This window comes from Populus alba, chromosome 14, assembly GCF_005239225.2.
Source record: "Populus alba chromosome 14, ASM523922v2, whole genome shotgun sequence".
Classification (NCBI taxonomy): Eukaryota; Viridiplantae; Streptophyta; class Magnoliopsida; order Malpighiales; family Salicaceae; genus Populus; species Populus alba.
In genome coordinates, this window is record NC_133297.1 from 16,222,284 (window position 1) to 16,366,462 (window position 144,179).

The 144,179-nt window shown below is 33.1% G+C and overlaps 10 protein-coding genes and 1 long non-coding RNA gene across 22 annotated transcripts; 4 read left to right on the forward strand and 7 right to left on the reverse strand.

Annotated features, from left to right (window-relative positions):
- Positions 1 to 11,561: 11,561 nt before the first annotated feature.
- LOC118044719 (uncharacterized) lies at positions 11,562 to 14,724 on the reverse strand. The gene is made up of 6 exons (XM_035053198.2): positions 14,162 to 14,724; positions 13,857 to 14,002; positions 13,211 to 13,379; positions 12,372 to 12,467; positions 12,129 to 12,211; positions 11,562 to 12,052 (listed from the first exon to the last, which is right to left on the reverse strand). Exons 1-6 carry the CDS (start codon positions 14,534 to 14,536, stop codon positions 11,920 to 11,922), a joined length of 1,002 nt encoding a protein of 333 aa, XP_034909089.1. The 5' UTR covers positions 14,537 to 14,724; the 3' UTR covers positions 11,562 to 11,919.
- A 626-nt stretch (positions 14,725 to 15,350) lies between these two features.
- LOC118044637 (ribulose-1,5 bisphosphate carboxylase/oxygenase large subunit N-methyltransferase, chloroplastic) lies at positions 15,351 to 19,736 on the forward strand. The gene is made up of 12 exons (XM_035053083.2): positions 15,351 to 15,819; positions 15,911 to 16,074; positions 16,203 to 16,286; positions 16,398 to 16,455; positions 16,630 to 16,683; positions 17,191 to 17,262; positions 17,365 to 17,445; positions 17,864 to 18,036; positions 18,126 to 18,228; positions 18,308 to 18,439; positions 18,614 to 18,736; positions 19,349 to 19,736. The coding sequence occupies exons 1-12, from the start codon at positions 15,439 to 15,441 to the stop codon at positions 19,433 to 19,435; spliced, it is 1,512 nt and encodes a 503-aa protein (XP_034908974.1). The 5' UTR covers positions 15,351 to 15,438; the 3' UTR covers positions 19,436 to 19,736.
- Positions 19,737 to 25,939: 6,203 nt separating this feature from the next.
- On the reverse strand, positions 25,940 to 31,897 carry LOC118043957 (long chain acyl-CoA synthetase 8). Of its 3 annotated transcripts, XM_035052251.2 has the most exons (13): positions 31,597 to 31,897; positions 31,171 to 31,262; positions 30,495 to 31,071; positions 30,312 to 30,392; positions 29,895 to 30,167; positions 29,246 to 29,377; positions 28,994 to 29,167; positions 28,638 to 28,867; positions 27,934 to 28,051; positions 27,486 to 27,617; positions 27,222 to 27,356; positions 26,916 to 27,122; positions 25,940 to 26,317 (listed from the first exon to the last, which is right to left on the reverse strand). In XM_035052251.2, exons 3-13 carry the CDS (start codon positions 31,032 to 31,034, stop codon positions 26,153 to 26,155), a joined length of 2,187 nt encoding a protein of 728 aa, XP_034908142.1. In that variant the 5' UTR covers positions 31,035 to 31,071; positions 31,171 to 31,262; positions 31,597 to 31,897; the 3' UTR covers positions 25,940 to 26,152. The 3 variants fall into 3 exon arrangements, with proteins under 3 accessions (XP_034908142.1, XP_073260330.1, XP_034908004.1); XM_073404229.1 differs by lacking the exon at positions 31,171 to 31,262 and having other exon boundaries at positions 31,672 to 31,897; XM_035052113.2 differs by lacking the exon at positions 31,171 to 31,262 and having other exon boundaries at positions 31,597 to 31,895.
- Positions 31,898 to 32,516: 619 nt separating this feature from the next.
- LOC118044390 (uncharacterized) lies at positions 32,517 to 34,879 on the reverse strand. Its single transcript, XM_035052689.2, has 3 exons — positions 34,455 to 34,879; positions 34,173 to 34,361; positions 32,517 to 32,759 (listed from the first exon to the last, which is right to left on the reverse strand). The coding sequence occupies exons 1-3, from the start codon at positions 34,722 to 34,724 to the stop codon at positions 32,679 to 32,681; spliced, it is 540 nt and encodes a 179-aa protein (XP_034908580.1). The 5' UTR covers positions 34,725 to 34,879; the 3' UTR covers positions 32,517 to 32,678.
- A 6,491-nt stretch (positions 34,880 to 41,370) lies between these two features.
- Positions 41,371 to 48,325, reverse strand: LOC118044196 (long chain acyl-CoA synthetase 8). 4 transcript variants are annotated; one of them, XM_073404231.1, is made up of 15 exons: positions 47,981 to 48,325; positions 47,699 to 47,887; positions 47,551 to 47,628; positions 46,703 to 47,468; positions 45,864 to 46,439; positions 45,681 to 45,761; positions 45,264 to 45,536; positions 44,758 to 44,889; positions 44,506 to 44,679; positions 44,150 to 44,379; positions 43,547 to 43,664; positions 43,102 to 43,233; positions 42,838 to 42,972; positions 42,532 to 42,738; positions 41,371 to 41,936 (listed from the first exon to the last, which is right to left on the reverse strand). In XM_073404231.1, exons 5-15 carry the CDS (start codon positions 46,401 to 46,403, stop codon positions 41,772 to 41,774), a joined length of 2,187 nt encoding a protein of 728 aa, XP_073260332.1. In that variant the 5' UTR covers positions 46,404 to 46,439; positions 46,703 to 47,468; positions 47,551 to 47,628; positions 47,699 to 47,887; positions 47,981 to 48,325; the 3' UTR covers positions 41,371 to 41,771. The 4 variants fall into 4 exon arrangements, with proteins under 4 accessions (XP_073260332.1, XP_073260331.1, XP_034908401.1 ...); XM_073404230.1 differs by having other exon boundaries at positions 47,131 to 47,628; XM_035052510.2 differs by lacking the exons at positions 46,703 to 47,468; positions 47,551 to 47,628.
- Positions 48,326 to 57,338: 9,013 nt separating this feature from the next.
- On the forward strand, positions 57,339 to 66,800 carry LOC118043722 (uncharacterized). Its single transcript, XM_035051811.2, has 11 exons — positions 57,339 to 57,849; positions 58,457 to 58,500; positions 59,151 to 59,256; positions 59,611 to 59,737; positions 59,828 to 60,234; positions 60,314 to 60,493; positions 61,200 to 61,590; positions 62,320 to 62,614; positions 62,887 to 63,048; positions 64,404 to 64,886; positions 65,885 to 66,800. The coding sequence occupies exons 1-11, from the start codon at positions 57,687 to 57,689 to the stop codon at positions 66,182 to 66,184; spliced, it is 2,658 nt and encodes an 885-aa protein (XP_034907702.1). The 5' UTR covers positions 57,339 to 57,686; the 3' UTR covers positions 66,185 to 66,800.
- A 639-nt stretch (positions 66,801 to 67,439) lies between these two features.
- LOC118043810 (uncharacterized) lies at positions 67,440 to 72,325 on the reverse strand. Of its 3 annotated transcripts, none has more exons than XR_012167745.1 (4): positions 72,137 to 72,325; positions 71,829 to 71,984; positions 69,435 to 71,692; positions 67,440 to 69,269 (listed from the first exon to the last, which is right to left on the reverse strand). It is a non-coding gene; the product is annotated as an uncharacterized lncRNA (long non-coding RNA). The 3 variants fall into 3 exon arrangements; XR_012167746.1 differs by having other exon boundaries at positions 71,829 to 71,988; XR_004686718.2 differs by having other exon boundaries at positions 71,829 to 71,929; positions 72,137 to 72,323.
- A 3,011-nt stretch (positions 72,326 to 75,336) lies between these two features.
- Positions 75,337 to 77,852, forward strand: LOC118043643 (U-box domain-containing protein 45). Its single transcript, XM_035051709.2, has 2 exons — positions 75,337 to 75,747; positions 76,776 to 77,852. The coding sequence occupies exons 1-2, from the start codon at positions 75,434 to 75,436 to the stop codon at positions 77,599 to 77,601; spliced, it is 1,140 nt and encodes a 379-aa protein (XP_034907600.1). The 5' UTR covers positions 75,337 to 75,433; the 3' UTR covers positions 77,602 to 77,852.
- A 1,780-nt stretch (positions 77,853 to 79,632) lies between these two features.
- On the forward strand, positions 79,633 to 81,814 carry LOC118043555 (uncharacterized). Its single transcript, XM_035051603.2, has one exon. The coding sequence runs from the start codon at positions 79,848 to 79,850 to the stop codon at positions 81,579 to 81,581; it is 1,734 nt and encodes a 577-aa protein (XP_034907494.1). The 5' UTR covers positions 79,633 to 79,847; the 3' UTR covers positions 81,582 to 81,814.
- Positions 81,815 to 81,963: 149 nt separating this feature from the next.
- LOC118043311 (ribonuclease E/G-like protein, chloroplastic) lies at positions 81,964 to 92,671 on the reverse strand. 5 transcript variants are annotated; one of them, XR_012167920.1, is made up of 16 exons: positions 92,356 to 92,667; positions 92,187 to 92,278; positions 91,859 to 92,049; positions 91,102 to 91,354; positions 89,888 to 91,014; positions 89,415 to 89,732; positions 89,262 to 89,303; positions 88,589 to 88,713; positions 86,485 to 86,632; positions 85,862 to 85,934; positions 84,859 to 84,971; positions 84,447 to 84,566; positions 84,124 to 84,279; positions 83,136 to 83,450; positions 82,749 to 82,961; positions 81,964 to 82,654 (listed from the first exon to the last, which is right to left on the reverse strand). XR_012167920.1 is itself a non-coding variant. In XM_035051295.2 (14 exons), the coding sequence occupies exons 1-14, from the start codon at positions 92,442 to 92,444 to the stop codon at positions 83,271 to 83,273; spliced, it is 3,027 nt and encodes a 1,008-aa protein (XP_034907186.1). In that variant the 5' UTR covers positions 92,445 to 92,667; the 3' UTR covers positions 82,997 to 83,270. The 5 variants fall into 5 exon arrangements, 3 of the variants coding, with proteins under 3 accessions (XP_034907186.1, XP_034907392.1, XP_073260685.1); XR_012167919.1 differs by having other exon boundaries at positions 81,964 to 82,961; XM_035051295.2 differs by lacking the exons at positions 81,964 to 82,654; positions 82,749 to 82,961 and having other exon boundaries at positions 82,997 to 83,450.
- Positions 92,672 to 99,589: 6,918 nt separating this feature from the next.
- On the reverse strand, positions 99,590 to 101,702 carry LOC118043243 (probable E3 ubiquitin-protein ligase XERICO). The gene is made up of 3 exons (XM_035051177.2): positions 101,519 to 101,702; positions 100,712 to 100,792; positions 99,590 to 100,438 (listed from the first exon to the last, which is right to left on the reverse strand). Exon 3 carries the CDS (start codon positions 100,260 to 100,262, stop codon positions 99,801 to 99,803), a length of 462 nt encoding a protein of 153 aa, XP_034907068.1. The 5' UTR covers positions 100,263 to 100,438; positions 100,712 to 100,792; positions 101,519 to 101,702; the 3' UTR covers positions 99,590 to 99,800.
- Between the last annotated feature and the right edge of the window lie 42,477 nt (positions 101,703 to 144,179).

Sequence of the window (144,179 nt, forward strand, 5' to 3'; positions counted from 1 at the left end):
GTGAATATTCGAGCTCGAATAATTCCAATTTAAAATTCGACCACGAATAAATCCAACTCTGGCGTTGGTAAATATTCCACCACAAATAATTCCAATTAAAAATTCGACCACAAATAAATCCAACTCTGGCGTTGGTAAATATTCGTGGCTACAAAAAATAAAATTAGATAAATATTTTTTATTCCTTACTCTAGCATTAGTGAAAAAAAAAATTTATTTTTACGCATGCATACATTTTTTTTATTTTTCTAGCTAAATAAAATAAAAATACAACGAATAAAAATAATATAAATTTAAACTGGTATTTTTATTCCTGACTCTAGCGTCAGTGAATAAACCAATAAATTTACATTATTTTTATTCATACATACACATTTTTTATTATTTTTTTGTTTTTCTGCCTTTTATCTTTCTATTTTTTCTATTTTTTTCTATTTTTGGGCTGGGCCGGGCCCAGCCCACATGGGGACTGGACTGGGCTGGACCCATTCGACCAAGCCTAGTCATTGACAGGCAGTAATCACGCGGATCTTATTCACGCGTGTGCATGCACAAGCAGTGAATTAAACAATGAACAGTAAGTGGTGAATTAAAAATGGCTTCAAACAGTAACTACGTGATTATAATTGCAAGATGGAAATGCAGAACTTACCTGGTCTGAAGACGATGGCCAAGGTGTGCTGGCTAGCCGTATTCTCCTATGTTCTCTTTCTGGTTTTCATTTTTTCTTGCTTTCTGGATTTCTTCTTCGTCTCTTTTGCTGTGGCGTCTTCCTGACAAGCTCTGGTTCTGAGACGAAGATGATGGCGATGAAGACGTGAGGTTGCTGGTCGAATCGGACGCTCAAATCTGCTTCGTCTTGTTTTTCTTCTTCATCCTCTCGTCCTTCTTTCTGTCTTTTTATTTACTTTTATGGGTTCCTTCGTCTGGTTTTTAGCTTCCGTCCCCCTTGGTGTCTCCTCTGTCTTCTTCTTTCTTTCCAGTCTCCGTCTCCTGCGTCTTATGCCTTTACTTCTTTGTCCGTGAGTTCAGTGGTAAGGGGGGAAGGTGGTGCAACCGTGGTCGCGGCTAGCACTGGAAAAAGGCGACGATGAAGGTGCAGTCCAGCCAAAATTTGCTCTCTCCTCTGTATAATCTCCCTCCCTCTGTACTTTTTTCTTAATCTCCTGTTCGTGGCTTTTCCTTGCGTCTTCCCTCTCTGGTTCAGTTTTTTAATTTCGTTTCTTTTTCTCGGTTCATTGTTCCAACCCTCCCTCCGCGTCTGTTCTTTTTCTCTGGCTTTTATAAAGCCAGAGAATGTGGTAATTATTTCGGGGGGTGAGCCACGTTCGTCCATGCGTCCCACGATCTGCAGTTACTCCTGCTGAAACGGTCTTGAGCGACGAAGAAGGTGGAGCGTTTGATTTTAGAAACGGCGTCGTTCACAACTGGAAATGCAACTTTCATTTTGGACTTTGAATTTTGGAAAGCTTTGTAATTAAACCCCTAGTTAAATTGTAATTGGACCCCTATATTTCGACGCTTTTTACAAATTAATCCTTGGACTTTAATCCTTGCAATTTGGACCCCAAACTTTAATATTTCTTCAATTAAGTCCCTGCTTTAATTAATTTAATTAAATCCAAGTCCAATTAAGTCTCAAAACTTATCGATTCTCCAATTAAACCCTTAATTGGATTAATTAAATCAATTCCAAGCTTAATTAAGTCTCAAAACTTATTAATTCTCCAATTAAATCCTTGATTGGATGAATTAAATCAATTCCAAGCTTAATTAAGTCTCCAAATTTATCAATTCTCCAATTAAACCCTTAATTGGATTAAATAAATTAATTCCAAGCTTAATTAAATTAATTTCAAAGTTTAATTAAACCCCAAAACTTCCATTCATATTGCCCTTAACCCAAAATTTAACTCATTCTTCATTTATTTCATTTTACTTGTTTTTTCATCATCATCATTATTTTTTCATCAAAATTTTTTATCCTTTTCAATAAATAAAATAATAATAAAAATAAAAATGGTCAAAAATTGGGTTATGACACTTGATATGGTTCAACCAACTCACGAACTTGAAAGACTTCATCTCGCACACTTGTGTCTTTGTTCTCATCCTGAACAACCTCGACACGACCCCGTGGTTTAGTTTTTAAAACGGACAACCAATCAACTCTTGATCGATCCTTTCTAAATGAAGGGGTGTATATGTAATAAACTTGTTGACATTGCTTTGTGAAAACAAAGACATCGTTTATGTTGCGGAGTCTAGCTTTTGAGTTGATTTTGACCAGACCATGGTGCGGATCAACTATGACTCCTCTGTTCATCGTGTCATACCAATAACATTTGAATAAAAACACTTTATTTTGGTCGCTATGATATTGCAATTCGACGACCTCTTCTAATCTACCATAGTAGTCAACTTCTAACTGACTACTTGTGGATCCCTTAACACAAACACCGCAGTTGTATGTCTTTCTTCCTTACCCGTATTCTTCAGTATGAAAAACATATCCATTGACAAAATACCCGTTGTAGCACTTAACTTTTCTTTCAGGCCCGAGGCTTAGTGAAGACAATGACTTAAGCGCACTCCTTCCCATTTGATAAACCTTGTATATATGTAATTAAATGTACATCAATAAATGGTAAATGAACGAGAATCTCGTAATGACATGCATATGTACAGTAATTTTGCAAGTTATAATGAGTTTGTGATAGTGCTTACATGTGTTCTGAACCATGTGGCAAATTGTTCATCTTGTAATTGAAAGATCTGGGATTCGGTTAGCTGCGAGTTATTGGAAAGCAAATATTGTCGATGTTGCCTGCAAGTGATAATGAGTGTATGATATTACAATATATAATTAACAGTATATTACTGATAAAGTTTAATTACTATTACACATATATAGACTTACTAAATAAATGGTCTCAGCTCATCACAGTTAAATAGAACATAGTTGTGTGCTTGTTTGAATTCTATTTCCGACAAATATCTTCCTCTTACGGTATTTTTAGATATTGGTCATCCAGTATTGGAGAATATTGACAAGTTCCCACTGGAAGGCACTCACCGTCATCATCATGTCATGGAACGCGATTGATTCTTGTTCTCAGATGAGGTTCGAAATAATACGAGATAAATGTTGAGATCTCTTCAACAATATAGGCCTAAGATATCGAAGCCTCAACATGTGCCTTGTTCTTAACCTTTTTCTTGAGATTAAACAAGTACCTGCATTGAATTACAATTCAAGTATTTCCAATTAAGAAAAACATATAAAATACTTTTAGATATGAATTCCATTGCAACTGTAAAATCTCACCATTCGAATGGGTACATCCATCTATACTGGACCGGTCCTCCAGCTTTTGCCTCGAACGGTAGATGTATAGAGAGATGCTCCATTGAGTCAAAAAATGAAGGAGGGAATATCATCTCAAGTTTGCATAGTGTCTCGATGATATTCGTTTGAAGCCTCTCAATGTGCTCAACATTCAACTTGCTGGAGCATATATCTCTGAAGAAATGACTGATCTCCGTCAGTGCATCCCATATTTCCTTTGGCAACAAATCACTAAAAGCTAATGGGATGAGTGTTTGCATAAACACGTGGCAGTCATAACTCTTCATTCCATACAATCTGCAGTCCTCTATGTTAACAAGCCATTTGTAGACTAGCAGTTGTGTGTTTTTCTCTAACAAAAAGCTTGCCATTGGTTTTGCAACCCGTGACTCCTCATAAACCAACTCCATATTTTTACGGTTACAGTATAAAACTATATCCAATCTAGCCTTCATGTTGTCCTTTGTCTTCCCCTTCACATCCATGATGATGTTGAAAATATTCTCAAACACGTTCTTTTCGATGTGCATGATGTCAAGGTCATGGTGGAGAAGGTTGGTCTTCCAATACGAAAGCTCCTAAAAGATACTTCGCTTTACCCAATTATGGGTCATACCAAAACCAGGAAACTTTTGCTTACCTGATTGAAGGCCAGACATAATGTCACCGTACTCTGATACAGCATGATGCAATTCTTCACCAGAAAGACGCGGGGATGCAACATCTTTTTCAACTCTGCCAATAAAGAAATTTTTTTTGTTCTTTCTGAACCTGTGATTAAGTGGCAAGAAGCGACGGTGACAGTAAAAAAAAAAAAAGCTTTACTTCTGTTTGCTAGCGTGAATGCCTTGTTGTTTTCCATGCAGTATGAACATGCGAGTTTACCATGCGTGCTCCAACCAGAATGCATTCCACCCTGCGCCGGCTCATCAAAGCATCCAACCAGAGTTTACCATGCAAGTTTACCTCCAGAAATCACTGATAGTCCACATCAAAGCTGCCCTTATAAGGGAATTTTGTTTCCTCGATATATCATAAGTCAGAGCTCCGGAGGACCACAACTGCGCCAGCTCATCTATCAACGGTCGAAGACAAACATCTATATTCCACCCCGGGCTACTTGGACCGGGTATGACAGTAGATAAAAACATGAACTCCGGCCTCATACACATTCCTGGTGGCAAGTTATAAACTGTGAGTATGACCGGCCAACAAGAATAGGGAGCAGCAAATGACCCAAACGGGTTGAATCCGTCTATACATAACCCAAGACGAACATTCCTTGATTGAACAGAAAAGTCAGGATGCACATTGTTAAAGCGTTTCCACGCTTCGCCGTCAGAAGGATGCACCATCACACCATCAACCGCATCATGTGTTTGGTGCCATGTCATGTGCTCAGTATTTGTTGGTGATATAAATAACCTTTGTAGTCTAGGTGTGATCAGGAAATATCTAAGTTTTTTATATGCCACTAGAGTCTTTCCCTTGCCAGTTCTGGGTTTGTAACAGGAATGCCCGCATGTCATGCACTCGGTCATCTCAGCATTTTCAAGGTAGTATAACATGTAGAAGTTAGGGCACATGTCAATTTTCTAGTATACTAAACCGAGGGGTTTCATTATGGACTTCGCAGCATAAAAGTTCTCTTTCAACCTGTTCCTTTCAGGTAAAATGCTTCTTGCCCAATCAATAATTTTGTCATACCCGGCCTCACTCAACGCGTGATCTGACTTGATGGTGAACACCTATGCCACGACCGACAATTTACTGTGGTTTGTGCAGCCATCCTATAATGGTTCGTCAGAATCTTTCAACAAATCAAAAAACCTAGCTGCCTCTACATTAGGTTCTTCTTCTACGATTGGACATTGATTGACATTACCTTGATTCATTCTCATTGCATCCATAATCATGTTTCTATAAGGATTAGTGTTGTCATTTGTCACTTCATGCACGTTGCTAGCATTAGAAGTTGACCCAACCACCATTTCACTCATTCTCCTATTACTAACAAATACCTCTCCATGTGCATACCAACACTGGTAATCATCCACAAACCCTTTGTGTAGAAGATGCATCATTACAACATCTAGATGCAGATACTTTTTATTTTGACACTTCCTGCATGGACACCTAATACCGCCTCCAGTAAAATTTCTGGGAATAGATGTTGAGAAATTAATAAAACCCTGAACCCCGTTACAATAATCCATCCCCTGCAATCCTTGGGGTGAATCTAGATACATCCATGAATGATCATCCATGACTTCTATCGAACCTCTATAAAATTATAATGACATCATGTATTAATTAACTAAGTTAGTTAAATAAACTTGCAAAAATATTACTTTACCTCGAGATTATCCAACAAACCAATCACAACTTCTCATAAATATTAAATATTCATTATCATTTATCAACGTCCATACAAATTAATATATATATAAATTAACAGAAATTACCACTCTGCAATACCATCGATAAAACTTAAAAAGGACCCATTAAGCAAGCTATTAATTATTTTAAAACAGAACATGTAATTCGGTAATTCCACAAAGTTTTAACAATGTACAAACAAATACAATCTTATGAAATCTAAAACAAACCATAACAGGTATAAAATTATACATTCATATACTACAAGTTTGTTTGAGAAATAACAATAAAACATGTACATCTACTAACAAAAATACATATACTAAAAAAACAATAAAATTGACATTTAAATGTTAAAATTTAAAAAGATAGAATTACTTACAAAAATTGATAAAATCCGTTGGAAAATCAGAACATAGATGCTGTGACTACAAAACTTCAAAAATACAACTTGTTGTGCTGAGATGAGGAAGATTTTTGTTTGGGGGCGAGGGGGGCTGGTTATTTGCAGATGGGGAGAGTTAGGATTAGGAAGAAGAAGGAGAAATGGGGGAGGAGAGGGTCGGCAGAGTGGCCATATATTAACTTTTTCCGACGGCCTCACCGACGAAATAAAACCGTCGGTGATTCTGACGGGAAATCGACACGTCACCGCATGGACCTGCTTTTCAAATCCCTCGGTGATTCCATCGGTATTTTTTACGGTGCACTGGTCACGTCACCCGTATAGATATGACATTTCAAATCCCTTAGTGATTCCGTCGATATTTTTGACGGTGAACCGGTCTCATCACACGTACGAGTCACCCGTTTTGAATCCGTCGGTGATTCTGTCGGAAAAATCACCCGCCAAAACCTCCACGTTAGCTATCCGCCATTTTTTCATTAATTCTGAACTTTCCGTCTGTAATTCGGTTAGTAATTTCGACCGAAAAATACCGACAGAAATATTTCATCGGTGATTCCGTTGGTATTAAACAAATTTCTGGTAGTGCTTTACATTAGCCCAACTATCCCCAAAAAGGCAACCCAATATATTATTGTTTGTTGTTACTCTCCTTAATTGCTTGTAAGATTATGTTAAGTTTCTATTTGATTTTTCAACTTTAATTTTCTTTCTAATTGTTTGTTAAAAAAGAATTGGGGTCTAAAGTATTGATTTTGGTGTTTTTCTTGTTGGGTAAATATAAGCTGCTTAATTATTTCATTTGATTAATTTTTATCCATTTTTTTTGTATTTATATTTTCAAATTTCTCGGATTCTTTAAATTTTAATTAATTGTATTTTTCGTTGGTTCATTTGTACTTACTTTTTGTTTTTTTATTGCATAATATATATTTTTTAAGCAGTTACATGCAATTCATATGCATAATCTATTATTATGGATGAAAAACTTAACAAAATTAATAAAATGACTTGATTTCAAATAAAAAAGGAGATATTCAAAAACCCAAATTGAGAAATTGATTCATATATGACCATCCATGTCATAATTGACACACACAAATATATGGTTTTTGTTAAATAATATTTATGTAGTTTTATTTATTAAAGGTAAAATAATATTTTCAGTTTAACCTATATATATTTTATTTGTATTTAGATTAAGACTATGTATTAATAAAAAAAAAAAAAACCCAACTGTTTTTTGGCTCAAGTGCCAGCATGGTGTTAAATAATTACACTTGTATTTTTTTTTTGTGGTTAAAAACAAAACCCAATTGTTTTAGTCTTTTTTGGCTCATGCTGGCACATGAGCCAAAGAAGAATGAAACTTGGCATATCCTCTTTTTCATAGTAGTTATCTTACAATTTTTTGAGATTGTAGTAATAATGTTTTTAAAAATATTTTTTTATTTAAAAATATATTAAAATAATTTATTTATTTTTATTTTAAAATAGATAAATAAATAAATAAAAATAATATCAAAGTTTTTGACTACTTAACTTGTGATGCGCATCAATTACAAAATAAAATATAAAAAATTGACAACTGATTTGGGAGCCAAAAACATGATTTCTGAACATATGACATAATAATTGTTTTTCAAAAACTATAAGAATTAAAATAAAATACGTTGAAGTTTTATTTGATAGAAAATTTAGAATTAATTGTTGCACTATACATATAATCTCATAAATCCTTGTAATTGATCCTAAACACTAAATACACAAAAAAAGAAGCTCAAACCAACAAGATAAATGCAGCAAGCCCCAAAAAAATTCTAAAACTGTATATATACCCGTGACGAATGAGATAATCATTGTTTCCCTGCCAATCATATCATGGTAAACAACGTAAACCCAAATAATATCTTAGTGGTATCCTAACTAATAATTAATTTGAATTCGCTCATTAGAACTTTTGACTTAAGCGTTTTTCCATCTGCTCTTTCTCAACAGTCTTCCCAAATCCCAATGTTGAATTTGCAATTAGTGTTCTCATTGGAAATTTAAACATACACAATATATATATATATATATATATATATATATATATATATATATCTTAAATATTTTAAAAGATTTTTATTTATAGTTTTATACAAACCGTCATCTACCTTTACAAGTTTTTATTCAATATGACGGTGCGCCGCGTAAACAAACAGCATCGTCTTCAAGGTTCAAAGCATGTAATGGGTTTTCTTCATTGTAAATTCTCTGTGGCCTTGTTTATTGAGCGAACTGGAGTACTGGGTTTTCTTCATTTTTCCATGGTACTACCAGGGATCTTGCATTTTTTAATAATTCCTTTTTTTTTTTATCCTATTGATTCTCTTAACTGGAGTACTCTAAGACTCATGCTTTATTCAGAGCATCCTTTTCCTCTTTGTTTTTCTCATTCGTTTCTTCCAGAACAATGCGCCGGCAGCCAAACGGTCCCCTGCCAACATCTTCAAGGGATTCTAGGATCTCCTGCAAAATATTTTGGGTGAAATATCGTAGGTAATCCATCATTTTTAGCTAATTATCAAATATCATATATCAACTTCATAACATTTATTTATTCATTTATTCTAAGAGAATCTTAGATGCAAAGTAAAACCAGTTTGCTGTGATTTAATTGATTCATTAATGGATATATATTGTGAATCACAACAGTTAATTCATAGAGGATTGATTACCTGTATCTCTCCAAAATTTCCCAAATAAATGTCAATGACGCTTAGCTTTTGCTTATTAAGACCACATAACTTCCCTTCGTATAAAACACGTCCCCATAGCTTCTTCTCGTGCACTAAAGCAGCAATTAGATGGAAGGGCGTGTTTCCATTGTCATCCTTCTTCGTTTCAAGTCTTGCAAGCTCTGGAATCTTCAGACATTTTTCAAATACTTTTATATCTTTACTTGCCACAGCATAGTGAAGGGCATTCCAGCCTCTGTTATCAACTAGCTCACAACAAGCTGGACATCAAGAAACAATCTCTTTCATTGCCTTCACACGTCCTTGAATGGCAGCAATGTGAAGAGTTGTTCTCTTCTTCTCTGTTTCAGCAATGGAGGCTGCGGACGCATCATATTCTAGTAATACTTTCAGTACACCAATAGACCGGAAATAATAGGCAGCGTAGTGAAGTGGTGACCAGTCGTTCTCATCGGTTGTTTTTGTCAATTTCATTTCTTTGTCTAGCAATTTTCTTGCTATCTCTGAAACCAACAAAAAAAGGAATAAAAGTTATCCTACATGAACAACAGTGATTTCACTTATGCCCCGTTTAATAATTTCTTTTAGAAAACTGGTTTCTTGAAAAATAATTTTTTAGAAAATAAATTATTTTTTGATGTTTTGTAGCATCATGAAAAATAAATTGAAAAACACTTTCCAGTATTTGGTTATGTCATGGAAAATAAACTAAAAAAAAATTTGTTAATATTTTTTTTTTCAAGTTTATTAAAATAATGAGGAGTTAATCTTACAAATTAAAAGGTACAATAAGAATAACATTGAAAAAAAAAATCTAATATCATAAATGATCTCAGATAAAATAAATAACAATTAAGATAATGAAGATAAAATCTAATTGATAAAAAAGTTGAAAAATAATAAAATTAAAACAAATTATAATTTCATAAATTATTTTAAATAAAATAAATAACAATAAAAAAAAAGAAAGACTAAATCTTATAGATAAAAAAAATTCAATTAATGATAAGAGAAAAACAAATAACAATGATAAAAATGAGGATCAAAGTTGATATAAAAATCAAATTAAATCAAATTCTAAGGGATTGAATTTGAAAAAAAAAAGATTCAAAATAAAATATATAGCAATCAAAAGTTTAAGGACCAAATTTGATATAATCAGTAAATAACATGATATTTTTAAATTTTTCACAACTTCTGAAAAGTATTTCTGATACAAGCAAAATGTCACAAAGAAAGAGCCCAATGATGAAATTCAGGCCCTATCTAAACTGTAAATTTATTTGTTTTTTTGAAGCAGTATGACGGCCTTTCCAATTCCTCATATTCAACATCTACAAGTATACATGGCATTATAAAACTATATTAACCATCTAGTAGGTATCAAGTAGTAAGAGTTTGGAATCCAAAAATTTATTTTTCCTGTAGTTTCAGGTTTAAGTTATAAAGTTGCTAATATTAATAGTCACAAGTACCTGATCGTTAACTTCAAGACTCGTAAAAATTAGTCAAGGTGCTCGCAAACTGGCCTGAACACTCCATATAAATAATAATAAAAAATTATATTGTCTTTTCGAGCAAAGACTCATTTTAGTTGGTTTTTAAGTGACCAAACATCATAAAATAATGCTTACTAAAGGCTTCAAATATAATAAAATTCACCCACATGCTCAATCTTTATACTATTCATAAATTCCTTTAAAATATGTATGAGAAAAATAAAAATGAATGAATAACCAGAAGAAAGGTCTAAGAAATATGTGTTTGGAAATGTGGTTATAGTTGTTTTTTAAAATATTTTTCACTCATAAAAATATATCAATAATATTTTTTTTTTTTTTAAAAAATCATTTTTGAAATTATCATATCAAAATGATTTGAAAACATAAAAAAAAATATATTAATTCAAAGGAAAAAAATAAATTCAAAATTTTTTAAAACTACTTTTGAAACAGAGTCAAACACGCCTTCACTACTCAAGTTCATCCCATGCCTAGATAATTATATTTTATATGGTTGTTACTGTCTCACCTCAAAGGAGCTACAATTAGACGAAGAACTTTAAAATTATATTTTATACTAGCTTGAATAACTTTTTAATTCATCAATGACACCTCTTAGCCACGGGCGAATCAAAAGTCAAGTAAAGTCAAAGTCCTTGATTGTAAATGAAATATAATATAGATTATAAAAGGAAGCTTGTAATCAAATTATTAGTAGGGGGGTTCGATTAATCAAACTTTCATAATAAAGGGACCACGAGCCTAATTAACCCATCTATTATTATTATTATTATTATTATTATTATTATTATTATTATTATTATTATCAGTGTATATAGAATTTTATTATAGAGTATTTGGTATATAAGATAAAGTAATTCTAATAAACCAGTTTTCTTACAATCATGGATAACATCTCTTTCTTCTTCATTTTTCCTTGGGAACATGTACGTGGCAGTATCATGCAAGCCTGTCTAAACCCAACATACATATCATGGCTGCTGTCCGGTTGTTCATGCAGCTTGCTCTAGTACTCTTGCACAAAACGCAGGCTGTCTATTTTACCCCCAACAAGACGCTTATTATCTTACAGAGGATGGCTCTCTAGAGAAAGAGTATCAGCAGTGGTTCTTCCCTTGCAAAATCTCCTGCATGATGAACATAATTGGCAACATTTTCACCTCTGGTTTGAAAATCTAAATTTTGGATAGATTCATCCGTGTTGCAGGCCTTTTCTTATAGCTGATAATCAATAGATCCATCAAAGCAACGTAATGGTCAACGAGGGAGTTCCTATTGATTACAAAGCAAACACAAGCAAATTACAAAAACATTTCTTCCAGGAAAAAAATTGTAAATTGATCCTTCAAGTATTCATTCAATCTGTTTCTTTCATCTGCTTGCAACAATCCGACTGCTAACTTCCCACCAATTTCTGCAATACAGATTCCCAACTGTGCTTCATACAACTAAATTCTTATTATTGGTGTTGCAAGCTTTGCCTTCCTAGTAGACATGGCTGAAAATGTAAAAACTCCAGTACTACTGCTCTTCAGATGAAGTTGGGCTCTGTGAAACAGGCATTTCTGAGAGTGATGGCCGTAGGACTAGATACAATGCAGGACCCAAGAATGGAACCAGTGATACGAGAAGAAGCCACGAACCTTTGTCATACCTGTAAGACAGCAATAATCGTGCTAAGCTAATCTCACCTTAAGGATTAAGGTATCATTATTTATATAAGCTCTCACCACTTCCTGGCAGTCATATCGTTGTAAACCCAAAAGGGGCCAAAAGCAGATAATAGAGTAAAGTCAAGGCATGTGATGTGGATCTGCGAGTGAGGGGATGAAGGTAAGTTAGCATCAATTTTGACTAATAACAATACAGTACATAAATGCACAAAGAACCAGGATGCTAATTGTCAGCTCTGCATCGGTTTTAGCCTTAACTGATATCAAGAATGCACAAAATCAAACACAAAACACACTTACGAATTTGCTTTCCCTGAAATACTGGTAGAACTCCTTCCATTCACCACCATTTAAAGCTGCATTGACGATTATAGTCAGCCCTGCAGCCAGTAATATCTGAAGTGTAATAGAGTTAAATTGCATTTCCTTGACACAAGAAAGAAAGTTAAATAGATTCCAGTCACTTGCTAGTATAGGAAATTAAAGAAAGATGAACAATTAATGGACAGGAAAAGGGCGAGAATCAAGCTTTTCTTAATTGATGTTAAACGTATTTAATGAAGAATAACTCATGGATACAACTAAATTGGATATGGTGACATCACCTTTTTCCCTAAAGGAAGAAAGCATCAAAGGCAAGGGGAGAAAAATACAAGTGGCAGAACCAGGTGCAACAGAAACTTCTTTTTCAACCTCCCAATTTGATCTTAATCATTTTCACCATAATTTGACAGGGTACAAGCTGAATTAGACTTAGTGAAGACCCTATCCATCACACTAACCGTCTCAATTCTAAGGATGTATGAAGTCCATGTTAATTGATATTGTCTCCAACATTTCCTTAGAAAATAGTTACAGCATAACGGGGTTTTTTACTATATTATACCACAAGATAGAAGAAACATCTCAGCCCAACACACTATATGAATTGCTATGTTGTGATCGAATAACGGGTAGAAATGCAATGTGCATGAGCACATGAAGTACAAGGACTTTTTGAGAGAGATAACACCTTATGATAGGACTATAATTTTAAGCAACATTTGTGAAGCATTTAAAATTCTACCTAGTTGGCACTCAACAGATCCTCTCAAATGCTTTAAACAGAAGATTGAGATGTTCAATCAATGAAAACTTACTCCAGAAGTCAACTTTGATTCCAAAAAATTAAGAGGCCATCTTCCAAGCTCATTTTCTTCAACAGGAGGTGGTGGTGGTCTCCAGAGAATAAAATAGGGTAGAAGAGCATATGCACCACCAAAACATGAAAGGATAAGGAATGGCCAAACAGGAATATTGGTTTTTGAGCTGCATAACAAGAAATGGATCCATTAGATTCAGCAACCTCCCAAAATTTACGAGAAAAAATTTATATGATTTTTTATACAGCAGCATGCCTTTCCCTTCAATCTAACCAGAGTCAGATGCATGCATAAAGACTTAAAAGCTCATGACCCTATACATAGCGTGCAGTTTTTGCGACCAGATGTGTAGTGCATTGTAGCAAAATAATGAGAAATTAGAAGTCACACTCATGCAATTGCTTTCCCTTGATAAACCAACAGCATAATAAAAAGATGCGGTCAAACTGAATAGTGACTGTCTCTCTGAACATCCCAGTAACTTAAAAGATTGTCCTTACTGAATTTTAAGTAATTAGTATCAGACAGAGGAAAGGCAATGAGAAGCTACCCCTAAGCGTCGAGTGGTATCATTAACATCCTGAAACCTTGTTAGAGGTTCAGACCCTGTAACAAAAGCCAAGCACGGTGGGGTGGAATTTACCTTCTGCCTGTTGGAAGTAGAAGCATGCTATAAACTAAAGGCCAAAGACCCATGATGTACCACAATGACACAAGCACAGAATTCATCCTAAAGCCATCATCTCCCTTCAAATTGAGAAGTTTCTCCAAGAAATACATGTCCCTTGACTGCAAAAGTTATAATTCAACTTCCATTAAGTTTTAACTCTTCAACTTATCTAGAAGGACATAGCAAAGTGATTAAAACAAGCCAAAACCAATCAGTCTAATCAACAGAAAAAACAAATAAGAGGTTGTCGTAGATTTAGCAGTATAATATTCAATTACCGGAGTCTGGTCTGGAGTGAGGTTGAAAACATAGTAAATGAGTCCACCCCAGAAGACAAATAGCAAAATTGAGGTTGTCCAGTCCCTTCCTCCCTCTTTACCACCACCCGTAGCATCTTTATCTAAAACTTGGTCATCCGGTGACTTGTTGTCAGAGTTTAAGGTGCTATAACAAGTCTGAAGAACACCCTTCTTATTGTTATAAATGTATTGGGGTTTAACTAAATCTGAAATATTCAAGCTTTTTCTGGTGCCGCTATTTGAAAACAGTAAAGATGTGTAATGAGTTTTGAGTAAAGATTTGGGCTTTGGGTTAACCTTGAGAGGAAGACAAGAGAAGTTGCAGGAGATGATGAGATTTGTGCTAGCAACCATCTTTGCTGGAAGCAAACTAACCAGATTCTTTCGGGCTATGCTCTCTTGTAATTATCTGATTGCAAGTGCACAACATCACTTGGGATGGGAACGGTGCAGTTTTTTGAGCAAAGGCTCCAACAAACCTCACAAATTGACACCGTTTCAACGAGGGAGGAGGACCTCACAAAACCCATTCACAGCCAACCAGAATCTCTGCCTAAAACGTATTAAAGTTATGATTGGCACCTCTATATTTCCTTTCTTCCATTTTAATACCTGAACTATAGAGTGTTTGAATCTGGACCCTCTCCAGCCTTTTCTTTTAGATACTTCACATAAAAAAACTAAATTTAATATTATTTAGCTTGATTTGAGCTTTGTTGTGTGTGTTTCCCACAATAATATGGCAGGAACACCATATTAATTAAAAAGAGAGATAGTTGGTTGCATTTTTAATTTAAATGTATCTGCTATTATAGAAAATAATAGCATTTTTTGAACAAAAAAAAAGAGAAAAAAAGGAAGAAGCGGCAACAGAAAAGTTTGTATTTTTTTTTTTTAGCTTGTTCACTATTGAATTAAGTTAAGATTTTAACATCAATTTCTAGGTACGTTATTCATTAGATTGATATCTAGTTATTTATTTCTAGTTTTTCCAACAAGCTTTATTATTAAAATGATTGCCTCTGCTGTCAAAATGATTTAGCGGTTAAAATGATGAACTTTTAATGGTGGAGGAGGTTGTAAAATAAAAACTAAAAGGGATTGAAATAAAAAACGATCAAAATAATTGAGGGGTCTTAATTTATAAAGTTTAGCCAAGAATCTATCTTCATCACCTTACCTTGTTGCATAGATAAGGTAGGTGCTTTCTCTCTTCAGTCTCTCGATCTGTACAGTGGTGTACACTGTGGACAGACATGGCTGAAGCTTGTAGAATTATTCTCAACACAACATTTCTTCCTTCACTCCATTCTCTCCACAAAACACACAAAAAAGTCTCTTACTCACAACCTTTCTTGCACAAAAGGCACCCAGCAATTCAGTGCTCAATTTCAACAAGCAGTGACACCAAAGCAGCAGCAAAAGTGTCCGAGACCGTGCCATGGGGATGTGACATCGATTCTCTGGAGAACGCTGAGGCCCTTCAGAAATGGCTGTCTGACTCAGGCCTCCCTCCTCAGAAAATGGCAATACAAAAGGTGGAAGTGGGAGAGAGAGGTTTGGTTGCTTTAAAGAATATTAGGAAGGGTGAGATGCTGCTCTTCGTGCCTCCCTCCCTTGTCATCGCTGCCGACTCTGTAAACCCTTCTTCCTTTTCTTCTGTTCATAAAAGAAAAATATGCTATCATTGGCAAGTGGCAACTGTATATAATTTGCCCTACCTTGTAGGAGTGGAGCTGCCCTGAGGCAGGTGAAGTGTTAAAACAATACTCTGTACCGGATTGGCCATTGCTCGCAACCTATCTGATTAGTGAAGCAAGTTTTGAGAAATCATCAAGATGGAGCAATTACATCTCGGCCCTACCTAGGCAGCCCTATTCTCTTTTGTACTGGTAAGTTTTTCATCTTGGATACTTGATAGATCATATACTGGTGTAAAGAGTTGTTCAAGAGGTTTCCTTTTACACCGAAAGGGTCTACTCTCAGTTTCTTCCCCTATAGCCTCTCTATATCATTTCAGGACACGAGCGGAACTAGATACGTATCTGGAAGCTTCACAGATCAGAGAGCGGGCAATTGAAAGGATTACCAATGTTACTGGAACGTATGGATTAATTTGTTTGTGAGCTGTTTTTGTTGTTCATGTTCCGAATTTCTATGCTATCTGCTGTGGAATTTCTGTACTCCCTAACACTTGGTTAGTCCCTCTTGGCAGATATAATGATTTAAGGCTCCGGATATTTTCCAAGTATCCTCATCTATTTCCTGAAGAGGTATGCAAGAGCCGTTTTGTCTAATATGATATTTTCCAAGTACTGTAAACTAACTTATGTGTCTTTTCGAGAGATTTGAGAGCCTCTATAAGCTTTATTAGTTGCTTGAATGTTGTTTATACTGTTGATACAGCTCACCGTTTGTTTGATTTTTCCGTTATATATGACTTACAGGTATTCAATATGGAGACTTTCAAGTGGTCGTTTGGCATTCTCTTCTCTCGCTTGGTAAGTAATCTATTTAACACTGTTTCTGTAAATTTGTTTCCCAATCCATATACAGGAGCTATGAAGGATGTTTTGGAAGCAGGTGGCATTAGATTCCTTTTCTGAGAGATTGAGGAAACCAAGCTTGTCTTGTAAAATCATCTCCAAGTTGATGTGTGAATTGAACAAAATGAAATATGAAATTCTGTCTTTCATTTTGTCTTTCCGTCTTCTCTTTTACTATAAATTGCTACTGCGCTCAGTCTTGATGTGTTTGATATGATCACTCATGAAATCAGCTACTACGACTGCAAATATAAAAATCAATGTAATTGTTTTAATGGAAAAACTCGAGGATACCTCATTTTTTGCTGAATTGGTATTGAATGACTTGCAGGCCTTTTCCATAACACTTATAATTAATATTAGATCCTTGCACAGTAGTGTCTATTGAATTTTAAATCTGAAGGCATAATAGTAGTGTTTAAATAGTGATTTGTGTGGACTTGATTTATCTCTTCTACATAGGTTCGTTTACCATCGATGGATGGAAGAGTTGCCTTGGTTCCCTGGGCAGATATGCTGAATCACAGTTGTGAGGTATGCTGATTAATCATCAGAAATTTCTCCTTGGAAATATGAGCTAGTTACATAGTATAAGAATCAATGTTTAATAAGCATACTTGAAATTGGATGATCTAGGTGGAGACCTTTTTGGATTACGATAAATCATCAAAGGGAGTGGTATTTACAACAGATCGACCATACCAGCCAGGTGAGCAGGTAAATGAGATTTTTGTTGTGAAACTCAAGTCATAAGTTGCTATGAGAATTGCTAGATAAACCATTTACTGAGCTGCATTGATAATGTAAGACTAATTCTTAAATGACAACGTTGTAAGGGAAAAGAAGCAGCAATCAAAATCTATTTTTGTTGTTTTCATGGGAAAAAAAAAAAAAAAAAAAGCTTTGAAAATAGATTCTGAGTTTAAACTATCAAATATATTTATCCACAAAAGTGCTGTCACTAAGATGATGGCATGGATGTAAGAATGAAAGAGGTCGTCATGCCAAACTGTTCTCTCTCTGTAATGGAAGGTTTCCTAAGATGAATTAAAAATTGGTGTTATGAACTTCGCCATCAATTTACTAGCTCCAAGTGTAGCAGATAAAGGAGTAATAAGGATGCCATTTTGTGCAGGTTTTCATATCATATGGAAGGAAATCTAATGGAGAGCTGTTGCTATCTTATGGATTTGTTCCAAGGGAAGGCACCAATCCTAGTGATTCAGTGGAGTTGTCATTGTCTCTGAAAAAATCTGATAAATGTTACAAAGAAAAGTTAGAAGCTCTGAAGAAGCACGGTTTGTCAGCGTAAGTATTGATAGCTGGCAGTGTCATCTTCAATCCCTTTTCATCCTTAAATCGTTGTGTGACATTACATATTTCTGTTCAACTAGCAGATCTCAATGTTTTCCTCTACAAGTCACTGGTTGGCCGTTAGAGTTAATGGCATATGCTTATCTAGCAGTCAGCCCTCCAAGCATGAGCAGGCAGTTCGAAGAGGTTTGTCAGATTTATCTTCATCGTTAGGAAATTTGTCTAGAACATGTGCTTCTGTCTAAACTCTAAACGGTTACTCCAGATGGCTGCTGCAGCATCAAATAAGACAACCACCAAGAAGAATATAACATACCCTGATATTGAAGAACAAGCATTGCAATTCATATTGGATAGTTGTGAGTCAAGCATATCAAAATACACCAAATTCTTGCAGGTGAGAGAATTTTTGTTGTTATTTCTAACCTTGTGGCTTCTGCGTTGTACAAAATAACTGTAATTAACATAGCAAAATTCTGATGTAATGATGGCATTACATAGATGCAAGTGCAAGAAGCAATGTTCTTTCGTTTACTTCTTTTAACATTAGTTTATTATTCTTCTATCGTAGGCAAGTGGATCAATGGATTTGGATGTGACATCTCCAAAGCAACTTAACAGAAGATTGTTCCTGAAACAGCTAGCAGTGGACTTGTGCAGCAGTGAACGCAGAATACTATTTCGTGCTCAATATGTAAAAAAAAAAAAAATTCCCTTTTTCTTTTGCAGCATGATACTTCTTATTTGAGTGGTATGCATTCCATGTTTATTATCATCAATTGTTGGTGAGTTAAAGCCTTTATTTCAACTCTCACATGGCAGGTTCTGAATCCAGTCACTAACTTCTTTTGCCATATACGTTTAGTTAGGCCATGGCTTCTCTGTTATGTGTTCATTTTAGATCTACCTGCTACATATTTGACCCAACACTGCGTTACTAGTAATCATTCACTTTCTTTTGGCTGATGCAAATTATGATTAACCAATTGAAATTTATCTGATCTTCTTGTTATGCAACATGGCATCTCATGCTTGATAATCAATGACTGATCAGGATTAGAATGAGATTGTGCATCTGTAGTTGCCCCATAATCTATAAGCATACAATCAACAAGCCATTGCAAAGTGCAAGCCATGAATTAGATATCTTGTCGAAACCCTTTTCAATGTGCTAATCAGTGAGCATTCTGAAATGTTACATATTCCTGTATGCTTACAGATGACACGAACATGCCCTCTTTATAATTTCACAGATGGCCTATCATGCCAGTTGCTTTTATATTATTCTTAATGTTTTATTCATCAGGTACTGAGGAGAAGATTGAGGGATATAAGGAGCGGTGAATTGAGAGCTCTGAAGATTTTTAATGGTTTCAGAAACCTTTTCAGATAACTTCATGGTGTGTGTTTAGAATCAGAGATGGATATCTCTCGCTGATCGAGCAGCAAGACAGCAAAGAAACAGGAGTCGAGGCCAGGCATTACAAAGGATGTTGATGTGCAGGCTTTGCATGCATGTCCTTGAAGTCAAATTTGAGTAATTGAAGTATTTACTGGGTTTTTTAAACCATTTTTTCATTGTATTGTAATACCATAGAGACATTTATGAACAATCAAATAGCATCTAACTACTATAGCCTTGATAACATGCGCAAATATCTTCATTATCAGAATTTATCGGGCTTGTTACTTGAGGGAGGTGGCTTCTAGTTCCTTGGTGACAGATGTGGTTCGTTTCAGGAAACTGCTTTACATGTCTTGCATGGCTATTAAGTACTGGGCTATCGGATCATATGAAATGATCCGTTCATGGCATGCTGCTACCGATTGCATCTGGCTGTTTATTCATTACCTGTTGGACGATTTAGAAAGCACGAAATGAGAAGCAATTACCATTACGGTGTCCGATTTTGCTGCAAATATTTTTTGTTGAATTCAATAATGCCAGGAGACTACCTAAGAAAAGCGTCCCAAATAAAACCAGGATATTTCTCAAACATAACACATTTAACTGAAGAAAAAACTATTAACATTAACTTTAACAAGCTCAGGATTATACTGTAGACTGATACCTTTTACTATTACTATGGATTCAAACAGTGGCTTCATTTTTTATTTCTTAATTTCTCATTCTGCTTTTCATTTATGGATTCATCTTCTCTCCTACAACATCCCTTCTTTCTCTTTTTTTATCTTTTCACCTCAAACCACGTTGTTCAATCTTTCTCCTACTTTTTGTAAACCAGATCAATAAATGAGAGTGGATAAGCGCAAAGCTGTCGAGAGGATGGTGATGGTGCTACGGGAGAAGCACTTTGGGCTTCTGAACTTGTGGATCTACTCTTAATAAAGATATTCATGAGATTAAATCAACAATCCATACCAGATCTCGACACTAATTCAAATTATGACCAAAAGCATCATGAAAGGAGAGATTCCTACAACATGGAAGCCAAACTTCTGAAACCAGCCGAGGATGGGGTTACTAAAAAGGTGAACCAATGATCTGCAGGTTAACTTCTCAACCTCTTCCTTTTTTTATTTGGCAAGCAACTAGAAAATACATCTAGAGTTGTGTCTAGGTTGATTCCCTGCAAAAGTAAATGTTTCATATGGTAGACTCCTTGCATAATATGCACATGGCCACCATAATTTAACCTATAGTTATACTGTTCTTTTATTCATCGTTTATGTATAACAACAAAAGGTTATATATACAGAGTCTAGAAAACTATTTTAGGAATGTTAGTATGTATCTATAATCTTGCATAATTAAATAACTGATTCAAACTAATTAGAATATACAACTTATAACTTAGACTAATTAGGATTATACAGCTCATTGACATTCCCCTTCAAATTGGTGCACATATCTCGTTCATACCCACCTTACCAAGTGTGTTGTGAAATACCATGTCCGTGACTGCTTTGGTGAAGATATATGCAAGTTAATCTTTAGATTTAAAAAAAGATATCTTAATCATCTTTGCCTTAAGTTTCTCTTTGATGAAATGCCTGTAACTTCAACATGTTTTGTTCTACCATGTTGTACTAGATTATTTGTAATGTTTATTGCAACTTTGTTGCCAGAATTCAAGTGCATGGCATGATTAAGTTTGAACCCCAGTTCCCCCCAACAAATTCCTTATCTAGAGTAGCTCATTAGTACTTAAAAGTGTATTTTTATCAAGGTTTTATATTATTATTTTGCACTTGAAATATCAATAACTCCTTAACTAAAGCATGTTTTATAATAACATACCTAATAATATAAGATACATTTAATTTATGGTAAATGTTCATCTTAAATGCACGCTTATCACATAAATAAAAGGATTGATTGATGAGTTTAAGTATTGAAATTGAAAGGACAAAGAGAGGGCCAAACTTAGAAAAGAGATGTTGGTGCGGTCCAAATTAGAACACTGTTCGGTAATTGGGTCATATCTCGAGTTCTAGATGTCCAAATGACTTCAATTGTTTGGATAGATTCAGTGAGACATAGGCCTACAACTTTCATGTGAAGTCCAAGATTTAAAAAGACCGTTTTCAAGTCCAAATTATAGCAGCAACAGAGAAGTCTGAATCTGTCCTGCAGCCCAAACACTGTTCAGTGTTCAACCCATATCTCGAGTTCTAGAAGTCCAAATGACCTTAATTTTTTTTCCTTGAAATATAAGACAATTTCCTAGAACTTTCATGAGTATAGGTGGTTCCAGTTCTGATGTTAGCAATGACATTTTATTTAGACAAAAAGATAAGGACTTTTACCAAATCAAGAGTTGGCCACCCACTCAACAATTAGTCATCAAATCAATAGTTTCAAATTTTGGCCTATAAAATGAGGCATTTGCCATGGATTTAGGGGCTTGGTTGTTCAGATCAAGAACTTGCTCTTGCTCTCTCTCTTTATATTTTTTGTAATTCTTAAGTTTTGCTTTCATTAATATCTTGTTCATGCTTTTCATTTCCTCTCCTTTACTTAGTTAACTTGTATCTTATTTATGTTCTTATTTTGTTTATTTATGTTTCTCTTCTTTATTATGTTTAGCTAAATTTATTATGTCAAGGTGAAAAGGTTACACTAATGGTGTAAGATTAAGTATAGTGTAAGCTCAATATGGACCTTAATGTTTAATCCTTACATTAATCTTCCATCTCAAAGTACTCATCAACTTCTTCTTCCTCTTCTTCTTTATTATTATTATTAGTAGTAGTAGTAGTATTACTATTATTGTTGTTATTGTTATTGTTATTGTTGTATTATTGTTATTTATAATTTATACAATTAACCTCCCTGTGGTTCGACCTCGGTCTTGCCGGGTTATTTATTACTTCGGCACTCATACACTTGGGAAAAGACATCAATCTTTTGGTCGTATCAGTAGCTCACATACTCCGTGTGCCATATCTCGATATTTTGCTTTAGCATTTGATCTTGACACTAGGTTCTGTTTTTTACTTCACTAAGATACTAGATTGCTTTCCACAAAGGTAAAATATCTAGATGTAAATTGTCTGTCAGTAACAAAGCTTGCCAATCTGCATCAATGTGACCCTTAATATCTAGATGACCATGTCGTGGGAACATCAATCCTCTTCTAGGAGCTGACTTCAAGTATTTTAGAATTCGGTTTACCGCATCCATATGGGCTTCATTTGGTGTATGCATGAACTGACTCACCACACTTATAGCATATGCTATATAAGGTCCATTGTGTCCTAGATAAATCAACTTACCCTCAAGGTGTTGATATCTTTCTTTGTTGGTGGGTACTTAATCAAGATATTCACCAAGTTAATGATTCAACTCCATTGACGTGTATGTTAGTTTGCTAGCTAACATTCTAGTGTTAGTTAAAATGTTAAGGATATAATTATGTTGTGATAGAATTTTTTCTTGTTTAGAACAAGCCACTTCAATGCCTAAGAAATACTTTAGAGTACCAAGATCTTTCATTTCAAACTCATTTGCCAAGTGGTGCTACAATGCTTCCTTTTCCTCTAGGTCATTCCCTGTAACTACCATGTCATCAACATATACAATAAGGACAGTGACTTCAACTTTTTTATGTTAAAACAAAAGGCATCTAAACCCCTTCATTGACTTGCTAAACTTTCCAAACCATACTCTAGGTGATTGCTTCAATCCATAAAGAGACTTTCTTAGTTTACACATTATATTGCCCTTATCAGGTCCCATCTTGCATCTCGAAGGGTAATTCATATAGCCTTTCTCTTCTAGGTCGTCATGCAAGAAGACATTTTTAACATCAAACCAATGTAATGGCCAGTCTAGGTTTACTGCTAGAGAGAGAAGCACTCGAATTATGTTGATCTTGATTACAGGAGCAACGGTCTCTCCATAATCAATCCTATAAGTCTAAGTGTATCTTTTCACCACCAATCTTGTTTTGTATCACTCAATGGATCCATCTATCTTAAACTTTACTGTATATATCCATCTATAACCCATTATTCTCTTCTTTTTTGGAAGGATAATCATCTCCCAAGTATAATTTTTCTAGAGGGACTCCATGTCATCATTCATTGCTTGGGTCCACTTGGGATCTTTCAAAGCTTCCTACACATTACTTGGAATAACTCATCCACAACTTCTTAGTCGTAGTGTTTGAGATATTGTAAACCTGATTTTAATTGACTCCATTGTAGGATCCTACCTCCAACCACAAATTCATATTGATTTTTGGATGGGTCGAATGTTATCCTCGTATTTCTTTTATAACCATGTATTATATGTGTCCTAAAAAAATCAAATAATTCAAAAAAAATAATAACTCAAGAAACTTGTTGAAACCTAACATATAATGAACCTTTGAGCTCCATTATCCATGAGTTGTTACACCTCTTTTCAATTATCATCATTTCACATGTGAGTTTCTATAAAAAGCTCCATCAGTCATGTTTACGTCCAAGAATCGTTGCTTGCAAAAAAAAACCATTATTAGTTAAACATTTTCATATAAAACAACAATTTAGAAATAATAGATGTAATAAAAAAGAATCTCATTATCCATTTTGCGATGGAAATGAAAAGAATGGATTCATTAGTATACGTGGTAATGGAACTGTGAATCTCCCTATTCTAGTTTTTTGCACCAGATGGTGACCACTGCATAAAACACTTGAACGTCATGTGCTAAATATATTTTACCCATATATCCTCCAAGTCATGCGGAGGTCTGAAACTCCTCCAAACCACCATATCTCTCCAGTATGGAAGACCTCTTTCTTTAGCATAATTTTTTGTTTTTTTCTACGCCTCATATCAAAAATCATGCAACTTATATGATCAAAATGAATTATCAATTAATTAATTAAAAAAAAGAAATTTTAACATTTAAATATAAAAAAATATAACATTTTGAATTCAATCTTACCTAGTTGCGATATGATTCTTCCAAGTTCTCTTGGCAACAATATTGGTAGCCCTATCCTAGTAAAACTATTCCTTGCATGTCAAATTTGTAAAAGTGTTGGTCAATAAAATTAATAAACTAAATGAATTAACAGAATAATAATAATAATAACTATTTAAATACATACTAGCCTTGAACTTTATGAACCATGGATCAATCATGGGCTTCCATTCAAATTTTTGAAAACTTGACTTATTGAAACAATGGCACTTCCATCGAATATTTCATCGCCGATGTTATCGTGCGGGCATCCTTAACATTTCTAAACCTAAAATTCTTTCATTAATTGAAATTTATTTTTCAAAAATTATTAACTATTCTTTATTTTTTAATCGTGCAAGAAAGGAAAACAAACTTATATTGAGTAGTCGGAATTTCACTTAACAATGTACTTCTCAGTGTATACATCCTGCTATAAACAATCCTCCTTTGATGAGGTGTTATCACACTCAACGAGCCTGTGTTGAGAAAGGCTGCATGTGCCCCAGCTACTGGAAGAATTAGCAACGATCTTGTTTGTACGATGCATTACTGACTTTTTCCTTGGTATCTACACGAATTAAAGAATTAAAAAAGATAATAACATTTCAATTTAAAAACAAAGTAGTAGTATTTTTCTTATACGGAAGACTACTCACAATTTAACTACTTACAAATACACATCAATAATATGTAGCTACAAACTAGTTAATTTTATTTATGATAAGTCCTAGTTCCTAATATATATATATATAAACCCCCAAAAGATGTGAGGAATCAACAATTCCGTTACTTTAGTTTAAAATTCACTATTTCCAACACAACACCTGTAATCTAAATTTCTCATTGTTCCATTACTTCTTTACAGAACCAAAAACCCTAGCATTTACATATATTGAATATAAACTAAAGTAGAAAATAATAATAATAATAATAATAATAATATTGGAACATCTCATAATTCCATATTTCAACATATAATTTTATTTTAAGAGTGTATTTTTCATGTTTTTCTTCTTTGCTCATATTATGATGTTTCAAATTGGACAAATGTCAAGGAAGGAACAAATCGTAATTCAAAGCTTCAGTTGGCAACATTCACTACCAAAAAGAATAAATTGTTCTTCATGAAGCTTGGAAAATTTCAAGTCATTAGTATTGTAGAAGATAATATCTATATAAAGGGAGAGCATGAGTAGGATATAGGTTTTAAGGTGCAACTTAGATAAATTTAAAATTGTAAATAACTTAATAAAAGTTGAAAATCACACTTTATGGTTACATGCAGACAACATTTAAGCTTTGATAGTTTATAGAGGTATGGAGATTAAAGTCTAAATTCATGGTGTGCATCCTAGGTACTATTCCCTCTCTTTTTATTTTTCTCTTTCTCTTGATTTATGCTCTTCAAAGAGTTTTGTCATGGATCCTGCGCATGTTCCCCACAACAAGCACTCACAGTCCTGAAGCAAGCAGCATTACACATGGAACTTGTAAGTAGAGTAATTAAAAAGGCAACTTTGTCTGACATGATTTAGAGCTAGCAAAGGCAAGTTCCCTCCCTCCCAATGATAAACTAGCCACGGTCTCCAGGACCATAATACACATCCATATAGGAGCGTTTTGTTTTGTTCTACACCAGTTGAGGATTTATTGAAGTTTCAAGACCATGGCACAAGGGAGCTTCTTTCTCACTCGTACAGTTTCTGGAGCTCATCTTTAAATTTGGACTTCAGCTGCTCCCTCTTTATCTTGAGGGCAGCAGTAACCAAGCCAGACTCGGGTGTCCATGGATCTGGCAGCAACTTGATCTTAGCTGGAGTTTCAAACTTGTCCAGCCTCGAAGCTTTTGCTACCTGCAGAGATAGAATGCTCTCAGATCTACAGAAAGGATTCTGTTTCTTCCTCTATAAGTAGAGCAAATGCGCTTGCTTGACACAAAAAACTATAAACATTTCATTCCAAATATGTAGACAAATGCAAACAGATTCAGGTGGACTTTAAAGGTCACATAATGAAACAATGTATAAGAATTTCCATCCAAGAATTTACATCAGGTACATCTTGATAGATGAGGCAAGCACATCTCGCCAGAAGACCGGGAGGCATAAGTGCACGTGCAATTCAAAGCATAGTCACAAAATCAGAAGCTATGGAAATATTCATTCATGTTTCATCTTGGAAATATGAACCGAGTTCAACAACAATAAGAGAGTTCACAAGTTTATGTTCAGCAGTTTTAACTAATCAAAAGCATTTCAAATAGCTTTCCCGTAGACATGCAAGGATAATTCAAATCATCATCACCAAATCAAAAGGTATGGCAATATTCATTCATGTTTCAGCTTGGAAATACGAACAAATTCAACAATACTAAGAGCTCCCGTGTATGAAAGTTTTAACTAATCACAAGATTTCAAATAGCTCTCCAGTAAGCAAGCAAAATAAACCAACCTTGGAAAGTGATTGTTCAACCTCACTGACAGCAGCGGCTTTGTTACACAGTTCAGAAAAGTTTTGGTGCTGGATGCCAGCTTCCTGGGCCCACTTCTCAAGCATGCGACGTGATGGAACAATTAGGGCAACACAATAGTTGTGGAAGGGATTTGCATGTACCATGATATTATCAACATAGTTACTCGATGTTAATGCTGCCTCCACCTGCAATCAGGGCACAAATCAACATTATTGGCACATCAATGCATATGTATGTACCCTAGAAATACTATCACAAATTTTCAGATTAAGATTTATAAACACCTTTCCAAGGGAGATATATTCTCCATGTTGAAGTTTGACGATATCCTTCTTCCTATCAATAATTTCAAGGCACCCATCAGGGTGAAACTGCCCAATGTCGCCAGTATAGAACCAACGTATGCCCCTTTCATCAACCTATAGCAGGTCGAGAGAACCAGTTTTCCATGTCTGAGCACACAGCAGAGTAAAAGCAAAAGGAAAATGCACTTTCTCACCCATACAGAAAACATACCCATGTGCTCATGCAAGCACACTAAAGCATACCTTGTAGACCTCGTTAGTCTTTTCTTGGTAGTTGAAGTAACCGGCAGTCACACTGAATCCCCCAACTACAACCTCTCCCCGGGGCATTGGCTTGTCGGCCACTGTATACCCACCTTCTTCCCAAGAAACAAGCTTCAATACCAAAACAAAGGAGTTCTTAAAACTAATATTCTAAAATCATACAAAGTGAGCATCCCTGTCATTGAAACTATGATTTTTTTCAAAAAATATGACATTCAGTTTGACCATAACCTTGAAAAAGTAATTAATGTCATGAATAACAGCTTTTGGTTGATATAGGTTTATGGAAATTCTTTTTGGAGTATAGGCTAGTGCAAGTTAAGATGCAGCAGCCTAAATAGATTTTTCAGAATTCTCTCTGAAAACCAAGTCTGATTCAGATCGTGAAACTAAATAAATTATTTCCTTTTGTAGAAATATGCCATACCTTAACGTAGCAACATGGAAGAGGAGGTCCAACACGGCCCACAGATGGGTCGTCCCACTCAGTGAAAGCAGCTCCAGCACATGTTTCTGTCAAGCCATATCCTTGACCAATTATAGCCCTGAAGATGATAATTGTGCACTGAATATCAACCTAAATTGATAACACTGAGAGTGGAAATATAGTATGTTATAAATACCAATTTACATAAGCAAACCATTTTAAGCACTGAAGGACTGATCTAGCATGGTAGAGAGCTTATTCTTACACGGTTTGCAGACATATGCATGAATGCATGTCATCCCAAACTAGTATTTCATGGATTTAAAATCCAATAACACCACATGTCAATGTACATGTTTTATGTTCCCAGTTACTGGTAATAAGTATCTAGGTTTTTTATCTCCGCTATCTGACCATACAATAGCAGATCCAAGAGCACAACAAATTACTTCCTGGTGTCCAGGATACAAGATGGTTTCTGCCAGACTCCAAAGGACAGTTCTGTCCTACACATTGCAAAAACAAGAAATACTTTGTGCTCTCATAGATTAGGTTCTGATGAATAGCACAGCCAAATATAATATATTGTTCCAAAAGATGACACTTGAAAAAGTAATGAAAGGAGTACAAAGTAAAAAATTAGAATGAATATAGAAGTTTCTTCCATTAATTATCTTGTTATTTGTAAATGAGAATGTCATTACCCCATGCAGATGTTGGTGAACCGCTGTGAATCCCCAGATAAGGGGGCTCCCCCGCATAAGATGAATCGCATACGAACTCCAAGTATAGCACGTATTTGTTTGAAGGCAATGACATCCCACAGCATTCTCTCCAATCCCGAAGCACCAAACCAGCTTCCTTCTATGGCTGCCATTTGGCGCTTATATCCAATGTTGAAAAGCTTCTTTGCTAACCCTCCCTTCTCCTCAACCTGATGTGAATCAAAAAGGCATTAAGGAAATTATTTACCTAACGGTGAGGGCATTCTCAACTTACACAAATGCATTAATAACCAGTACTGTAGAAGTGCAGATATTAATGTTGATTCAGTTCAAACCTTTTTTAGAACTCCATCCCGGACACGATCTAGTATGGCTGGAACTGCCGTCATGAGAGTAGGATTTAATACAGATGCATCACCCTTGGTTCCTTTCTTAATTTTGTTAGAAGTGTCTGTCAAAGTCAATGCCGAACTGTAGCCAATAGCACAACCTACAGACAACATTACAGACTGGACAACCACAAAATTTAGTATTTATATGTTATATGTTACGAGTAGCACAGGAAAGAACTATATGTAATTGAGTACCTCAGCTGCCAGTTCAAAAACATGGGCTAGGGGCAAATAAGCCAAATATACATCATTGCTACTCAGTTTAGGAATCACCGTCATAACAGCTGCAGCAGTGGCTACAATGTTGCCATGAGTAATCATGACTCCCTAGGTTGTAAACAGGATGCAGGGTCAGATCAAAAGAAAGCATGCAATTGTAGTGAAGAAGTAATAATGAATCACCGTCATAACAGCTGCAGCAGTGGCTACAATGTTGCCATGAGTAATCATGACTCCCTAGGTTGTAAACAGGATGCAGGGTCAGATCAAAAGAAAGCATGCAATTGTAGTGAAGAAGTAATAATGAAGTTGGAATTCAGTACTAGTACGAAAAAAGTAAAGGAAAATAAAAATGCAATGCTCTTAACTACATCCCTACTTGTCTCAATACACAAAATTATGCCTTTGCATTCTTATGAACAAACAGCACTTGGAGTATCATTGTTCTCTGTGTCTTGTAATATGAGATACTGGACTCAAGCCTATTTTCTGTTTGGACATATCCAACCACAGAGAGTGATCTTCTGATTCATCTTCTCTACAGTAAGGTCCATTGGCAAGATTTACCACGCATTGAGTTTCAATCAGTGATGCAAAATGTGAGAAACTACAGCACCGGACAAACCTTTGGCTGGCCTGTGCTGCCACTTGTGTACATAACAACAGCAATTCCATTCTTTGTAGGTAAGCTTGGAGGAACAGGACTGTTCTTCCCCAGTTCCTCAACTTCAGAAAAAGATGAAACCTTCCAATAGCTTGTGCTTGCAGATAAGCCCAAATCATTTGTAGTTTCTCCATCTTCAAAGTAAATGACATTCTTAATACTTGTTATTTTTGAGCTTATTGCAGCTAGCGTTTTCAACTGCTTGGGATCACAGATCAGGGTAGATACTTGAGTCTGTCCACATTTTCAAAATTCAGGTGAGAGCCATAAGAATCTGGACTTTCATAGAGAAAAAAGTAAATGATTTAAATGCCACAAATTAGTTACATTATAGATAATCTAATCAGGTAAAGCAACTGCACGAAGAGAATCACATACCTCATTGAGGGAATGGATCAAAGCATCCACACCTAGAGAAGCATAAATAGTGACAACAGTAATGTTCTGCCGAAAGCATCCCTGTACTCCAACAAAAACAACATTCAGTATTGGCTGTACATCCATCATTTATCAGGGATAAAAAGAAAAGGAAACATATAAGCACTGCAAACACCAGGATACCTGAAAGGCAATCAACCACTCAGCCCGAGTATCAGCAAAAATTGCAGCACGAGTATCCTCATTATGCCCTAACATAATAAGCCCGGATGCGAAGTTACAAACACGATCAAAAACCTGTCCATAGGTCTGCCATTCATAATCACCCAGGTGCAGCTTCTCAAACTTCCTACCATCACTAGCAGTAACAAATTCCTTGCTAATTAGCTTCCTTGTTCCAAGAAATCGTTCTGGCGAATGCTTTCTACAAGACTGCTCAAATAGTGCTGCCATGGTTGTTGCCCCTTTCCAAGGGACTTCAACTAGCTCAGCATGCCGGGCATTGCGAACTGCATAACCTGCCTCACCGCCTACCTCTACCGGGACTCCTCTCTGTTTCACCTTTTTCTTTCCCATGAAGATGGTAGAGAGTAATATAGGTATGAGGATAGCAGCAGCCACAACGCCATATGTTCCATAGCCTTTCCCAACTGACAAGTAATCATTAGAGTCCAATTTATCCAGAACAGGTGATCTCGGAAAACTTCCCTCAGAATCAGCCATTTTCAATGCTTCTTTATACGATGGTTTAAAGAATCACCTGGGATGGATGACAAGAATTAGAAGCACCATCATCGCCCATCTTTCAAAAATGAGAAACAAACAACAGAGCTACAAGGATTTGTACAAAATATAATACCGTTTAAAATAAAGGAGAGACAGCACAGTGGATCTAAGTATGTTCCTTGGTGTATAAAACTTGCATTAAGGTAAAGAACATGCAGCCATACACTGCAACCTCAAAACCAAGTTCCTTAATGATCAGGAACCAAAGTAAACATTTGTTGTTTCACTGTAAATTAACTAACAGTCATAGGTCACATAATTTTGAAAAAGAATCGCAATTTACTCAAATTTAAGAAAGGAACTGCAAAAGAAAAAAGGATTAAAAAATAGAAGCAAGCAAGATGGGATCATGGATCATAGAATTGAATATAAAGAAGGCAGCAAGGATATAAAGCTTGTTAACATCAAAGCACTGCTGAATCCAAAAGTACTACTCAATAAACTCAATAAAAAGAAAGAGAACACCACTACTACTCTGCTGTGTTTCTATAGCTTTTACCTCTGGAATATTATAGGAACCGAAGGAAAAAGAAAGTAAGCAGTCTTGGACTTTTACCCTGTCTCCCACTCTCACCTTTTTCTTTCTCTTTATATTTTATACTCCTCCTCCTTCTCCTCCCCCCAATATATACGCTGTTCTTTTCTCTTTTCTTTGGCACCACCTCTGATCGTTACTTTAAGTAGCTGAACTGGTAGTACATCGAGTGTATTTTCTCTTTGAATTCTTTTGAGTTTCAATTTTAAATTCATTTATAAAAAATTGTTCTCTCAAAATACTCGAATATATATATTCTTAAAAAAAATAATCTTAACTGATCTCGTAACGTAAAATAAAAGAAAGCACTGCTACTAAAAAAATAAAATATTGGGAATTGTATGATAATTTAAAATTCCACTTGGCATTCCAGAAGGTAGAGTGGCGTGCTAACCAAGCACAATCCCTTTGCCATGTAGACACGTGTCTCGTGGGTGACGTAGCTATTATTTGTATTATTTTATTTAATCATTACTGGCGGTAACAGAGAACGAAGAAGAAGGGAGCAGGGGAGGGAGGCACACACCTCAACTGGAGATCCCGGAGACTGTCTCCGATCCAATCAAGTAATGAGAAAAAGACTAGGGGTTTGGAAGGTTCTACTAGTTGATGGGTGATGGCTAAAACAGAAGAGAAAAGAAGATGCTCCGTCATGATAAGCCTAGAGGCAGCCATTTATGACCTCTGGAGCTGAGTTTTCTAGAAGGTTTAAAACCACAGGCTGCTAATGTAATGCTCCATCTAGAAGACTAGCTAGCACTCGGTATTTTGGCAATGTTCACACCGGCCACCTGAGGCAGAATTAAGCAAGCCATTAGCTCAGGATCTCGGACACGCAATGCAGATCGAGCACAGAAGTTGCTCAGTTTTCATCACACAATCCATAAAAACCTGAAACAGGTATTCCTGTTTTTCTACGATTTTATTTGCAGTGCTTTGCCCTCGAGCAAAGGCATGTTGGTACAATCAGATACATTGAGCATCATAATCGTCACATTGAGCATCATACAAGGAGGGTGTTTCATGTAATTGTTGGCTGTGAGACACTATGAATTGCGTTTAACACTTTCTTCCACACGAGTGAGGGCATCTGTGAGCACATCTATTGTCCAGTCCTTCAAATCGTCCTGCAGATAACAAGAGAAATATCATTGAACACAACAATTAGCATCCGCATGGAAGCACCTTAGAAGGGAAACACGTTTTGTTTGTCATTATGAAAAATAGATGAGAAAGCTGTTTGAGGAAAGTGGAAGCATTTCCCAATTATCAGATTAGCAGATTACAACAATTTACTTGACTGATTGTATCATGAATGCGAAAACCATAATTTTCAGCTTGGTATGCAAGAACAAAGAGAGGATCATCCAGGGTAACAACACAGATGAATGGCTGAGACTCTGAAACAGAGAAACTTCAAAACAAACCATGTTATAGAAAGCAGTCAAAACAATCAACTATCACAGCGGGATATTCACTTCTAGGGTAAGAAGCAATGGCTACATAAATGATGTTCCTTACTGTTTAATGTTAATGGCAACTGTGAGCACAATAATTAGCACCAGATTGCTGGCTTGCTGCTGATAAATAACAAGTTGCAGCAACATTAAAATCAAGGCATACGCAACTAATAATTCCTAATGCTTTGTGTTTGAGGCCAGGCAATTCTTTTTCTTTTCTTTTTTTCTTTTAGAGAACCAGACCACGCATTTGTTAAAAACACCTGAAAATAACATTACTAGATGTTAAGCAAGCAGGGAGCTACATTGTGTCTGTTGAGCATCATGTCCATCACCTCATCAGCTTAGATTGAGAGTGACTTGACAAACGAAAAGAACCAAATTTTGAAATAGCATACTGTTATGCAATGTCAACATGAGATTCACTGAGAAAGCATTGTCACGATAATATTCATTATCGATTGACTGTTTCCTAATATCAGGAGAAAAAGGATGCAAAACTAAGCAAAAATGTACAAAGATGTGCAGCTAGATATCCAAACAAACCAAACTGTGGTAGTCTCCATAACTACAGTTGGCATCATCACATTCACAACCTAGCACGTGCAGTATCCCTTACAATCTGGCAAACCCTAAGCAACATATGTCCCTAATATTTCGGATACCACATATGATTGGTGATGGCATACTCTATGGAAATCATAATTTAACAAACTAAAAGGTAAAAACAATTGACAGAATGCAAGTTAATTACAGCAAGATGCATGAAAATAAGCTTTGTAGCATAAGTATGCATCTTCCTACAGTCCCACCACTACATATTGGACATCCTCTTATAAAAGCTGCATTGCTGTTCATAGGATCAAGCACAAAAAAATCAGGCAGATGTAACATCCATTAGCTAAACAATGGGCGACAGCTCACAATTATACCATAACCACGTCTTATAGATTCGCTTATCAAGGGGTAAAAGATGTGAACAAATGCACTCCCTATCTTTACAGTCATCCCTGTGATGGAAATGTGTTTATCAGCCAGACTACATAATGAAGTAGTAACGAAAAGAACAGGATGCCTCACCGTGCGCACCGGTTCTTCAGTTCTTATGCGTGCATTAGGACGAGCAAGCTTGGATTCAAAAGGAGTCCTAGGCCTCACTTCTCTAAACTCCTCCCATTCCTCGCGAGTAAGCATCCTAACTGTGCCTTGACCAACTGGGGCATTCTTAATTTTGCGCTCTATCATTTCTTGCGAGTGTGAATCATCATACTTGAGTTCAATTACCAGACAACAAAATCAATCCATTTAATTCAGTAATCAACAAAATCCAAAACCAATCAAAATCGGAATGTCACGACATACCATCATGAGTAGCTTTGCAAAGAGTGCAGTTCCAACAACAGTGAGAATCATGGGCATAGTTGCAGTGTCAAGAAATGACATGGATTCTGGAACCTGGACAAAAATGTCGTCTTTTCTTTTAGACTTCTTCTTTGACCTCCTTATTTTCTCCAATTCCGTTATTCTTCTCTTCAATGTTTCCGTGGCACCATCACGGGACACTGCTGTATGCAAGTGTCTCCCACATGACATAACTGCTTTCCCAAACCCTAAACCAATACCACCATACATGACTTTTCAAGACCAATCACGCAATTGATTCGGCCCCAATTGAATCGGAGAGAGAGAGAGAGAAGGATCTTGCATCATTTACAGACCTCCATTGCAGTGAGCTGGAGATTTTCTTAGGGTTCAAATGATCAGGGAAAGTGAGATGTAAGAGAAGGAGAAAGGTCTGATTTTTGTAGTATTTGGTGGGCTGTTTACTTATTTCACTGCCTTTCGAGCCCAACCCATTAACTCAATCATGACTCAGCCTGTCGTGCTAAAAAAACAATTTCTAGCGCTGTAAAATTTAAAAAATAAATTTATTTAAAATTAATATTTTTTTATTTTTAAATTATTTTAATACGTTGATGTTAAAAATATAAAAAAAATATGTGTTATATAAATCATTTTATTTTACTTTGATAAGTCTTTTAATTTAAATTTTTTTTTTTAATTTCATTATTCAATATTGAATTAATCTTAATTAAACTTGGATGTACAATTTCACTTAAAATTTTAATCATTTTCTTTTTACTTTGATAAGTTTTTTAATTTAAATTTTTTTTTAATTTTATTATTTAATATTAAATTAGTCTTAATTAAACTTGGATATACAATTTCACGAGTTGTAAATCTGAAATATTAATCAAGGTTTAGAAAAAAAAAATTTCTTAAATTAATCAAGGTTATTATTATCTTTTTACATCTTCTTTGCAAAGTTAAATTACTTCAATACACTTAAAAGCAAAACAATACTTAACTTAGGTTTAGGGGTTTTTTCCTTAAATTTCACTCTTAAAACTTAATTTTAGAGAGTTAGCAGTGATTTTAAGGGCAATATGATCTTTTAATAATATCAATAATAATCATTAAAAACAATTTTATTATTTTCGGCTCCATCTTTCGATGTTGATTGGTTAGAAAATAGACTTCATGAGTGATTTTTTTGTATTTTGTAAATGATTACCATGGTCTTAAGCAAACGTTTATCTTAATATTGATGCTTGAAATTGCGAGCATCTATTATTTTTTCTGCTATCTTTTCCCCTCTTATTATCTTTTTTAATGAATTGTTATTGTGCATCTTAGTTTTTATTTTTTGAAGTTTTTTTTGGTTTATTGTTATCTGTTTTGGGATTCATTATCAATTATAATTGATATTTTATTATTGATTTTGAAGAAATTTGATTCTTTGATTATGTCAAGTCAAAAACTACTAGCTAAAAACATCTTCTTTTTTTAATTTCATTCATTTTGTTGGTTATATCTTTATTGTCACAAGAGGTTTGGTGTTAAAAAGACTTTGTTTCTTTGAGATTATTTTTTTGTGGTTATTAATGCTGCCAATGAGAGCCTCTCTAGCATTTGAATAGAAAATATAAAGAATTGATTATGATTTGTCAATGGTTAAAGAAAGTATTTAAAGGAATATAAAAATAATTATATTAGGGATTCAAATGAGAATGTGCTGAACCAATATCATATCAATCATCATGGTTGTTATAACCCTAATAAGATTAAAAAAAAAAGAAATATATATGTTGTTATATAACTTTCTTGTGGTGTTTTTCGGAACTTCTTTGTTCTTAACCTTAAAGATATTTGCCTTTTTTATTATGTTGTCTCACTAATTACAAGCAAAAGACATATATTTAATTTTGATTTCATAGTTAGTTGTGCATTCAGAGGTTTTTAATCATAAAAGCTTGTTTTTTTAAATTATTTTTTTTATTATTGTTGAGGCTGCCCATAAGAACTCTACCAACATTTAACTAAAAAACATAAAACATTGCTTTTACTCTGTAAAAAAGCTTTTAAGGATTAGGAAGGTGACTATGTTAGGTGTTCAGAATAACATGTAATAACAATATATGAATTTTGAGATACTATTATAACATTTCCCTATGGTGTGTATATGTCGAGGTTTGTTATGTCATCATTCATCCTTTTCAGTTTCTTAGCTTTGTCTTGCTTTTGAGGACTACTACAACCTTCGAAGTTCCATTCAATTGCAAATATAAGAAAATTAAACTAATAAAAAAACATATTGTATATCCCATAGTTTTATAATATGGGATTTTTTGTACTATCATTGATTGTATTGATTTACAAACATGTACTACTTTAGTTTTGTATATTACATGTTATTGTAGCTATCTACAAGTGCATAATTTGTTTCTCTAAAACTGAGTTGATTTATCATATCAACTTTCTTAGATGTCTTTTCAACATACTTTACTCATTTATTTATTTTTTTATATATATGGTTGATCGTTATTTGTCACTTTTTTTTTCCAGCAGGGTCACTTTGTTGAAAAGAGCCTTGTATATTAACCATGGATTTGGACTGCTAGTAATCATGAACTGATTTTGCTCCAGATTGTTAAACAATTCAAATCAAATAAAGAAAAAATACAAACATAAAAAAGGAGAAGGCTAAGGTTTAATAGATTATTTTATTCTGAAATTTATCATTTAACCTAAATACAAAAATATTATATATAGATCAAATTAAAAATATTATTCTACTCTTAATAAATAAAACAAAATAAATATATTTCTTAACATCTCCCTTTTAACTCATGATGTGACAGTTACAAGCACAAAAGTTTGCCAACTAGAAAACAAAAACAGGAAATAAAATGTGACTTGGTAAAGAAATCTGCAATCCGCAAAGAAAAAAAAACAAAAGGCAAAGTAATGGTGTTGTGCTTGAGATGATGATGAGTAAGATGACAATCGATCTCAATATGCTTAGTTTGTTCATGAAAAATTGAGTTATGAGCAATTTGAACTCTAGTTGTTATAATACATTAGAGTATAATGAGAAATAAAGACTCTCATGCTCACAAGTAACCAATGTAATCAAATAATCTCTTTGGTAGTAGATGTCATAACACGATATTCTATTTCAATTGAAGATTGAGAAATAATAGATTATTTCTTCCTCTTCCAAGAAATAAGAGAATCACTTAAAAAGATACAAAATCCAGTAACAGAACTATAATTTGTGGGGTCACTGTCATGATCAACATTAAAGTATGCACGCAGCTTCAAGAAAGAGGTGGATGGAAGTAAAAGACTCTGAAAGACTATACCCTGAAAATATCATAAAATACAAAGAATAATTGCTCAATGAACGATAGTAAGAGAAGCAACAAACTAACTAACAACATAAACATCATATGCAATATCTGAATGAGTAATAGTGAAATATATCAATACCCAGTTAGTAACATTGGTTTCAAGTTTTAATTGTAATAAAGATGACATTAAACTCCTCTTCTTCTTTTTTCATAATGATTGTACTCCTTTTAAGCCATATATGTATCTATACTATCTACCATGCAAGGCACATCTTCACTTCAGTGTTCCATCAAGCACTATATACCTATATTATTGTCTTTTCTTTTTACTAAGCATATGTTATAAGAATCTCCTAAATGTCATTGCATTGTTAATCTAATAAGTTTTAGTCTTCCATTTACACTTAAAAAAATTAGGTTGTTTGTTGTGCAAGGTTATAATAAATTTTTTTACAACCCATCACCATCATTTATATTTATGCCTTGAAAAAAAATTATCTTTTTTCTTTTTGTCTACATGGTGCATGATGTACTTCACTCATATCCGCTAAATGATTTTTCTAGCTTGAGAAGATTATTAGCTTAAAGTCCTAGTTCAAGAAGTTACCTTTTAAACTTTCTCACATTCACACACAAAACTTACATTGTTTTTCTTTATTGCAGGATGAATGGTTTAAATTCAGTAGATGTGTTCATTCAATAGATGAGTAAATGGCATTTATATCCTTATTTTTGCATAGAAAATTTGGAAACCTTATCTCTATTTGCATACATTTTTGTTTAAAACTTTTGTATGGGACTTTATGACTTTGTTTTATTTGGTATAATTAGCACCAAACGATCCAACTTTTGCTATTTTGCTTTGTATTTTCCTTCACCCGTGCAAAATACACTATGAAATCTTACTTCGTCAAGGCATTAAAAGGTGGCCTGTAGAGTAACACATAGAATCTATCTAGTTTTTGCTAGATCTGCTAATTTGTGGGCCATAGCATTGTCATCTCTCTTAAAACTTTTCCCACTAAAATCATTGAAACAAGAAGTCAAGTGAACTATATCAACTACAACAACCACCAAGGATGAGTATGAACCATCTTAAAAGGAGTTGTTTAGTTAGTTCACCAAATACAAGGAGTTTGATTCCAGTATAAAATTAAATCAGCTCATATCCCTTATTAATTGAATATCATAGAGACCAACACATGCTTTTGCTAAAACCAACAAAGAATGAGGATGAATATTCTTATAAGCACTTGATAGAACTTACCCACATGTTAGGTTTTAAATACTTTGCTGCAAGCGGAGTAGCGGAATATTGGAAGTTAGCAAAAATTGCTCTTGTTGTGTTAAAAGAAATACTAGTTAATCATCATGCTTTGAAAAAGTTATGCTAGGTCTTTTAGTTTTAGAAGGTTATGTTATTACAAATGCAATAGTCAATTCCTCTTCTATGTTAAATTAATATTGACAAATTAAAGCATTGGTAGCCAAGACATACATAGAAGAGAATATTTTTTATGTTAGCAATTAAAATTAACAACTAACATTAACATTAATTGACGAACATACTAAAAATCTAGGGTGAACATTTGTTAATCTTAGGCCTTGGACTTTTTAAATTGCAATTTCATCCTCCTAATATGATCATGATTTTATAGGTTGAGGTGTCTTTTGATTTATATTTTCTCTTATATATAAAATGTTTAGGGATACTTTGGTAATGAGTTAAAGACCAATTCTATAAAAATAAAAATTTATTGGTACTTAAAAAGAGAAATTAAAAAAATAAAGACCAAAAGTAACAAACAAAACAAAACGGACCCGTATTGATATTGGTATGAAAAATCTCAATTTGCTCCTTTCATTTTAGTTTATATATTGTTTGGGCTTTAAAATTTTAATATTTTATATTTTGATCTAAAACTTTATTTTTCTTATATTTAAGTACTTGAAAGATGAGAGAGGAAAGAGAAAGTCATCATAAAATATAAAAAGAGAGAATATTATAAGTTATTGATATTCTAGCTAACAAAAAAGGTGATCTCGGGTCAATGTATTTGAATTGTTTATGGAAGTTTGATGGAGGTGGCTTTTCCCTCTCACGATGTCAAAAAGAATAATTAGGACAAATATATTAAAAGAACTATGGTGTTCACATATTTTTTTTCTGTTTTAATCTTCAAACTTTTTTATTTGTAATTTCATCCTTCTAAGATATATTATCATGATTTTATGGGTTGGGATGTCTTTTAATTTTTATTTTCTTAAATACACAAAGTGTTTTAGGATATTTTGATGATGAATTGAAGATCAATTGCAAAATAAAAACTTACGGGTAGTTAAAAAGACAAATTGGAAGAATAAGGACTAAAAACACAAACAAAACAGCCTGCACTTTGATATTGGCTTAGAAAATTTTAATTTTCTCCCTACTTTTTCTAGTTTATCTATTGTTTAGTCCATGAAATTTTAATATTTCACTTTGTGATCCAAATTTATTTTTTTTTTACATTTCAGTCCCTAAAAGTTGAGAGATGAGAGAAATGGTAGTAAAAAATAGTAAGGAAAGATAAAGTATCGATTGTCGACATACCAACCATTAAAAAGGATGATATTGATATTAGGGGGTTGGGATTTTTATGAGAGAAAAAAGGAGGTAGTTTTTCCTTCTTATAATGCTAGAAAAAGATTAGTGTTACCAAAGATTTTTTTTAATTTGATTTTTATTTTATTTTTTAGAGAGATTATATTTTGTTTTGTGATTGCAAATGAGTTTTTGAAAGGCTTTTATGATATTTTTAGATGTTTTCAAGCGAAAAAATAAGATGAAAATGGGCTTTTAGGATCCCAAAATTAATCTAGTGGTGATTGAAAAACATTTTGCTAGTTGTTATAGTGGACGACCTGTCATTCAGTATATATAAAAATAGAAGCAAACAACACTTTGTCAACTCTATAAAAACAAAAATAGCTCAAGCATTTGGGTCTAGGTTTCCCAATTCAGGGGGCTTGTGCTCTTGGACAGATGGTAAGTTGTGCAAGACTAACTTGTCCGACCCAATAGTACATAACCTCTTTTTTTATTTTTATTTTAGATTTTGATTATATTTTTTAAAAAAGTTAATTAATAACCTCTGTATTTTTAATTTTTATTAAATTTTTATTTAAATTTAAATTAATACTCTCTTGCTTCTTTTTTTTAATTGTTCAATTCACCTTTTTAAATATTAGGGTTTTTTATAATTACTTTGTATTTTTATAATGTTTCAATGTAATTTATATTTGATATAAATAAATTGTATTTACATTATGTATTTATAAAAAATAAAAAATAAATATTATATTGTATCTATAAGAAAAAAAGTCATTTGTTTCTTTGTAAGAACGAATATCCTCTAAGATAAAATTAAATTAAATTAAATGTATAAATCTTAAAATAAAAATTGGGTTTAAATCTTTGCATTAGTAGCTCTCTTGATAGCTCAAGTTTAAATGATTAAAGCAAACCAAAAACACTGCGGCCTGGGTCGGCTTCTTTTGTGCTTCAGGTTCTGGAACCGTAACATACATAACAACAAAGGGTATAGCAGTGTGTGAAAAAGCTACTTAATTGGGTTTTGAGGAGCACTCCTCATCGTGCAGAGCAGACAATTTACCAAAACCAATATGTTACTCCCTCTCTTTTTATTTTTCTCTTTCTCTTGATTTATGCTCTTTAAGAGTTTTGTCATGGATCCTGCGCATGTTCCAAATACTCACAATCCTGAAGCAAGCAGCATTACACATTGAACTTGTAAGTAGAGTCATTACAAAGGCTTTCTGACATGATTTAGAGCTAGCAAAGGCAAGTTCACTCCCTCCCAATGATAAACTAACTAGCCACGGTCTCCAGGACTATAATACACATCCATATAGGAGCATTTTGTTCTACACCAGTTGAGGATTTATTGAAGTTTCAAGACCATGGCACAAGGGAGCTTCTATCTCACTCACCCAGTTTCTGGAGCTCATCTTTAAATTTGGACTTCAGCCGCTCCCTCTTTATCTTGAGGGAGGCAGTAACCAAGCCAGATTCGGGTGTCCATGGATCTGGCAGCAACTTGATCTTAGCTGGAGTTTCAAACTTGTCCAACCTCGAAGCTTTTGCTACCTGCAGAGATAGAATGCTATCAGATATACAGCAAGGATTCTGTTTCTTCCACTAAATATATTAACAACTGCAAATGTGCTTGCCTGACATCAAAAAACCATAAACCTTTCATTCCAAATATGTAGACAAAATCAAACAGATTCAAAAGGTCACATAATGAAACAATGTATAAGAATTTCCATCCAAGAATTTACATCAGGTACATCTTGATAGATGAGGCAAGTACATCTCGCCAGAAGACCGGGAGACATAAATGCACGTGAAATTCAAAGCATCGTCACAAAATCAGAAGCTATGGAAATATTCATTCATGTTCATCTTGGAAATATGACCGAGTTCAACAACAATAAGAGAGTTCACACATTTGTGTTCAGCAGTTTTAACTAATCAAAAGCATTTCAAATAGCTTTCCCGTAGACAAGCAAAGATAATTCAAATCATCATCACCAAATCAGAAGGTATGTCAATATTCATTCATGTTTAGCTTGGAAAATGAACGAATTCAGCAATAATAAGAGCTCCCGTGTATGAAAGTTTTAACTAATCATAAGATTTAAAGTAGCTCTCCAGTAAGCAGCAAGCAAAATAAACCAACCTTGCAAAGTGATTGTTCAACCTCACTGACAGCATCGGCTTCGTTACACAGTTCAGAAAAGTTTTGGTGCTGGATGCCAGCTTCCTGGGCCCACTTCTCCAGCATGTGACGCGATGGAACAATTAGGGCAACACAATAGTTGTGGAAGGGATTTGCATGTACCATGATACTATCAACATAGTCACTCGACATTAATGCTGCCTCCACCTGCAATAAGGGCACAAATCAACATTATTGGCACATCAATGCATATGTATGTACCTTAGAAATACTATCACAAATTTTCAGATTAAGATTTATAAACACCTTTCCAAGAGAGATATATTCTCCATGTTGAAGTTTGACGATATCCTTCTTCCTATCAATAATTTCAAGGCATCCATCAGGGTGAAACTGCCCAATGTCGCCAGTATAGAACCAACGCATGCCCCTTTCATCAACCTATAGCAGGTCAAGAGAACCAGTTTTCCATGTCTGAGCACACAGCAGAGTAAAAGCAAAAGGAAAATGCACATTCTCACCCATACAGAAAACATACGTGTGCGCTCATGCAAGTACACTAAAGAATACCTTGTAGACCTCTTTAGTCTTTTCTTGGTAGTTGAAGTAACCAGCAGTCACGCTGAATCCCCCAACTACAACCTCACCCCGGGGCATTGGCTTGTCGGCCACTGTATACCCACCTTCTTCCCAAGAAACAAGCTACAATACCAAAACAAAGCAGTTCTTCAAACTAATATTCAAAAATCTTACAAAGTGAGCATCCCTGCCTCTGCAACTATGTTTTTTTTCACAAAATGTGAGGTTCAGTTTGACCATAACCTTGAAAAAGTAATTAATGTCACGAATAACAGCTTTTGGTTGATTGGTTAATGGAAATTCTTTTTGGAGTATAGGCTAGTGCAAGTTAAGATGCAGCATCCTAAATAGATTTTTCAGAATTCTCTCTGAAAACCAAGTCTTGTTCAGCTCGTGAAACTAAATAATTTTTTCCTTTTGTAGAAAGATGCCATACCTTAACGTAGCAACATGGAAGAGGAGGTCCAACACGGCCCACGGATGGGTCATCCCACTCAGTGTAAGCAGCTCCAGCATATGTTTCTGTCAACCCATATGCTTGACCAATTATAGCCCTGAAGACGATAATTGTGCACTAAATGTCAACCTAAATTGATAACACTGGGAGTGGAAATATAGTATGTTATAACTACCATTTTTCATAAGCAAACCATTTTAAGCACTGAAGGACTGATCTAGCATGGTAGAGAGCTTATTATCCCAAACTCGTATTTCATGGATTTTAAAATCCAATAACACCACATGTTTTATGTTCCCAATTACTGGTAATAAGTATCTAGGTTTTTTATCTCCCCTATCTGACCATACAATAGCAGATCCAAGAGCACAACAAAGTTACTTCCTGGTGTCCAGGATACAAGATGGTTTCTGCCGAACATTAATTAGGTTCTGATGAATAGCACAGCCAACTATAATATATTGTCTCCTAAAGATGACACTGGAAAAGGGAATGAAAGGAGTTGCAAAGGAAAAAATCAGAATGAATATAGAAATTTCTTCCTTTAATTATCTTGGTATTTGTAAATGAGAATGTCATTACCCCATGCAGATGTTGGTGAATCGTTGTGAATCCCCAGATAAAGGGGCTCCACCACATAGGATGAATTGCATTCGAACTCCAAGTATAGCATGTATTTGTTTGAAGGCAATGACATCCCATAGCATTCTCTCCAGTGCCGAAGCACCAAACCAGCTTCCTTCTATGGCTGCCATTCGGCGCTTAAATCCAATGTTGAAAAGCTTCTTTGCTAACCCTCCCTTCTCCTCAACCTGATGTGAATAAAAAAGGCATTAAAGAAATTATTTAACTAACGATGAGGGCATTCTCCACTTCCACAAATGCATTAATAACCAGTACTGTAGAAGTGCAGATATTAATGTTGATTCAGTTCACACCTTTTTTAGAACTCCATCCCGGACACGATCTAGTATGGCTGGAACAGCTATCATGAGAGTAGGATTTAATATAGATGCATCACCCTTGGTTCCTTTCTTAATTTTGCTAGAAGTGTCTGTCAAAGTTAATGCCGAACCATAGCCAATAGCACAACCTACAGACAACATTACAGACTGGACAGCCACAAAATTTAGTATTTATATGTCATGTGTTACAAGTAGCACAGGAAAGAACTATATGTAATCGAGTACCTCAGCTGCCAGTTCAAAAACATGGGCTAGGGGCAAATAAGCCAAATATACATCATTGCTACTCAGTTTGGGAATCACCGTCATAACAGCTGCAGCAGTGGCTACAATGTTGCCATGAGTAATCATGACTCCCTAGGTTGTAACCAGGATGCAGGGTCAGATCAAAAGAAAGCATGCAATTGCAGTGATGAAGTAATAATGAAGTTGGAATTCAGTTCTAGTAGGAAAAAAGTAAAGGAAAATAAAAATGCACTGCTCTTTACAACATTCCTACTTGTCTCAATATACAAAATTAAGCCTTTGCATTCTAACAAACAACTTGCATTTTTATCCGTGTCTTGAAAAATAAAATACTGGACTCAAGCCTATTTTCTGTTTGGACATATGCAACCAGAGAGTAATCTTCTGATTCATCTTCTCTACAGTAAGGTCCATTGGCAAGATTTACCACGCATTGAGTTTCAATCAGTGATGCAAAATGTGAGAAACTACAGCACCGGACAAACCTTTGGCTGGCCTGTGCTGCCACTTGTGTACATAACAACAGCAATTCCATTCTTTGTAGGTAAGCTTGGAGGAACAGGACTGTTCTTCCCCAGTTCCTCAACTTCAGAAAAAGATGAAACCTTCCAATAGCTTGTGCTTGCAGATAAGCCCAAATCATTTGTAGTTTCTCCATCTTCAAAGTAAATGACATTCTTAATACTTGTTATTTTTGAGCTTATTGCAGCTAGCGTTTTCAACTGCTTGGGATCACAGATCAGGGTAGATACTTGAGTCTGTCCACATTTTCAAAATTCAAGTGAGAGCCATTAGAATCTAGACTTCCATAGAGAAAAAAGTAAATGATTTAAATGCCACAAATTAGTTACATTATAGATAATCTAATCAGGTAAAGCAAGTGCACGAAGAGAATCCCATACCTCATTGAGGGAATGGATCAAAGCATCCACACCTAGAGAAGCATAAATAGTGACAACAGTAATGTTCTGCCGAAAGCATCCCTGTACTCCAACAAAAACAACATTCAGTATTGGCTGTACATCCATCATTTATCAAGGATAAAAAGAGAAGGAAACATATAAGCACGGCAAGCACAATGAAACCTGAAAGGCAATCAACCACTCAGCCCGAGTATCAGAAAGAATTGCAGCACGAGTATCCTCATTATGCCCTAATATAATAAGCCCGGATGCAAATTTACAAACACGATCAAAAACCTGTCCATAGGTTTGCCATTCATAATCACCCAGGTGCAGCTTCTCAAACTTCCTACCATCACTAGCAGTAACAAATTCCTTGCTAATTAGCTTCCTTGTTCCAAGAAATCGTTCTGGCGAATGCTTTCTACAAGACTGCTCAAATAGAGCTGCCATGGTTGTTGCCCCTTTCCAAGGGACTTCAACTAGCTCAGCATGCCGGGCATTGCGAACTGCATAACCTGCCTCGCCGCCTACCTCTACCGGGACTCCTCTTTGTTTCACCTTTTTCTTTCCCATGAAGATAGTAGAAAGTAATATAGGTATGAGGATAGCAGCAGCAACAATGCCATATGTTCCATAGCCTTTCCCAACTGACGAGTAATCATTTGAGTCCAATTTATCCAGAAAAGGTGAGCTCGGAAAACTTCCCTCAGAATCAGCCATTTTCAATGCTTCTTATACGATGGTTTAAAGAATCACCTGGGATGGATGACAAGAATTAGAAGCACCATCATCTCCCATCTTTCAAAAATGACAAACAAACACCAGAGCTACAAGGATTTGTACAAAATATAATACCATTTAAAATAAATGCGAGACAGCACAGTGGATCTAAGGATGTTCCTTGGTGTATAAAACTTGCATTAAGGTAAAGAACATGCAGCCATACACTGCAACCTCAAAACCAAGTTCCTTAATGATCAGGAACCAAAGTCAACAAGGATTTGTACAAAATATAATACCATTTAAAATAAAGGCGAGACAGCACAGTGGATCTAAGGATGTTCCTTGGTGTATAAAACTTGCATTAAGGTAAAGAACATGCAGCCATACACTGCAACCTCAAAACCAAGTTCCTTAATGATCAGGAACCAAAGTAAACATTTGTTGTTTCACTGTAAATTAACTAACAGTCATAGGTCACATAATTTTGAAAAAAGAATGCAATTTACTCAAATTTAAGAAAGGAACTGCAAAAGAAAAAAGGATTAATAAAAAAAGAAGCAAGCAAGATGGGATCATGGATCATAGAATAGAATATAAAGAAGGCAGCAAGGATATAAAGCTTGTTAACATCAAAGCACTGCTGAATCCAAAAGTACTACTCGATAAACTCAACAAAAAGAAAGAGAACACTACTACTACTCTGCTGTGTTTCTATAGCTTCTACCTCTGGAAGATTATAGGAACCGAAGGAAAAAGAAAGTAAGCAGTCGCCAACCAAGCACAATCCCCGTGCCATTTAGAAACCTGTAGCGTCGGTGACGTCGCTATTATTATTATTTATTATTACAAAAGCTATAGTGAAATAACTGTAAATTAAAAGATTTTTAGTGTGGATTGAAATAGGAATATTTTTTTTATTTTTTTATTTTATTTGTTATGATAAGTATGTATATCAAATTCAAACACCTTGAATCTGAGATATTGTCGAACTCATCTAAACTTAGTAAGGGAGAAATGTTGCCAAATCCAACTTGTTGACATCCTCTTGTAAAAGCTGCATTGCTGTTCATAGTATCAAGGACAAAAAAATCAGGCAGATGTAACATCCATTAGCTAAACAATGGGCGAAAGCTCACAATTATACCATAACCACGTCTTATAGATTCGCTTATCGAGGGATAAAAGATGTGAACAAATGCACTCCCTATCTTTACAGTCATCCCTGTGATGGAAATGCGTTTATCAGCCAGACTACATAATGAAGTAGTAACGAAAAGAACAGGATGCCTCACCGTGCGCACCGGTTCTTCAGTTCTTATGCGTGCATTAGGACGAGCAAGCTTGGATTCGAAAGGAGTCCTAGGCCTCACTTCTCTAAACTCCTCCCATTCCTCGCGAGTAAGCATCCTAACTGTGCCTTGACCAACTGGGGCATTCTTAATTTTGCGCTCTATCATTTCTTGCGAGTGTGAATCATCATACTTGAGTTCAATTACCAGACAACAAAATCAATCCATTTGATTCAGTAATCAACAAAATCCAAAACCAATCAAAATCGGAATGTCACGACATACCATCATGAGTAGCTTCGCAAAGAGTGCAGTTCCAACAACAGTGAGAATCATGGGCATAGTTGCAGTGTCAAGAAATGACAAGGATTCTGGAACCTGGACAAAAATGTCGTCTTTTCTTTTAGACTTCTTTTTTGATCTCCTTATTTTCTCCAATTCTGTTATTCTTCTCTTCAATGTTTCCGTGGCATCATCACGGGACACTGTTGTATGCAAGTGTCTCCCACGTGACATAAATGCTTTCCCAAACCCTAAATCAATACCACCATACATGATTTTTCAAGACCAACACGCAATTGATTCGGCCCCAAATGAATCGGAGAGAGAGAGAGAAGGATCTTGCATCATTTACAGACCTCCATTGCAGTGAGCTGGAGATCAAAATAGTAAATTTACAATTTTATCCCACAAAAACTTTCACATTTGTCATGATGTTAAGAGCAATTTGATCTTTTAATAATATCGATAATAATTGTTTAAAAATTATTTTATTATTTTATTTCTTTTTTTGATATTAAATTTATTGGGAAATTGACTTCATGGGTGATTTTTTTTCTTGTTTTTATATAATTATCATGGTCTCAAACAAATATTTATTTTAATGTTGGTACTTGAAATTATAAGCATTAATTTTTTATCATATAATTAATTAAATATTATTTTTAAAAAAGTTATTAAACCCAGTTGACTCTATGAATCAAGTTGTGGGGTGACTGAAGTCATTCAATATGCTATCGTCTCAATACTTAATAAAAAAATTTATCTTGATACTGTTTTATAAGTTAAGTCATGTTTTTATCAGTCATCTGGATTGTCTTTGAATCCATGACATAAACCAATTCATATCGGGTCAACTTTAATCCGGTTTAATTGAAAACTTACGCTATGTAAAAAGTTACGTCGAGAGGTTTTAAGATTTACTTGTTTCCCAAGTTTAATGACATTGTCAAAGAATCCCCCACGGTTTTAAAATTCTTTATTACATTTAAAAAATTTTAATCTAGCTCATGATGGAACACAAGTCAATGGACTAGTCTCTACATATAATTTGGGTTCGAGTAAAAAATTTTATTTATTTCTTACCCCTATGAAATCATCAATATTCCAATTCTATCTTTTTATAGTTTCAAATATCTAAATATCACTCTTCTAGTTGTTAAAATGTTTAAATGTTAACTCTTATCATTAAATAGTTTGCCTTTTCAATTGAGTTCTTTTGGGTTTTTAAGTGTTTTTTTTATTAAATATGATAACATAGATGAGAGTTTAATAGGAAAATATAAACATGAAGTATTAATAAAAATACAAAGAAAGAGAGCTTTTCGTTACTTATTTAGTAGTAAAGAGTAAAGTTGAAACTTTATAAAGTTACATTGGAAACTATTAATATCATAAAAAATCCAAGTAGCTTGGAGACAAGACATATGTCTTGGATAATTTGTTAATCTCTTGGTTCTGATAATCTGATTCATTCTGTCTAGCCAAAGTGGCTGGAGGCAGGTGCCTGGTACTTGCAAAAAATCATCTTTGATGAATTTAGAGACTCTTTGATGATTAAGTAACTTTTCGAGAGAAAATACAACAATAATAAATAGAGATACTCTAAAATAAATATCTTGTGGAGAATGAAGATTTCAAAATTTTTGTTCAAATTATTCATGGTCTAGTTAGAGTCCATAAGTCTTTTTATAAAGATGAGTGGCTAAAGTATAGTATTGCCCTAATAGTATTAAAGATGGAAATATCTTTGATATATATTAATGAGGAAAAATATCTCTAATATATGTATTAATTGGGTGGAAATATTGTAAGCTCTTAGAGGACTTTTACACACTATCTCTAACATAACATTAACATTGATAGAAAATATAATGGGTCATTAGAGGACTTTTATACTCTTAATAAGTGTGGAGAGAGTATGGTCCAAAATATATTTATGTCCAAGAGAGGTTGGGTCATTCCCTTAGTTGAGCCCAAGGGAGGTTGAGTTTTATATGGGGTTTTTAGGCCCTTAAATTTAGATTTATTAGAAGCCCCAAGTCTTTATGATATTTATACACAAAAATTTGTAAAAATACCTGGTATGATGAGTTTATCTTTGTTTTAAATTGGATTAAATATGCCTAAAACAAACTTATTCAGACATGTATAAAAAATTAATTTATAATTATCCTATATTTACTCACTCTTCTTTTTCTTGTCCAACCTTTAAATATGTTTGAAGAAAATCATTCAAGATGTCACCTAATAGCTTTCATCTAAGCCATGAAACATCTATAGTTTATGGATTGCATAACCTTGGAATCATAAAATACAAACATGAAATGTGTTATAAACTTAACCTTTTAAAGGTGGGTTTTCTGTGAAGCTCACAACAATGTTTTATGGATTAGTCCATCAACATGTTATTTGTCCTTATAATGATTTGAGCTTTGAATGAAACTCTATGAAATGTCATACTTTAGGATAACCATATTGAGACATGAAACATCACAAAGAAAGAAAATGAGTTTAGTCATCTTTTATTGATAGAGAACAAACCATGCTACCAACCTTTGTTGATGAAAGATACACCTTCTTCAACCAATACCACACTCCTCCACACAAACAAAAATACTCTTTGAATGTTTATTAAAGAGTTTCAAAATCTTGATAAATAAGGACCTGAAATAACAACACATATATAGATAAAACCAAATCTAAAACTAAGATCAAATGAAACCATAAAGCTAGATCCATAAAGACTTAGATTCTATTTATTCAAGATAGACAAATAAAAAAAGATATGTAATTAGAGATCTAAATCTAAGACATGGAAAAGGAATACATAAAAGAGAATAATAGGAAAAAAAATAAAAAAGATCTAAAAAGGAATAAGAGGAAGTAAGGAAGATATAGGGGCTGGTCGTCAGCAAGAAATAGGCTGGTGGTATCCCCTCATGACTATAGGAAAAAGTTTTATTTTTGGTTTAGGGAGAAGTAAGGTTTTTTCTCTTGTTAATAATTTTCAATGAAAAATAAAAAATATGGGTTTTATCTCTATTTTAAATTAAATTGAATGTGCCCTAAACTAATCTATTTAGATATGTACTAGGTTAATGATCCGTGTTATGCTGTGAGTTGGGCCAAAAAATATTTTTAGCGTTAAAAAAAAAAATGTCCATGCCCTGCAGGTATGTTTTAAAGAAGTAAAAAAAATCTATTACTGGAATCATAAAACCAACTAGATCAAATAAGCTAGTATTATTTATTTAGATGATAAAAAAAAAAATGGGCAACGATACTAAATTGACCAAATTAAATAAAAAGAAGTGATCATGATATCCTGCACAAAAAGAAAAAAACGTGATGGAGCTTAATTCCTAGCCAACCCAACATGAAATAATGAAATTAAAAAAAAACAGTAATAAAAATGACTCGAGTCAACTTGAGTTAGCATGCTAAACATGCAAACTGGATTATGAGGCTGTGCAAACCAAATAGAAAAAAAAAATACAAAACCCAATATCAAAGAAAAAAAACCAATGTAAAATGGTGAAATAAAAAAAAATCAATAAAAAAACACCTACAGACCTGGGCAAGGCCACCAAACCCTGCTACTTGTATCATGTGAATGGGATAACATAGTAGAAGAAAAAATGAAAAAAAATTATTAAGCTCAATTCTAAAATCAATTAAATATTGAAGGATTAAATTAAAAAAACTATTAGATTAAAAAAAAATAGCCCTATGAAGACTCGAGTAAATCGGGCTAACCTATTAAATTTGAGCCCACTCACGAAATCAGAATAACCCCATAAAAAGAAAAGTGAAGAAAATCACGAAGTCCAATTTCTAAAAAAAAATCAAATGTTGAAGGATGAAAATGAAATAGAAAATCAATGAGAAAAATATCCCTAAAAAAACACTAATGTCAACTCGGGTTAACTTTTTAAACTTGTGACCCAGGTTAAATTTTAGATTGGGATCACCCTACATGGAAAAACAACAAAGCTTAATTCCCGACCAACCCAATATCAAAAAAATCAATTTTATAAAAGGACCCTATACAAAAAATAGCAATCAAAAGAACGAGAATCAAATTTGAAAAAACAATTGAGAGGACAATTTACAATCTTGGTTCGATGGATGAAACTAAAAGAAAAAAATCAATTTTACAAAAAGACCCAAGACAAAAAATAGTAATAAAAAAATAATGATCAAATTTGAAAAACAGAGGACAATTTAAAATTTTGGATTAAAGAGTGAAATTAAAAAAAATTACAAAATGATTGCAAAAAAAAAAAAAGAGTGAAGATCAAATTTGAAATGACAATAACATTAGAGGACAACTATGAATTATGAATAGATCAACTTAAATTCCAATGAGAAGAGAGAGAAAAGATGGAAATAAGAAAGAAAGTTTAACATACGATATTTTGTCGATCTTCAAATGACATGCATCGCCCTAGATGAAAGAAAATGTCATAATAATACCGCAACTATAAAAGGCAGTGTTTAGCCACTAAAGGAAGCCGCATGTGCCACTAAAGTGTTGTGACTTCCTTTACTCACTATTGCGTGTATTGCACACCTCGACCAATCTTCACATGCCTGTTAAATTTAGTCCCCTGTATTTGTTTTAGTATAAAATTATTAGGTTTCTCGAATATCATACATGCAGTGAAAATTATGAAATAAAGTTATTTAACAGTTCCTAGGATCCCATTAGACAAATCTAGAGTTGTTTAGGGATTTGTTACCTGGAGACCTGATTTTTTTTTTTTGCTTTAAATAATTTTTTAAGGACTGAGTTATCGCAAACCACAAGTCATCCAATTGTCTGGCCTTCAACAGTAATCCACACAAACCACCCGTGAGAAATCTCTCAAATCCTTATTTAGGAGAGAAGGATTGATATGCCTAGAGTGTTAACTCTAATTTTATATTTATATAATTTTTCTGTCTAACAGACAACCACAACTATATAAAATAAGAGACATAACTTACCATCTATAAAGAAATCTGAGAAACCTTATAAATTGACAAAATATCAATTTTCTCCCTGAATAATATCCATATATTAATCAGGAGAAATTAACTTAATCAAGTTCTTCGTTTTTTTTTTATAGGTGTAGAAATATAATCCATGTATTAATTATATTTCAGTCTTAATTTCTAAAATATATTTTAATCAAGTCATACTTCATTAAATCATCACAATTTAATTTCTAACTAATGGTTCTTAATTGTGTGACGCATTAGGTTCCTAATATATTGATCTAAATATAAATTATAATTATAATTAAATAGAATTAAATAAGTTAAAAAATTTAATCTGTTTTCAATTAAACAATTGATAAATTTATATTTGAAGTTCAGGTGCATCGTCTAGCAATGTGTCATGATCCCTTAAATATTAGAAAAGTTATTAGTGGTTTGACTTAACTTTTTAGTCTAGCAATGTGTCATGATCCTTTAAATATTAGAAAAGTTATTAGTGGTTTGACTTAACCTTTTACTGATCAATTTCTCAGTGTAATTAATATCTCATTATTAATAATGTTTCAATTTAACATTAAACCATGAAATATATCTGCCATGTTAAATCATGTTTGTTCTCCACATAATAGTCATTGATCGTTTGAATAAGATTTAAAACTCTTTTAAAATCTTATTCCATATTGTCTAAGGATTTTTTAATCAATAATATTACAGAACATATGAAATATCAATTTGCCACTGAATAATATCTATAAATTAATTCAGGATAATTTTATAAATTAACTCAATCAAGTCCTTACTTGATTTTTTTAGGTTTATAAATATAGTCTCTATATTAATTATGCTTTAGCCTTTAATTTATAAAATATATTTTAATAAAGTCATACTTAATTAAAGCATGAAGTATGTTTGCCATGTTAAATTATATTTGTTCTCTACATAATAGTCATTGATTGTTTGAATAAGATTTGAAACTCTTTTCAAATATCATTCCATAGTGGTTAAGGATTTCTCTATCAATGCTATTTAAGAACAAATATAATATTTTTTTGTTATTCACCTAGGGTGATGAATCCTCTCTTGATTATTCAAGTATCCTTATATAGTTTATGATATACCCAATGTTTGTCCTTTTGTTACCTTGATTAAGATAACATGTAATAAGATCAAAGCATAATATTCTCTATATAAGATGACTTAGTGATCTCAAGTCTAATGATCACAAACATAACCATCACGTGAGCCTTTCCATAGACATAGATGATCTCCATATATAGAATTCTCCTGCGGTTCAATTCAGTGTTCATGTCTTATGACAAACACCTACATAATAGTTTTAAGTATCTCTTATATCTCAGCTTATGAGAATCTCTTTTTCTTTTTATAAATGAAATAACATAATCTACATCGATCTTTACAGCTCTGATGAATGTCCAATATTTAAGAGAACATTGACTATGAACGCTTTAGAAATAATGTTTTGATGCAATAAGAATATCATAATTATAACAACTTTATAATTTCATTTGCAAAATATTTTTGTCCCATGAACTTAATCTCTACTCTGAATTTATTAATCTAAAATTATATGAATATTAAAGATAAATTAAGTCTTTATTACTAATAAATATGTATTTATGTTAATATAATAATGTCATGTCTAACCAACTAATTGACTGTATTATATATTAAACTAACAAAAAATTGGTTTCTCAAGCCCTAATTACTCTAAATCAACAAATTTTAGTTTTATTTTAAAAACCAAACATTGAAACTTTTCATTGATATTGTGAGATCTCTATATCTAGACAATCAAAATAAACCATTACATCAATTTCAAAAAAAAAATCAAATCTGAAAAGATCAAATAAAAAAAAGTTGAGTGATGGGGAAAAAAACCCTGAAATTCCCCTTGCCCGGGCAACCTAGTCCTTAATGAGAGAAAATTAAAGGGAATCAATATTTGCCAAAGCTTAAAATTCAGTTTTCAGAGTTTTAATCGCTTTAAACCAATAAAAATAAATTTTATTCTGCCAAACTAAATAATAAAATATTTTCTTAATATCCTCATTTCTATGTAGACAAAACAACCCACAGAGCCCAAGCCCATATAATCACAATATCAAAGAGTCAAATAAAAAAAATCAATCATCGAAATGCAAATAAAAAAACGAAGAGAAAGGAATCATTGTAATCCACAATGTAAATTCAAGACGAGTAATTAGTTTTTTTTTTTTTTTTAATAAACGAAGATGAATTTATAATTACCTCATATTCATCCTTTTCTCACCCAACTTCCTCTCATCGTCCCTGATAACACCCACTATATTCAAGATATCTCTCAGTAGCTTCCATCCAAGCCATGGAGCATCATCTACAACCTGCGTACTGCATAACCTTGGAATCATAAAATACAAACATGAGATATATAAAAGTATAAATATTTCTTGGATTGTTCATGTAAATCTCTTGGCAAAATTCATGGTATTCTTTTTTATTTATTTATTTTTGTTTGGTAACTCGGGGTATCCAGACCAACTTACGCGCATCACAAGCCTGCGTACTGCATCGAATCATAAAATACAAACATGAGATATATAAAAGTATAAATGTTTCTTGGATTGTTCATGTAAATCTCTTGGCAAAATTCGTGGCATTCTTTGTATGATAGGAACGGATCCCGTGAAATGACTTCCATGTCTCCTCAGATGGGAACAAACAATACCACCACCTCTTCCGAATTGATGTTTCCTTGTTTTTTTAGCTGTAATATCAAATAAATTGCATGGAAAGATGTTATTGTGCTTCTTTTATAACAAAATTATATGCAAACAAATTATTTATGAATGCTTATTCAAACTAATAGGTCATTTTGTGATTGATTAAACATGGGTCACAAGGATTTAAATGGTTGGTATTCATTACAAAAATAAAAATCATATGTTTTTTGTGTGAAGAATGGTTTATTTGGGAGTGTATTTACAATTTATTTTTAAAATGTTTTTCATTTTAAAATGTATTAAAATATATATTTTTTATTTTTAAAAAATTATTTTTAAGATTCGCATATTACAACGATTCAAAATATATAAAAAAATTAATTTTTAATAACAAAAATTTAATTTTTTTGTCAAAACCCACATTTTCAAATGAGGAGTATTTTTTTTTTTTTAAGATATTCCTTGATAAATGATGTGATCCTTGTCATTGTCTCTCGTAGAGTAGCTATCAGGGAGTGCAATGGATAACTCTCAAAGTTCAAAGTTAAAAAAAAAAAAAAACAAAAACATAAAGTCAACCTTCTTTAACAACTTGAACAAAATCAACATCTCTTTCTACTAATGTTGATTTTCAATGATAAGAAATGAAAAAAAATAACAAATGTTGTAAATTATAACAATAAATATTTTGCTAGAAAGGAGCTCGCATTGCAAAAATCGACCCGCAAAAACTGAGAAAAAGATGTACATATCCAATAAAAGGGTATTTAGCATAGTGTTTTAATTGGATTTTTCAAAATTTCTTTTTAAATTACATTTTAAAAAATAATCCCTACTTCTTCAGCAAGGTCCTTCGTAACAAACCCTAGCACTTTAATCCAGATGCAACGCACTGCTGAGTGTGAAAGGCATCAATAAAACCTACATGGACATTTTTTTTTTTTTATGGAAATAGAGACAAATGAAATGTGATTGGGCTAGTAAAAAGGCTCTACAATCTTCTATCCAATCCAATGCTAGCGATGGCTAAATAGTAAATACTTTGTTCAATTTGTAAATGTTCGTTAAGTGTTTCCATCATAACTTTACGGTATATTTGGAAGTGTAGTTATGATTATTTTTTACTTAAAAATATATTAAAATAATATTTTTTTATTTTTAAAAAATTATTTTTAGCATCAGCATATTAAAATAATATTAAAATATTAAAAAAATATTAATTTTATATATTCGTTAAGTGTTTCCATCAACAACTTTACGACATGTTTGGAAGTGTAATTATGATTATTTTTTATTTAAAAATATATTAAAATAATATATATTTTTTTATTTTTTAAAAAATATTTTTAATATCAACATATTAAAATGATATGAAAACATTAGAAATATATTAATTTAAAATAAAAAAAATAAAATAAAATAAATTTTTTTTTAAAATACAAAAAGAAACAAGATGAGGTGTTATATTCCCTTTAATTTTGAAGCCATTAACGAGCATGAACAACGAAGGGATAGAGGGATGAGATTGCCTAATATCCATGTGTTTGGAGCAGAACTGACAAAATAAAAAAAATGCAGTCCTTGATGATAATTTGATCACATGTTTAGGGACTAGATTGGTGTTTCTTCTAAGAAATTTGTAATAAAAGGTAGGAAACCATTAAGCCCTACAACTCCAAGCCACACTACAACATACATTTTGCTCCCTCCCTTTCTCCTCCTCCCTCTTTTCTTCTCCTCCTTCCTCTCCCTTTCACCTCTTTCGATCAGTTAAAAAAAAAAAAAATTTCCTGATCAAAACCCAAAATCACAGTCCAACCAATCCCCCCTCTCAATCTTACAAACCCTAACAAGCTCTCGTAGCATCCTCCCATTTACTCATATAAAAAATAAATACACTCAATATCTATTATTTTAATAAAAATAGCCCATACTTGATTTTTTTTACATATATATATATTTATATTTATAAGAAGGAGAGGGAGTTGGTGTTGGTGAGAGTGAAGATGAGCGGTGGTGGGGTTAGGGTTTCAATCCCGAGCAACGCGAGGAAGACGATCCAGAACATCAAGGAGATCGCAGGCAATCACAGTGACGAGGAGATTTATGCAATGCTCAAGGAGTGCTCTATGGATCCCAATGAAACCGCTCAAAAACTTCTCTTTCAAGGTCTCTGCTCCTCGTCCTTTTCATTTTGCCTTGTGGGGTTTCTTGTTCTCAAGCTCATTGCCTTAGACCGTGTGGATTCTTCTGGTTTTGATGTGATCCGTCGTTAAAGACTTGATTTTTTTTTTAGGTTTTGAATTCGGTCTCTGAGAAATAGGGGGTTTCTTAATTTTCTTTTGTGGGGTGTTTTTACTGTTTTTTGTTTTCAACTTTTCGTGAACTTGTGGAGCTAATAAGTTAGATTTTGCTATAGTTTTTCTCTTTTTTTTGGCGACTTCTTTTTGTTCCTAGAAGGAAAGCTTTGTCCTTGGCTTTCATGTTTGAATTTGTGGAAATGAAATCATTGCTTATATTTTCAAAGTGTTAACGAGAAGAATTAGATGCACCTTTTTTAGTGAACTTTGAAGTCGATAATTGGGGTCCTATGAATGGGGTTTTGGCTCCTACCATACTGTGATTTTTACGTCTTGCAAGTTGTTTTCAATTGCTCACTAACTCCATTTCTTATTGTTCAAGAAGCTGAGGATGAATCGTGAAACTAAAATTGTCTCTCTGTAATTTTTTTATTCCCTTTACAACTGAGACTACAAGCATGTCTATGGTTTTGCAGATCCATTTCACGAAGTCAAAAGGAAGCGTGACAGGAAAAAAGAGGTAATTTCATTTGTTTCTCGAAACTCTTACCTGTCACTGGCTTCCTTTCCTGCTGAATGATTGCAAGCAAATCTGTTGCAATTATTTTCACTTTTATAAGACTGGTATAATAATGTTGTTCGGGATGCAATATTGCTTAACATGGCATATTTTTTAATGGAGTTTTATCCAATTACTGAATTGAGATAATGCCTGTCTGCTTCAGGGACATTAAGAGTTCATAATTTTTTGGTGCCTGTATGTAACTTGGTTTCTGTATTTGAACATCTATAAACATATTCTTTGCTGGTGCAATTGGATGTGAGAAAGCTGTGCAATTTTAAGAAAAATTTTTAAGGCGGGACAATGCTATTCAATTTCCATAGGATCATAGCAGGGGTTTCTGAGAACTAATGGACTAGGGCAAGGGGATTGATGAAGGGGCTACAGGTTAATGATGAACAGATGATATCGAGGCATTAAAGACTCAAGTGGCAGGGGTTTTGGGCTTAGACAAATGTGGAGGAAAAGAAGTGACTTATTTTTGTTTGATTATGTTGGCCTTTTCATCGCGTGGTTACGTGAAAGCGCATTTAGGAAAGATGTAATCATTTTTTTGTGTTTCATATACAAATTCCGAGCTCTAATAGCATTCTACTTCTTTAAAGCAGAATGCGCACAACAGAGAGTCTGGAGATTCTCGATGGCGGTCTGGTTCACAGGGGCGGGTGAGTAGAGGCAGTCGGACGATCTTCTCACCTCGACGCACATCACATGGTAAACAACCGTTTTTAAACACAGCTTGTTGAAGATTAAAGTTGCTGGATTGCTCCCTTCTTTTTAAAATATTTGGTTATGCTTCTGTATTTTCATGTCTTATTTTGTTGGCCTTCATCTTTATAAATACTGCATAGGCATGCAAACAGTATATCCGTATAAATAACTTTATACTAAGAGTTTTATGGATACCATTTCATTGATAGTCTAGGATCCCTTTTCCCTTGACTAATTTGGATGCATGATCTGTAATGCTGGATTAGATACTTGCTATAGTTATGACGGAAATTTTTATTTTACGAGTAAGGTGTATTATACCTGCAAAGCTGATTGTTGGCTGCGATCCTTGGTCAGATACTGGTGGTGGAAGGAACTCTGCTGCTGGAAGGGACAATGGAATCAGCCATGCTGCAGAGAAGGGCACCGGCTCTTCTTTGTCAGCCTCAGAAGAGAAAAGCAAAGAAACTACTGCATCAGCAAGGTGACTTGGATTTTTAAATCTCAGCTTTTCAAGATATGGTTTAACAGAGGTTATTGTATGAGCAATAATTACATTAATTATCAATTGCAGCCTGTCTGCAGTTGTGGCCAATGGTCCAACTGGTGTAGTTTCTGGAAACTCTAGTGCAACCCATGCCTCAAATTTACCTACAGGAAGCAATCAACATGAAGTGGCTTCGTCACCTATTGGTGTTAATAATGTGGGAAAGGCAGTGTCCCACATTGATGTTGATAAAACCCCAACTATTGCATTTGGAACTGGGGATGCATGCAAGGAGTCCGTGCCAAGCTCTAGTAACTCCTCCATGTCTGTGGCTCCAGCATCTTCATCAACAGTCTGCTTCTCATTGTCAGATCCTGTACTGATACCTTCTAATGAATCGCATCCCCCTGGTACCGTGGGTGCAATTAAACGTGAAATGGGGATTCATCAAACTGCAGGTGAATCAAATGCAGTTATTCCTTCGGAGAAATCAGGTCAGGACTTGTGATAATTTGATTATATTTTGTGCACTTTTAGCTTTGTTGTGATGGTTTGTAAATTAACTGGTCACAGCTTCAGAGATTGGCCTTCCATTCATACAAGGGAAGCTGCCAAGCAAAAACCAAGGAGTTGGGAAGAACCAGCTCAGCGAGTCTTCCCAGCCTTCATCTGCATCAATCCAGGGCGGCTCTTCTGGCAGCCGGCCTTCCTCTAACTACAGTAGCAGGTCACAACAAATCGGCCCACAAAAAGGTACACATTTGTACCGGGTTTTGCAATAACTTTTGTTACATTCCTGTTCTGACACTGTTAAGTTCTGTACTAGTGTGACATTAAATCTTCTGTTGATGTTAAGGTTGAAGCATCAGGTTTTTTCTGGACATGTGCTTCGTTTGAGCTTTTTTGAAGGCATAATGTTGAGAATATTTTTTTCTAGTACAAGTTTGTTGATATAAGGTGAACTGTGTAAGGGATACTACTGCAATCCTGTCAAATATACTTCACAAATAGGCTTCCCCATATTTTGTTATTCTACTGCTCCTTCTTGGTTTATTTCCTTTTACTTGATTGATTGCTAGATCAGGCACATGCCCTTTTCTTTCCGTAACACAGAAGTAGTTTCCATTATAGTTCAATCTGAATTCTCAACTGAAAATCAAAATCAATAATGTCAGCATTCAAGGTCATGTCTTTTTAGTTTGGCATGTAGCATTGCCAAACAGTTCTGCATATTGTTCTTTTTGTGGTTACTTTCTATGAAAAATAGGAGCCTTCTTTGGCTTGGTTAGAACATACTGTTGGATACCATAATGTGAGGCAGCTGAACTTCAGAAACAGAGAGGGACACACAAGATTCTCCATGCATCCATTCTTCTGTTTATTCTTTACACATTTATTGGTAATAGCCTACTGACTTACTTGGGTCCTTAATAATTAATAGTCCCTCTGTCTTCAACAGTTGGCTCTAATAAAGAGTGGAAACCAAAGTCCACAAACCCTAATGTAGCACAGGAGTCTGGAACAGCAGGTTTATCTGCCATCTCTAATATTCCACTTGAAGCCAGTGGCCATTCACAGCCCTCACCGGGTGTCTTTGATTCAGAAGAAGCAACTGCTAAACTGCAGAAGAAGCTGGAGGAGTTGCATCTTCCCCAGCGTCAAAATGTTATCATTCCTCACCATATCCATGTTCCTGAATCTGAGAGAACAAAATTGAGTTTTGGAAGTTTTGATGCTAGTTTTGGGGTGCCATCATGCCATGTTAGCCCCCCTGAGAGTGATAAGAGTTCCACACCTGTGTCCGAAACTTCTCAGGTTATTGAAGAAACTGTGGAGGAACAAGCTCAGAGGTTTGTGCCAAATAGTGTTTTTGGTTTTGTTTGAATGTCATCGTGAGTATATCCTAGTTCCCCTAGGTTATGGATTTTGTCTGTGCCTTTCCTTTTTATTTCTGTCATGTCCAAGAGGTAGATTATAAACTGGAATGTTATTTTGGCTGTTGAGGTCCGTTCTCCTCCATTTTGTTGTTTTATATATATATATATATATATATATATTTGAGAAGAAAGGTGGGCAAATAGTGTAGGCATATATGATGAAATAAAACCAGGAAATCTATTTTTAGCTTTTCAATGAAGTAATTGACTGAACAGTTGACAAATCATTCTAGGAAAGAAGTATATCCTTGACTTGTCCAGCTAGAGTGAGTTTGTTACCTGTAAAGTGATTATAATAATAACATCAATGATAAACAGATTAATGCATATTAAGTGGTGCTTTTTATCAAAATATTTATTTACTGTTTTTAGCTATTAAATTGATATGTAGCCATCCAATTTACCACCTAATATTTTTTGGTAGCCAATCCTAAGAGTTCCCGTGCTTTTAAAGAAAAGGTTCTTCCCCCGTATTTAGTGAGTTTTTTTTTTTCTTTCTTACAAAGAACACAAGTTTGATTTTTTACTTGTTTGTATTTTTTCTATGGTTTATTGAGTATGCTGCGTGCAAATTCAGCTGTAACTTTCATAGTAGTTCCTTCTCTCCCTCCCTCCCTCATCTTGTTATATTCTTGGATCCAGCAAACAAAATATACTGTTGACTGCTGAGGAGGGAAATTATCCTGATCATCCACAGTCGCCTTCACATGTCCCTGGAAAATTATCAGCTGAGGGTGATGTTTCATCCAATGCAGTGCCTGATTACGAGTCCAAGCAGGAGGCTGCATTGTTGTCTGGAGGCCATCAATACTCGGTGGTTCATACTTCTCCAAGCTACAGTTTTGGATTTGTTCCTCCAATGTTAGGTAGTCAGGTTGCATCATTTGAGAACTCAGAATCTCAAGCACGTGATGTTTCTCGCCTCCCTAGCTTTGTGGTAAGCCTCCAAAACTTTGTTCATTATGATATGTACACTGAATTGTGAATATTTTGCTTACTTCATGGGTGCAAGTGTTGATGTCTGGTAATGATTAGATGAACATTTTGCTTGACTCGTATAGTTGTAATTAAGTATTTCTGGTTATTCCAAACTTGGAGGTTATGTTATGATGATGGTGATTCCATGTACAAGTTTCTGAATTAGTTTTTGAGATTTTGTCTGGATAATTATTTTGGCTTTAACATGCTGGTGGTTATTTGATTGTCTAGGTCCAGCAACCATTTGACCCTACAAGTTATTACGCCCAATTTTATCGTTCAAGTGCTGATAGTGATGGTCACATTTCTCCCTTTCCTGCACCTGGAGTTGCATCCAAGTACAATGGAAATGTTGCAGTATTGCCTCCTCATACTTCTCAGTCTCCCCAAGAGGTTTCAATAGATAAAATCCTCTCTTTAATTATGCTTCTAAGCAAAACCTTTTGAGTTTTTGTTGATTGTGTTCTTCTTTGAGAAATAGAACTTTGTTGTTTTAATTTTCCTCTTCGCTGGTTAAATGCTTTAAAATTTTCTGGGGCATGGTTTGGGTATATACCCTAAACATATACCTTGTTATCTGCTACCAGTTATTACCGTGTACAATGCAATAGCCTGTTACTGTTTCACTGCACAGTTTGCCCCCAAATTGCACAAATATGGTGTAGTTATTTTGTTGTCAGGTCGTGTTAACTTCATTCGGGCTGTGTTTATTTTGTAGTCCTCATGCTAAAGGTCAACTTGTTTTTTCTTTACCCTTTTGCTTAGTATTTTGAAGCAAGTGGCAAGGATCTGTTACTCTTATTTGGTAGGACTCCTCTTACATGTTACAGTAACTGTTATAAGTTATTCAAAGCTTTTGTATAGGGCATGTTTTTGGCTCTGTAAAATTTTCTGTTATTGCCAATTTATAGTATGCTGGTCTTTGACATCAGATATGTGGTTTTTTTTTTTTAATCACATCATCATGCTGTCTGTTCTGGATGGTCAAATCAGGTAATACGTCCCATTTGGATGATCTTTATTAATGACCTTGTGGCCTGGTATCACATCTAAAGTCAAGTTATTGTCTTAGCAAGCTGCTGCCCTGTATTATTGATCTTGAGATTTGGGGAAGAGTCAGGGATTTCAAGGGGCAATATTGTATAAGGATGGCCATTCTGGCTGCCCAGGGCAATCACTGTGTGATGTACTATTTCATTCTGAATGATGCTTTCATTGGCTCCTACATAACCAACCTCGGTGCATTATTGAAAATTATGGTGGCGCTAATAGTTAGTAGAGTGATGACAATTATGGTGGCACTAATAGTTAGTAGAGTGATGACGGGGAAGAATTTCTAGGTACTTGACACCCATGCATTTCTAGAACTGATCTTTATGAGAAGTGGAATGACATATAGCATGACCAAAACAATGATAGCAATTGCAGGTCATTTCTGTTGAAGGCACCACACCTAGCCACTGGTTGTGATATATAGTAACAGTGCATTGTGTTTCCTAATGTTAGCTAGCAGTTTGTTGAATCATCTTTTGTACATCTACAAGTAAGGCAGGTTCTTTATGAGTGATTACATTCATTCACGGATAAGACATTTTGCAACTAAAAAGTGTAAGGTGATTTTATGAGCTTCTAGTGCTGCGGATCTATTTATATGGAGTGCCTGATTCTGTCTGTTTGATGAGAACACAAGTCTGCTTGTAGATATTTTCATACGTTTCTGAATTCTAATGATGCATCTCTATTTGCAGGGTGGGAATTCATTAGTTCTTTCCACTGCTGGCCCCACTCCTCTGGTGACCCAAGCACCTGGGCTCATGCAAACTCAGCAACCTGTCCCTGTCTTCCGTCCACCAACTGGGTTGCACATATCCCATTACCCCCCAAACTACATCCCATATGCCCCCTACTTCCCCCCTTTTTATGTCCCTCCTCCAAGCATCCACCAATTCTTAAGCAATGGTGCATTCCCACAGCAACCTCAAGCTGGCAGTGTGTATCCCGCACCAGCATCTGCAGCCACAGGGGTCAAATATTCACTGCCGCAATACAAACCTGGAACTAACACAGTAAATGCAACTCACATTGGAATGCCAAGTGGTTATGGACCATATAGCTCCTCTCCTACAGGTTATAATCCCAATTCTGCGGTGACGGGAGGAAACACAACCACAAATGAGGATCTTGGTGCATCTCAGTTCAAGGAAAATAATGTCTACATTACCGGGCAGCAGGTAGGTCAATAATTGCCATGTCTATAGTCTACTATGATTAATTCTTAATGTTCTATATTCTTAACCTCTTGACTGTAGAATTTGTGGTGTTCATGCAAACATGGTGGCAGCGCTGAGGGCTGTGGTGTCAATTTTATTGTTAATTTTGATAATCAGTAGTCTCATTCTTGAATCAATAGTATTATTGAATTATTGAGCAGACTAGTTGTGCAATTACAATATGGATTAGGATTAATTAACATGATGCTTGCATTTTAATCTTGTATATGTCTGTACACTTGTCCTTTAGCTGGTTTGCTTGAATCTGCACATGCTACTGCCATTCTCTCCATATGTTTTCCTCTTTTGTTTTTGGTGTCTTTGTTTCAATTCGAATTCTGTAGTTTGAGGCCATAATAATGCACAGCATAATGATTTGGACTGCATGGGATCAGTGAAATGCTGAGTATGACCTTTTCTTTTTCTTTTGATCTTTTTTTTTTTTTTTATATATATAAACAAATGATGATATTTCATTGATATTAATGTACCAAACCCCACTATATAAAGCAACTTGGCAAAGAAAATCAGCGAACTTCAGATTAACAGCTGAATAAACTAAGCAGAATGACAAATTCTGGTGAATGCAGAGCATCTTGGATTCAGAAAAGCCCCCTGCAGAATGACAAATTCTGTCAATGCACTCTTATATGGCCTGACTGGTTGCTTTGATTCTTTTGGCTCAGCATATAGAAGTTTAGGTGCTTTGTTTAGATCAATCTTGCTTCTCGCTGTCTTGAAAGATGTTGATGCTTCTTGTTCTTACCAGAGTACCTTTTGAAGATGCTTGTGAGGGCATATGGGTAATGTTGGTCATGTGAATACTTGTAGGTCCTAGAATGTGTGTTCAGGGTTTCCAAACCTGTATTCCCTAACCTTTATCACATGAAGTCTTTTATTTGATTGTTTTTGCTATAAATGATATTTTCTTCTCAAGACTGATGTATTTGCTTGTGCAGAGTAGTGAGGGTTCGGCTGTGTGGATTGCTGCTCCTGGCCGGGACATATCTGGCTTGCCAGCAAGTTCCTTCTACAACCTTCCTCCTCAAGGTCAGCATGTGACTTCTGCACCAACTCAGGCTGCCCACGGCACCTATACCAATATCTATCACCCTGGGCAACCAGTGACCGCAGCAGCCGTTCACCCACTCCTGCAACAGTCTCAGGCCATGGGTGGAGCTGTTGACATGGTAGGACCTGCAGCCAATGTTTACCAGCAGCCCCAGCATCAACAGATCAACTGGCCTAGCAGCTACTGAAACATGGATAAAACTATTCTTTTTGTATACGAGGGAATCAAGTCCAATCTTGGGATATTTTTTGGTAACTCCAACAAGTTTGGATGGAGGTCAACAGCAAGATGATACAACGTTGGCTGGATTTGAGAGTGTAAATCTTTAAAAAAAAGGGGGCTGGAAATCTGCCAATAGTATCATCTAATTGCTTGGATTGAGAGCATAAAAGGTGCAGTTCGCATGTAAACTGATATTGACCATTTAAAGTTAGTGGAGGTAGGCATGTGCAGGTCTGTCCTTTTCATGTTGCAGCCATGTGGTTTTACCATTTTTCCTTGTCATAGTTTCAAGTCTCTCTCTCCCCGTTTTATTTTGAAGTCGTTAAACTTTTTTTTTTTAGGGTTTTACTGTTGAGTGGTGAGAATCCTTTTCAATTCTTTCTTATGTCGAGGTTATTTTAGAGCTCTGGAAAGATAAGACAGGCTGGTGGAGAATCGTTCCAAGTCCCTTTTTTTTTTTTTTTTTCTCGTCGACCGTCCGCTGTCTTATATGTAAAGTGATTTTTGGATAACAAGAAGGATGTATTGAACTGTTGTAATTCGTATAAGAAAAAAAAAATAACAACATTCTATTGTTTCAATTGACCTCATGTATCTCGAACTGCCATTTTCATGGAGGAAGTTCCATGGCAAGAATATTATACTTGACCTGGAGAAACTGTTTTCAATGTGAAAGCAGCACCACTGCTCGTATCTAGTAGAGTGGGCTTGTACAATATCTTTTTATGCTTGGTGGAAAGGCGGTGCGTCCATCTTTTGCTGAACTGTGCTCATCCAAAAAAGTTCCCACGGTCAGTCGACGAAAGTGGCTTTTTTTTCCGGCCAATATGTTCTTCCTTTTTTGGTTCATGGAAAGACTCGAACTTCAGTTCTTACCATCTGAGCTATAATAGCCACCATGCTCTTCCCATATGCGTTTGCCATTTGATTGAATAATGACCTGGAAATCAACAGATCTGTTTGTTATGAAAGGTCCAACTTAGAGCCCAGTTTAGACTTGGTCGGGCAACCATTTGCTTGTGGTAAGGATGCCGGCCTCTGGGGAATTCAGAATTTAGCTACTGAACCATGCGTGGATGAGTTAAATATCATCATCTTGATCAACAACGATCCTGATGTTTTTGGTCGCGGCGTTTCTCCGGTACAAGTGAAGCACTAAGTGATGGTTTTCAGAGCGACCGGTGACTGCCGGATAAGAGACAGGTCAACAAAAGCTGAGAGAACAAATAACATGGCGTCCCTCGGACTAACCTTTGTATCCTTGCATTAGTGTTATCTTGCACTCGAATTTCTTATCCTTTGCCTCTTGAACCCATCGGATGTTCCAAGGCAATTATACCATAAAAGGAGAGTGCAGTTTCGTTGTTACCCCTACTTATTACCAGCTGAAGCTTTGTTAAGCCAGCAAATCCTGCAGCATCTCGACAGCCGGAGATTGCTTCCTCTGCCGTGAAGATTATCCATTCTGGTGGGAGAACAGAATGCTATAATATCCTTCTCGTATTTAGCCAAGCCAGAGGTTTTCAGGAGGCCATGGGATTCAGTGGTCCGGCAAGAGAAAATCCTGATTCCAGCCTTCCAGGACAGAAGTTCTTGCCTGTTCCTCGTCATACCGTGAAGAAGCTTCGACGAAAGATCAGACAACCAAGCAAAGAATTATCATCAGCTGACATGGTCCCACGTCAGAACATCGATGTTCCAAGCAGTTCATTCTTCTCACAGAGTGACATTAGTGTTTCAAGGGACACCAAAAGATCCTGCAGAAGTGCTTCAAGGAAGGAGAAACCGGTGTTAAAAAGCATGTAAGATTCACATGCTTTGATGTCAAGCAAAAGGCAGCAGATTATTCCACAAATTCAGAGAAGAAAGGTAATAAGGTGGAGGACAGTTCCTTAAAGAGCTCGAGCAATGTTTCTCAATCTCATGGACGAAAGAGGCGACCTCGGAATTCTGCTGCATGGCAGCCATCACTTACCTTGATCAGCGAAAGCTAAACCGAATGTTGAATAATCAATGATGATGATATTCTGATCTCCACTGAAACATCTCACACTAATCCTCACACCTCCCTCCTCTAATTAATTTCAGAAATACTACAAATTATTTAGTGTAATTGTAAACTCTGAAACAATATTACAAGTCACAAAGATCATCTTCTAAATATGTGTATGCCCGTATTTGTTCATGGTGGAAGTCATTTGTGGTTCAATTTTTTCCGGTCTGCCATCTTACCAAGTTGCTCATCTGCTCACAGCAATTCTAACAATATCTCCTCTTCCATGCATCTCCGCACAAATACCAACAGTTAGATATCTAATAGCAGTCATTAAACACCACTTTTTTTGCTTCAAGTTTTTTTTTTTTTAAGATCATTTTGATAAATAAAATAACTAATATAAAAAATAACTAACACCATTTTTTAGATATCTAATATCAAAAATAAATTTTAAAAATAATAAAATATTATTTTGATATATTTCCTAGTAAAATATATTTTAAAAAATAATTACTATCACAAATACCAAACATTACCTTAGAAACTATTAAATTTAGACTAAACAAGCTTGATGTAAAATCAAGACGCCACAAGGGTGGTTAGGAAATCGAGGGAGATGATCTTTTTATCCTAAAATCTGTTTTCAACTATTTATTATACTCTAAAGACCCAAACAAATATATTTATGGGATCAAATCAATAAAAAAAATAAATTAAATATCAACCCAAATTCAAAAAACTTCCCGAACTCAAATCTATTTACTCAGGTAAGAAAAAAGAAAAAAAAACTCGAGTAGAGCTCTTCTCACTAAATGGAACTAGTTGACATCATAGTTTTGAAACTCAGGTCGGGTCGGTGGGTTGACCCCGAACTCGGCTGATCTAGGCATGAGATCAGTCTAGGTCTAAGCAAAAACCCGCCTGGGAGTTGGCCCGGCAAAACTCTGTCGACTTGGGTAAACCCAGCTGAGACCCGGCTTATTTTTCATGCTTTTTCACTGCAACTTTATAGAAGCACCGACAGATGTAGAGGTCATTCCATGCTCTGCATATGCTATATTAACCATTGAACAACAAAAAAGAAAAAATAAAAAAACCATTAGAGAAATCCTTTGTATAAAACCCATCCCTTCACTCTTCAAAGTTCAAAGCTATATCACTATCAGTTGCGATTCACAAAGAAGAGAAAAGGAGCAAAAGACTTCAAGGCAACCCATACCTATTCAGATCTGCGAGCAAAGTAGATAATCCTTCCTCCAGCTTCTCATGACTCTCCTTCTTTCTCCTGCTCTTTTTATTACATCGTTCATGCCAATTGTGATCTCTTAGACCACAAACAAAGAGTGAAAACGAAGCAATCTCGATCTAGGAAGAAGCCATAAGTCTAATAATGGGACATCACGATATAGAATAAAGTAAATGCAACACCCATTTTTCCAAAAGAAAAAAAAAGGATGTATGAATCTTGTTTTTAGGATGCTAAACTAACCAAGGTTAGTAATCAGTGATTAATAACCATCACCAACAATATAAGTAATGCCTTGGCTTTTATTTTCTAATTTTTGGATTTTATTATAGAAAATTGTTGTGTTGCCTTAAAAATGAATGGCATGCCTTGGCTTTTATTTCTTAATTAATTTTAGTAAGAGAAAAGAAAAACTGACTTTTAAATTCTATCTTTTGGGTTGATCCAGGTCAACCCATCTGACCCGTGACCCAATCACTGTACTAGGTCAACAACCGAGTCAGGTTTAAAACTATGATTGACACTAACATCGATGTTTTTAAGGATGAAATCAGTGCAAACCGATCTTCTTTCTCAAACCAAGAACTAAAAATTGAGAGAAAAAATTTTTGGACTGAAATGAGACTCTAAAAAACAAAGGGGAATGTAATAGAAGAAAAGTAAAAATAAAGAGGGGAGGGGGGGGGGCTCAAAAGGAACTTTATCATGCTAGTTTTAGATTTGCCATGTCAATTTGCCACGGATCTACATCTTTTTTTTTTTTTTTCTAAAACAAATCATAAAATATTAATTAATAATTTGATAATAAAAGAAATTGAAATTGAGAATAAAAAAAAATGTGGAATTTTGTTCCTTTTCCTCAAATCTTTTAGTTTTGTTATAATAACTATCATGCGTACATTGTGGATTGGATGAAAAAATATTTGAATGTAAAAAAAAAATGTCCAAGGTGTAAGAAACTCTTTGATAATGTTATTAAATCCAACTTAATGGATCAATCTTGAAACCTTTTAACTTGACTCTTTACCTAACTTAGGCTTCAAATCAAATTGTCTAGGAGTTGCTCTAAAGTAGTCCAATCAACTTGACGGGTTCAAAAACAATTCAGATAATTGATAAAATTATGGTTTGACTTAAAAAAAAATCAAGATGACATTAAAAAAAAAAAACATTAAGACATCAACATATTAGATCAACAACCTGCAACCCGGATCATGGACTCTAACGAGTTTAATAACTTTGTTTTTTTATAAAACTATTTTTTATTTAATTATATGATAGAAAAAAATAAATACTTAAAAAATCAAGTATTAACCCAATATTGAGGCATTGTTTGAGACCACAATAACCTTATAGAAAACAAATTAAAATAAATTATGACTCAACTCTTAACATGCTTTTTTAAATTGAGAAACAAAAAAAATATATATGCTTTATAAAATAAATTCAAAAATACATGAACTAATAAATAAAAAAGAGTTATTAATACTGATTAAATATTAAAAATAAAAGATAAATACACATACAAGTGTTTTACACCGACTTTCCTTTTTATTTTTAATGTTTTTATTCATTTTATCTTAACAACTAATTATTGTTGCTAATAACAAATAATTTTATTTCTATAAAAAATTTATACAAAAAAAGATCAATTCAAGAAAAATTAAACTAATCTCTTTAAAATACCATGAAATTAAAAATTAAAAATAAAAAAATCAATCAATATTAAAAAAAAAAGGGAAGATAATGCATGCTTGATATTATTTAGAATAGAAGAATGATGACAAAGCACACAGAAGACTCTGCTAAGAGAAACGAGAAAGGTTGTCAAAAAAAGGTCATAGCTTTTTTGAACGTGAAATTGAGAGGCAGCGGACCTGTAAAAGCAGAAGGGCAGCCTGTTTATTTTTGTATTTAAAAAAAAAATTATTTATTTATTTATTTTAAATTAATATATTTTTAAATTATTTTGATATACTAATATCAAAAATAATTTTTAAAAAATAAAATAATATTATTAATATATATTTTAACACAAAAATTTATTAAAAAAATAATTACGATCACATTCCAAAACAAGCAAGCAGATAGGCGATTCACATGGAAACTGCTGGAAACGAAACCAAAATTCTCAGGCTACTCCTCTAGAACCTGCTATGAACAAAAACACAGAGAGAGCCTCCTGACATGGTGAAAGCTGACTCCAATGAAATCCACAGCCTGTACTGCATCTGAAGGCAAGGGGAAAAAATGTAATCATAGCGTAGAAAGAAGAACAGCACTCAAGACTGCATAGGAATGATAAACTGAAAAGACAACAATCAATGGAGTTCCATGGCTACAAAGCAGCAATTCAAATTAACTTACCTCTAGCTGGAGGTCGTTCAATCATGAATGAATGAATGAAAGACAGAGAGGAAGAGCAACTGATGCGACACCGGATCGCCTAGAAAATCTGTCAAATCTGGCTGGAGACAGACCCAAACGAACACGAAATCAAATGCAAAGCAAGAGAAATATCGCCTGCCTTGTAAATAGAAGAGGCAATTAAGAAAACATGCATCGGACAATGTATCGGATGCTTAATTATGGAACGACATCGAATTAGTAACTAAAAACCCCCAACCAAAACCCTAAAATCAGTAAAAACCAAAATGAAAAATTAGAAAAATCACCTGGCTACCGATCTTGTTTGCAGCTCTCCTCAGCTGAATGCAATGTTACGAGCCGGAAGAAGTCGAGGATTGATTGTTGACTAATAGTTTATTTCGTGATAAATACGGTTTGTTTTTTTTAATATTTTTTTATTTATAATAATTTTTAGTATTAACATATCAAATCATCTAATAACATATAAAAATTAATTTAAAATTAAAAAACATAATTGAATCAATGCACCAAACAAGACCTGGTAAAGAAAAATAGGTATCATAGCAACTTTTCATGGCCATAGAAAGGTTGACACTACATAACAAACATTAATGATATAAAATAATAGAATTAACGTTGAATGATGAGTTTTTTTTTCTGAATCGATAAGGTTTTGATTGTGATTAATTATAAAATTATGATTTTAAGATGGTTTAAAAATCATCATATAGTATTATAGTCATTAAAAAATCAATTGACCTGTAAAAATTTAGATAAAAAAAACTAGTTATATATAGGAAAAATGTATCATCCCTAGGACACTCTAGCTATAAGAAGCTGCATCATTAATTGATTGTATTTTTATTTCTAAGTCATCTTTTTATTCATTTGTTTATCTAAGATTCAAAAAATATCCTTCTCAATAACAGAGTTTTTATCTTATGGATTTGAGGTAGATCCTCATGAGTAAGGAAATCTTTTTTTTTTTTTAATGGGTTCAAGATAGACCCACCTCATTAAGGAGGTCTCTCCCTTATCAAACTAAAATATAATCATTTTATGGCCTAAATTTTAATAGTATATTTATTTTTATTTTATATCTTTAATACCTGGGACATATACTTTATAATGTAGCTTTATATCCTTAAATATTAAAGTCTATAATTATCTCCTAATATTTTATTTTTGTCAACTCATTTAATTTAATACCATGAATATGCATTATATTGTAAAATTTACACCCCAAATATTAATTAAACAAATTAATTTTTATGGTGTTTTTGAAATTGTGTTCAAATCCTAATAGATAATCACAAACTTATTATGATACCCACTAATTGATTTTTGTATTTTTCAAAGTATGATATAAATACAATTTTTATTTTTTATATATATAAAATATGTATGAGAATTCTTAGAATTTTTCTATATACACACAAATAAAAAATGTATTTTTGTATTTTTTTTAAATAATCAATTTTGGATTTTGTTTGTATTTTTTTGAAAATTTGGAGAGAAAAAAAACAAGCATATTTAATACCGGATTAATATCTTATAGTGTAAGTTTACAATCCAAATATTAAATAAAATGATTGAAAAACATACAAGAGATCCATAAATAATTTTAAATGATCACTAAATTTTTTCAGAATTTTTTGAAAATCATTTGCAGTTTATTTGCTAACAATTCAGAAATATAAAGGAGAAAAATGCATAGTAAGGGTTAGAGGCGTGTTTGCCAAATATGTCCTAAAAATATGGTTTTCTTCTCTTGCAAAATTGGGATGGGCTAAACAAGCCCTTAAAGTTTTATGGGTCATCCCAACTATGTGGGTTGGGCTTGGTGGGCCCGACTTACAAACAAGAAAACAAGGTCCGAAGCTAATGAAAACGGATCAAATAAGATAAAAACATAATTTCTTATAAATTTTAAATTGAAATGAATTAAAGACATGGGGACATGTACACTTATCATTCAAGCAAAATTTTGAAACTGAATCATTACAACAAACAACCAATCGTCACAATTATTTGATTTTGTTAAAAATATAAATGAGAATCAACACCAATATTTTAGTGTTTTTAAGCCTTTAGAATCCTCGATTAATGATCAATAAGCTTATATACATGCGTAAGAACCAACAATTGATCAAAACGACATGGAAATCATGGATTCGAAGCAATCTTCTTCAGATAAATGCTAAACTTAGAAACATAGAATCTGCTAAAATCTAGAAAATGCATTAAAACCCAAATTAAAGGCCTAAGTCCTATTCATACAAACCACATACACTCATGCACACATGCTTAGGCCTTTAGAAATAACAATAAACACGAAATCCTTAAAATGCATAGGATTCAAAACCTATAACCCATTATCTACATACAAACATGCACATATACTATTTTTATAAATCCAAAAGCTTGTAAAACATAAGAAAAAACATTAAAATGACCTATCTAAATTTTCAAAAATAAACACATTAATATAGTATATTTTTTAGTTCTTAAATTTTAAAAAGTTAAATTCAAGTTTAAAAACATATAAATGCAAAAGGTAGGCTAGACATGCAAGTCTGTATGGCCCAACATGTTTGGTCTATTAAAAATCAAGCCAGGTGTGTGGACCTAATAGCACAAGCCCACATGCTTAAGCCTTTTTTGTTTAAAAATGGATAGCATGTCGTCTGAAATAGCAAAGAACATGTTACCTACTAGTTTTATTCTAGTCGTCTAAGGCGAGCGAAATCTCCCCTCCCTTTTGGTCATAAAAAATCATTTTCAAGCATTTTGTTTTCCTCTAAAAACATCTAGAAAACATCATCATAAAGATCAATAAAACCTTATCTAACTTTTAAACAACATTTAATTAGTTAAAAAATAAAAAATTTCTCCTTATTAAAGAAACTCCTCTCATGAAATAAAACTCTTAGATATAAAAAATAATTATTTTTTCCGTTGGAATATGATCAACTAACAAATATCTCTTGTTCTTATTTTCTATTGATTTTTTCTCATCTTTTCAATACATGGATAAAAACACGAACAACATGAAACTTTATATCAAAATGCAAAACCTTAGAAAACAATGAAGAAAAAAAAAAACACTTTGTAAATTGAAACATACATCATGTGCCGTTAAAAAAAAAAAGACTGAATTTTTGTTTTAGAGTCAATTTTAATCTCTAAAGTTTTAATTATTTTAATTAATAAAAATTAGTTTTTTGTTTTTATCAAATTAAGCATCAATAGTGGAATATTTTTTTGACATTACAAAGAAATTTATATGAGGTTAACTAGAATAAATTATCAAATTTAATTTTAAATAAATTGAAAAAAAAAGTGATATAAAGAATTTAAAGGACTAAAAAAAAAAGCATGATCTGAATCCAATGCTCCCATCGTGCTATAGTGTATTACTGATGTTTTTTTTTTTTTTTTTTAATATCCTGTCTTATTATAAAAACAAATAGGAAGAAAGAAAGGTGTCCTTTACTACAGGTCGTTTCGGACAAGACCAAAACCTTAATTAACGAAAAGGATAAACAAAAACCAAGAAAAAGCAACCTTCTCCTCCATCAGAGTCACAGACACCAACAACAATGGGCGAAGAAGAGGAAGAAGAGGAGACAACAGTAAAAGTATCGAGTAACCAAGAAGAAGAGGCATGGAACCTGAGGAAGCAAACCCAAATAGTAGAATTATCAGAGAGACTCATGAATGGAGATCTCAAAACCCAAATAGAAGCGGCCAGAGACATAAGGAAGCTCGTCCGGAAATCATCTGCAAAGACTCGCACCAAACTTGCAGCTGCTGGGGTTATTCAGCCTCTCATTTTTATGCTTCTCTCTCCCAACTTTGATGCCCGACATGCCTCTCTTCTTGCTCTCCTCAATCTCGCTGTTAGAAATGAACGGTACCTCGTTTCTCTCTTACCCTTTTCCTTTTTTCTTTTGTCATGTTACTTATTTCTGTTTTCCATTAAAGTCAGGGCCTTTCCTTTCCTTACTTTTAATTTTTGTTAATGATTGTTAATTAATTTTAGTGACAACTATTGATAGATGAAGAAATGAAGAATCAAAGGTGAAAGCTATCCTTGATATATCTATTGTTGTAGTCGTGAGTTTTGAAGCTAGTGAAAGAATTGAATGTCTTAGGTGATTAGTTGTGTTGGGGTCTTGTGATGGGAAAACAAAAAATAAAGCAAGTTTTTTGAGGTCCAAAATGGAGAAAATTGGAAGATTTTAGCGATTTAAATACCTTTTCCTTTCGGTTGTGTTCTTTAATATACTAATTACTGTGTGTGGAGATGGAATGCCAGTGGAGAGGGCTTTATTGGTTCTTTTTCTTGGTGGTTTTCGTTGAGGATTGGTAGTGGTTGAAGATCAGTTCTTTTCCGACTTGAATTATTCACTCTTTTGAATCTCAACGCCTCAACTTTTTTTTTTTGTTTAAATCAAATTACCATTTGCTTCTGGACCAAGAGAGCAATATTTGAGTTAGTTCTTTGATCACAAGATGAACTGGGTTCAGTTACACGCTGACATAACGAGTCTGGCCATGATAGTTCTGGTTTGGTATTCAGACCTCAATTTTAATGTTCTTGTCATATCCTTTTAACTACAGCAGTAGCCTTCTGGCATCAGGAAGGAAGTACCCTTTTCTCCTTTCCACCATTGAACTAAGTACCTGTTTTCTGGTCAAAGAAATTTTGGGTCAGTCATGGTAAGCTGTGACAGAATATTACATCTGCAGATTATAATTGGATATTTTCTTGATTTCGTTCTCTATTTTTCTTTCATGTGATAGTTCCTTACTTTGGGAAATTCATGTCCTTCCTTAGTCAATTTGTCTTCGTTAACTGGTGTACTATACTTTAGAAGACATTTAGATATGCAGTCATTGTATCCCATTTCATTCCATTTTATATGTTTTGTATACCAGAAATAAGGTGAAGATAGTGACAGCTGGTGCTGTCCCCCCGCTTGTGGAACTTCTCAAGTTGCAGAATGGTAGTTTAAGGGAATTAGCTGCTGCTTCCATTTTGACACTGTCGGCTGCTGAACCTAACAAACCAATCATTGCAGCTTCTGGAGCTGCACCTCTTCTGGTTCAGATCCTCAGCTCTGGGAGTGTTCAAGGGAAAGTTGATGCTGTCACGGTCCTACACAACCTCTCCTCCTGTGCTGAGAATACACATCCTATTGTGGATGGTAAAGCAGTTTCCCCTCTCATCAACCTCCTCAAAGAATGCAAGAAATATTCCAAGTTTGCCGAGAAAGCAACAGCCCTGCTTGAAATCCTCTCAAACTCTGAAGAAGGACAAATTGCCATCACAGACTCAGATGGCGGGATTTTAACGTTAGTAGAAACTGTTGAAGATGGATCACTTGTTAGTACAGAACATGCTGTTGGAGCTTTGCTCTCTTTGTGCCAGAGCTGCAAAGAAAAGTACCGGGAACTAATTCTTAAAGAGGGTGCAATCCCAGGTCTTCTGCGACTGACAGTGGAGGGGACCTCTAAAGCTCAAGATAGAGCTCGTACTCTTTTAGACTTGCTCAGAGATACACCTCAGGAGAAGAGATTGTCATCGTCAGTGTTGGAGAGAATTGTCTACAACATTGCTACACGAGTTGACGGCTCGGATAAAGCTGCTGAAACTGCCAAGAGGTTGCTACAAGACATGGTTCAAAGAAGTATGGAGCTCAGCATGAACAGCATCCAGCATAGGGCCGCATCATGTACACCTTCAAAGATTCCATCTAAATAAATCGGTTCAAATTGGAAATTTGAAAGTAACACAGGTCAGAGTTTTAATCTGAATCTTTATTTAGTTTGGCCAGTTAAAACTCTTGTGCCCATCTTGTATCGCCATGGAAAAAAGTTGGAATGAACAAAGCAATACAGTGATTTAGAATTGACTAGGATGAGCTACTCTTTTGAAGTGAAATTGTGACCTCAACAGTGTGTTGTATATCGCGAGCAAGATCATGTATATATGAAAATCTTCTTTTTTTCTGAGTTGCATGTACATTTCCTCTCAATGATCATTTAGGAGATGTAGCACAAAGTACTTCTGATCCAATACCTTGTTAGCAAAATAGTTGTGGCGGGGCTTTAAATTAGAAACTCTGCAGTTTGCAAGCTCTGTGATTTTGCAAGGGCAGTGACATGAAGGCTTTTTACGGATCAAGTTTGTTTGGCAGTATGGCAGTGGTTGTTTTTTAAATAATTTTTTATGCTAAAATATATATTAATGATATTTTTTTATTTTTAAAAAATTATTTTTAATATTAACACATTAAAATAATCAAAAACATATATATGGATCACAAAGAACCTGGTGTGAGTTGTGAGTTCTTTCTTTCTAGGAGACGATTGCTTGCATTGCTCACTACCCGTTGAGGATCACAGAGCAGGGATAGGGCCCTTCTTTTCTGTTGACAGGACAACATGTAAATGGCAAAAAAAAATTAAAAAAAAAAATAAACCTCTTCATAACCTAGTTGAAAATTAGAAAATTATTATTATTATTATTATTATAGAAAAAAACATTTTCCTCACCTTAACTTGTTGTCATGATGTTAGCTCTAAATATTATATTAGATGTGATGAACACATTAATACTGGTTAACATGTATCCACTTAAATACTTTATTGTGAGAAAAAAGAAGAAGATCAAATATACATATTGAACAGAATTAAAAATTAAACACTCAATTATTAAAAATTATATCATTTTAAGCACTCAAAATCGTTTTATAGGTTGGGATAGTTAGATTGTATCAACCTCTTTTTTTTTTTTTTTTTGAATTGTTAAGTTCATATTTTTTAAAATTTTTTATAATATTTCAAAGAAGTTGTTGTAATTTATCTATATTTTTTCTCCTTTTATATATTTTATATAAATAAATTGTATTTGTGTGAGTATTTATAAAAATAAGATTTATTTGTTCTTGGGAAAAATGAATAATATCAAAGATAAAATAAATAAATTAATTAAAAAAATAGGGGTTATATAATTGCCTATATATTTGTCTTTTATCTTAAAGAGAAGAATTAACTTTTCATTTTAAGTTTTTAGTTAACACTAATAACAATTTATTAATTTTAAAATTCATATATTTTTTTAATTGCAAATAATATATTTGTGTCTTAATTAAAAAAACACGATATTTAAAAACATAGTTATAACATTAATAGATTTTTTTATTATATTTAAAATTAATTTAGAATTCCATTGAGGACATCAACGTTAGAAAGGGTAAAGTAATTATCATATCCCAGAGCTTTATTGCTGGTAAGTTCTTTGTATTTTTAGAGAATACAATTTTTAAATTAATTAAAGACGGGAGAGAAAAACCTAAGAAATGGGGTGGTTTTACAGCTTTGCCATTGTCGGTGGTTGTCTTATTCTCTCTCCGCTCTATGCTCGTATAGATGTACAAATAAATAATAAACTTCTGAAGACTCAAAACAGTCCATCAATCGATGATCCACGTGGAAACATCATAGGCTGATACGATGCGACGACTTTTCCATCACCCCCACTACTTCTTTTAAATGGTTAATTTATTTATTTCTTAAGAAAAAATAATCTCATGCTTTAAATTTATTTATTTACCGTTTGGGAGTAAATTTTATTGATTTATTTTATTTTAATTTTTTAAAATCATTTTAATATATATGAATATACAAAATAAAAATAAAAAAAATATTATTTTAAATAAAAATTATTAAAAAAAAAAAAGGAAGAAGTATCGCAAACACCTCCTAAGCTCCATAAAAAATCATTGGGGTGAGTTTATTATTATATTTAGATTTAGATTTAGATCTCACTTTCCTCCTTCTTCTTCTTCTTCTTCTTCGCATTGCTTTGATTTTGTAGATCTACGCCCTCATCTGTCTTTTTTCACTCTCCATTTCTTCTTCTTCGTCTACTACTACTACTACTAGTAGCAAGCACACCTAGCTGTTAGATTATTTTTAGTTAAAAAAACAGGAAAAAAAAAAAAAATGCTGGGTCGGTCGACGTTATCAAGAAGTGGAAGCTTCAGACCAGAAAACATAGGGCAAAATGCTCTAGCCATGATAGGAAATCTCTGCTTCACTTTCTTTGTTGTCGGGGTTCTCATTTTCACCATCATCGCTGCTACTTACGAGCCCGAGGACCCTTTGTTTCACCCTTCTACAAAGATCACTAGTTTCCTCACTTCCAATTCCAATGCCACCTTCAAATCTGACGACACTGTTGTCAGAACTGGGGAGGATTTCATGGCCCCAAATCAGACTGCTTTTTCCAATTTCATCAACATTACTGATGTTGACACCACCTCCAGCATTGCTAGTGTTAATGCTGATGATGGTAATGTTAATCCTGATGGTGCCGCTACGACGGCTTCGGAGACCTGTGAAGGTCCCTTGGACTGTAGGGATCCTGAATTGTTTCATATGTTGATGAAAAGGGTGATTGAGGAGTTTAAGGATATACATTTTTATCGGTTTGGGAAGCCTGTTTCTGGGTCTAATGATTCTACTTGTGATATGGGTTGGAGGTTTAGGCCCAAGGAAGGCAAAACTGCTGCTTTTTATAAGGATTATAGGCGATTTGTTATAGCTAGGTCGGAGAATTGTACGCTTAGTGTTGTGGGGATTGGGGACTATCATTCGGGTGTGAATGCTAGGAAGAGGAAGAAGAATCAGAAACCTGGGTTTGAGAAACCACCAGGGAAACAAGAAGCGGGACAGCCCTTGTTGCCTGTTGTTGGGGAGACTGTGAATGACGCGCTTCCGGTGGTTGAGTCGGAGAATTCGTTTAGTCGCGGGAAGTATTTGCTTTATAATGGTGGAGGTGATAGATGTAAGAGTATGAATCATTACCTGTGGAGTTTCTTGTGTGCTTTGGGTGAAGCACAGTATCTGAATCGGACACTGGTCATGGATCTGTCTCTTTGTTTGAATTGGATGTACTCTTCTTCAAACCAGGATGAGGAAGCAAAAGATTTTAGGTTTTATTTTGATTTTGAGCATTTGAGGGAAGCTGCATCGGTTTTGGACCACTCTCAGTTTTGGGATGATTGGGGTAAATGGCATAAAAAGGACCGGTTGAGTCTTCATCTCGTCGAGGATGTCAGGGTCACGCCTATGAAGCTTACAAGTGTAAAAGATACTTTGATCATGAGGAAGTTTGGATCTGTTGAACCTGATAATTACTGGTACAGAGTGTGTGAAGGAGAGACCGAGGCTGTCATTCAAAGGCCGTGGCATCTGATATGGAAATCAAGGAGGTTGATGGATATTGTGAGTACAATTGCCTCGAAATTGAACTGGGATTATGATGCTGTTCATATTGAGAGAGGGGAGAAGGCAAGGAACAAGGAGCTGTGGCCTAATCTTGCAGCAGATACCTCTCCCGACGCGCTTCTCTCAACCTTGGCTAACAAACTTGAAGAGGGGAGGCACGTCTACATTGCCACAAATGAGCCTGACACATCCTTCTTTGACCCTTTAAAGGACAAGTATACTACCCATTTTCTCGATGAGTATAAAGATCTCTGGGACGAGAACAGCGAGTGGTATTCGGAGACGAAGGCCCTTAACAAAGGTGTTCCAGTTGAATTTGATGGTTATATGAGGATTTCTGTTGACACAGAAGTCTTCTTGAGAGGGAAAAAGCAGATCGAGACTTTCAATGATCTCACAAACGATTGCAAAGATGGTGTCAACACTTGCAGTGCTGCTGCCAGTTAATTGTTGGTATATCCACTTGTACTTTTAGCATCATCTTTGCTGCTTCGAGGAACTCCAAAACCTTATTTATAGTTCTGGCACTTTATGAGATTTGTAGAATGTAGAACAATATCAGCTAGTAGTATCATCTGTGTCTCGTTACTTGTTTTTGTTTCATTCCACTCTTTGTGAACAATCATGCCATGTCTTCTCACCTTGTCGAAGATAATATTTGCTATTTATTTTTTATTTAATTTTTGCTATCAGAGAATGGTTAAAATCCCACTTGTAGACATGTTTGGAATTGAGATCGAGCTTGTCAAAGATAATATTTGCTATTTATTTTTTTCTATTAGAGAATGGTTAGAATCACACTTGTAGACATGTATGGAATTGAGATTAGAGCTGCATTTTGTCAAATCTTGAATTTTTTTTTCTTCAAATTAATTTTTTTTAGTGTTTTTAGATCTGCTTGATGTATTAATATGAATTAAAAAAATTATTATTTTGATATATTTTTAAATAAAAAATATTTTTGAAATATATACTTCTCAATCATCCCATAATACATTTCAATTCAGTGTTTTTTGTGGCAATTCAAGTAGACGAGAATCTGGAAGGTAATGTGGTTTTAAATGTGAGTTTTTCCTCTACTACATGTTAGCGGGTGTCATTTCTTGTAGCTCTAGCTGATCTTATGTTTGCTGGATTGATAATTTTTGGAAACTCAAAATCTTAGATCCAGAAGAGACCAGATTCATATCAAATATTGCTTGGGGAATCGACCCTAACAAATTTACTTGCTTCAATGGCTTCTGAACCAGGATGTGCGGCGTGCAAGAAATAATAAATTGAGGACACCACTGATCCAAAAGTTTCGAAAAAGAAGAAAATATTCAGATAAACCCTTGCATTTGTCGAGGCAGGACTCAACTCAATCATTTGTCGATGCCCGATTGGAATATGATAAAAGACTTTTACAGTCTCCCAACAAGTTATGAATCAAAGTTGATGAAATTGTAAAGAATTCAGATTAATTTTGGCCTTTTCACGGCTGTCTTGTCTCGGATTGAAGTGTCTGGGCTGATCACCTCCTTTAATGTTTAAATATGTAAATGTAAGAAAAATGAAAGTATAACCAAGAAAAGCTTAGGAGAGTGAATATTATGTATGGTTGTGTGTTCTTACATGGACTGGTGCATATGTGGCCTTGAGTGTTTAGACATGGGGCATTTACATACCTAGGTCATATGATCTTGCTTCCAAGAACGTAGAATTTTATGGAGAAATCATGGAGGATAATTATTTTTTCTCTATTAGTTGTTGATGTCCTGTTGTGTCAGTGTCCCCATTGGGGAGGCAAAGGGGGGCATGCCAAGATGCATTGTCTCTGAGCATTAGCTGTTAGAGAACAGGAGAAGCCTTTATTCGGTGGATGGAAACAAAACAATACTAGCTTCTGATTTCTTTGGTTAATAATAATGAAACACAAGAAATAAAGATGTGTTCTTTGAACAAAATTGGTTGGAATTCAATAGTAAAATGAAAGGCAGATTGGAATCGGCTAGGAATTACCCTTTTAGACATATTATGTCCACCATCGGCCAAGAAGGGCACCAAAATGCAAGCATAAAACATGCCTCCCCAGCTTCTCTCTACATTATACAAAGAATTGCATGTTAGTACAGAATGGAAAGTCCGATGGGAGCCTCATTTGCGACCAGCCTTTCCTTTTTTCACAGGAACAAGTGTTACTTTCCCTCCAGATTTTTTAGCTCTTGCCTCTGCTTGCCGGAGCACTGATATAGCAACCTGTTGCTGATCTTTGTTTGTTTTGTCATCTGTGAAGTGCTTCACCTCAAATGCTCCTCTAGTAAAACCTCTAGCAACCTGACAAGTTGGCATTAGCATTCAGGATTTTTACGTTATTTGCAAAGATCAACCTAAGGTGCATTTACTCATAGTCTACAACAAAACTGGTAAACCTTTGTGAAAAAAAAAAAAAAAAAAGAATTCAAAACCAGTGACTTTACACTTTGAGAAGTTCCATCCTGCATTCAATTAATACGTTGTTTTGCCGCAGACATATAAGCTATTCATTACACTTGCAAAAGCGTATTACGAATTACATTTGAAACCCCAAAACAGAACTTGATGAAGAAAGAGTTCTTTCATTCCACTGTCCTGGTTAATGGTAAGATGTAGCTTAGCCATGGCCTCTTTTAACACCATAATTTATGAGATTTGATATGGTTGTATTGATCAGACATATATGTCCATCTCCTTCAAACAGTTCAATTTCGTGAGGAAGTTGAAGATAGAAGGGCAACCCCATTTCCTAAATTAAGAGATGAAACCAGAGGCCCAATGCATGTTGTCTATTGTAAACAATGCTACAGCGTAAGCAGAAACTCAATTTAATGCCAAGCAAATGGTCAGTGCAAAATTTTCAATAGTGTGTAGGAACTACTGAAAGTTTTCAAAGTGCAGAATACCCACAGATCTCACTCTTGTGAAAGTTTCGGAAAAGGAATATAGAAAAGTAATCCCTGATGGAGCATACCTTCAAAAGAATCCAAACTTTGAGGGAACTACTCAAGACTGCAAGCCTTGTCCTTTTTCCTGAAGTTAGGTAGTTACACATGTGATGGTCAACCCTCAACATAAATCTTGGCCAGGTCTTTGGGTTTTCATGGTCTGCCTTCTGGTCCATCGTTGCCTGGAGAAAAAAGTGATCAAAGTGATAATAGCAATTATAAGAATGGCTTTTTGTAGGTCTTAAACCATGGTAGTCCCATGGTGCAACAAAGAGTTGCCACACCACACCCACAGAGCAATGGAGACTCGATAAGAAGAGTTTTATGTGATACTAAAAACTATACTTACAAGCGAACGGCAAATTTCTTGTTCAATCTTAGAAAAGGAGGTTTCTAAGGCTTCAACTCTGCCAGTCGCATGACAGCAAGTGCATGGTTCACTGATCATAAATGTCACACTGGGTCGAACCTGTCCAACATAATGCATTAACAGATGTAACTGTTAATATCAGTTGAACTAGGTCTAGCACCGAGCCAAGACATCATCACATCCAAATAAATTATAGCGAGCTCAATTATCTTTGACAAGATAGTTTCCATATCAGTTGAAGTGGAATTCCTCATAAATAAAGATTTTTCTGTATATTTATAATCTCAGAATTCTGCTCGATTTCAATAGGATGGAACAAGGCTCAGTTGTGTGTCTTTGATGCTGTTAACATGCCTTAAAGAAGATAACCATATACAGTAGCAGGACATACCCTCTTTCTTGTTATTTCCATCAGTCCATGATTTGACAATTCAGAAACCTTCACTGTTGACCGGTCTCTCTCAACAGCTCTCTTCACTGCTTCATAAACTAGTCTCTTATTTGCTGCAAAGCATAGCCGGGAAAGAAAAAAAAAAAGGAATAGGTATTCACTTTGCATGATAATAACAGGAAGTAAGATATTTCTCCTAAACTTCCCATAGAAGAAATTCGAATCCTTAAAGAAAGAGCAGATTGCAAATGTCTCACTTAAGCTCTTACAACAGCAACTCACACTAATCCTTATTATTGATGGCCTAAAATCTCCTATGTTGTAAATGCTATCGAACATAGTTCACAGCAAGCACAATGTTTCTTCTAAACTGTTCCTTTATTAAATATAATTGATTCACTCTTGTTGGAAAGAGCTTATCAAGAGGTCAACATGTAATCTATCAGCAGTATTTGCCCTTGCAAACTAATCTCATACGCTCTGAAAAAGTTACCTGAGACCTTAGAGTAAGATTCAAGTTCAGTATGGAGGTCATTGGACAACTCTTTCCTTTATTCTCATATGCTCTTTCACCAGTGTGTTCCCAGGTGAACTGAAGTGGGTGTTTTCAGATGAACATTTGAATTAGATTAGTGCAAAAGCCCCGATCACTAGCTGAGCAAGCCAGTAACAATCGGGTATTTCCTTGGTTTTGATTTCTATATCATGGTGGTAATATAGCAGCATTGGAAAAGTAACCATTTTCTCTATTAAAAATAGACAAAATATCTTAACTATCACAATCATCAACAACCGCAGAACTCCTATCTAACATGATGGGAGTGGTTTGTTTGCTCTTATAACAGCAGAAAGAAATACAATATGGTTTGAAAATCACAAATTGATATTGCAGATTTCAAGATAATCCACAAATTTGATATAGCAGGTCTAACCCCTGCATCTATTGCCCTGGATCCTAAGATAATTGACATGCAAGGAACCAGAGTACATGGATTCAACTTACATTCATCTGCCATATCGATGAAGTCTACTACAATGATACCACCAATATCTCTCAGCCGTAACTCCCTTGCAATCTGAAATGCATAATTTCTGTTAAAATACTACTTATGCAAGGGTTTACTGAACATAATATAGACAGCATAATCAGATAGTTTATCCTAATAGAAAATCATCAAACTTTACCCAGAGTCTTTCAAATCACACATGCCCATGTATACAAAAAACGGTTCATTTTTCCTTTCGACCCCCTCCAGTGGCAAATGCGAAAAATTCACTTATCATGCTATGTTAGTTTCTTGACTGTGTTCGCATCACTGATTAAGCAATGGAAAAGATAGTCATTTCTAAAAATTGATTTTGGTAACCACTATGATAAACGCAATTACCAGCAGAATTTCAAAACTAATTTGAATGGAATGGAAGAAACCCAAAAAGTAGTAACAGATCTTTGCACTTTTAAATAGAGAGAAATCAACTGATAAAATTGAACCACAAAAAGAATTTCTGGATCCATAATCAATTATGCCAGTACAAGTATAAATGCCAACGAAGAAACTAACCTGTTTGAACCAAACACAAAGATTATTTATATAAAGTGGGGGTCATTTTCAGTGTCTAACATACTCGTTTTGCAGCTGCAAGGTTGACATCTAGAATGGCTTTCTCTTGTGAAGTCCTTTGACGAAGCATTACATGTCCCCCATTCACATCAATTGAGACTAATGCCTCTGTTTGTTCAATCACCAGAGAACCTCCACTAGACAGTGGAACCCTAAAGAAAAGAGATGCAGTAGAGATCAATAGCATCAGAAAGAGATACATCGAAGCTCCATAAAAAACGTAGGCCATGTAGATTTAAAACGCCATATATAGAGGATTAGCCATTTTAGGTGAGCGGATTTGAAATGGCTACAAATAGATGGTGCTACCCACTTAACAGGATCATGATTTTTCAACTCATTACACATTTAGGCTTGTGGCAAAGATAACCATGAGAAACCCTAAGTCGAAGGAGAAGCTATTGAAGAATTACCAGAACCTAATTGACATGGGGTGGGAAAAGTATCCATGATGGATTGGAACAATGGATTTGCATTCTTGCCCTTCAAAAACATCATAAAGAAACGGCATTTAGTCTTTTTATAGTGTTCATTTGTCATTCTATAATTGTTTAGAGGTATCTTGGTCTTTTCATAATTTTTACTTGATTACCTTTGAAAGAAAAAAAAACAATTAACCATAGTCTAGAAGCTTTTTTACTATTTCACTTTTTTAAGCACAATGTAATGACTTTATTGCCTTTAAAATCAAAATTCTCAAAGCTTGACTACAATGGCTTATTCGTCATTTCACAATGGTTTTTCATAATACTTATTTGGTCCTAGAGGCAATGTGATGTTTTACTAAATTGAAAAAAAAACCAAAAAAATTATTGACACATGCATCAATCGCTCGCCGCATACAAGCGACGCATGTGGTTGACTCTTGTAGTCTAAACCATTGTTCCACCACGTTATTCAATTCATTTCAATGTCCTCTTCCTCTTTAGATGACACATGTGGTCAACAGATCTCTGGTTCAACATCGACAACCTTTTCTTTTTTTCCTTATTTTCTCTCTCTTCTTAGAAATCCATGCTTAACCCTTCAAATTTGCAGATCAACCCTTCAAGTTTTTGTTTTTTTGGATTTGGCCACTCCTTTTTTTATTCCTATTTGTTTTATTTTAACTAATTTCTAAAATTGGATTTTTTTTCAATTTCATTCTCCTTCAATATTGTAGTTTGTCGAATTTAATCATTATTTTTTTTATTGTTGTTTTTTTATTCAAGATAGTTTTTGAATTATTTTTTTTTAATTTCACCCTTTATTTTTTTCTTCCATATTTGATACTCATTCTTTTTATTGCTTTTTTATTATTATTTTTTTGCTTCGGTAAATTTTTTAGATTAAGATTTTTTATTTATTTCATCTTTCAATGTTAAATTTGTTGAAAATTCAACTTAATTGAGCCTGGATCTATGATTTCAAAGGTTGTGAATTTGAAATATCAACTCAGGTTTAGAAGATTCAACTGGGATTGCATGGTTTTTTATATTATTACATTAGAGTTGCCTTTTTTATATTATTAAATTAATTGAACTTATTAAACTCAATTGATCCTAGTCTCGTTTTTTTTTTTTTACTTTTTCAGAAACCCTAGCATGGCTTGAACTATTTTCTTCAGAAGTTCAACAAGATTTGGCCCGACACGCGACATTGTGCCAACCACGAATATAAGTTTGCTCGAGTCAATTTTTTTATCATTTTTTTAAATTTAATTTTTTCTCGCTTTCAGCCTTCAATATTTGGTTCATTATAATTGAACTTCCTAATTTGTTTCAATATGGGTTCAATAGTTTTATCACGATCTCATACTCCAGATCATAGATTAATGGTTGACCCGAGCTGATCCAATATATTGTCATCTCAATATTTTTTGAAAAAAAATGTCATCCAATATATCAACATATAACTATTTTAGACACGTTTCAGCTGCTGTGAATCTAATTTTTGACTTCCTATCGTCTTTATATTTTTTTTAACGTTGAAAAAAAATAAAGACCCGACCTACAACGTAGCATGAGTAAAAAAACTAGATATGTCTAAGAGCTCTATTGGAACAAACATTACCATGAACCAGCCACAAAAGACATGTGACCACAAAAGTGACATCAATGAATCCTCACCTTTTACTAAGGATATTATTGATCTCTTCTTCGATTTTGAATTCATCAAAAAGAGGAGTTCTTTTATTGTACAGCTCGACTCGTCCACAAAGATCAGGAGCAATTTCCTGGAGGTAGTTAGTAACCTGCGGAAAGAAAGCATACAAAAGTGACATTACATGTTTCAATGCAAAGAAGAAAAAGCTGTAACATGTATAATTAATTTTCAGAAATTGGTTATATTACAGCATTCCAATAAGATAAAGATAGGAATGATAGTAACTTGATAAAGTACTTCTCCTTCACAATTGAAGCAAACTGATTAATGTTACGTTTATCAATTAGATGCAAGAGAGTTTTAGCCAACTATAGCTGTTTGGAATTAACTCCACTTCTTAAATTCTCCTAAATATAGCAGTTAGAGAATATAATATGAAATTAAACGATGGACATATACCTATAAGCCCACAATTAATAAGAATCCTCTTTCGTTGAATATATTAGACCAAACATTTCCACACCAAACATAATGCAAAACTATATCCATGCAAGAACAATCACGAGTGCCCAGGCATTCACCCCTTTCCCCATCAATTAGCAACATAGGGGAAAACAATAAGTAAAAGCATTTGTGTGCAGAGGCATGAGCAAGAGACTCGTAGATTCCTAATTAGTAAGGAAATCGATGGCATACCTCATGATACGTCCTCGGAGAGTCCACCATCATTTTCCTAACCTGGAGATGAAGTGTAATAAAGAATAGAATCATTGTGTGAAGTCTTAACACATAGTAAACCGTCATATAGAAGAATACAGGTGCAGGAGTCGCAATAAGCAAGTAAATTACCTTTTCACTAAAATAATCCTGGACAACAGAGAGCGTTTGACCCATTGCCCTGTGCAGTACAACAGGAATGGCCCCCTCAACACCTTCATCTTCAGCAAGAGCAGCAGATTTTGCATGTTCCATTATACTTTTCCAAGTTGAAAGCAAACCTTCCAAGTCCTTCTGCAATTCCTCAAATGAATGACCAGCAGCAACAGTTCTTACAGTTAGACCAAAACCTGGTGGCTGCAAAGTTTTTGCTATAACTTTGAGGCGTGTACGCTCAACTCCAGAAACTTTTTTGGAAACCCCAATTCTATCGCATCGTGTGATCAATATCTTCAATGCAGGGAAAATAGTTCAGGCAAGCAAACAGTACAGCGAGTTCAAAATATGACAGATTTTGGGGGGGGGGGGGGAGTGAAAAAAATAAAAGCACTTAATGACGAATAAATTTCATTGGGAGGGGGGGTGTTGTGCTAGGCAGAACATACCCAGAATCTGCTTCTTAGTTTTGGATAAGCAGTCACTGTTGGGCCTTTTGTACCCAATCCCTCCTTGACAACTTGAACAATAACTTTTGTGCCTTTACGAACTTGGGACCACTTGTTTTCACTAGTTAATGTATGCTTAGCATCCTTTCTATCTTGATGAGATACTGGAGGATAGTTAGGTTCTTCTGTTTCAACTGTAGAACGGCTGACAGTGTCACCTTCCAAATGGTGCTCCCTTCCATCGAGGAACTGCTCAAAATCAGCATCCACTTCACCATAATCAACTATACTGCCATTAACATTTTCCTTAACTTCTGAACCATCAAAATCATCATCAACTTCATGCTCCTCGTGATCATCATGCAGAAATGGTGCCAAATCACCATGAAAGACAAATTCTGAAACATCGTCAATGACTTCAACATCATGTGATGAGTGTTCATTTTCGTGGGCAGCAGGATGCTCTTCAAAGGCTTTGAGCACAGAACCATTGACTTCTCCTTTCTTTTTCCCCTGAAAAAATGGAGGGAATATGAATGGTTCCCTGTTTTGCTTTATGTCCATAAGAGAAGGTCTTGAGCTCCCAATATTTACAAATGCACCACCCATGTGGGGGACAAGTTTTGTGACCACCCCTATATACACACTATCACAGAGCACAGTGTTTTTAACTGGTTCCAGAAGTAATTCAACCAATTTCTCATCTTCCAATACAGCTATCCTTTGCATTGTACATATTGAAGAACTAATCAGTATGACAGTAGAAACTGAATCATCTTTCAAATTCAGATTGCTCCCATTAGCAGACAACTTGTCTTTCACTTTTATACCCTGATCATGATCATTAACCTTGAATTTCTTCAGACCATCTTCCACAGTGTCACTATTTTTTGACACATCTTGTGTTAATTTGTCCTTAAAGACAACAGAGATAACAGGTGATTGGAGTAACCAGGGTTCCTCGAGAGGTTGGTCTCTTTCATGGAAAACTGAGTTTGGGCAATCATATGTTGCTGTTAGGTAATCCTCATCGTTGGTGCAAGATTTATTGTTGACTTTGAGATCATTCAGGAATGCCTTTGGCTCTTTGAAATTAATCTGAAGGTCTTTTGCAATCACATGTTCATCTGTCAAAGCACTGGAAGCATTTGAGTGTTCAGAAACATGTTAAGGAAGAATCTAGATATACTAGATTGCCAAGATATGGATATTACCTCTGGTTGGAGCACAATTTGAAGGTTCCAATGGTAGATATCTCTCCTCTATCCATGAACCCCATAAATGATCTGGAGACCTCTCAGTATTAAACTTAGTCCATGAATCCCTCACCATAATTTTTCTATCTTGTTTTACACTTGCGGGTACTGACAAAGAAAATTCAGGTCCGGGTCTCCAAGTGACATTGCATGAAGGCCATGTTTTTTCTCTTAAAAAATAATTATACTTGAAATTTACACCGCAAGGTACCTGCCGAACACAAAATGGTGATTTTGGGTGATAGGAAGCGAGTGCAGAATTCAGAATTGATAAAGTATCTCGTACCAAACTCAAGTGAAAAGGTAAGGAGCATACTGTCAAGCCGCGCACAAAATGGATCAATATTTTTGTTTTCAGGATACTGTCAACAGTACACACGTATACCAGATTGTTTCAATAAAACTCAACCATAGAAAAGGAGTTAATATTTCTCACTACTATTTATGTATGGAATCCACAATAAACACAAGGACAGACTCTTTGTAGTGCTTATAATAAACAAATCACACAACAGATAAAAAAAAATGAAAAATTTTAAGAGACTTGTTTTTCGTCCAACAAATAAATAAAATTTTGAATACTTGTACAATTAAAATGAAAAATCAATAAAATAAATCTGATAATTAGTTATCTTATCTGGGATTTTAAAGAATTTTCATTTGTCAGCAAGTGGGAACGCCCATTCCTCACATCATTATATTTGATTCAAATTACCGTGACTTGAGCTTCCCACAAGTTTGGATGTGAAATGGGATGCATTAAGATAGCCATTTCCGGATCCCAACAGCCTAATACAACAGGATCCCCGGTAACGTAAAGAAGCTGACCAGGTGCCAAATCAGCTTCTACAGTCCAAATTAGCTCACATAATCCTTCTTGACAAACAGTATTATTTGAATAATTTCCTGAGAAAAATAAAAATCACATCAGCCATTCATTTTAACAAGTAGCAGAAAGGATTATGCCCAACAACAATGCCTATAATTGAAACTGCATTCACAATAATTCATTGAAATTTGGAAAAAAAAAAAAAAAAAAAAACCTTTCTTTGCAGATATGGCATGGGCGGGTGGGGGAGGAGGAGGAGGATTCTGCGCGATTTTAAAGACAACGTTTCTTCGAGACAAGCCATGCCTGCTTCAATTAAAGAGTAAAATGGAAGCTGGTTTTGAAAGTTCCTAAAAAATGAAAATTAATTAGAAGTAACTTACGGTGAAAAATGAAACAAGTGGCATGAGGGCGTGCGTGGGCGGTGGAGGTGGAGGTGGAGGGGTGGCCGAGCCTCCGAGGAGATGTCCATGATTACGATGAAGCTCTCCTCTTGTTTGGTTGCAGTTCAGTGGTGAAGCACAGGCTGTAGGGTTGAAGAAGAAGCAAAGAAGAAGAAGAAGAAGGCATTGGGGCTGATAAGGTGGTTGTAATTTGGGAGTGGCGATTTGGGTTGTTTTGTCATTTAACAGGAAAACTTGAAATTGTGGTCTGCGGATGGATAGAAAATAGAATATAAAGGGATTTTGTGAATACAGAGGAAGGAAGCTGATGATGGTGATGATAAAATTAGCTTGGCGCCTTGTGTATCACACGTGTTACCATTGTGTACACGAGCGAGACTTTTTGTTTTTTCATCTAATTCAAAAATGCAGTGTTAAAATAGTTATGAACCCAATATAAGGGTTTAAGTCATGCTTGTTTACTATGGATTCGATAAAAAAAATTAATATAAAAAAAAAATTTAATTATTTTTTATTAAACATTGAAATAATAATACATTATATTTACCAAACATATCCAATAAGTTAAATAACTTACTTTTCAATTTAGTTATATAATAAAAAAAATAAAATATAAAATTAAAAGGAGATTCAACAAAATAAGCGTTGAATCTTGAAATTAAAAAAAAAAAAAAAAAAAGAGCAAGTCAAGGCAAGGTTAAGTGTGTCTTTGGAAACAAAATGAAAATAATTATTCATTAAACTTCAAAATATATTATATGAATAGAAATTGGGTAAAGTTTTATTTTTTGAATTACTATGGATATAAAAGTTTTTTATAATTTAATTTTTATAATTTCTTGAAGTTATCTAAGTAGTCTGAGCAATACGTCTGAATATTGCTTATAAAATCTCAGTCTGATCCAACGATCGGATTAAGATAAATCATTGATACCATAAAACTAGGTAATCAGTGACTTTTATGCCAAAATTTGAATTTCATACATTAATTTATTTACTTAGATCATCATGAAATTTCCTTATAATTTATACTTAATAAATTCAATATACCATATGTATCATTAATTTTTCAAAATAAGTTTTTTGACCAAGGTTTACCTATCTTCTCATTTTTCTTATTCTTTTATCCATTGAAATTCGTCACTGGTTTCACCAACGTTAGAAGTTTTAAACTAAAAATCATAACCCTCCTTTCAACCTCAACAATACCTTTAAATTTATTTATGGAGATCATTATCTCTCTCACATGACACATTTATTATCATTCTCATTATTTATTCATTTCTTTCATACCGAATCTCTATTACTCATCGAGACCTCATTACTTCGATCATATGTTTTATTTATTTATTTTTATGGGGTTTACAAACAAAATCGCTATTACACTGTTCCAATGAACAGTTGTTTTGAGTGTGGAGCTACAATGTTTTTCCAAAGGGTTTTAGCTTCTTTTAATGGTTTTATAATGAAATAATATTTTGTATAAATAAAAACATTAATTATAAGTTTTTTGAAAACAATTAAAATAGATTCAATTATTGTTAATATGTTTGTCAAAGTTGTAACTTGTAATGATTCTTTTCATAATAATGCTCCATGTAACTAAACTTGTTTAAATAATAAATATTGTACTAGATGTCGGCTCGCACTATGTAGTGATGTCATATTATTATTATTATTATTATTATTATTATTATTATTATTTTCTTGTAAAAAGTAATATTTAGATGTCACAAACATGTTTTAATAAACAAAATAATTCACAACTCGAGTTATAGATTTAATTGGGTTAGACAAGCTAGTTTTATTTTAAGTACAAGATAAAAAAATGACAATGAAAGTAAATATACATTTAAAAAAACAAACTATGACATAACTTTGGAATAAAACCTTTTTCCAAAAGGATAAAAACAATGTAATTTAATTTTAAGCCAATTAAATATATAAGGACAAAAATGGATAAAAAACGGATAAAAAAACAATATGAGTTAGCAAAACATGTAACTTGGATAATAAGAGATAAGCTGTGAGCCAAACTGGGTTAACCCATTAAACTTGTAGCCCAGGTCATGATACCAACATAACTTGATAGAAAATAAATTGAAGAAAATCACAAAGCTTATTTTTTTAAAAAAAGAACAGCATTGAATGATGAAATCAGAAAAGAAATAAATAAGAAAATAAAAAGGATATCAACCTATGCTAACTTTTCAAACGTATGACCCGAGTCATTAGATCGGAAGCACCATACATGAAAAAACAGTAAAGTCCAATCCCCAACAAATCAAATGTTGAATGATGAAATCGAGAAAAAATCAGTTCTACAAAAGGATCTAAAACACAAATAACAGTTAAAAGAATGACGATTAAGATTAAAATAAAAAATGATTTAAAGGACAACTTTGAATTTTTGATCGAAAGGTGAAATTAAAATGAAAAAAAAAATTAACAAACAGACAAAAGAACAAAAAAAATGAAAACTAAATATATATATATATATATATATATATATATATATATATATATTTGGATTGTGAAATTCAAAACACATAGAAATTGTATTCAAGGGAAAAAATTATAAATAAAAACAAATTAGAACCAAATTAAAAACAAATAAAACTTTTACAAAAGAGCCAAGAACAAAATTTAGAAATCAAAAGAATAAGAACTGAAGTAAAAATATAATAATTATGAGGGCGACTTTGAAATTTTGAATGTTGAGCGCAATTATTTTAGGGAAAGAGAGAAAAGATGGAAAAAAAAATCCTAATCGGCAACAATTCATCCCGCCTTTTCATCTATGCACCATCCCACCAAGAAAAAGACACCATAATGATTTCAACAACATTACAATAGGGTATTTTTTTATCACTAGAAGGCGTAACATGTGTCGTCAAAAGGTTTTGGACGCCTCTTACATATTGTATGCACGAGCCAATTATTTTTTTTTATTTTAATAATATTTTATATTTGTTAAAAGATCAAATTATCATTGACTAGGTTGACAAAAAAGTCGCTAGTCGCAAACTTTAAAAATTTTACTTTTAAAAATAATTGAGTTATTTTATTGTAAAATGATGAAAAAGTTAAAATTTTTGCTTATAAAGATACATTAATAATTTTACTATGCTTTTAAAAATAAAATAAAAAAATTATATCTCTAATTAATTTAATAATAACTAATAAATCTTGTAAAAAGATAGAAATAACGGAGACACCAAGTTCATTAATTTTTCTTTGAAAACAAAACATTTGTTATACTACTGTCGTGAATAGTAAAATGTGTATAGATGTACAATAAATTTCCCTTCAGTTTTGGTTTTTTTATATATTTAATTTACATAACGATAGTACTGGAAATTCAATTCAAATTTTTTATTATTTTATTTATGTTTCTATTCGTTATCTATTTGCGAGTTTTATTTCAAAGCATCCCTCCTTTTATTTCAAGTTATTTTTTGATGGTGCTGCGAAATCAATGGACGAGCGACTTGTCATTTTAAGTTTTAGGCTCGGTAGAGCTTCTCGGCTTGGGTTTGCTTTCAAAGATATGGGCTTTTAAAGGATTTGGGTTTGTTTCTATATTTCATTGCAGATTTGGTTTGAATTTCAAGTTTTGATCAATTAAATTATTCAAGTTAATATATTTTTTTAAATCAAAATAATATTATTTTAATAAAAAAAATTAATAAGTTGCAACTAGGTTTTTGACCGGGTCAGCTGGGCCAACCCACTAAGTCAGCAGGGTCATATCATGTTTTCCCTGTATTTTTTTCAACTCGGCTCGGTTTCAGTCCTGGTTCGGACGGGTTCCAGGTCTACTCGCCGGACCGGACCGGGTTTTAAAATTATGATTCATTTTATAACTACTGAAATGACAAAAAGTATGTATAAAAAAAATAAAAGAAAGCATTTTATGAGAAATTAAACACATTCACAGATGTGCACACACACTAAACTAAAAGATTGATGAGAATAATTTTCACCTCATCTTGTATAATTTGAATAAAATACATATCGCAATTGTTTTTTTTTTAAATGATTATATAAAACTATATGTTCTTTCCCATAAGGAAACATAAGCAACAAATTATTTTTATTTTCACCTGAATGCTTAATATGAGATTAAAAACAAAAAGATTAAAAAAGGAAAAATCTCAATTTCGTCCCAAACCTATATGCCCATCATCTATTTAGTTTTAAATCTATCAATTTTATAAATTAGATCTCAAACGTTTTAAAACAATTCTAAATTAAGTCTTTATGTTGATGTTCTTCAAAATTATTGTTTATTTAAAAAAAAATTAATTTAATTTCAAGTTCATAAATGATAAATTAGACTTGAATATTAAAATCAATTAACAAAAAAACACAATTGAGAAATGAGGAAACTTTTAGGAGCTAATTGATAAAATTAATAAGTTTGGGATATACAGGGAATTAATATATAGGTCTGGGACTAAACTGAGGTTTCTCCAAGAAAAAGAAAGAAAGAAAAGTCAATTATATTGCACCCGATAATGCAAATAAAAACAAAGAAATGATGAATTCCAACTCCGAGTACAAACAAATGCCAAAAAAAAAAAAAAATTATTTTCCATTTTTCAGTTTACTTCTTCTTTTCTAGTATTTCTTTTTCAATGAAAAATTAAAAACCATGTTCATTTTTTTAAAAATTCAGAATATTTTTCTAACTTGAAAAACTAAAAATATATATTCATAATATATTGTTTATCATTTGAAAAAAAAATAATAAAATGGAAATTGTATGTCTAGACATTTTTCATATTTTGACATACACAAATATTTTTTCCTCATATTAAAGTTATTATCTATTTTTAATATTTATTATTATTATTTTGAGAGAAAATTTTCACCTAATTAAATAATGAGATGCAAGAGAAAACACAACAAAAATAAAATATTTTTACTTTTTGTTTTCACTTGTGGGGTTATTTTTTTTTTTAGTTATAGGTTTCCTATTTTACAATGATTATTTTCTTATAATTTAGATGTGAAGGTTTTGATAAGATTTTTGAGTTTAACCGTGGATTAATTTAATGAGGTTTTGTTTAATTTACAGTATAAGATATAATTAAGAGAATAAGAAAAATCAGGGTAGTCTATCTAGAATTCAAGTGGAAAAGTTATATCTACTCCCTATATTTAGTGTTGACTTTGTTTTAGATCCTTGTGGTTTTTTAAATTTTTGTTTTGGTTCAAAGAATCATTTTACTCATTTTCTACTCTTTTAATGTTATGGAGAAGGGAGAGAGAACTTTATGAAAAACTGCGAAGAAGAGAGAAAATTATTGGTTGACCATATTCTAACAAAAAAATAAAGATTTTTTTGGTGTCAACAGAATTTACTTGACGAGACCAATTCTATTGAGATATTTTTTACCCTTTATCTTGACATAAAACATGGATTATGGTTGCTTTCATATGCACGTCTATTTTTATTATCATATAATTAAATAAAAAAAATATTTCAAAATAAAAAGTTATTAAACCCAACCAAGTCCATGACTTCTATGATGAGTTAACATAAGTTGATCCAAAATATTGTTATCTCAAAATATTTTTTAGAAAAATTAAAATGATTGTTTCTTGAAAAACAAATTGTGAGTTAAATTAAGTTTTAACGACGTTGATTAGGTCATGATTGGATCTGATAGGTCAAATGGATCACATCAGGTTAACTTCAACATGGTTTAATTTGAAACTTAGGCCAGATAAGGGGCAAATCTATGGCCTATTTGGCAAGTGTGGTAGTTTAGCCCGATTTGATCCAGGTTGATCCAAAACATCATCATTCTAATTTTTTTTCTAAAAAAATAAATGGATGATGACTTGAACTTTTTTACTCAAATTGAGTTTCAACCAGATTGACTAGATCATGATTGGACCTGCTATGTTGAGTGAGTCACATCAAGCCTACTCTAACACGGTTTGATTTAAAGCTTAGATCAAGCAATCGGGCGCATTGGAGAGCCATGTCAAATTAATATGAGGATAAATTATAGTAGAAAATTATTTTGTTTGAATTGAATTTGAATAATTACTACACATAGCTACATTTATTTCAGGCATATACACCAATCATGAATTATTTTCAAATAACTTGTTTACTCATATATCATATTTATGTTTATACCTGCCTTTTCTTTTTTGTTTGAAAAAAGCCACAAGTTATACTATATTATACTAAATATATATTTGTGTTATGATCCAAGTCTAAGTCTTGAAAAAAAAAAAAGAAGATGAAATTTGCCCCTATTAGATCTAAAAAATCTAAGTCAAATTAATAAAGTAAGAAATTACAGTAGAAATTTATTTTGTTTGAATTGAATTTGAATCATTACTTTTTTCTAAAAAAAAATAATCATATATAATTAAATAAAAAAATTGAATAGCTTAATAAGGCACAAGATCATATTTATTTATTTGTATCTATTTCTTGACCTTTTGATTTAATTTTTAGTTATCAATAAAAAATTTTATATTTATTGATATATATATATAATTATGGATTAATTTTATTAAATTTATATGTAAATATTTCATTTCACAATTAAAGTTTTTCTTGGATTTTAAAAAAAATAACAATGCTTGCACTTTTTTTTACATCAAAATTACTGAAGTTAGCTAGTTTTCACTTAACATTAGATAAGACTAGTAATCTACAAAACCAGGAACAAACACCATGCTGATAAGAGTGGGCATCTTCTAGCTTGTTTTGTCTGAATCTTCGTGTGGAGCTATCTGTGGCAATGAATCAGGACCAGCTTCCACATTATGACACAGTTTCTTTTGATACCTAGCTGTTGAGTTAAGATCTGCCAGAACGTGTTCTAAGCGGTGATTAATTTACCTGGATGCTCTCTGGTGGCGGTGCAGGTTCATCCTGATGGCCTTTGTAACCATGGAGGAATTTTTTGGTTCAAGTTTAGCTTGCCCATACATTAGATAGGTTAAACATCACTTCTTTTGATACCTCGCTGTTGAGTTAAGATCTGCCAGAACGTGTTCTAAGCGGTGATTAATTTACTTGGATGCTCTCTGGTGGCGGTGCAGGTTAATCCTGGTGGCCTTTGTCACCATGGAGGAATTTCTTGATTCAAGTTTAGCTTGCCCATACATTAGATTACATCCTTCTGGTCTGTTGAAGAAGAGTATAAACGTGTGCAAAGATCAAGGAGAAAAAGATGGGTGGAGATCAAAGCAAGATAGATAGGTTAAACATCACTTCTTCACAATATGTACAATAAAATTTTGGGTCTCTCAAGGACCCATCAACACATCATGCTTGATCTCAAGCACAAAGTATACACCACTATGCCCTGCCCGATGCACTCACGTAAATACATGTACAGGCTGTACAAGGAGAATTCCTCTGACAATGCATTCATGGTAGTATGCGCTCACCAAAAGCAAGATGCATCCTCTTCAGGCAGCAAAGGAGTCCTGCAAAGAGGGCATGTAATGTTCCAGTAGTCCAACCACTTCTCCAAGCACATTTTATGAAAGATATGGCCACATGACAGGCTATTTATCTCCGATTCCGGCTCAAATTGGGTCAAGCAAACCGAGCAGTCATGTTCAGGCTGTTTACAGCTGCACACCGTGTTGAATCGGATTGATGGCATCCTGCTTCGGAACTCCTCGATGTAATTCTCCGGGGGACTTAAACGAAATTCAAACGACTCTCTGGTGTCTTCAGCATTATCTGACGATGGGAGGGAAGCAGATGGTGACAAACGGATGCCAACAATATGAAGGATTGAACGGACTATTCCTTTGACAATGGAAATTGACAAGGCAGTGTTTACTAAAAGCACACATAGTACTCCTTCAGATGGAGCTGGCAGACTTGATAGACCCATTGAAGTTTCGGGGGACTTGGTTTTTTTTTCCAGTGATTCCGCGAAGCTCAAGCTAACAAAAGATTCTTGATTCACAGTGTGCTCAAATGGAAGTTATGGAAACCAATGGAGGGATGCTTGTATAAATCACAGTTGAAGCAAATGGAGAAAACCGGATGTTTCCTTCTTTGCTTGATCTGAAACCAGTTACGCCATTAAAACGAGTTACAATACCCAAATTAGAAGATGACAGATAACTGATAAAACCATGATATTAAGAAATGAATTAAAGCTATAGCCAAAGAAAAAATTTCCAGTTTTATAGGGAGATTTTATAGGAAATATAAAACTAGAGATGGAAAAAGTAAACAAACTATTCTTGAAAGGAAACACAACCAAAGATTGCCTAAAAAAGAAATGGGGTTCGATAGACATCAAGAGATAAAAAAAAGATCGATGGATCAAAATACCTTGGGGCATATAAACAGGGTTTTTGACTATGATGAAGTGACGAGTAGCAAAATCCTGTAAGAGGAGCCGACAACAGTGACCTGCAGAAAAAAATCCACAGCACAGTAGGGAAAGTGTTACGGGGGAACATTAAGAAGATAATCAATCAAATAATTCTCCATCTTCGTGTCGAATACAAGGGATGACTTTAATCTACATTATTAGTATTGCTTCAATTGGTAGCCCCTTGGGGCTGCCACTAGGCTACCTCTTTGGAGAGATTGAATCGAAGCTTACATAGAGTATAAACCATGCTCAAGTGCAAATTAGTTTCATGGAGAGATTGGATTGGACCTGTTTACTAGGTTTAAAGAATCAAATTCCCTCAATCAATGGAGAAATTAAACCTTCTGCAAACCATCTGATTACAAATTAAAGGACTCAAAACAAGAAATCATATAACTAAATCATAGCTAACAGGTTGCGTAGATCACTGCAAAATTATAATAAAGATCTAGCCCTCTGACTCAGACCATGATATCATGCCCCATTTGGTCAAAAATCGAAGATCAAACCGATTACAGGGGAAATAAGAAGCTCCCAAGATCATAAAAAATCCAAATGAATCAACAAAATCAAATAACCAGTAAAAAATACGCAGGAAAGGGTGCCTAGAGATCTAGCACTTTCTACAGAATTCAAAAATACAAGAACTCTTCCTACTTTTCTAACATCAAATTACATTTCAAAGAAGACCCACAAAAAAAAATATAAAGAAGACAAAGGGAACAAATTCCAAACTGGAAACATAAGTGACAGAGACTTACACTAGGGAAGCTTTGAAGTTCCTGTCTTGGTCTCTATGCAAAGAAATATATAAGCATCAAGAACATGCCAACAGCCTAGAAACATGACATATTCATGGGATTATCAAAACTTTTATATATGTCATATGGGATTGTTTCATAGAAGATGGAGATGAAGATGGCTGCTGCCCTCTGGCTTCTGAATTTCTGTTTATATAGCAACACATCTACTGCAAGGGCCAAACATTACCATCATCAGCAAACTAAACTCATTTTCCTTAACCATGGTTAGTCTTCCGTGTTTTCCGGAAGCTGATCACCTTCTTACCATGGTTACTTTATATCTTCATCCCTCTTTCACTCCTTTCTTTTGTAACTTGCTTTCTTTAGCTTGACTTCTCACCTTTTCACTTTCCACTTTTCCACTTTCTGTCTCGGCTGTCTGTCTGGATGGATGGATGGATAGTTGTGGAATTTCCATAAAAAGAAGACAGTTAGAAATGTTTTGGGAAAACTTACCAACAATCGGGATGGAAACTGGAAAAACTATTCACTGCTATAGTAAAAATAATTTTTTACTTTATATTAAAAAAAATAAAGGTTTTTTTTTTTTTATTTCACCAAAGATAATTTGTCTTTTTTTATTTTTTAAAACAATAAAATAATTTATTTACCCTTCAATTCAAAATTTTTAAAGCGGGACATTTAGAGTGTTTTAGTTTTTCCTTTATTTACATACAATAAAAATATACATTTACCCTCAAACTTCCAAAAAGTTGTTTGCGGGTCAAGGAGCCTTTTCATATTTTCAAAGAGATTTTTTTTTATTATTTTCAAAACTATTAAGGAGCAAATTAATTTTTTTAGGTTGACCGATTAATATTAAAATAAAAAACATTATTGGCACATGATGATCACGTGCCGACATGTGAAAGACACAATGTATTTTGGGTAGCAGATTCAGCGTCTCCCGGTAATCAAATTAGCAATTTCACCCTCTTGTTAGACTCGCTACTATATTTTTTTTCTAATAGTGTAATGCGTGTTAGTGATTGTGTGGTAGATTGTCATCAATGGCATTTTCTTTTTTCTTTTGCTTATTTTCTCCATATTGTTCTAAAATGTGTAGGTTAATCCTATTTGTTTTCTATGTTTCAACTTCAGTTTTTATTTTCTTGATTTTTAATTTTTATTCTTAATCCTTTTATAAATACTTTTATTTGTTTTCAATTTAGTCCCTACATTCCAATTTGTTATACATTATTTTTTCTAATTTGATCTTTATTCTTCTAATTTCTTATTTTTTTTCCTTGATTCTTTTGTGAAAATTTTATTAATTTTTAATTTAATAATTTGATCCAAGTTTATGGTGTAACAACCCTAATTTCCATAATACAAAACCCCATGACTATCCACAAACCATGGTAATATATATATATATATAAAGTTTACTAAAATTTTGGTAGAATTTTCTCTATATTTAGACCATACCAAGTTATAAACAAACTTTTTTTTTCATTACAATTCAACAACACAATCATAGTCTAATCATCCTGGACCTTATTCCATCTCATTAAAATCAAGGTCTTCAAGCATATACAAATTGTCATGATGCACAAAAAATTAATAACTTAAACTAAGATTACTTGTTGGTATTTTTTCTGCATTAACATACACATCCATATTTGTTCACAAAATAATCAAAAGTATTACATATTGTTGGATTTAGCGTTGTAAAGACGTACGTTTATATATTACATTATATGAAGAAATAGCAGAATTATGTTACATGTTAGTTTGATACCCTACGAACTACATATTTAAATCTAAACAAAAACTAAAAAGATATGGTCCATTAATCAGCCCTGAGACCCCTGAGATGAGATACGTCAAATATTCAATTATCACATTTTATTAGAATGCAATATAAATATTTAATAAGTATTCTCATGCACAACTAGTTTACCTATTAGTTCATTCCTTAAAAAAATTTAATTCATTTTTGTGTTTCCAATCATGCACACCATTCATGTTTATATTATATCCCTACAAAAGGTTCAAATTCCCTAAATAATCAATAATCAATAACTACCAACTTCTTTAGGAATTAATCGAACAATGTTATCTTGAAAATATGATCATAGATGTGACTAGCTCCTAAATAGTTGGCTAGTCTGATCATTACATCTTGGTCATTTAATCATATATACCACTAGCCCTTTTCACGCTTAATTAGTCTAGTTATTATATCTTGGTAATCCAAACATGGATGTCACTAGCTTTATCACAGTCAGCTATTTTAGTTATTATATCTTGGTCATTCAAATATAGATGTTACTAGCCCTATCACAGTCAACTACTCTAGTTATTATATCATAATCATCCAAACATGAATGTTACTAGTCCCTTCACGATTAACTAGTTTAGTTATTATATCCCAATCATATAATCATAGATGCCACTAGTCCCAACATGGTCAAGTAGACTAAAAAATTATTTCTCTAATGACACTCATGTTGCAAATGTTAAACAAAAAATTTACACTAATAACATAATTATACAATTCTAAGAAATGTCTCATACACGATGGAGGTGAAAACACCTACCTGGTGCTTGAACACGTGAAAAAAGTCCCTTGTTACTGAGTTGATCCTATGACCTCTCCTATACCATCAGACATATAATATCATTTTCTATTCAATCCTTAATTTATTTTGAAATTTAACTTCATATACAATTATTTTATTCCTTAACTTAAAATGATTTAACACAATTTCATATGATTATAAACTAATCATCATTAACAATTTAACCTATATTGAAAATCTCATTCTTATAACTTCTATCATTTAAATCTTATATCAAGAGAAATTTTAAACAAATTTTAAAGTTGACCACTTCTAGATGACTTAACTTAATCACTTAAGAACAACGATCAATATTGTAACTATGTCTAAAGTTATAGAATACAATTTTGTGCATGGTTTATTTCTTCTTAAAGTTAAGATACAAAGCTACAACTTTATTGGAAGAAAACTCATTCCTACCATTAACGTACCCAAAACTACTCGTTATTGCAATATATAAAAATTATCCAGCAAAACTTAGTCCAATTGTCCCTTAAATTTTTATCTATATCTAGAGTTTTATAACTCCGAATTAAACAAGGTATGTCACTTTAGAAATATAATATCCCTAGCTATAACTTCCTATGAAGAAACTTATTCCAAATTTTGTCATTTTCTAGTCCTAAACTCATCTGGTAGTTAGGTTATGATACTATCTAGTTTTTCAATTTTGATTTTGATATATAACCAAGTATTTTCATTCATTTCCTCACCATTGAAAACAAATATTTCTCGTCCACATATCTTATAACATCATTAAACATAACACCCTAGTAATCAACTAATCTAGTAATCAACTAATCTATCTAACATCCTACTTGAAATAACCAAAATGCTATAAAAAAACCATATTCATTTTCTTTAACATTCCTTCATCAACAATACTTCAACACAACACAATAATTCCATAATTCCCCATAAAATTCCAATGTTCACAATTCAAAGCATAACCAATCTTTCCATTACAATTTAAATACAACATTTTCATTTCTTTTCAATTCACTCTCTACATTTTAACACATGCTATAATAAGTATAAACAAACAATATTCATTTGTTACTTATTCTAAGTTGTTTTCATCCATTTCCATCTCAATTAAATCAAAAAAAGCAAATTTATCATTTCCCTCAAATTTTCTCATGAACCTCAACCTAGAATTCACAATTTAGACATCAATTCTTAATCTAAACTTACGTAATTAAGTTTAAAGCTCCTTACCTGGTAATAAAATGTGCTTCGATTCTCAACTAGTTAAAATTTTTCAACACTCCTTTCTTTCTCTAGGCCAGCCTTTTCTTTTTAGATTCCTAAATTTCTCTCACTTAATCTCTTTATATTCTTGCCTTGATGTTGTTTTTCTCACCACTTAACCTAAATCTTACCTAAACCCTTCAACTAGCCACTTACTCAATTTTGGTGAAAGAAAATGAGAAATACTCCCCCCCCCCTCTTACTCTTTTTTGCTGTTGGCCCCTACAGAGAAAGATGAGGTATTTGTAGTTCAATTTATTGGTTTTTAGATATTGACCCTATATGACTTAGTTATTTCATTTTGTTTCCATTTTTTTTCTCACATTTAGTGTTATTCTCTTTTTATTTCTTTTAATTTCACATCCTGTCATTTAATTTAATATCCTTAATTTAATTTAACCTATTCTATCTCCGGATTAAAATTTTAATATTTCAAAAAAAATTTAATCGGGGATTTACTTCAATTTGATTCTTATTCTTTTGATTTTTTTTTATTTTGTTAAAGTTATTTTTTTACAATTTAACCCTCCAACAAAAAAAAATGTTTCCCTCTTATTTATTTTTTATTTTGATTTTTACCCTCATTCTTTTAGTTATAATTTTTTTATTTTAGATCTTTATGTGTAATTGGTTTTTTTTTCCCTATTTCTTTCTTCAATATTTGATTTGCTAGGTTTAAAAGCTATTTTGTTCGAGTCGTAGGTTTAAAAGCTAACACAGTTCAACATCTTTATTTTTTATCTTATTTTATGTTCATATTTCAACATTCAAAATTATTTTTTTATATAAAAAATAGGCATCTCATACTCACAGTCTCATGACCAAAATCACGGGTTTTGAAAGTCAACATTAGTTGACTTTTGAACAGTTTTAGGTCGTTTTATAGAATTGTTTTATTTTTTATTTCGTACTTGAACATATGTTTTTTTTTAATTGATCTTCATGTTTTCCTTTTTCTTTTTCTTTTTCCTTTTCTTTATATGAGATTATCTTAATCATATGCCCATGTTCGTGGGGTTAATTTTGGTTGACTAGCATATTTTTTCTCTTTTTTTAAAAAAAAAAATTTCTTTTCAAGCTCATTACTCAACAATTTTTTTATTTAGTTTTTTGCTCCGTTGTTTTTTAGGTTTACATTTTATGTGGTCGGTCTCGACCTTATGATCACAGTCATGAGTTTCAGTGGTTTGCATGAGTTGATTTTGATCTTTTTAGATCTTTTTTTAATTGATTTCTTTTCTATTTTATCTTTTAATATATTTTTTAATTGATCTTCGTGTTTTTTTTTTTTGCTTTCCTTTCACATTTACTTTTTTTTTTTATGACAAGTATCTTAATCTTAGTTATCTCTTAATCATATATCAATTTATCTAATTAGATGCGGGTATAAACATTTTGATTTAAGATTATGGAGTTTTTTTAAATCCAGTGATGCGATACAAAAGCTTGTATGTTTATTTTTTTTAATGGAAAAACATTTCTGATTCGCAGCAATGCGTAGGTCACATAGCTAGTTAACATGTACTATAAGGCCTTAACATTTCACTGTAACAATAAACAATGAAATGCCAAGGCCATTTTTACTTTGGTCGTTAAATGTTTTGATGATTTTTTAAATAACTTTGATCTTAGTATTTTTTTAAAATTTTATCCTTAAATTTTAGGTTTACCAGATATTAAAATTTATAATTTATTTTGATTTGCTTTCTATGAAGTTATTTTTGTCTAATGACCCAAGTCACGACTTTTGTGAGTTAACTATGTTGACTCGAGTCATTTTTTTTTTTAATTATTTTTTTCAACATTTAGTTAATTGGAAATTGACCTTTCTAATTGTTTTCAATTTGCTTTTTATGGGGTTCTCGCGGCTTATGACCTTATTCGTGAGTTTTACAAGTTTGCCATGCTATTTCAATTTTTTTTGCCCTATTTTTAGTTGAATATATATATATATATATATAAAGTCAATTTTTTTTTATCATTTTTATTTTCAATTTAATCCTTCAACATTGGGTTGATTGAGAATTGTGCTTCATAATATTTTTTATTTGCTTTTTATGAGATTATCACAGTTTTATGACTCGAGTCGCTGGTTAGGCTAGTTGATTTGAATTTTTTTTAGGTGATTTTTTTTTTAATTTCATCATTCAATATTAATTTGATTAAGAATTAGGTTTCATAAATAGTTATGTTTTGCGTTCTATGAGATTATCTTGATCTTATGACCGGGGCACCAAATTTAGTTAATTGACTTGAGTGATTTTTTATGTTCTTTTTTAATTGATTTTTTTTAAAATTTTATTATTCAATATTAAATTGATTGAGAATTAAACTTTATAATTTATCTCAATTTATTTTATATAAGATTACCTTAGTCTCATGATTCATATTATTACTATATGTCTGTATCTATTTTTCAAGAGTAGATATTATCATACTAACTTGTGTATTAACATGGACCAAATTCAATCCTTGAGTAATATTAAAAGCACGCGCCACTACTTCTTATTGGTTATAAGTTTGAGTTCTATCAAAGTTATTGGAGGCTTACATGATTGTAAATCTCAGGATCTATGGGATTAGTTGAAGTGCACGTATGTTGGTTTAAAAATCCACATTACAAAGAAGCACGCTCCACACATCCAACAGATGCATTTGCAAGAATAATTTCTTTCATAGGGAGATAATAACATAATAATAAGTGTATGCACTTTGAGAATTTTTAAAATAAAATATATCAATATTTTTTATTTTGAAATGAATATCTGGCCTCTCATGATTGTAATAATAAGGGTATGACATGGAAATTTTGCTTATGTATCGTGGTAGTGACGAGGTGGAATGTATGACATAAATTTAAGGAATGATGCGGTGCATGGTTGATAATATGGTACTAATGATAAGGGAAACACTTTTGAGGAAATTGTTTTTTGATAAAATATAAAAATAAAACTTAAAAAATTAACTAACCAGAAATTAGAAGTGTTTCCTCCGCCTCTGTTTTTTTTTTTTTACTTTTTCAATAAAATATAAATTTTTTTTTTAATTTACTTTAAAAAGATAAAAAAAGGAAAGAAAGTAAAATATTAAAAATCGAATCTTTACATACCAACTCGTTCTAATTTCAATAACAAATATTAAAAACTCAAAAAAAGGTTAAAACGCTTTGCCAAATTTTTATTTACTTATAGCTAGAGATACTTTTTGAATCTTTTATTTATGTTGGATGTTTTGTTTTACTTTACTTTAAAAAGAAAAAAAATTAAAAAAATCATAATTGTTTTGTTAATTTATGTTGGATTTGTTATTATTTTTAATTTTACCTAACTTTTTATTTATTTACCACAAAACAAATTGTTTTTTTTAGTTTTTAATTTTTTTTACAAAGTGTAAATTTATTTTTTTAAAATAAAATAATAGTTTTATTGATGAAACATACTTTATTCAATTTTTGTATTTTTTATAACATGATTTTGAATTTTTAATAAAAATTCTGGTTTTATATGGTCGAGATTTTTTAATATTTACATTAAAGTCTTTTATTTCCTAACTTTTTTTTTTACTTTAAAAACAAATCAGCTAAAAAATTAAAATAATCCAGCATAAATTAATAAAACAAATTAACACAAATTTTAGGATCAATATTTTTTTCTTTTTTAAAATAATAAAAAAATCTAATGTAAAAAAATTGAAAATAATTTCTAGCTATAAATAAATAAATAAAAAGTTTGTAAATTCATTTAAGAGATTTTTTTCTCTTTTATTGTTTTTTAATGCTTTATTTTGAGCTTTTTATCAATTTCTCTTTTGCGTTTTTTTTTTAAGTTGAGATTAATAGAAAGTTGACATGTGTCCTCCTTTCCTTTTAAAACTCAAATTTAATAGAAAATTATGTTGATTATAATAGAGGTACCTCTACTGCCTAATAAATAAACTATCTTAAAACCACAATGTTATTTTTATCACAAATCAATATTATAGGGATAATCGTAAATAGATGGATAGAAGTGACATTGTAATGTTCATTAAGTTTGAGGTAATACTAATAATATCTAAAGGTCTAAAACTTAATTAATAATGAGATAATACATAATTAGGTGGTAAATTTAGATTTCTTGAGGATTATTTATAAAATTTAAGAATTGTTTTTTCCTCATTTTCATATATATTAAGCTTGGTGAGGTTTTTGAAATAATATATAATTAAAGTGATCAATGCTTATAATATTGTAATATGGTATGTGAAGTTTAGTTTAGATTTAAGAATTTGTCAACTAATAGTTTTATAAGGTCAACTCTCATTCATCCATAATTAATTTTATACATATTAATAATTTATATTATACAACTTACTATATCGATGGTCCACGCTATGTTGCAAACCATACTAAATTTTTTAAATAAAACAAAAAGCTTAAGTGACACCAATGTTTTTAAAGAAACAAAAAAAATCCGAGACTCAGGTAATTCATTTTATTATATTCAATAATCTCAGTTAATTTAATAATATGATAAAAAAATATGTAACAAAATATAATTTTTTAAAAAATAAAAATCATATTCTCATAAAAAAATAAAAAATATATTTCAAATGAAAAAACACTTGGCATATTTTTAGTTAATTCAAATAAAAATCATATTTTCATAAAAAAAAAAATAAAGAATAAAAAACACTTGGCATGATTTAACATTTTTTAAATACTAAAATTCAAGAAAAACTAGTTTTTAAACATATATTTTTGCATGTATTTTTAGATTTAATAACAAGTTTATTAAATACACAAGAACTTGATCTATATTTCAAAAACACAAAAAAAATAAATCAATTTGTTTATTTTAATACCAAGGATTATGAACTTATACATAATGTATATTCCCAGATACTAAGAGATACAAAAACACAAAAAAAACATGTTTAAATTTAGAATGACCAGGCTCGACCTATAAAGCCATGATCCATTTTATTAGGGTAAACCTACTTTGACTAATAGATAGACCATCAATAGAAAAATACAACAATGCCTTAGTAATCAAACAAATAAATAATATCTAGTACCTTAGACATGGTATACTTGGGGTGATATTATCCTCTTTATATACAACAAGTCCTCTTATCCAGACTCTAAAAACTAATTAGAGTTTCTAGTGACCACACATGAGGATTTCAATTTGGAAGGATAATCGCACGTGCGACAAGATGGAGAACATCATCTTATCAAAAAAATACATGTCTCGTTTCATAAGTATCAACCCACCACTAATTGGGATTGTTTACTAGGTTAATCTCATAAATAACCGTAGACAAGCTTATCCATGACACATCATTGGAGAGTTTCTCAATTTTAGTATTACTGGCTTAAGCAACCTTTCCTTTATTAGGGTTGCCTTGTTGAAATTTATATCTACAATCTTTTGTTTGATATGCAATCTTGTCCTAGATACAAGACTTGCTAAGACAATTTATGTCTTTGCCTTTTATAAAATTATCTTTTTTTTGTTTGTTTTTTTCTCATGGGACTCCACTACTTGTTCAACCATTTTTTTTTCTAAGAGCCATTAAGGAGGAGCCTTTTCTCCTCCGAGACAACTTATTGTTCTCTTCTATTCTTGGTCTGATAACAAGATCTTCAACTCCCATCTCATTTTTCTTATGCTTAAGGTAGTTTTTAAAGTCTTTTTAAGAAGGTGAAAACTCCTTAACAATAACAGTCACTTGGGAATATTCACTTACAAACATTGCCTCAACATGAACACCATGCAAAATGAGTTAAATATCTTGGACTTGGCATATCATTGTGCTTGAATAGACTATTTTGAAGTGAAGAAATATATTTACTATAAATTGTTTCAAGCCAACATCCTCAACCTTGTACTTCTAATCCAAGAAATCTCATGGCGCTTTAAAACTATCAATGAAACTATACACAGTATAGAGTATATTCTCCAAACCATTCAAAAAGTGATTCTTTCACACAAATTATTGTGCTTTTATACATCAACAATTACCATTATAGTGAGATTAAACTCTTTGTATCTTCTCACAAGAATTATATTAAGTTTAAGACAGTAAAATAATAAAAAAAATCTTCTATAACACTTTTTAAAATTCACAACACTAATGTTTTTAGGTTTCTCATTATACACCATAAAAGATATGATGATGAAATTCTCTGTATCGAGCTTGAGCTTGTCAAATCAATATTCTATTTTACTATTTTCTATAACAATACCAAAAAGAAATGATTGTTTGGTACAATAATTGTAAAGATAAATATTATATTAAATTATTCAGCCAACAATGATTCAGGCATGCAAATGTATAGCTAAGATAAAACAAAAAATCAGCCAAAAAGATTGGTAGAAATGTTTAGTTTTATCCGAATACATATGTTTTTAGAAAAAGTTAATAAATCAATGTCCAATCACTAAATAAAGCATTATTCAAAAAAAAAAAAACACCTTAACTTTAATTCTAATATTGGCTGCTTATATGTCTAAGACAGAAATAAATAAATAAAAAATCTATGCATGGAAAGCAATACATAGATTCAATTTACAACCCTAGACAAGTCATGCATCAAGATGGATGACTACGGAAATAACTTATTGGAAGGCCTGAAAAGGCACCGATAAGTGACACGTGGATTATGCGAAATGAAACAAGCAAAGTTGCGTCCCCCACTTCCCCTGATATTTTACACTGACAAATGTCGAACAATCTTTGATCACTTGTCTCGTACAAACATAGACATGCCACGTTCTCTTTCTTTCCTTGTTTTTCTCCCCTCTCCTGGTGCCGACGTGTCCCTTCCTGAGATGCCACGTAGATGCCCTGCCTTCCATGCTTTTTGAAAAAATTTAAAACTTTTTTATTTTTTTTTATTTTAAATTAATATATTTTTTATATTTTCAAATCATTTTAATATACTAATCTCAAAAATAATTTTTTAAAAAATAAAAAAATATTATTAATATATTTTTTTAAATAAAAAATACTTTAAAAAACAACAATAACAATAGCATCAAACACCTGTTCCTCTTGCCGTGCATGTATCTCCAAATAAAACAGTTTCGTGTGGAAACAAATTAAAGAGGGACCCTAAACCATCATCAATTACTAGGGCACCCCTTCTGTTGCCACCTGTTATTTTTATCATGATTTACATACACGTGGCGCCATTTCATGGGTATGCACAGGTCAATGCTTGTAGGGTAGGGGTCCCTTGGCTCGGGAGGCACTCCAAACTCAGGCGCATCATTGTCCAAGTGGCAATATCGTGGCAAGTATTTCTTAAATGGGACATTGTATGGGGAGAGCCAAGCCTAACACGTTTAAGTCATGTCTCTGTCAAAAATCTTGGATGAAATTATTCTAAATTCTTTAGATTCTTTTAAATTAAATATCTATGCATTATATCTACCGGGATAAATTCTAATTCCCTGTAAAGTCTACAAGCTGAGTATAACTAATTATAATAACCATTTAAAAAATCAATTAATTTTATGGAATTAAAACAAAATATATAACTAAGATTGCCTTCAAAATATTTTTTTTTTAAATTGAGATGGTAATATATTTTACTTTATTTCTTAGCTTAATCCATTAAATTTGCAACCTAAAAATATATTTTTTTTTAGATTTAATTTTTACCTAAATATATGATAACAAAAATAAAAAAGTTTTTTTTTTATAAAAAAATTAAAAGCTGAAATTTAAAGAAAAAATTTTAATGAAAAAAAAAAAACATATTGAATTGACATGAGTTTCGTGGCTTAGTCCTTCCAACTCGCAACACGTGACATGAACTTTATTGGGTTTAATAAAAAAAAAAGGTTTGAAAATGTTTTTTTTTTAATCTAAAAGATGTAATTGGATGGAAAAAAATCAAGGAAAAAAAAACAATAATAAAAAGAGATTAGGTGCACAAGCCTAGCCTAAGTGGCCTAGCACGCATGAGCCTAAAAAAAGAACATTGGGATTTTGGGCCTCTAGCCTAGGCCTGCACGTTTGAGCCCCTTTATTTCTTCTTTATCTAAGGGGTGGATGACCTTTTTATAGAAAAAAAAAATAAGACATACGAATGAGTTGTCTATTGTTACCTAGATTTAACCACTAGTTGTAGTTGAAAAACCATGGGCTGATTTGTTTTTGGGTCAAAACCTCATTTTTCGACTTATTTTTACCAAAAAAAACACCAAGTAAAACTCTTATAATATGGAAAAACTAATTTATTAGGCAAAAAACCCAACAAAAAGTCAAATGACACAAAATCAAATTGAGTAAATATTATCTTTCTAGGTTTTGATCTATTTTTTCTCGCAATTTTAAAGTTTAAAATAACCACTATCAAACTTTTCTTGTCAAATAAAATCTGTTGACATCAAAGTTGATATTGTTAAGTGTCGAAATCGATTATAACCATCAACTTTCTCTCTCCTTTATTATATTCAAGGACTAAAAAAATAAAAAAAAATAAACTTTTCGATCATAATTGATTTTTTTTTGAAATTGTAGGGACAATGAAGGATGAAAAGAGAAAGTAGAAGGATAAAAATGAATTTTAAATAAAAATTTAGATTAATAATGAAATTTCTAGTAATTTAAAAGATGATCCTCTATTTCTAATTTGCCTCAAATTTACAAATTATGCTTTAATATGGGCATGGAAAGATATAATTAAGGAAAAACAATGAGAATGAAAAAAAAAAGAAGTTATAAGTATAAGCTTGTTTGGTTGGGATTTGTCACCATAACATAGAGAATTCTAGAAAAAAAAAAGCCACAAATGGGGCTTTATATATATATATATATATATATATATATATATATATATATATATATATATATATATATATATATATATATGCGAAGTTAAAGGTTTTACAGTTCTCCCATCAAACCTAAAGCAATTTCATCTCAAACACAATCCATATGCAAAGCTATATGCGAAGTTCTATTGCCTCTATATGTTTATGATTGTGGAATAACATCACGTAAAAAATCTTGAGGCATGAAATTAGGATGATGTTTAAATTCATTAAAAGCAATATCTTGTACATACTTCCTTTTTATGTAGTTATGAAGAGCCATTGATGCAACAACAATCTACACTTGTGTCTTATATGGAAACACTAACATGTTCTGTAAAATTCTTCATCTTTTTTTCCACACCCTAAAGTTTCGCTCAATTACACATTGAATTGAAGAATGAACCCGATTGAACAACTCCTCTTAAGTTCTCGGCTAGTCTCGATGATGAAATTCTGAAAGATGATATCTTTCACCTTTATATGGACTCAGAAATCCATATTCACTTGGATAACCAAAGTCAACAATGTAATACATTCTTGTATTCACCGAGAACATTTTGAAACAACAAATATTTTGTACCACGCGACCAAAAATTAAATAAATAAAAATTCTGAAAGAAGCCTTATTGTTCTATCCAAAATACCTTCTGGTGCCTTTGGAAAGTTGGTATTTGAATTATAGATGGCCTCATGAAAAATTCTTGAGTCATGTGACCTACCTTCCTATCCAGCCCAAACAAAAGTAAATTGCATGTTAAAACTACATGTCGTCATAATACTCTGCGCTGGTACTCCTTTCCTTCCAATAAATGGTATTTGATTTTCCTAGGACACAAGTACACACATATATTCCATCGATTGTTTCTAAAAAATTCTAAAAACAAAATTAAAAACATTAATTGAAATGAATTACCAAATGGATTATATAATGAAAGTGGAACAATAAATATATTCACTTTTTAATAATCTTATATGTTACCTTAAAATGTGACATATATCTTAGGTTCGTAGCAATTTCTCGTGGTGTTGTCAAAAAATCTAGATCAACTAGTTTTATTACGTCAACTGATAGCAAACATAGCATTTAGAACCTTGTTGAAATACCTACTCATTGTTTCACTGAAATGTTGGAATCTCTCATAGATCTCCCTATTAGAAGCACCCAACGCTAAAGTATAAAGAAACATGCCAACTTTCTCTATAACACTGACCCTCCTTGATGGTTTTAGTCCACACTGTGTTGCTAAATCAAAATAAAGATTCTGAAACGTAGTTGCATCCATCCTAAACATATTTACACAACGTATCCAATTCCCATTTAAAATTTCATTCAACCACTGCGTTCCTGTGTTGTACAAAATCATACAAGGTTGCTTATTGATTAGTACTTAAAAGTGCATTTTTATCAAGATTTTATATCATCATTTTGCACTTGAAGTATCAATAACTCCTTAACTAAAGCATGTTTTATAATAACAAGTTTGATACTATAAGATACCTTAATTTATGGTAAATATTCATCTTAAATGCAGGCCTATCACATAAATAAAAGGATTGATTGATGAGTTTAAGTACTGAAATTGAAAGGACAAAGAGAGGGCCAAACTTATAAAAGAGATGCTGGTTCAGTCCAAACTGGAACACTGTTCGGTAATTGGGTCATGTCTGGAGCTGTATATCTTAAATTTAGGTCTGCTTTATATGGATGGAAAGCTAAGACATAGGCCTAAAACTTTCATGTGGAGTCCAAGATTTAAAAAGGCCATTTTCAAGTCCAAATCATAGCAACAATGGAGAACTCTGAATCTATCCTACAGCCCAGACACTATTCGGTGTTGAGCCCATATCTCGAGTTCTAAAAGTCCAAATGACCTCAATAATATGAGACAATTGCCTAGAACTTTCATGGTAAAGTTGGTTCAAATTCAGACATTATCAATGACGTTTTGTTCAGACAAGAAGATAGTGATTGTCACCAAGTCAAGATGTGGCCACCCACTCAACAATTAGTCATCAAATCAATAGTTTAAAATTTTAGCCTATAAAAAAAGGCATTTGCCATGGATTTAGGCATTTTGGTTGTTCAGATTAAGATCATGTTCTATTTATATTTTTGTAATGTTTAAGTTTTATTTGATGTTATATTTTTCTTAATCTCTTGTTTATGCTTTTCATTTCCTTTACTATACTTATGTTCTTATGTTGTTTATTTATGTTTCTCTTCTTCATTATGTTTAACTAAGTTTATTATGTCAAGGTGAAAATGTTTCACTAATGGTGTTAGAATAGGTATAATATAAACTCAACATGGACTTCAATGTTTATATCAAAAAAAGTTTGTTATTAACATGTCTTATCTTTTTATGTTATTAATTCTTAATACCTTGCTTGTTAAATGGTTAATCTAGATTTATGTTGTATAACACTTGATATAACAAATGCTTGGCACTTTCATAGTCAACCGTATGGTATAACCTACACCTGTGCTAAGAAAGGAACTTGATTTGTTGATAACATAAGTTAACATCATGAATTTCTAACAATATTTAAAAGTATGTGTTACTAAAATAAGATAATTAATATGATCATGTTAAAAATTTATAATAAACTATTAAGGATAAATCATTCGATTGGAACCTCCTTTATGTGTCGTTTCCAGTTGATTAATAAAAAGAGTTTATACATACTTATTTCTAATACTATTGGTGGATCCTTCAACCTTGATATTTTTTTTATCATTGTTGAATCCTCACATTAATCTTACATCTCAAAGTCGTCATATTATTATTATTATTATTATTATTATAATTATTATATAGTTAACCTCCCTGTTGTTCGACCTCGGTCTTGCTAGGTTATTTATTACTTCGACACTCCTGCACTTGGGAGAAGACATCAATCTTTTGGTTGTGTCACTTATGAATGTAGTTATTATAATACAATGCATGTGTACCTGCTATGCATAATACTAATTTATGACGATCAAATTTTCTATGCCAAAATGAATCTCTTGCATCATCATCATCTCTGTTACTATTGTCATTGTCACCATCATCATCTGCATTGCCATCACCAGTAGAACCACTACTATAACTAATATGACAACCATTATTCTTATCAGCGTAGCCATCCGAAACATATTGAGCGACATTGCTCATGACATTTTCATGCTCTCCTTTAAAAAGTTCATTAAACCAATTTGCATCAATATCTACAATTTTAATTAAATAATTATAAGCAATGAACGACATATTAATTATTTGTTGTAGATGTGTTGCAAGCTTTATGTGTAAATCTCAATAAATCACATTATTTTTATAGAAAATATAATTTTTATTATACTATTAATCCCTTTAATTTTCTTTTATTCAAAAAAAAAATTCCACAATACATTATTCCATTCAATTTCATTAATTTATCATACTCTTTTGATTACAATAAATTTCATCTCATCTCAAAATATACTAAACAATTATTATGTCTTACAATTAATCTGTTGTTGGTTATATTAATACATACATTGTTTATATTGAAAGTAACAATAATATCATTAAAAAATTAGGTCTAACATAAAGTACAAATATACAATGAAAGAAGGAAAACTTATGACTTTATAAGATGCAGGATGATATACTTTAATGAAAATGCCTTAGTCATTTCATAAATGATGAATTATATAGGGTGGAAAAGTGTGACCCGTGAACTACACAATACAAGTAAACTCTACCAGACATTCAAACCTAATTTTTTCTCTTAGCAGTCTTATGGTCAACAACCTATAATGAATAACAACATAAAGACATACTCAGCAGTTGCCAAAAAAATAAAGAAAAAAGTGGGTTATTAAGTACACAACTATAAGTCTTTGCTAGCAACACAACAAACACACAGAACATATGGAAAAAACATGGTATGTCTTCCTGAAAACAACAATAAAAAACTAACAACAAGCAGCATAGACAAAGCTCCACATCAGCAACACCTTAACAATCCAAAAGCAATAACAACATAAAAGACACCAGAACAAACAATCCAACATCTGCAATAAAAGTTATGTGTCAATTTGTCTCTCACAGACATTTTACAAAAACATAAAATAACCATATTGCAAAAACAAAGGTTCACACATTGAACATTAGTTTCATAGATTTTTCTCAAAGCAATAGAATGTTAGGTCTTGATATACAAAGTATCTAAAATTAATGTGAAGTTATCAATAGTTGAAGTGCCATTTAAAGATTGAGATGTACCTCATGGTTTGAGGTTTGATCTCCTCTGAAACATTAGTTTCAACTATCGAAGTTTTCTTTTTATAGTTCCCAATGTTGCCCACATTTCCCTTAAACTTCTAACCATGAAATATTCAGTAGCGAAACAATAAAATTCACTTCAAAAAACAACTTCATCTATGGAGTGAAATCTACAATCACTTCTTTAATGTTATACCTTTTCCTATCCATAAAACCAGATATGCAGTCACTTCTTGTAGAGACACTATCAATCAATTTATCTAAGCGCAAAAAAAGTTGTGCTCCCATCCCAAAACCTCTCCTAGTTTTAAAACTCTTACTGAAATAATTTTGAGTGGCTTTTTTCTTACCATTACTACTAGGGTTACTAGTACTAACATTGACATTGACACCAATAACCATGTTGTTGACATCATCAACAAAATTTGGTATACTATCTTTCTCAAAATCTCCACTACCCTCCTCTAGGTTAACATCTTCATTAGATGTATTTTTGGTCCCATCATCCATCCCAGCATCACCCAATAGCATTTCTTGAAAAGGTGCCCAAGCAAACTTACCAAAAGCTATAATATTTATAAACATAATATCATATTTACCATAAAGAGCTGGCTCAATACCGAAATGCTTGAATTTTTTAGCTCCATATATTTTCTATAAATAATAGAAAACATTATATCAAATAAATATGGAGGACTGTAAAGAAAAAAAATTAGAGAACTGTAATAAAATTTGGACATTGATTCAATAATATCATATCTGAATTTAAGATTTCCACCACTCTTTAGTTGTAAAAATAGTTCCTAACTCTAAACTCTAGCCCATTCCTATTTCAAAAATCAATTTTTTTCATATCCTCTAATCCCTTTTCATCTTGTCCCACTTATTTTTCAGTTGTGCTTTAGTGAATCCATGACCAGTTTGCTCTTTAAAGGTAGTAGTGACATATTTCCAACCAGCCTTGTCAAAATGAGTGTTAGGTCTCATTCCCTTCTAAATTATCTTTATACAAATGTCATAAAATGTGTGTAGTATCTCTTTAGTTTAACATGCCTTATCTTGAGATTGAGACTCTTCTATGTTCTAAGCTTTAAATAAATTTTCTAACATAGAATTATGCAATTAATTTTAATAATGCTATATATTAATAACAATATTATAGTGCTAACAAATTATAGTTAATGCTCTATATGGAATTATGTTTAGTTTTCAATGCTTTATGTTTTGAGCATTTACATTAAAAGGGACCTTGTAATGAAGTTTTGTGTTTTAGGAGTAGTACTACATTATGTATTTGTAATGTAATATATTATCATTAGCAAAACATATTGATAAAAAAAAGGTGATGATAGGAAAAGGTTGAGAACAATATGGTATGACTATGTTTAATGAATTTGCTATTAAATAGTAGTTACAATACATCATTATTATACATCATGCAAACATCAATTAATTATCTTAATGGGTCAAATGATTGTTTACAGTGTTATGTTTGCAACTTTATCTTCTATTTTTAAGTTAGTGAAATCTCTACATCATAAGAAGACTACATTAACATATTTAAACTATGTATCATAAATAAAAAGACATGAATGCATCATAATCAGAAAATCAATTGAAAACCGTAGTGTTTAAACTATGTATGTAGTTTGGTTCCTATGTTATAGCATCCAGAACCTGGTTAAAGTATTCGTTTTCTGTTCAATTCATTTGGTTCTTATATTTTAGTATCCACAGCCTGACTAAAGTAATTTTTGTGAGTGAATTTTTTTTTTGTTTTGTCCTCTCTACATCATTTACCAAATCTTGAATTTCTACATCATTTCATCTATTTATATTTTTTTAAAAACTCAAAATAATCACATCTACACTTTAAACCTTTATTCATTAATTCAATGAAAAATCAGAAGCAACAAAGTTAGGAATCTCCTAAATAATGCAACTAAGAAAGAAAAAGATTAGAGCCATGAGAGCTTACCAAAATTATAAAGAGCAAATCAATGGTTCCTACAATAATAAATAGGGATACAATTTCAACAATAAATAAGATCTGGTTAGATTCAATATTTATAAGAACATGCACAAATGAGAAATTAAAGACAATGAAATCAAAATTTACCTAGATTTTTCTAAGAAAAAAAAAAACACTTGTACACAAAAAAGGGCTTATAGAACATAAAGAAAATAAATTTGGTAATGGTTTTTGTAGATCTAGTCATGGATGTTGGTTTGTATAGATTTGAAGTTGGTTTGTGGGTTTTGCAATCATTTGTGGCTATAAAAAAAACAAGAAGAACAACATCTGTAAATAGAGATTCTTCTTTAAGAAAGGAAGAGGTCGATAAAGAGATGAAGATATAGTTACTGAGAATAGTCATTTCATCGATTATCAGGAGAGCAGGAAGGAGAAGACAGGGATTGGGTATTTTGGTAAACAAAATTGAACAGTCTTGGTTGTGCACAAGAATGACAAAAGGCAGATATGAGTTGCTTTTTGTTGAACCTATGATTGGATCACAAAAATATATGGGTCCCACATTGTTAAACATGTGGTTTCATCTTTACCATGCAAAATAAAATTGTGGTCAGACCACAATGCATAATCTACCTAAAAAATAAATATTTTCTTAGTGTTAATACACTTTAACATAAAGCCCAAGTGAACTTAAGAAAAATAACTCACTTTTTCTGGAAAAAACCAAAGAATATGAAAATAGAGGAAGATAATTCAAAATGAATCATTTTTATTTATTTATCATAAACCGACAAGAATCCTTTATATATAGACTTTGAAAGAGAAGAAAAGTTTTTTTTTTTTCAATATGAGACAAATGACACACACACATGTATGTGTGCATTGAAAGAGAGAGAGAATTTTTATTTTTTCAACGTGGGATAAAAGACTATAAACATACACACACACACACATAAATAGTCTTTGGATATAAAAAAAGAATTTTCATTTTTCAAATATGGGACAAAGTTTTATTGTAATTTTTGGTGTTTTGTTAACTTTATTAAGGATTCTTTGAGATAAATTTCTTATTCATTTATAATTGGTTTTAGACATTATGATATTTCATGTTTCAATATTCATGTTGGAGAACATTTTCAACAAAGTTTTAACAAAATATATATATATATGGATTTCACTTTTAATTACACATTAAATATGCCTAAAAAACATGTCTAAAAACCAAGTTTCTAACAATCTCCCACATGAATGGAAATTAACTAACTGATATATAAAGTGTAAATGGAAATTAACCAATACGCACACATACATACAAAATTATAGAGAGAAAATGAATTGGTAGGTCATCACATCTGGATAGGTAGCTTTAGACTTTGAGTCTTCCCTAGTAAAATACTATTGAATTTATTTGGCTAATTAATGAATATGATGTCTTGAACTATTTAATCTTTTTACATAAACCAAGATAATAACACTCACATAGTTTTCTACCCGGATTTTTTTTTAAGTTCTCACAATTATGTTTATTTTAGTCCCAAACAACTTCTGATTTCATGAGTGCAATAGAGAATTCAACTTGTTAAAAAAATGATTACATTTCTCTCATATAAATGATCTTTCTTTAAATGTATTATGCTATACTCCATTCGGTATACCAAGATATGAAAATAATAAAAGCACAACTGATACTGTCATGTTACAATTAACACCCTTTTCAACATAAGAATATGCATGAAATAATTATTTACATGTGCTATTGAGAATGTCATGACTTATATTTCCTTTTGAACCTTGTTATTGAGATCTTCAGTGAACTAGGTAAAGTTTCTATCATGACACTCTTTCATATTTAAAGGCTTGAAATATATTCTCTTCAATAAACTATACATAAGATCTCTCATTAAGCTTTTAACAACGAATCCATAGTATTTTCTTTTAACTTTACATAGCTAATAGAAATAATCCAATGCAAGAACAAGTATTTAATAGCATTATATCAATAACTTATATGTCTAGACTTATCATGATAATATTTTGTGTCATTCTAATTGTTGATTGATTATCACAATGGATACAAATTGTTGGCACTGTATTTAGCCAACATAATCCTCTAAGGAATTTTAAAGTCACTCAACTCCCTTTCTAATTTTATAAAGAGTGATAAACTTTTATTTCATCATGCATCTTGTAATGCATAATTGCTTAGAGGATTTCCAAGATACAACTGCTTTATCAAGTATAAAGATATATCTATTAGTGTATTTTGAATCTTTAGCATTAGATATTCAATTCACATCACTATACCCTTTTAGTACCACCAGGTATCTAGAATAATGTAACTTATAGTTGAAAGTGCATCTCAAATATTTGATTACCTTATTTATGGCTTTTCAATGATCTAATGGTATTTTAACCATGTTATTATCACCTATAAAACAACTTATTGAGGATTTTCTTAACATTAAGAGATTCGAATAGTAACAATCCATCAGATGAATTAAATTTTTTTATTCTTATAATGATATCTATAACACCCAAGTCTTTGATGTTAAACTTGTTAGTTAATATTTTCATGGTGGACTTGTTCATATAGTCATTGTTGTCCAAAATTATCATGTCATCCACATGAAGACATATAATGACATGACCTTTATCTGTGTTTTTTATACAAATAAATTTATCAACTTTATAGATTTAAACTCATTTGAAAACATAATCTTCTTATATTTTTTTTATGCCATTATTTAGGTCATTGTTTAAACCATCTAATGACTTATCAAGCTTATAGGCTTTCATTTTTTATCCTTTAACAATAAATTATTTGGGTTATACCATTGATTAGTACTTAAAAATGCTTTTTTATTAAGGTTTTATATCATCATTTTGCATTTGAAGTATCAATAACTCCTTAACTAAAACATGTTTTTATAATAACATACCTAATAATATAAGATACCTTTAATTTATAGTAAATGTTCATCTTAAATGCAGGTCTATCACATAAATGAAAGGATTGATTGATGAGTTTAAGTATTGAAATTGAAAGGACAAAGAGATGGCCAAACTTAGAAAAGAGATGTTGGTGCAGTCAAATATGAAACACTGTTCAGTAATTGAGTCATATCTCGAGTTCTAGATGTCCAAATGACCTCAATTTTTTGGAGAAATTCGGTAAGATATAGGCCTACAACTTTTATGTGGGTCCAAGATTTAAAAATGCTGTTTTTAAGTCCAAATTATAGCAACAACAGAGAAGTCCGAATTTGTTCTGTAGCCCAGATACTATTCAGTGTTTAACCCATATCTCGAGTTCTAGAAGTCCAAATGACCTCAATTTTTTTTCCTGGAAAGATAAGACAATTTTCTATAACTTTCATGGTACAAGTAGTTCCAGTTCTTATGTTAGCAATGACTTTTTATTTAGACAAGAAGATAAGGATTTTCATCAAGTCAAGAGTTGGCCACCTACTCAACAATTAGTCATCAAATCAATAGTTTCAAATTTTGGCCTATAAAAGAAGGCATTTGCCATGCATTTGGGCATCTTGATTGTTTAGATCAAGATCATGCTCTTTATTTCTTTCTTTATATTTTTTGTAATTCTTAAGTTTTGCTTTCATTAATATCTTGTTTATGCTTTTCATTTCCTTTCCTTTACTTAGTTAACTTGTATCTTATTTATGTTTTTATTTTATTTATTTATGCTTCTCTTCTTCATTATGTTTAGCTAAGTTTATTATGTCAAGGTGAAAAGGTTACACTAATGGTGTAAGAATAAGTATAGTGTAAACTCATCATGGACTTTAATATTTATTATTAACATGTCTTATCTTTTTATCTTACTAATTCTTAATACCTTGCTTGTTAAATGATTAATCTAGATTTGTGCTGTATAATACTTGGTACAACAAATGCTTGGCACTCTCATAGCCCAACCATATGGTATAACCTACACATGTGCTATGAAAGGAACTTGATTTGTTGTTAATATAAGTTAACATTATGAATTCCTTACAATATTTAAAAGTTTGGTGTTACTTAAATAAGATAATTAATATGATCATGTTAACCATTTATAATGAGCTATTAATGACAAATCATCCAATTGGAACCTCCTTTGTGTGTGGTTTCCAGTTGAATAATAAGAGTTTATACCATACTTGTTTGAAATACCATTAGTGGATCCTCTAACCTTGACATTTGTCTTTATCATTGTATCCTTACATTAATCTTCCATCTCAAAGTTCTCATCAACTTATTATTATTATTATTCTTGTTGTTGTTGTTGTCTATAATTTATACAATTAACCTCCCTGTGGTTCGACCCCGGTCTTGCCGAGTTATTTATTACTTCGACACTCCTGCACTTGAGAGAAGACATCAATCTTTTGGTCGTGTCAACCATGTTGACCTTTTTTCTTTCTTTCTAAAAGGTCATCGTTTAAAAAAATTGCTTTGACATCCATTATATTTCATGTTTGTTAATAGCTAATGTCACACCACCTCAAAAAATTTATTTATAAAGGCACGACATCGGTTGGCGATTTTCGTTGTGTTCTGATGATTTGGTTCTTTGGAGTCGCCACCTAGTATTTGGTCACTAGGAACCCTAACTGGTCTTTCAGAGATTCTAAGGCAAGGGACTGGTTGCGTAAAGGGAAGGTACTAGCACCCCTAATACGCCCTACCTAAGGTAAGCTGCTTGGTGTTTGGTTTGCTTTATAGTCTATGGTGTTGGTGTTTTCTAATCCCGTCAACTCGTAAATCGCAAGGATAAGAGAATAAAAGAATGAAGAAAATTTTCACGATTCTTTAAAAAAAAACTACTTTTCACGACTCGTAAACCGTGGAGAAAAAAAAAATTAAAATTAAAATTTTGAAATGTTCTCGATCGCAACCAAAACTTCTTTCAAACATGTGCGTTGATTTATTACTCCCGATAATATTTTGGATGTTCGTCCTTTTAAGGATTTCTTCATCCAAACATTAGTGGTGAACAATAACCACAACTTCTCCTCCCAAAATAAGATTTTTATAGTTTTTGGAATATTGGCCAATACCCTTTGGAGTTTTACAAACAGGTTGTAAAATCCACAAATGCAAGAAAATGATTTTTGTGTTTAAGAAATCTATGCGAAAACACATTTTCAAAACTTCCAATATTTTTTTATATATAAAAAGGAACATTCAAAACATGTTAGAGTATTGGCCGTATGCAACACGCAAGAAAACACATTTTTTTTGTAAACATTTTTTTTTTGTGAAAACGGGTATTTTAAACACTGAATTGGTATTCTTATGGTATAAAAATACAAACCAATATTAATCCACCCTAATAAAAATATGCAGGAAAAATCAACACTATTTTTAAGGCCTTTTGAAAATTTTTTTTGAAAGCAAAAACATTTTTTATTTTGAAAATCTTTGATGTTTTGACGAAAACCGGGTATTTTAATACCGGATTTGTATCTTTACAATACAAACTGATATTGATCAAAATACAGTAATAAAATTACACAAAAATCACAAATTGTTTTGAAGATATTTTTTCAAACGGGCCAGACTCGGCCTAAAAGGAAATTGGGCCAAAAATCAACCCAAAATAAATTAGGGCCCAATTTCTACAGGGCTGGACTCAGCCCAGCCCACACATGGTGTGGGCTGATGTTACAACCCGAAATGAACATGGACTTGCACCTGCACAGTAACCAGTTAATTAATTAGGTGGTTACTGTGCACCTGCACAGTAACCTGTTAATTAATTAGACCTGCATAGTAACCGAAGAATTAATTAGCTGGTTACTGTGCCCCTGCACAGTAACCAGCTAATTAATTTCTTACTTGCAGAACGTGCACAGTGCACGTTCTGCATGCAAGAAGACGAATACGGGATAAAGGGGAAGAGTTACCTGCGACGATGAGCTTGGGTAGAGGAGCTGACAGTGGTGCTGGTGGTGGTTTTGCTGGCGGTTGCTGACCGGAGGATGGCTGGGATGGTGGCTGGCCTTTCTTCCTTTTTCTCTGTGTTTTTGTTCTACTCTGTTCTCCTCTGCTTCTCCTTTCTTCTTCTGCTTCTCGCACTGCTCTTCCCTCTCACGGTGATTCTGCTATTTTTTTGGCAGCGTTGATGGTGGTGGTGGTGGTGGAGAGGAAGCCGGTGATGCCTCAAGTGGTTATGACGGTGACAGTGGCTGGGAAGCCTAAGGACAACGGTTGTTTCCTTCTTCTTCTTCCCCGTGCAGAGGAGCAGGTGCTGCCTTTTCTTCAATGGTGCTCTCCTCGTTTGAAACTTCACTCTCCTTTTAGTTTAAAAAATATAACTCTCTCCCCTCTGTTCGGTCTCTCCTCTCTCTCCTCCCTTCGGGTTCTTTGTTTTTTCTTTGGGTTCTTTTTTTTTCTTTTCTGTCTTCCCCCTCTTCTTCTCTCTTTCGGTTCTCCATTTATAGAACCAGCGGGCGTGGCTTCACCGTGGAGCCAAGGAGCGGGTCGAGGAGCGGCTGTCGGGGAGCGGCTGTCCAGGCGGGCCTCCCTCGGCTTCGGCAGCGCGGCGGGTGGTCGGCCAGTGTCTTCTGTCGGTGGCCCACCGGCGTGGGGCCTCGGTCGGTGACAAGAGGGACCTGCAGAAAAATAAATAATGCAAACTTTTCCTTCTTCCCCGCTGTAATGTTCGGGGGAAGAAGAAAGTGAACAGTGCCGTTCAAAACGGCACCGTTCGGTCTTTTTTTTTTTTTTCTTTGCATGAAACGGCGTCGTTTTGGATAAAACGCGCCGTTCCATTTTAAAATAAAGGCGCCAGAACATTTCTTGAATCAGTCCTTAATCATCTGTGTTCAATTCAATTTCATCCCTTCCAATTTCGGTCCGTCCCCATAGTTGGCCGCGTTTTCCACTTTGATCCTTGGCCTCTGATTTATGCAATTTAGCCCTCAATTGATCAATAAACTTCTAATTTCTTCAATTAAGCCCCCTCCATCTTTGCGCCTTCCCCAAATTGGTCCCTGGTTTCGGATTTTTACAATTAAGTCCCTAATTGGCCATTAAACTTCAATATTTATGCAATTAAGCCCCTGATTTGACCCAATAAATTCCTAAAAAATATATTTTGGCCCCAGAACTTAAATTTCTTCTAATTAAAGCCCAAATTGACTTAAAAATCAATTTTTCTTGCCATCAAATCTTCTATAAATTCAATCAAAAATCCAATTAAGTCCATAAACATTCAAATTTGGGCTTTTCTCCTCAAAATTCAAATTTTCTTATCCACCAGGGTCCTCATCCTTCAAGAATATATTGTCAAAAATTCAATCCTTGTATTTTTTAAATTCCTTGACAAATTTTCTGACTGTTTTCTGAGCGCTTCTGCCTCCTGTTATTTTTTCTAAACTCTTTTGGCCATTTATTTTATTTTTCATGGGGACCCAAAAATGGGTTACAACAGATGCCCCCTCTTTATAATACTTACGGAGCATGGGTTTTGCGCAGTAAGTGTTATAAAGATAAACCCACAACGGAACTCCCGAAACTGATCTGGTCGAAGCTTAATTGATCTGAAACCTTGTCTTTTGCAACAATCCTCTTTAGCCCAAAAACTATGATCCAAATTTAGTCATCTCGAGATCCCTTCTGGCGATCTCCTTTAACCCCAAAAACTTGGAATCCCATCTGGCGATTCTTCTTAACCAAGGCTAAAATATAAAGTCCCTTCTGGCGACCTCCTTTGACCAATATCGAAATGCGAGATCCCTTCTGGCGATCTCAACCAACTTGGAATCTCATCTGGCGATTCCTTTACTCACAACCAAATACAAAAATGCGTAATGGTCTCGTTGTATGGGTGACCTACCCAAGAAAAATGATGGTCTCATTATATGGGTGACCTACCCAGAAAAAAAATGAAGAATGGTCTCATTGTATGGGTGACCTACCCAGAAAAAAATGTTGGTCTCATTGTATGGGTGACAAACCCAAGAAAAATGCTGGTCTCATTGTATGGGTGACCGACCCAAGAAAAACACTGGTCTCATTGTACGGGTGACGAACCCTAGTGCTGGTCTCATTGTATGGGTGACGAACCCTAGAAAAATAATGGTCTCATTGTATGGGTGACCGACCCAAGAAAAATAATGGTCTCATTGTATGGGTGACCTACCCAGAAAAATAATGGTCTCATTGTATGGGTGACCTACCCAGGGGGAAGAATTCTTAGTAAACTCCAATGCTTTTCTAAGAAATGGTTTCAATATGAGGTCCCTTCTGGCGACCTTCCTTGATGAATGTCGAAGTATGAGATCCCATCTGGCGATCTCCTTTAACTTGGAATCCCATCTGGCGATTCCTTTTATTCAAAGCTGAAATATGAGGTCCCTTCTGGCGACCTCCTTGGATGAATATCGAAATATGAGATCCCTTCTGGCGATCTCCTTTAACCAACTTGGAATCCCATCTAGCGATTCCTTTTTTAACCAACATGAAATACGAGGTCCCATCTAGCGACCTCCAAATAGTGAAACACGAGATCCCTTCTGGCGATCTCCTTTAATCATCTTGGAATCCCATCTGGCGATTCCTTTTAACAAACATGGAATATGAGGTCCCATCTGGCGACCCCCAAAATAGTGAAATACGAGATCCCTTCTGGCGATCTCCATCAACTTGGAATCCCATCTGGCAATTCCTTTTATTCAAACATGAGATATGAGGTCCCTTCTGGCGACCTTCATCGAAATACGAGATCCCTTCTGGCGATCTCAAACAACTTGGAATCCCATCTGGCGATTCCTTTTTATCAAACATGAAATATGAGGTCCCATTGGCGACCTCCAAATAGTGAAATGCGAGATCCCTTCTGGCGATCTCCATCAACTTGGAATCCCATCTGGCAATTCCTTTTATTCAAACATGAGATATGAGGTCCCTTCTGGCGACCTTCATCGAAATACGAGATCCCTTCTGGCGATCTCAAACAATTTGGAATCCCATTTGGCGATTCCCTTTTATCAAACATGAAATATGAGGTCCCATCTGGCGACCTCCAAATAGTGAAATGCGAGATCCCTTCTGACGATCTCCATCAACTTGGAATCCCATCTGGCAATTCCTTTTATTCAAACATGAAATATGAGGTCCCTTCTGGCGACCTCCATTGATGAATATCAAAATATAAGATCCCTTCTGGCGATCTCAAACAACTTGGAATCCCATTTGGCGATTCCTTTTTACCGAATGCTATCGATGTCGTTCTTCTTGCTGGCAGGGTTTGAGAATCCTTATCTTCTCTTCTTGTTGTTCTAGAATCAACTCAATTATTCTTTCTTTGTCCATAATCTTGTTGGAATGCGCTAAGATCTCCCCCTGTAACGATCCAAAAAACATACATGCAATGATTTATGATTAGATGCAATGCATGCCTTCATACCTGGTTTTGAAACATAGGCCCCATCCTCTTCTTCTAGTTCATGAGACTCCCTCTTAACATGAACTTTGCTTTTGAAGTCGTATGTTGGATTCATCTCTCGTGTTGCCTATCATATTCTTGGAGAAGAAGTCTTTGACTTTCCTCAAGTAGTCTTTTTCTCAAAATGTATGACTTGTATTTGCCTCTTTGTCATGCTTTTTTCAAATCAATAGGCTTTCATATCCAATTTTAAAACACATAAAACTTTTCATAAAACATCTCATCTTGCCCCAGTATAGGGGTGCGATATTAGTCTGGGCTTTTATATAGAGAAGAAATTCATTCCGACTCAAAATGCACATAGAGAAGATATTAGTCTGTTTTGAATGTATCTTGTGTTTGGTCGTTGGTGGTTGTTTTGGGTGTTTGACTGGCCATTTGCTCGATTAGTGGAAAAAGGTTTGTTAAAGTTTATGTGGGCCACATGAGAGGTAGGTATTTGTGGGTTATATGAATCTGTTATCTTGTCATTGGACCCACCTTCAAAGTTGTTAATGGGACCTTTCATTTTTCTTCCGATAAAACCCTTTGTCTCCAATGGCTCAATTATGCGTCCAGCTTTAATCCCTTGCTCTATTCTTTCCGCTATGCGTACAACATCATAGAAATGTTGAGATGAGCTACCCATTAAATGCTCATAGTAGGGTGCCTTGAATGTATTGGCGAACAAAGTCACCATCTCCGTTTCTATCAAAGGGGGTTGCACATGCATGGCCTCGTCCCTCCATCTTTGCGCATAAGCCCTTATTGATTCTTGGCTTCTCTTTTCCATTGACATAAGGCTTGTTCGATCTGGAGCAATTTCCAAATTAAACTTGTATTGCTTAAGGAAAGCCTCCACTAAATCCTTCCATTTCTTAATCCTGGCATTTTCCAGCCTCATGTACCAACTTAGCGCAGATCCCGATAGACTGTCTTGGAAAAAGTAGATCATTAACTTATCGTCATGAATTACTTCAGCCATCTTGTTGCAATAAGATCGAAGGTGAGTGTTTGGGCATTCCAACCCAGTATACCTTATAAACTCTGGTATCCTAAAATCTTTTGGTACCGTGAGGTTAGGTACCAAGCATATTTCCGATGTTCGCAGGGGGTCAAACCAATCATTTCCCTCGACTGCTCTTAACCTTTCTTCTAATGCTGATATCTTGTCATCATTCACAAAACCCGTGGACCTATTATCGGAAGGCCCCTCGGCTGTTAAATCTACAGTGATATGAGCTTGAGAGGGCTGAATGGGAATAACAGGTGTAAAGTGCTGCCCCGTTGCTGAATCTGCCCCCATATTCTGAGATACCCCCGGGACAGGGGCCGACGGTGCTCCTATAGGTGGTTGGGTAGATGTTCCCTCCCCATTCTTGGCTTTTAAAAGTTGCTCAAACAGATTGGTCAACCGGGAAACTTCATTTTTCACGGATTCCAACTCGGTCTGGTAGTGTGACTCTAACTGAGCTCTTTCTTCGTTTTCCATTCTTGATCTGGACCGGGTTTGGTGGACTCTGGATGTGGGACCTATGTTTCACGATCTGGAGATGCATGCATAGATGTATGAGAAAATGTATGATTGTGATGGATGCATGCATGTTTTATTGTGAACGAAAAATAACCATCCCATTATAAGCATTCTCTTGTCACATTGCTTTGATAGAAGTTCTGCCTTTCGAGTCGTTTTGCTAGAATCATGTTCACCAAGAGACAGATTTTGCATAAGAAGATGGGTCAACGCCCTTTTCATTAATGCTTGGATAAAAATACATTTAAAAAATACAACATGCTAATCTCTTTCCTCCATAAACTCCTTAGCCAAAGGTAAGAAAGCAAAGCCGCGGTTCTCAATCTTCCCTAAAAAGGCATCGGTTTCGGCTAGGCTTCGGCGATAGCGAATGATGTCTCCTCCCATATTCCGTGCATTGATTCTAATAATTCGAGCATGTGCAGCAGCTTCGTCCATTTGCTCATCGGTTTTGGTCATTTTTTCTATGAGCAACATGTTTGTTCTGTTCAAAGCAATGTTGTTGGCGTCGATTCGATCCTTGTGCTTTTCTGTTGCTACTAGCTTCTCGTCCAAATACTTCGACTTTTCGCGTTCTTTGTCGAGCTTTATCCTTGCAACTTTTTATCTCACTCCTCTTGGCTGCTAACTCCGCTTTAACATCCTCGAATCCTCCCCTTTTGCTTTCCAACTCTATATATTTCTTATTCAAATCCTTATACCTCCTAATCTTATCCATTAGTTCGAATTGCACTTGCACAAATTTTTCTTGGTAATATTTTGCACTTTCTTGGCAATCGCTAAAGTCCATCTCCATTGCTTCAAGTTCAGAACAACTTTGCATCCAATCCAAACTCAACCCTTTAAGCTCATTCTCACTCCTTTCCCTAGCAATCTTCTCCTCAACCAACTTTAACTCAAGCTTGGTTATTTTCGCATCTCTAGACTGTATTTGCTCATCTAGAAATGTTCTCCTTTTATCCTCTTCTAGCATCATTCCTTCCAACGTCGCCTTGTCCTTTCTGCTCTTGCTCAACTCTATTCTTAGTTTGTCCACTTGCCTTCTCAATTCACCGTTAACCCTCTTTCTTTTGAGGGGTTCCTCTATGGTTTGAGGAGATTTGACTTCTACACGAGGCATGGCTGAAGCAGCTAAATCATCTTCAATATTAACCTCTTTTCCCTTAATAGGCTCCTCTATAGCGCAAGGCATGGCTGAAGCAGCTGAGGCTTTCCATTTTACATATCCTTCGCTCATACTTGGATCTCTCAAACCTTCTATTTCCACCAACACTAGATGCTTCCAATCTTGTTTGATGATCTCCAAAACTTCTTTTGCCATGGGATCTTTGAACAGACCAAAGAATTGAGCAATTCCCATAGTTTTGGGAACAAACTGTATGCCCCCAAATTGTCTTACCACTAAAGTCGGAGCATAACTCACATAACCCGTAATCCCCACCAATGGTACCCAATGCCTTTGTCCACAACTCATTAGGACCTTCGTTGTTGTTACCCATGGTGCTCTCCATTTAAAATCGTTATTAGGTAATCCTTCCAATTTATCAACCCAACCCTGGTTGTCTAGATCTCCCCATTCTTCTTCTTCCACAATCTTTAGGGGTTTTTGAGTGAACCACCAAAAATTATTGAAGACAGGTTTCTTTGTTTCGATATGGCTCACCATCCAAATATACAACAGTTGCGTGCAGCATCTCATTGCTCCTTTTCCAGCTTTTCTACAATGGTTAAGTGTCAAAAATGTTTCGGCTAAGATAGCAACCACTGGATTGATCTGTGTATACTCCACATAAGCAGCGGCGGCCTCCAAGCTTACTAAACCAGTCTGACTTGGGAACAACACAAGGCCAAATATACCTAAGGCAATCAATCTCTCTTTTTCTACTTCTGACTCCTTTTCCAACTCTAGCATCCTCCATTTCAAACCGGTGCCATTCTTTTCCAGAAACTTTTCCAAGTTGGAGATTCTGAGCAGTTTTGACAGCTCAGGGATGATCTTGTCGGATCTCAAAGGAGAATAAATCCGATACAGGTCATTCGGGAACTCGGTCAACAATCCATATTCCTCAATCGTGGGGCACAAGTCTATGCTTCAAAAGGAGAAACATCGGTATTCTGGATCCCAAAAATGAACTAAGGCTCGCACAGCTGGGCTTAAAACTTCTACCTTTGCGATTTCCATCAAACGTCCGTATTTCCTAAAAATGCATCTTTATCCACATTCTGAAAATGAGTCGTTAACTTGTTCACCTCATTCAATATGCAATTCAGGTTCTTGATTGGCGACATCTTCTTAGCATCGCTTCTAAGGCAGTCTCCTTCAATCAATTGTGACAGTTCAGAATTCTTTCCATACTCTATGGAAGATTTGGTGATGGTCATTTCGTTCACAAATCCTGCAATTCAAAATGCATGGGGGGTTAGTCTTGTTTCGATGCAAAAGATTTATATCGGAACATACACCCTAAGGATAGGTTCTAGTTCTTTTACGTGAGACAGAGGGTAGGTTTACTACTAGGTCTCTAAAAGAGGGTCTCTTGCTGTTCCAGTGATCACCCTCGTAAAGACGATATGGAGGTCCAGCAGATAGTGGGATGGCACGTGTACCAATCACTATCAGTCTAAACACTCAGCAAAGAGTTGGGGTTTACACAAACTTAAGCCTTGACTCAAGTCATAAGGCAAGCTGCTAGTCCCCCACTTAAACTTAGAGTTACATGTGTGTGCCCTCCAAAACATAATAATAATAATAAAGTGATGCATGACTATGGCATGTATGATAGAATGTAAAGATATATGCTAAAGCTTTTAAACAAAACATTATAAGAAAACAAAAACCAATAACATAAACAAACAAACAAATCAAGCTTAGTCCTAACATCCCCAGTGGAGTCGCCATTCTGTCACACCACCTCAAAAAATTTATTTATAAAGGCACGACATCGGTTGGCGATTTTCGTTGTGTTCTGATGATTTGGTTCTTTGGAGTCGCCACCTAGTATTTGGTCACTAGGAACCCTAACTGGTCTTTCAGAGATTCTAAGGCAAGGGACTGGTTGCGTAAAGGGAAGGTACTAGCACCCCTAATACGCCCTACCTAAGGTAAGCTGCTTGGTGTTTGGTTTGCTTTATAGTCTATGGTGTTGGTGTTTTCTAATCCCGTCAACTCGTAAATCGCAAGGATAAGAGAATAAAAGAATGAAGAAAATTTTCACGATTCTTTAAAAAAAAACTACTTTTCACGACTCGTAAACCGTGGAGAAAAAAAAAATTAAAATTAAAATTTTGAAATGTTCTCGATCGCAACCAAAACTTCTTTCAAACATGTGCGTTGATTTATTACTCCCGATAATATTTTGGATGTTCGTCCTTTTAAGGATTTCTTCATCCAAACATTAGCGGTGAACAATAACCACAACTTCTCCTCCCAAAATAAGATTTTTATAGTTTTTGGAATATTGGCCAATACCCTTTGGAGTTTTACAAACAGGTTGTAAAATCCACAAATGCAAGAAAATGATTTTTGTGTTTAAGAAATCTATGCGAAAACACATTTTCAAAACTTCCAATATTTTTTTTATATATAAAAAGGAACATTCAAAACATGTTAGAGTATTGGCCGTATGCAACACGCAAGAAAACACATTTTTTTTGTAAACATTTTTTTTTTTGTGAAAACGGGTATTTTAAACACTGAATTGGTATTCTTATGGTATAAAAATACAAACCAATATTAATCCACCCTAATAAAAATATGCAGGAAAAATCAACACTATTTTTAAGGCCTTTTGAAAATTTTTTTTTGAAAGCAAAAACATTTTTTATTTTGAAAATCTTTGATGTTTTGACGAAAACCGGGTATTTTAATACCGGATTTGTATCTTTACAATACAAACTGATATTGATCAAAATACAGTAATAAAATTACACAAAAATCACAAATTGTTTTGAAGATATTTTTTCAAACGGGCCAGACTCGGCCTAAAAGGAAATTGGGCCAAAAATCAACCCAAAATAAATTAGGGCCCAATTTCTACAGGGCTGGACTCAGCCCAGCCCACACATGGTGTGGGCTGATGTTACAACCCGAAATGAACATGGACTGGTTACTGTGCACCTGCACAGTAACCTGTTAATTAATTAGACCTGCATAGTAACCGTTTTGAACGGCACTGTTCAGCTAAGATGACTATTAACAATCATATGGAATTAATTCTCAATAAAAATGAATATATGTTGAAATATTTCACACCTACATGTTATTTGAGTCCTTTCATAATAAGTCTTACTTTATATTTATCAATAATTTCATTAGCTTTCATCTTCCTCTTGAAAATCCATTTATGATCTAATAACTTACTTTCAGGGTGAGAGATTCACTAGTTTCCATGTATGATTATGCATAATGGATTTAATTTCACTATTAATTGCTTTTTTCTTATAAGAAGCTTTATGATATGACATTATCTCGAAGAAGATTTGAGTTTCATTTTCTAAAAAGTATGTTGAAAAATTAAAATTGAATTTATTGATAATTTTATCATACTGCTCCTTCTTGGCTTAACTTCATCATGGTCTAACCTATAATGACTACTTAGGCTAACTTCATTCATCCTCTTAAGTGAATGAATTTCTTATACTACCTAAAATGGAAACATATACTCAAAGAATATGAAATTTCTTGAACTCATTATTGTATTAGGATGTAAACCCCTAGATAAAATATACACAAATGGTAAGAAACGTAATATATTAAATGAATATAAGAAAATTCACTGCGTGGGGAAGATGATATATAAACCTCTAGAGTAAATATTTGGATATCATTGTAAACCTACAAGGATAGTGAATTAAATATTATATTGAGTATGTAAAATTTATTTTTACTTTAAAAGAATGATATTGAGTCAAGAAATTTAGAAGGAAAAGTTTATGTACTAATCTTAGAAAATGAAAACCCAAAAAATACTTGGAAAATAAAAAAGACTCAAATGAGAATAAAAACCAAATGAAAGAAGAAAAAAATGAAAAAAATATGGTACAATGTAATTTAATAAAATTTGACTTTGCTCAGATTTGTTGGAGTATAAACAAATGTTGGAAACCAGGAGAAATTTACACGGAAAATTGAAAGGTATTAAAGAGGGATGTAATGAGAATTTTTGAAATTGTTGGGTATAAATACATGGCCTATGGCTAGCCATTCAAGAGGAAAAGAAAAAAAAAAGAGAAGCTTGAGAGAATATAGAAAACCTAGGAAAAAGGAAGAAAACCTTATAAATTCGTGAGAGATACACCTCTTAAACACTAAATTGAGAGAAATCAAGTGAGGGGAAGTGAGAAGAAGCATATTTGAGAGAGAGGGGGGGTCATGGCAAGCAAGGGAAGGAAAAGAGAAAGAAAAAGAAGTGGATAAAATATTGTTCTTCATACAAATTCTTCTTGATTATTGTGATTTGAAGGTGAGAATTCCTTTTATCAAAACTAATAGTGTATTTGAAGAGTTAAAAGTGATAGAATTATTAAAAATGAACCTTAGTTGTGTGTTTTGATGTTGTTATAGTGGAATGATATTGTTTACTATGAGTAGTCATTTAATCATAGTTTAATTAAGAGAGTTTTTATCTATAGATTAATTTATGTAAGATTCATGTTTAATGGTATTAGAAAATATATTGAAAGGAAATGGGTGTTTTAAATGATAAGAGATACATTAAGACACTTAATTGCTTGTTAAAGTGAAAAGTTAAAAACATGATAGATTTATCATCAGGCTTCCAACTATAATGTGACTTTGATAATGATAAAATTTGATATATCTATCTTCATAAACATTATAGGTATGGATGTTAAATTTCAAATGCAACTTGTTTTTCATCATTTGGAGTTACGAAACTCCAGATATAGGTAAAAAAATGATGAAAGGTCTAACCTGGAATCTACTAGACAGCCCTACATGTTATTATAATGCGTACTTTTTGATATCTAAATGGCATAATTGGGTTCATCACCCTTTATAAAAGTTGTAGCCTTATATCTTATCTTTCTAACGAAATAAACCGCACTTAAAAATGTGCCTTACAACTTCGATTGTGATTAATTAATTGCCAACCCTTCATAAAAGTTATAGACTGAACAGTGTTCTAAGAGGTCTAGGCTAAATGATAGAAATAATTAATTGCCAACCTTTGCTTGGAATTCAGTAATATAAAAATTGTGACATATAGAACATTGTGTACATATGTGAAACTTTAAGGTTTTGTCCTACTTAGTGAGTTAAAATTTGGATTTGGATGAGAATTGAAATGATATTTTTTTGAACGTGGAACTTATCGGTAATAATTGTCTTTATTTGTACAAGAGAGGTTGCACTAGTAGGACAATAGCAAGGTAGTGCATTTAGAGGTCAAACATTAGGTAAGTCTTTTACACCTCAGTCTTTTTAATTTTGTATATTAATCTTTTTAAACCTTGGTATAAGTGACAAATGTATCTTTACAATGAGTTTATAGAAAACCAATGTTTGTAGCTTTCATCATTAAATGGAGGCCAATGTTATGTTTGTTGCTTCCATTAATGAATGGAAGCCATTGTTATATTGCTTTCATACCTAGATGAAAGCCAATGTTTGTAGCTTCCTTCGTTGAATGGATGCCAATGTTATGTTTGTTGCTTCCATTAATGAATGGGAGCCATTGTTATATTGCTTTCATACCTGGATGAAAGCCAATGTTTGTAGTTTTCATCGTTGAGTGGAAGCTTATTATGGTTGAATGAAAGTCAATAATATGTCATCTCCATTGTTAGAAGGAAATCAATAAGATGTAGTGTTTGTGAATATTGAATATGACTTTTGGGATGAAGATGTTATGCTTGTAAAGAAATGAAATTTTTTTATTGGAAGGGAAAATATGTTATATTAATAAAAGGATAATTAGTGTGTCAAGACTTATCAAAATTTATTTAAATGCTGGTATGCGCTTGTGAATATCATTATTAAATTGTTTATTATTTTATTATTGTCATATATAAGATCATCGCGTATGGCATGTCATGGTTGATATATTAAAGGTAAATTTTGTTGTATTAGGTATATTTTGTACTTATACACTTCTTATGTAAAATTAATATAATCCTTAACTTTATTATGCAAATTAATAATTTTGTAAACTCTTTAAATATAGTACTTTGCATATACTTTTCTTGTTACATATTTTATATTCTTGTCTTTTTTTATTTTTTTTAAGCATTTTTATTCATATTTCATGGAAGAAAAATTATTGTATGCCAATCTTGAGTTATGTTGACGTGGGATAAGGTCCAGGAGGATTGAATCATGTTTATGGTGTTGTTTGGGTTGTGATTGAAGATGTCGATAACTTAATATCCTCCAAAAATAGGGGAAAGTTTACTGGAATTTCAGCAGAATTCATAACAAATAAAATGCAATATAAACATATTATTCGAACACAAAAGTGTTAAAAATTGGGGTGTTACATGAGATGAATACCCTTAATACTTAAACTTGTGTATGAGAAATCAAAATGTATTATTATTATATAGATATCTAATAAATACATTATCCAGAACTTTAGGTCCTATTTTGATATTTTTGGGATCAAGAATTGAATTTTTTGCAAGAAGATCTTTTACCTTTCTACAACATATATGTTGCCTTTTCTAACTTCTTGTAATGTACTTTTACAAGTATATAGTTGGTAGTCGAAATTTCCTCCTACTAGTTATAAAATCCTCCCAAACTTATTAACATGGCATTCATCATTGTTTTAAGTTCAATTCTTACATTCTACAATGTTATTTTGTTAATGTGAATAATGAGTGGTAGTTTGGTGGATAATATCATTTTAAAACAAAATTCACCAAAAAAATGCCTTGTATTCTTGATCTATATCTTTTTTATCGTCTATCTTTTTTTATTGAGTTGATTCTCAATTTCATTCTTATAATACCTAAACATTTTAAGAGCTTCATCTTTGCTTATTAACAAATAGGTATTACAATATCTTATACAATTATCTATAAAAATAATGTAATATTTTTATCCACCTCTAGTTTGAATAAATTCTAAATCACTAATATCATAGTGAATTAAACCTAGAGATTCACTTCTTCCAACTATTTGAAACAAAGTTTTCTATTAATTTTTTTATTTTACATAAATTTTACACTTATAATTTTTCTCAAAAATCATAGTTGGTAAGAGCTCAAGTTTAACCAATCTTTGCATTGAGATATAATTCATAAGTCTGAATTTGTCATGCCACATGTCATAGGTTAAAAAAAAGACGATTTTATTAATAGTCTCACTCCTAGTCATCTTAAGAAGGCTATAACATATATGCCCCTTATCTATGAACATCTCACTCTTTGTTAAGTATAAATTTATAACTCATCAAAGACCATTTTGAAACAGTGTTTGCTCAACAACGAGCCAAACATTTTTTTTTTCCATGTTATAAATATAAAGCACATTGTTAAGGGTAAGAAGCTTTTTATAAGTCAGATTTGGAATAACCCTTCTATTGCCCGGTAATTTTAAGATTGATGAATTCCCTATATATAGTTGTTCACCATCTACTTATCTATGAATGAAGAATATCATTTTATCAGTATATACATGTCTAGTTACACTAGTACCAATTAACCACTACTCAAGATTCTTAATTATGTTGACTTCATAAACAACTGTAGACAAACTCATCTTTAACACTTCAATTGATAAGTGATCAACCCTGGTACATTGGATTGAGTAGTACTTCTTATCTTAAAGTTGTTTATTGAATTGTATTCCTGCAATCTATAGATTAACGTCCAGTCTTATTACAGATAGAGTACTTGCTATTAATGTTTTTAGCAATGTCGTTTTCCTTCATAACAAGCTTCTTATTTTGGTTTATATTATGGTTCTTCAACATTTTTCAACTATCTTTATCTTCGAGGTCATAAGAAAATTATTGTTTCTCCTTTCAGACAACTTATTATCCTTTTTTTATGCTCAACTTTAGAATGAGGTCTTCAACGCTTATACTTAAAGTAGAGGTTGAAGTTTTTTCAAGATGATGGTAATTTATCAATAATTGCAGACATTTAAAAGGATTCACTTAGAATTACCCATTCAATATAAATGTCATGCAATATGAATTATAACCCTTAAACATGGCTTATTATAATCCTTGAATTGACCATCTTGAAATTTAGAAATTTTTTGATTATGAACTTTTTTCATATTAGTATCTTCGGCTTTGTATTTTTTATCCAAAGCTTTTTATAGTGTCTTTACACTATTAATTGAAATATGCACATCATATTGTGTGGTTTTGAAACCATTTAAGATGTTATTCCTACCAACAAAATCATTGTCCATCTATGCATTGGGATCATATTCTTTATTTGACATTTTTTATGCATTTCAGTGAAAACCTCTATCAAGTTCAAGAATAACATTTTTAGTTACCACCTTTTAGAATTCATACCATTGAACTTCTTAGGTTTTCCACCATACACCACATAAGGTGTGATGATGAAATTTGTTGTTCTAAGATTAAGACAACAATACTACCTAAGATAGGTGAATTAAATGTTTCAATAATAATAATAAATATTGCAATTAACTTAATTAAGAATAATTAACATAATTAACCAATAATAAAATTAAAGTGCTTAAAGTAAATATTATAGAGATAGAATTTGCAAACTCGATTTTTAACATGGTTTGACAGGCCTATATTCACACCTTAAATATCAAACTGATCTTGAGTATTGTATTTTTTACTAATTCAAGTCAAAGATTACAATGTCCTTGATGAATCTTCACCAAGCCATTTTTCACCACTTGAAGAAATACCCTCTTCAAGATTTTTCACCTTGGTGATATACCTTACCAATAACCAAGAATTTTTCACTTAAACTCTTGAAGGATTACAACTTGTTTGAAATATAAGAACACTCTCTCAAAGAGTAAATAATACAATTGAAGCTTATATCTCACTTAATAGCACTTAAAATGTATGAAAATATTTAAGTGTAATGAGTGTGAGAATTTATACTTTTGTGCAAGAATATGAAGGTTTTAATGCACAAATATGATATAATTTAAGATTGATGAATTGAAGTTGTTTTTTCTCTTAAAATAACTTGTTAATATATATATATATATATATTCAATTTTTGCATTATGTATGTATGTATATATATACAACACATGTGTCTAACAAAAATTAGTTGTTTGATAGTCGTTGCTATTCCTTTGATGGTTGAAACTGTTGACCGGTTCAAATTGGTCAAGTCAATCAATTGGTCAGTTTCTGCATATTCCTAGGTTTTCATCCTAGATGAACAAATATTTGATCGGTTCATATGGTATAGCCAAATGATCGACCGATTAAATTTAAAATCTAGTTTTAAGCTCAGTGCATCTTGAACCGACTAAATGCATAAAATCTTATAATGCATGAAATGTGAAATGTGTGAATTCATTTTAAGATATAAAGAAGTTAGATATAAAGATTTACATAATTTGCACTAAAATGAATTCCTAAGAATTAAGTCTTCACTTACTTTGTATCTTGGACTTGTTGATTGATTTCTTTATTTAATTCTCCATGCTTGTTAATGATCTTCATATTAACTTATTTAGACTTAATCTCATCCAAGCATATCATTAGTCTATTTCTATTTAATTGCTACCATCAAAATACATAACCTATTAATATATGACCCAATGGTCAACAATCTCTTCCTTTTTTACGATGACAATTAATGTGTGTGTGTGTGTATTAATCTCCCCCTATATTTTGCAATATAGTCCCTTGGAGACTTCAATTAAAATCAATATATATATATATATATATATATTCCCCCCTAATCATGTAATCATGTTTTATATCTATTCTTCAATTCTCTCCCTTTTTGTTATCAACGAAAAGCAAATAAGAAAAGTATAATAATCATAGAGAAATAAGACATAAAACCATTGCATAACGTTCAAAAGATAATATTCATTACAATGCGAAAAGTATGAAATACATAAAATAAAAATGTGAAAACACTAAAATGATTATGGTACAATCATTTAGGGTGTTAGATAGCATGAAAGCAAACTACTTATCATATCTTTGATATAGTGCACATCCTCTTAAATGTGAAGCACCTCACACTCAATATGTTATAGTCGACTTTTCATCCTTGATCGCCAAGAGCTTGTACCAACATCTTCTGAAGAAGAGGTTATAGGTGGCGTCTCAAACATATTACCAAACTCTACATCACCACTGACATTCTGCTATTTTCCCTTATCATGCTCTTCTTTATCATGAGCATGAATCTGGTCTTAAAACATCCAATTACCATCATTAGTCAAGATATACCCCATCTTATTAAATGTCTTGGTGTTTATTTCCATTGTCTTTGAGTACAGATTCAATTATGTATCGGTGAGAAGGATATTAAAATACTCAAAATAGTATTTAGACATTGATCATATGGTAGAGATTTGTATCTCTAATCATGAGCCATAATGATATTCTTCATCATAATATAAGAAAGACTGATGTAACGTCCTCTAATTATACAGTCTATCAAGCAGATATCCATAAAAATGACCTCGTCATGGTGCCTCTTTTTGGGTAGAATATTATGTGCTATTATACAGTGAAGAATCCTAAGATGTAAGAGCAAATCCTGGCTCTTAATCTTAGCACCTGGTGTGAAATCCAATCAACTAGTATGTTATGCTATCATACACAAAATCTCTAATGATTGGTATAATTTTAACTTTATAAACCCTATGAACTTCACTGCTTATGCCCAAAATATTTCATAGAGTATCACAATCAAGTTCAATTCTTATATTTTGAAAATGACTTGATATTCTAGGCTCCATATTGATTTGCATATTTGTAAAAAAACAAACATTCTAATAACCTTAAGATAGGTGGGATTCTTCAAATGAAAAAAAGATTTTTCTAACCCATATAATCAAATATTGTATCTATCTCAAAATCCCCTAGCATGCTTCTTAAACCTCTTTCAACAACTATAGATCGATTAGCAAAAGAATTCATAAACTTCTCTACATTATCACTTAGAGGGATATTAGGATCATTTACCATTTTTCTCCTTCATTCCACATCTCTAAAATGTGTCTTAGGTGCTATGTAGCTTAATCTTCAAGAAAGTAACTCCAATTGAGCTTAATATGGTGGAATTCGAGTGATTTGAGAGTGGGATTTTTATTTAGGGTTAGGGTTATTGATTTGGGGTTTTTTTGCATAATATAGGAAAATGATAGCCATTTTTATATTGTCGAGAAACTGGTCGACCAGTTGTCTTGAATTAGTTAAATTGGTCAACCAATTCAACTTAAACATTGAAATCTCTAAAATTTCTCTCTTAATCCTTCTTATACACTTAAAAATGATCCCATAGATGCAAACATTTTGTTAAAAACTCAAAGATATCAAGAGATCATACATGGAAAATTTAGGTTGTTTCAAAGGGTTTTGTCCTCTGTCTCAAATGGTTGTCCAATTATTTCATAAATATGAACTAGTCAATCGATTCACATAAAAACTATATTTTGCTAGTTTCGATCGAATCAGATGTCTTATGAGACGAATATGTACTATTGTATCCAACTTGTTGTCTAAAAAATTAAACCTAACTGAAACCTTAAAAAGTTATTGTTCATCTAGTGACAAAACCTCTATTTTTTTGTTTTAATCGGGCGGTTGATTGAAATGGTATGATGAACCAATCGGCCGGTTAATCCTAGGTTACCATA

Excerpts from the sequence above, each read along its gene's own strand:
- LOC118044719 (XM_035053198.2), bottom strand. The coding sequence starts at position 14,536 with ATGGTTGCTAGCACAAATCTCATCATCTCCTGCAACTTCTCTTGTCTT. Across the intron at positions 14,003-14,161 it reads TCACTCCAGACCAGACTCCG|TCAAGGGACATGTATTTCTT; the intron begins GTAATTGAATAT and ends TAACTTTTGCAG. Across the intron at positions 12,468-13,210 it reads AATCAAAGTTGACTTCTGGA|ATATTACTGGCTGCAGGGCT; the intron begins GTAAGTTTTCAT and ends ATTACACTTCAG.
- LOC118044637 (XM_035053083.2), top strand. The coding sequence starts at position 15,439 with ATGGCTGAAGCTTGTAGAATTATTCTCAACACAACATTTCTTCCTTCA. Across the intron at positions 17,263-17,364 it reads TGCTGAATCACAGTTGTGAG|GTGGAGACCTTTTTGGATTA; the intron begins GTATGCTGATTA and ends TGGATGATCTAG. Across the intron at positions 18,440-18,613 it reads AATACACCAAATTCTTGCAG|GCAAGTGGATCAATGGATTT; the intron begins GTGAGAGAATTT and ends CTTCTATCGTAG.
- LOC118043957 (XM_073404229.1), bottom strand. The coding sequence starts at position 31,034 with ATGGCTGATTCTGAGGGAAGTTTTCCGAGATCACCTGTTCTGGATAAA. Across the intron at positions 27,618-27,933 it reads TTCCATGTTGCTACGTTAAG|CTTGTTTCTTGGGAAGAAGG; the intron begins GTATGGCATATT and ends TTGGTATTGAAG. Across the intron at positions 26,318-26,915 it reads TTGAACAATCACTTTCCAAG|GTAGCAAAAGCTTCGAGGCT; the intron begins GTTGGTTTATTT and ends CTATCTCTGCAG.
- LOC118044390 (XM_035052689.2), bottom strand. The coding sequence starts at position 34,724 with ATGTATGGTGGTATTGGTTTAGGGTTTGGGAAAGCAGTTATGTCATGT. Across the intron at positions 34,362-34,454 it reads TTGCAAAGCTACTCATGATG|TATGATGATTCACACTCGCA; the intron begins GTATGTCGTGAC and ends ATTGAACTCAAG. Across the intron at positions 32,760-34,172 it reads CTGAAGAACCGGTGCGCACG|GACGATTTGAAGGACTGGAC; the intron begins GTGAGGCATCCT and ends TGTTATCTGCAG.
- LOC118044196 (XM_035052510.2), bottom strand. The coding sequence starts at position 46,403 with ATGGCTGATTCTGAGGGAAGTTTTCCGAGCTCACCTTTTCTGGATAAA. Across the intron at positions 45,537-45,680 it reads TGATCCATTCCCTCAATGAG|ACTCAAGTATCTACCCTGAT; the intron begins GTATGGGATTCT and ends AAATGTGGACAG. Across the intron at positions 43,665-44,149 it reads TTCACCAACATCTGCATGGG|GGCTATAATTGGTCAAGCAT; the intron begins GTAATGACATTC and ends TATCGTCTTCAG.
- LOC118043722 (XM_035051811.2), top strand. The coding sequence starts at position 57,687 with ATGAGCGGTGGTGGGGTTAGGGTTTCAATCCCGAGCAACGCGAGGAAG. Across the intron at positions 59,257-59,610 it reads ACCTCGACGCACATCACATG|ATACTGGTGGTGGAAGGAAC; the intron begins GTAAACAACCGT and ends ATCCTTGGTCAG. Across the intron at positions 60,235-60,313 it reads TATTCCTTCGGAGAAATCAG|CTTCAGAGATTGGCCTTCCA; the intron begins GTCAGGACTTGT and ends AACTGGTCACAG.
- LOC118043643 (XM_035051709.2), top strand. The coding sequence starts at position 75,434 with ATGGGCGAAGAAGAGGAAGAAGAGGAGACAACAGTAAAAGTATCGAGT. Across the intron at positions 75,748-76,775 it reads CTCGCTGTTAGAAATGAACG|AAATAAGGTGAAGATAGTGA; the intron begins GTACCTCGTTTC and ends TTTGTATACCAG.
- LOC118043555 (XM_035051603.2), top strand. The coding sequence starts at position 79,848 with ATGCTGGGTCGGTCGACGTTATCAAGAAGTGGAAGCTTCAGACCAGAA.
- LOC118043311 (XM_035051295.2), bottom strand. The coding sequence starts at position 92,444 with ATGGACATCTCCTCGGAGGCTCGGCCACCCCTCCACCTCCACCTCCAC. Across the intron at positions 92,050-92,186 it reads TGCCATATCTGCAAAGAAAG|GAAATTATTCAAATAATACT; the intron begins GTTTTTTTTTTT and ends TATTTTTCTCAG. Across the intron at positions 83,451-84,123 it reads AAGTTTGGATTCTTTTGAAG|GTTGCTAGAGGTTTTACTAG; the intron begins GTATGCTCCATC and ends CCAACTTGTCAG.
- LOC118043243 (XM_035051177.2), bottom strand. The coding sequence starts at position 100,262 with ATGGGTCTATCAAGTCTGCCAGCTCCATCTGAAGGAGTACTATGTGTG.